Here is a 144,179-nt window from a genome sequence, read left to right on the forward strand (position 1 = left end):
AGGAGATATGATAGGGCATGTGAAAGTAATACGAAAATTCATAGGAGCTCCCTCATTACGACTGCGTGACGTAATGTCCCCTAAGCTCAGAATCTCACGGAACTTTGAAGTGTCCATTGTGGACAGGACCCACCGGGAAATAGGGAATCCTTATAACGAGTCTGACTCAGAGGTCTGGTTCACGAATGGATCGAAATTCGATGACGGAAGAACGGGAGCTGGAATATATGGGCTGAACTTCAAGAAATCGATACCAATGGGATGCTACCCCACCATATTTCAGGCAAAAATTCATGCAATAGACGTCTGTGGAAGAGAATATCTGCGGAGAGGCTCAACATCGATGAGCATCTACATTATGTCGGACAGCCAGGCAGCCCTACGTGCCTTGCAATCCTACACAGTTACATCTAAGCAAGTGAATGAATGCACTGAAATTCTTAATGCCCTGCGAGCCAAAAACAAGGTTTTGTTCGGATGGGCTCCCTGACATCAGGGACATGATGGTAATGCACAGCAAAGCAGGATGCTACAGCAGCATTCTATGGTCCAGAGCCCTTTTGTGGACTTACAAAAGCACACACCAGGGAAACTATAAGTAACTGGGAATCTAAACAATTCAGACGTCACTGGATTGACTGCCCACGGCAAAGGCTGGCCAAACTGTTTATACTTCCGGCAATGAAATTATCAACCAAGCAGGGAGGACCTAAGAACTCTCACTAGGTACTATACGGGACACTGCGGTCTACGATATCACCTAAGTAGGGATTCAAGGGGTTGTGTAGCGCAATATATAGCTTCTCCAACCCAATTGTCAACCTCACCTTCGAGCGGCGAATCCCGTTTCACTAACAGACGAGGCTCTGGCGACCCCAAGCTCCTCATGGAACTTGGGGGTGGGGAGGGAGGGATGGCCTGAAGGTTTAATGTGGCCATATAAATCGTTCCCGAGATGGTCGGGCCAGAACCTTAATGGTGCTGTGTTACCGGAGCGTATCGGATCTGTATCCGACAAAGGACCATCACATCGATAACACTCCCCACAGCCTTCGGGGAGTAACTAATCGCTACAACAACAACAACAACATATCACCTAAGTAAATTAAATCAATTCGATACCCAAATTTGTCGTTTCTGTGAGCTGGATGATGAAACGCCGGTTCACATTCTCTGCGAATGTGTCGCTCTAACTTGGCAGAGACTATCCCATCTAGGTGGTGGGACTCTTAATCCCTATTGATATGGAGTAAAAAGCCTGATGAGGTACTTAAATACATCAAAAGCCCCCAGATACAAAATTAGGCTGAAATGTCTTGCACAATATATCTGCACAAAGGTCGCAGTGCTTCTAGACCTATTAATAGTAATAATAATAATAATACTAGAGACGTAAATCGGTTATCTAGACTGTCTGGAGATTGAATATGCGTTTTGGTTTAACGTAGCCTAACACTCCCTATCCTGTGTCTTTAAAAATAATTCTGTTATGCAATACAATTGTTATGAAAAAGTTTTAATTTTATTAGAGAAATGGCATTGACCAATATTTAAAAATTTGATATTTCAGTTAAGATATCAATTTATTTATATGTAATGCCTCCATCGGCGAAGCATTTTATTAGCGAATGCTGTGCAATGATTGTATCCTTATGGGGCAAAACAGCTATTTCGAAAAACATTTCAATGCCTTCCTTGAATTGTTCAATGGCTTGCTGTACTTTTTGCTGATGCATATCCTCAGCAGCTTTACGGTATAACTCCTCTATTTGAATAATTTTTGCCACACTCGTTTTCAGTGATACATTCTTCCGGCAGCGCGGACAACGTACGTCTTTGGCTATGTCTTTTGGGAACTTCAAAAGATTAGGACAATTCGCTGTTGTACAACGAAATCTGACTTGTTTATCGATTTTTTGTATTGTATGCCAATTTTCTTGACAGCCCATACATTTGCAATCAAACAAATAACGGGCACGTAATGATCGTTGGCGTTCTTTCAAATTGTTTTTGGTAAAAATTGGGCCATAGTTCTCAGCTACCACTTCGTTAGGTTGATGTGGTTTTATTGCTGTCAACACCAATTTCTTGCCAACAAAATACCTTGCTACGGTTGGCCAACATTCGTGATTGAAGTAAGCACCGGTTCCGTACAATGCCGCACCCACATACACAACTTTAGAACCCTCGAATCGATGTTGATCAGTAACTTTTGTCTCGAATATTTCATGAGCATTATACTGTAGAACTTGTAATAGGCCAAGTAGTGCTGTACCCACTTTTAATTCCATAGCAGTCGGATTCACACCTTCACTTTTACGACGACCGAAATATTGCGCCTTTTGCAAGCAACGCAACAAAAACCCGGCCATGAGAGAACGTTGCAAATAATCATCAGCTTGGCGACTTTCAACATGGGAACACAGATTTTCGTACACAGAATTGGCGTCATGCAGAGCGCTCTCAACGCTGGATGCTTGCGTGAAGATACGTAAAGCCAGGTAACACAATATCGACATGCCAGAACCTTAAAATGAAAATAAAAAAATGTTTAAAAAGAAGGCTGCGAATTCGGAATTTTTTATACTAAAATTTCAGGATTTCTGTATTTCGGTTAAGCTGAACTAAGAGATTTTATCGATGGCCTTGGCGGAATATCACCTTACCTCGGCTGCTAGTTAGAAAATCCCTTATCTTAGAATTTGCTTGAAGATAAAAGGTCCCTCTCTCAGAATTCAGTTGAACATCGTCCTACTGCCCTACTTAAGAATCTTATTCAAAACGGTCAGTTTTAGAGAGAGTTGAAGTGCGCCTTATCTCTGATTATGAAAAAAGTCTCAGAGAGGACATTCTTGAGCAACAAATTCTCAGATATGGTGTTTTGGAAAAAGATTCTGAAGCAAAGCATTCGTCAAAAGATTTTTATTACACAGGGCGCTATACAAAAGTTTTACATAAGGCGTTTTCTAAAGCCGATATGATAAATTTGAAGCTTTACGGCTTTACACCAAAATTTTTGACATTCCAAACTTTAATTGGAACTCCATACCAGACTCTATAAGTATTTCAACTTAAATTTAATTATAAAGTTTGTGTTGAAATTAAAAATAAATGGGGTTACACTGAAATGACAGTCCTTGGTCGGGAAAAATCCCGAGTCGCACCGGTACATAGAACCGACTGCCGTATTGCTACAACAACAACATAGTCATAAAATAGGTGCCAAAGTTGCAGGTTCCTTGATAACGATTAATAAACCGAAGAAATTTATGGGCATATTCATAGTCAAATTAAAATAAAAGTTATTTACTGCTTCAAAGCTGCTGCTAACTTTAATAACCAACTTATTTGACATTTTATTTTGCATCGCAGGTAACGCCCCAGTGAATATTGAAAAAAAAAAAATAATTGCAGATACCCTGAAATACCTATTTTGAAACTGTGGCTTTAGGCCATTAAAAATGATCAGCTATCAACTAATGGAAAAATATTGTTAAAGAAATGTGTAATACCTATAAAGAGATCCATAAAATGGCATTCAAAACGATGGTAACTGTTGCAGGCCTCACCCATACACTCAGGTGAGCAAAACGCGATTCCCGAACAGTTGGTGCATGGAACTGGCGTAACTAACCTGTAAAAGAAATCATAAAAATATCATATTTGATCAATAAATTTCGCACTAAGTAAATTTGTGTAACTGTTTGTGAATACCTCTTAAGACAATGATGACAATGACTACCGTAAAACGAAGGCGATAAACAAGCGACTATTGGATCTTCACATAAAACAACATCACCGGTCTTTAAATTTTCTCCAGCGACAATAAACCGTCCTTTGTCTTTGGTTTCTACCAACTTAACTAGACTGGAGGCGCCATGCAAAGTCGAATGCTCTCCATTAACGAGTTTAGGTGCAATTTCAATTTTTTTATTTTCGTATCGCTTAATAGTGGACAGTTCCTTGCCGTATGAGTCTCTTAAGGCAATATTATTACATGAAAGCTTTTCAGCAATTTTCAAAGAGATCTCAGATCGCGCAGGTTCGTCCATTACTGAAAGGTAATACTTTAATTACTGTCTTAATCCATATGTGGGCCTAAAATCTTTCAAAAATCGACTACTACGACCATAAACAATTTGGGAAATTGCCGAGGGGGCCAAGTCTTGGCTTATGTAAATTTTAATACCATGGGTCGGTTTTGACATTTGTGAAGTAAACAACACTGAATCCAAATCGACCAACCATGAATCGATGTACTACTTTGAACTTGAATTGTAATTTTCTGAATATGAATTGCTACTTTCTGAATTTAAAAGAGTTCGACTTTGTCCATATCCAAAGGAAAAAATACAAAGTTCGCTTCTTAATTTAAAGCTCATAATCAGAAAATTACGGTACAATATTTTTGATTAATCGTGCAGATTTTTGAGCCCAGAAGTTTTTTCCAATACGAATTACGGGCTTTCGGATTCTCTGCCATAACAATTTTTAAGTACGATTTTTTAAATAGCAATATTTAAAAACTGTAGAGCTTTCACAGTCGCTGGCATACCTAGTTAATACTTACAAGCATAAGCTTTCGCCAGTTTGATGTAATAATCTACATTATCTTTAATCACTAAACCATAATTAGCAGCTAACTTAAGATCCCTTACTGCACCTTGACCATCGCCTATATTTATTAGGATTGCAGCTCGAGAGCGGTAAGCCATAGCTAAACTCAATCCATCGTCTAGGTCCTTATCAACATCTGCAAATGAAGAAAAACAATTAATATAAGATTATGTATTGTATAACTCTTTTGCCAAGTGGACCTTTAAAAAGTACGTCAAAAAGGCACAACTTAATTTAAGTATCTATTTTATTTCGACTGTTACGACAGAGTATCAATGGTGAGTATAACTGAACACATGTATAGTATATGTGTATACGAATGATTCCAAATTAATGGAAGGGGTAAGGTCTGCTGTTCCCGGCGCCGATTAAGGCAACAATCTCACACAGTACTTCATCAAGAAGTATTCTATAATGCAAAGAAGGATTGGAAAAACTTTGCCCAGGCCGGAACATACATCTATACTGGGTTCTCGGTCATTAAGGGATAGCCCATATGAGGTCTTTATTGACCGGCCAGTTCAACCTAGCCTTACCTCAACTGTAACGATATGCATTCCAACAGAATCATTGGAATTGCAATAGACTGTAAAAGCGGAGTCATTGGTGCCGTTTGTCGTATCGCTGTAGTCGTATCCCTAAGTAAATATGTGAAATGGTGGCTACCAGAACTCATTAGATTTATACCTTATTATAATTTTTACGAATCTTTTGGCAGTTTCTTATTAATAGTTTGAGTAAAATTGCTTTTCGACACATAATCGTATACAGCGGCGGATTTCCATATAGGCAACATAGGCTAGAGCCTAGGGCGGTAAAATTGAGGAGCGGCAAAATTCGAGTCGATTAATTTTTGAAAAAAAAAATTGCATTCGGATTTTCTGCACTTAAAGTAGTATTTTTGTCTGTATATTATAATAAATAATTAATTATTTTTTATGCATTTCGAAATTAGGACGAAGCTTTAAATAATTTTCCCGCATAGCAGTCGTAAAAATTTGCATACAACTTTTAATCACGCGCTTTAGAAACTTAACAGCGCGCCTGTACATGGCGTAAGAAACAGCCGACCCGCAACCCTGAGAATCAGAATCATCTAAGAGGTTACCACACTTGACATCACTGCCAAAAAACGAGCGTGCATTCGATGCAAATCTTGAGCTCAAGCCCTTCAGAATTGTTTTTATCTATCGATTGTGATGATGTCATTTGCGAATTCGCAGCTGAAAAATCTAGACGCAAAGAAATATAAATGAGAAATGTTTGGAAAAAAGTTAAGGTTAAATTAATAACAAACTACACTGTAATAAAGTACTGAAAATCACAATCTTTGTGTTAAATATTGTTATTATACTCAGCTGAGCAGAGTTCACAGAGTATATTAATTTTGTTCGCATAACGGTACCCCGTAGCGGAATAAACTAATCGAGATAGATATACACTTATCTAATTCAAAATGATCTGGGCGAAAAAAAAAATTCATTTAGCCATGTCCGTCCGTCCGTCCTAAACACGATAACTTGAGTAAATTTTGAGGTATATTAATGAAATTTCGTATGTAAGTTCCTGGGCACACATCTATTTAAAATGAACGAAATCGGACTATAACCACGCCCACTTTTTCGATTTCGAAAATTTCGAAAAACCGAAAAAGTGCGATAATTCATTACCAAAGACGGATATAGCGATGAAACTCGGTAGTTGGGTTGATCTTATCACACAGAATATAAAATTAGAAAAATTTAGGACAATGGGCGTGGCACCGCCCACTTTTAAAAGAAGGTAATTCAAAAGTTTTGCAGTCTGTAATTTGGCAGTTGTTGAAGATATCATGATGAAATTTGGCAGGAACGTTACTCCTATTACTATATGTGTTCTAAATAAGAATTAGCAAAATAGGATGACGGACACGCCCACTCTTTAAAAATAAATTTTTTTAAAGTAAAATTTTATCAAAAAATTTAATATCTTTACAGTATATAAGTAAACTATGTCAAAATTCAACTCCAGTAATGATATGGTGCAACAAAATACAAAAATAAAAGAAAATTTCAAAATAGGCATGGCTCCGCTTTTTTTCATTTAATTTGTCTAGAATGCTTTTAATGCCATAAGTCGAACAAAAATATACCAATCCTTGTGAAATTTGTTAAGGGTATCGCTGCTATGACGATAACTGTTTCTGTGAAAATGGGCGAAATAGGTTGAAGCCACGCCCAGATTTTATACACAGTCGACCGTCTGTACTTCCGCTCGGCCGTTAACACGATAACTTGAGCAAAAATCGATATGTCTTTACTAAACTTAGTTCACGTACTTACCTAAACTCACTTTATCTTGGTATTAAAAATGGGGGAATCCGAATATGACCACGCCCACTTTTTCGATATCGAAAATTTCGAAAAAAGAAAAAAATTCCATAATTTTATACCAAATACGAAAAAAATTACTTAAAAAAACTTTGTAAAATGGGTGTGGCACCTACCATATTAAGTAGAAGAAAATGAAAAGTTCTGCAGGGCGCAATCAACAGCCTTGGAATCAAGGCAGGAATACTGTTCGTGGTATTACATATATGAACAATTGCTTTTGTTTTATCGGCCTATTGATAAAGGATTCAAGGTTCGAAATGAGCTCAAGACCAGAACAATAATTTTTTGTAATGATTATTGTTTTTCTTTATTTTTTCTATAATTGAAAAATTGTACTTTGTTTTTGGAATAGTAAGTAGAAATTTTTTCAGACAACCTGCCATAGCTGCTCATATAGATCCATTTCGAAGGGTGCTAAGCCCTCATCATCAGTACGCTTTAGGCACGCTGCGCTGACCATTTAGCTATACAGCGGTGTTTGGTTTGACTGATAATTTCGTACCTTGAAGGTATTACATATATGTATAAATAAATTAGCGGTACTCGACAAATGATGTTTTGCGTCATACTGGTCCCCATTTGTGCCGATATCTCGAAAACGCCTTCACATATACACCTAAGGGCCACTCCCTTTTAGAACCATCATTAATACCTTTAATTTGATACCCATAGGGTTACCCTAGATTCATTTTCCTACATGGTGATTTTCCCTTATTTGACAAAGAATGAAGGAATATCTTTCCAAAAACGTCACTCTTGGTCTACAATTTGGTAGATATTTCCCAAACGTATGTGATATGAAATTTAAAACCACTTATAAACCATCTACGAAACCCTACAAAACCAACGCAGCTAAGCTCTCAGCTGAGTATGTAATGTTCGTTTACACCCGAACTTAGCCTTTCTTATTTGTTGTGAAAATAAGGGCGGCAAGTTATGTATTGCCTAGGGGCGGCGAATATTCAAATCCGCCACTGATCGTATAACACGAAACTGGCCCGGTTTTGTGCTTTGTTCTTAAAAAAAATTTAAGGTACACTCCCATACAGTGTGCCTCCTGAAATAAGCTTTGTATGTTAACGTCTCCCGATTTCGGTGTTATATGCAAAAAGGTAACATCTATCCCCAATTTATTTCGCAATTTTTGGCGAAAATGTTTCAAATACTACAACAACAAAAATGCCTTAACATCCCAACTGTTTAAAACACGAAAATATCTAAACATAATTTTCAAATAAGATCCCGTTTTGCATGCAACTCCTCAATTATTGTTTCCATTCGGTTGTTCCACCAGAAAATTTTGGCTTTCCATCATAGATATAAAATGTTGAAGGTTCTTGAACCATGGCACCAAAGCTCTAAAAAAACTAGCACAGTCCATTGAAGAATGGCAATACAGGGTAGATAGACAAAATCACCGTTATTCGAAATTGTTGATAGAACTCACCTTTGGCCGGTGCGCGCATAACAGCCAAATTAGCATGTGCCAGAGCTTGTTTGAAATCTCCCAACAAATTAAACTTATCCGCTTGAGCACGTCGTTGTACCGAGAAGATGCCATCTTTAAGTTTATAGACAGGTGTGACATTTTCCAGCACTCCAAGCACTGTATTGCAAATTTCTTCATCGCTAAAGATCGACAAAATACGCGCTTCGTTCGATTTCAATTGACCAAAATAGTGTTTTAGCCACTTTTCACTGCAACCTTCCTTCACCTCCAAATAGAAGTCATTGAAAAATCCTTTCTGATCTGACTGAACAGTGCGTGCACTACAAATCTGTTGATAAGACATATCCGCCATATCCATACTTTCAATTAATTTCTGTTTTATTTGCTTTTCGATAATTAAGTTTGAGTGGAAATGATAATTTTAATTAAATATTTATTGAGAATGCATTCTATTTTGCACAGCTGCGTCTTGATTCTAATTTTCTTACTCAACTTTTAACATCGCAAGATTTTTTATGTACAACACTTGCCTAAATGTCTAAAAATAAATATCGTGTTTCTCGTTAGAAAATGTATTTATTGTGAATGGAGATACATTTTGATTTGGACCCCGAATAGACTCGAAGAAATATTTACAAAACAGCGTTATGATATTTAGTACAAATTTCATTTTGAGTTTTTATTTTACAACAAAAAATAAGTTATAAAATATCAAATCTTCAGCGGATTGCTGATCATAACTGTGGTGGGTAATTGAAAAATTCGGCGAATCGAATTAATTTATAAAAACAAATCATGTGTAAAAAAAAACGACCGCCTCCCGACTAACGATTTAACAAGGTGTGAATCATGCTAACCAAGGCGAATCCATACCAAGTGGTGGCAAAGCGAATTCAACCAATTCGCCATGCTGAAGAATGTCAAGTCAAAAGAAAATTTTCTTTGATTTCGATTAACTGATATATTAAAGTACAAGACGCTATCAAGGCGAATTCAGTACCAGGTGTTGTTATCCCAACAGCTGATTGTTTCTTTTTGATTATTTTCCATACAACGCCTTGTACTACAACCAAGGCGAATTCAGTAGAGGTGGTGTTATCCCAACAGCTGATTGCTTCTTCTTGATAATTTTCCATACATAGCCTTGTACAACCATATGCCAGTTAATCGAAATCAATGAAAAATTTATTTTGATTTGACATTCTTCTGCACGGCGAATTGGTTGAATTCGCTTTGCCACCACCTGGTATGGATTCGGCTTGTACTACAACATGTCAGTTAATCGGAATCAATGGAAATTTTCTTTTGACTTGACATTCTTCAGAACGGCGAATTGGTCGAATTCGCTTTGCCACTACCTGGTATGAATTCGCCTTGGGCGCTGTATGGAAAATAATCAAGAAGAAGCGATCATGGGATAACAACAACTGGTACTGAATTCGCCTTGATGCTAACATAACAAACTCGTAAAATATCAATTTTACAAAAATAACAATTTCTCTCTTGAAGACGAAACATTTATTTTGTGTTATTGAAAAGAGAAAGCTTTTCCTGTCGAAAAAAAAAATTAGAAAATTGTTCGCAGTTCATCTGCAAACCGTTTGAATTATTCTAAACTATAAATAGCATTTCCTGATAAGCTTTTTCACTCCTCCTGAGATCTATTGGTAGCTTTTTGGTACACATTTGCAAAGTCTAAAAGAGTTTTCACTTTTCCAAAAAACCTCAGAACTTATCATTAAAGAATAAATTTTGAATTCAAATTTTTTTCAGTGCTACAATATTTTTGAAAGATTTGTTGGTGTAAATTTGAATTTATACATATGTGAAGTAGGGCTGTGAGCTGCATCAGGATTTTCAACTATCCGGATAAACCCGATATTCGAATAACCGGATATCAAAGCAAAAAATCCGGCTATCCGGATATCCGGATTCGTAAATGGAAAATCCGGATATCCGTATGTCCGGATACTGGAATATAAAAGTTGAATATCTGCATATCAGAATTGAACGAAGCAAACATCGACAAATTATTCGCAAAATATATTTGTAGATTATTAAATTATTATTAAGAAAATATATCAACATCATATTACATATTTCTCAATACGAGCCTTTTTTGTATACACTGTTAATTGATTTAAATGCCCCACGAATTTATTCAGGGCTGTCATGGAATCCAATTGTTATCGGAATCGGATTTAAAAACGACAAAATAATTACTTTTGTGTCATGAAATCCAATGTTATCGGTTTAATGTTCGAATTGGAATTAGTGTCGGTTATAGGTGTCACAGAATCCGATAATATCGGTTTTGCTATCGGAAACAATCCAATCAGTTAAATGCTGTTGGATTTAATTTTTTCATAGTTGTATTTCTGTTGTCGTTGTTGTAGCGATAAGGTTGCTCCCCGAAGGCTTTGGGGAGTGTTATCGATGTAATGGTCCTTTGCCGGATACAGATCCGGTACGCTCCGGTACCATAGCACCATTAAGGTGCTAGCCCGACCATCTCGGGAACGATTTATGTGGCCACATTAAACCTTCAGGACATCCCCTCCCCCCCCCCCCCCCAAGTTCCATGAGTCGCTTGGGGTCGCCAGAGCCTCGTCTGTTAGTGAAACAGGACTCGTCGCGGATAGGTGAGGTTGACAATTGGGTTTGGAGAAGCTATATATTGCGCTGGCAACCTGAAAGGTTGCGCTACACAGCCCCTTGAATCTGGTATTTTAGTCGCCTCTTACGACAGGCATACCTACCGCGGGAATATTCTGACCCACTAACCCGCTGGGGTATAGTTGTATTTCTCTTGCACTTGAGTATTTTCTAAAAATGTAAGTAAATAAAAGTTTATTTTATAAAAATAAATATAAATTTACATATATTTTCATTCTTAATAGGGGAAAACAAAAAAATTCAATGCAAAACAGTATTTTAACTGAATTTATGCAGAAACATTCAGATATTGCGAAGGGCTTCTACCCACACTCATGCTAGAATCCTTGCTAACTAATCTTTGATAGGGTCCTTCAGCTAAAAATCGTAACGTAGCTGCTAGTTGCAGCACTGGCAGAACTTTCGAGCGCGTTAAGCATCCTTCAATATTGTCCAATACTATTCGGAAAGCTTCTTTGCTTATGTGATAGTATGCAATGTAACTGCAAATATACTATACATATCTAGAAGCCCACATTAAGAAACAGTTTTAATTACGCTGTCTCTGAAAACTCAAATGGATTGCTGCGATCTCTCCAAAATTTTCCTTTTGACCTTCTAGCAATTTTCTTCTTCCAATAATATAAATGCTACAACTGCTGATGCCATTTTGATGTCAATAAATTTATTTATTTCTGTTTAAATGCACAAAACAACTATTTTATAAAGTTTGCCAAAAAATTAACATCAAAATTGCCGGTGCACCGCAAAACAGCTGATTCGAACATCGGTTTTATTTACATTCGAAAAGAGCAAAACCAATACGGTTTTATGACACCAATTTAAATCAATATTGGTATGTAATTCCGACAAACCGCAAAACCGACTTAGATTCCATGGCAGCCCTGATTGTTATTAGTGTTAAATAAACATTTATGGTACATAAATATGTTGCTTTCACTGGATATCCAGAAGTACGGTTATGAACCGGATCTTCATAAATCCGGATATCCGGATAGTTTACCAAACGAATATTAACCGGATATCCATGCCGTCCGGAGTTTATCCGTGTCAACGGATATCCGTATGGATATCCAGATAGTCCCAGCCCTAATTTGTATCTGTGCCTATTTTTAAGGACAAAACAAAAAGAAAAGTGCCACAAGTGTATAGCGAATGAGCAGCTCTGCTCATAATCATTTGAGCTAATTTAAGTTAATTTAGATAGGGACGCATTATTTTGCGAATAACTTCAACTACGAAACTTCACGGGAATAAAATGTTTATCCGAAGTTATCGGAACTCGTTAAAAAATATTTAAAAGGTAATTTGTCATAGATAGTGCCAACTTTACATTGAATTATCTATTGTAATCATTCCTGTAAAACGACAAAAATATTGTTACGGGAAAAGTTATCGATATTCAGTAACTTCCGGTACCAGTCGAAACTTTTGGGTTGCCTCACTTTGCCTTTCTGTACTCCTAAATATGAAGGTCGGAAGTTTTCTTATTTAAACGAAAATAAACTTCAAACATCACATTTTACAGAAATAATTTGTGTGTACAGAGCGTAAGAAAAAAATGCGCCTAAAACCAGGCAATACTATATCTGTAGCATTTTATTTAAGTATCCTACCTTGGTCTCAAACAAAATACCAAAATTTATTACGTCGAGTACGAAAGAGCGAATTCTCTTTATTAACCCTAGAACGCATAACCGGGTACCCGTGTGTCCAGTTGCGACTTTAAACTACTTTAGTGAGAGAACCACTGTCACTAGAGTGCTGAACCCATGGCCGTAGGGAGAAAATCCGGGCCCGGGACTAAACAATTTACGGGCCCCTATAAAAAATTCACTAATACATTTGATTTGATTTTGATAATTTGACGTCTCATTCATGAATCATTATTGATGGATTACATCAAAAGAAATTTTTGCCACATCAACTAAATGATTTTTGGACTAAGAGCTGAAAATAAAATTAACACAGGATATTTACTATTTATACTATTTTATTGTAACATAGAAATAAAATTCAGTTTCAACAGCCGCATATTACTTCAAATAATCTTTTCTAGTTATTTGGTAAAATTTTAATACATTTCTGATAAGTTTAATGATGATTATAAGTTTTAGTTATTCAATATAGAAGGTTCGGATATCAAAAAGTGTATTGTAACGAATTTTCTGCAAATCCTCTTATTTGCCCTTTTGCTAGGTTCGTATCGCTAAACTGTTGAATAAATAATTCCAATATTGAATAATGGAAAAATGGCCTTTATTAAAATAATTCACAATAACACTCAAACTGTGCAACGAATAGCTTACTAACCAAACTGATAGCTTAAAGGAAACTGACTTTCAAAATAATACTGCTATTGCTCTCTAGATATCGTCTTAGTCGTAACTGCTTGACAACTCAAATCAAACTGAATTACAGCGCCTCTACATCTGCGGCCTTTTATTCTCTCTGGTTTCCTCTTTCGCATCTTCTAGAATTTACTAGCATTGTCCATGAGCTCTCAAACTTCTCAGCTGTAACTACAATTGCACAATTTTATAGTTTTTCTCATTGCATATTTATAGGAGTATCTCAGATATATGCATGTGTTAGTGCATTGACTCTCCGCTGCTCGTATACGTACATGGTACATATATGTAGACGCAGTTGTTGTTTCGTTTATGTAGATACATAATGATTGAATTATTGATGTGCATTCACGTCACTGCTTAGCATCGGCTTAGAGACGGCAGCACTCCTTAGTTTTGCTAATATTCGTAACACTGCCCTCCACCTAAGTCTGATCGTCCCGATTAGACAAATCTCTCGATTTAACCGCTGCTAGCCTCTCCAAATGAACCACTTTTATTTTGGTTCGTTGGATTGCCAATGGTTTGTATGCGGCACACTACATCGTTGATCCGTTTTACAACTTTGTATGCGCCTTCCCAGTTACACTGCAATTTTGGGGACAAACCTTTTTTTCGTTGTGGGTTGTATAGCAGCACCAAATCTCCTTCCTGAAACCCTTCCAAATTAATTGCTTTATCGTACCTCGCTTTCATCTTGTCACTCATAAACTTTGCTCGTTGCCTTACCAGATCGTGTATCTCTCTCAGCTCTTCTTCCAAGACACCAGTGGATTTCTTGACATTCCTCTCCGCATCGGCATCTATCCCATACTTCAAATCAGCTGGCAGTCGAAGGTCATTGCCAAAAATTACCTTTGCGGGAGTTTGGCCCGTTGTGTCATGTACTGCCGATCGGTAGACCATCAAGAATAACGATATGTGTGTATCCCAGTCGTTATGGTACTTGTCTACTACTTTCCTTAAATGCTCCTCCAATGTTCTATTGAAGCGTTCCACCATACCATAGGACTGAGGATGCAATGCAGTTGTCCGTGTTTTTCGAATGCCCAGCTTCTTGCACATTTCTTGGAACACAGCTGATTCAAAATTCCTGCCTTGGTCAGAATGTAACTCCATTGGTACACCATACCTTGCAACCCATTCGTTTTTAACCACTTCTGCCACTGTTTCTGCTTCTTGGTTTGGGATTGGGTATACCTCTGGCCATTTACTGAAATAATACATAACTACCAGTACGTATTTGTTTCCGCGGTTGCTAGTAGGAAATGGACCTGCGACATCCATGGCGATCCTATCAAATGGTGCACCTGAAATATACTGCTTCATCTGGCCATGACTTCGGGTTTTGGGCCCTTTCGCTCTGTTGCCTACCTCGCAGTTGGCAATCCACTCGGTGACCGACTGACGGCAACCAACCCAATACAATCTTTGCTTAATTTTCTCGAGTGTCTTCGTGATTCCAAGATGACCTCCACTTGGACCATTGTGCAGCTCGCTGAGCACGTCAGAAATCCTCTTCCTGGGAACAACTATCAGTTTCTTCTTACATTGACCATCCTCACTCTCCCATACTCGATGCAAGCAACCGGATATCAATTCTAAACTGTTCCACTGTGCCCAATATGACTTCGCAATGGGACTCTCTGCTGACATCTCTTCTCTGCTTGGTTTTTCGTTTCGTTCGAGCCCTTGCATAACATGTGACAGATCTGTATCCTCTAGCTGACACTTTCTTAGTTGTTCCTTGTCCCATTCATCCGTACACGTTATAGTCATTAGCCGGACATCTATAATGTCTTCTTTAGCCTCGGCCTTTGAGCAGTGCTTGCATTCCAGACTACATGGTCTTCGTGACATTGCATCAGCATTTCCATGGGTACTACCTTTTCGATGCTCAATGGAAAAGTCGTAGCTTTGTAGTCGCTCGATCCACCGTGCCAATTGTCCTTCCGGATTACGGAACTGCAGAAGCCATTTCAACGCTGCGTGATCTGTCCTGACACGGAATCGCTGGCCGTAGAGGTATTTGTGAAAATGTTGAATGCACTCTACCAATGCCAACAGCTCTCTCCGCGTAACACAGTAGTTCCTCTCTGGTTTTCCAATCGAACGGCTGTAATATGCAACTACCTTCTCCTGTCCATCGACCAGTTGTGAAAAAACGCCTCCTATAGCATATACACTCGCATCTGTATCTAGAATAAATGTTGCTCCTGGAATCGGATATGCTAACATTGGGGCAGTGCACAAACGCTCCTTCAATGTTTGGAAAGCCACTTCTTGCTCCTTCTTCCATTCAAAAGCTTTGTTTTTTCTTGTAAGCTCATGGAGGCTATGGGCTACGCTGCAAAAACTTGGTACAAATCGGCGGTAATATGTGCACAGCCCAAGGAAACTTCTCAATTCATGTAGGCTCTGTGGTCTTGGCCAATCCTTTACAGCCTCTATTTTTTCGTTCGTAGTGCAGATGCCCTCTGTCGTTACCTTGTGACCCAAATAATTGACTTCCTTTTTAAACAGCGCACACTTTTTGGGACTTAACTTCAGACCAGCGCCAGCTATTCTCTGGAAAACTTCCTCCAAGTTCCTAAGATGTTCATCAAAATTCTTGCCCAATACGATGATGTCGTCCAGGTACACCAAGCATGTTTTCCAATGTAGTCCTTTCAGTACCTGGTCCATGAGTCTCTCAAAAGTAGCTGGTGCATTACAAAGTCCAAAGGGCATTACTGTAAATTGCCAAAGACCATCTCCGACGCTGAAGGCTGTTTTCTCAGTGGAACACTACGTGGAGCTTGATGTATTGGCCTCGCGTCTCCAGTGTCAATTTGATGTTTCACAACATTGGTGCGGCCTGGTTTGGAACCATCCTGGTCAAATATGTTTGCGTACTTTAGGAGCAGTTGCTTTGCCTTACTCTGATCATCTTCCTCTAGCCCCTTCGTCCATTCCGTGATGTCATTTGAAAGATCAGTGTTACTAGATGAAACGTGTTCCTGGAGCTGTTCACAGCTAATAATTACTTCAGCCTCTTGGTATCTTCCCAAAATAGCTCCTTTGGTCAGTTTGAGTGGTGACTTGAACTCAATGAGTACTCTTACCGGAATACGTCCATCTTGTTTTGTCATAGCCAGGGTTTTAACTACAAGTATGTTCAGTGCTGATTTATTTGCTGCTTCGACAACCCACAATTTGTTTGTCCCACAATCTCCATCAACCTTTGCCCAGATGACTGCTTCTGATTTTGGTGGTATTTGCTGACTCTCTTCCACCAGTACTCGTTTACTGCTGTAGCCTCTCTCGTAGCCGAAATTAAGTGGTACATCCATTTTCTTATATCGCATCGTCTTGCTTTGCATGTCGATCTTGATGCCTTGGTTGATTAAGAAGTCCACTCCAATTATGATTTCATCAACAATATCTGCCACTATAAAATTGTGTAGTACCGTGACGTTCCCAATTGCTACTATACATCTACTTCTCCAATTACCTGGGTGTCCTCTCCCGTGGCTGTACGTAATCTTGCTCCAAGCAATGGTCTTATCCTTTTGTTGACTAAATCTGATCGAATGATGGAATGGGATGCACCCGTATCTACAGTCAGTAACCGTTCCTTTCCATCCACATGTACTCCGATAGTAAGATTGCTTGACCTTCTTCCAATTTGCGAGATAGAGATTATGGGGCATTCAATTGAGGGAGCCAGCTGTCGCCCCTTGCGGCTGACTCTCTTTAGTTTAACGATTGAGTGGACTTGGAGATTTGCTCATCTCCTTCAGCTCTGCGTTTACGACCACCCACATTGTTGGAACTCTTAGGGTTGGTGTTGCAATGTCGTGCAATAAGACCTGGGTTGCCACACTTGAAACATTTAATAACTCCGGCATTTTTCTGTTGTGATCCCTTCAGTGCTTCCAAATTGTGTCTACCCAATCTGGTCTTTCCACTTCCACACGATGAGCTTTGTATGCTGGTTTACTCAATAGTGAGGCGGTTTCCTGAGTCAATGCATGTGATACCGTCTCTGCAAATGTTGGCTTTGGGTTTGGGTATGTGGCTCGCTTCGTTTCGACGTCCCGTATGCCATTTATAAAGCTCTGAATTTTTACTCTTTCGGTGTATTCCACGGGTGCGTCGGCATTCGCCAAATGTGCAAGCCTTTCGACATCTGACGCAAACTCCTGCAAAGTCTCATTAACTTTTTGGTGGCGGTTTTGCAACTCTATTTGGTGTATCTGCTTCCTGTGTTCGTTTCCGTTTCGCCTCTCTAGAGCGCTCATCAATGTTTCGTAGTTGTTCCGCTCCCCTCGGGAATAGTCTGTAGGATTTCAGCAGCAGATCTTTTCAATGCCACGAATAGTGCAGCAACTTTATCTTCCGCACTCCAGTTGTTCACTGCTACGGTCTTCTCAAACTGAATCTTAAACACTTGGAAAAGAACAGAGCCGTCAAAAGTTGGAGTTTTTACCTTCTATTGCTTGCTGAAACAACTGGGCGAATTAGTTGCAATTCCTGTATACGACCTCTCAAAGCATCCACCTCTGCCTCGAATTTTTCTTCAAACTGCGTTATTTTCTCGTCCATACGCGCTTCGAGTTTTGATGATATGCGTGCCTCTTGCTCTTTCAGTTGTGTTTCCATCTTTGATGTAATCTGTGTCGACATTTCTGAAATACGTGTCTCATGTGATTCCAGCTGGGATGCCATATATGTCTTCTGCTCTTCCAGTTGAGATGACATTTGCGACGACATTTCGGATATACGTGTCTCCTGTGCTTCCATCTTGGATGTTATACGTGTCTCCTGCGATTCCAATTGAGATGACATGTTGGTGGATATTTGTGATGACATTTCGGACATTTGTGCCGATATTGCAGCCAATATCATGTTCAAGCCTGTGTTCGCCATTGTCTGCGGTATTTCATTTTTCTCCTCCAATTTTGTTGTCTCATCGCCATCAAGATGAAAGACATACTCTTCCACGTCAATTCCTTCTAATTCCATTGCCTCTCGTAGTCGTGCCTGAAGTTCGAGTTTAATGCCGGTTGTATTCAATCCACGGTTCTCCAACTCCTTCTTCAGTTGCGGGATCTTCAATTCACTTAACTTTGCCATTTCCTTGTTGTCCTCTAGAATTTATTCAATAATTCCTCTTCTGACACCAATTGTAACGAATTTTCTGCAAATCCTCTTATTTGCCCTTTTGCTAGGTTCGTATCGCTAAACTGTTGAATAAATAACTCCAATATTGAATAATGGAAAAATGGCCTTTATTAAAATACTTCACAATAACACTCAAACTGTGCAACGAATAGCTTAATAACCAAACTGATAGCTTAAAGGAAACTGACTTTCAAAATAATACTGCTATTGCTCGCTAGATATCGTCTTAGTCGTAACTGCTTGACAAGTCAAATCAAACTGAATTACAGCGCCTCTACATCTGCGGCCTTTTATACTCTCTGGTTTCCTCGTTCGCATCTTCTAGAATTTACTAGCATTGTCCATGAGCTCTCAAACTTCTCAGCTGTAACTACAATTGCACAATTTTATACATCTTCTAGGCGCTTCCAGAATCTACTAGTCCAGTAGCTCTCAAACTTCTCAGCTGTAACTACAATTGCACAATTTTATATTTTTTCTCATTGCATACTTATAGGAGTATCTCAGATATATGCATGTGATAGTGCAGTGACTCTCCGCTGCTCGTATACGTACATGGTACATATATGTAGACGCAGTTATTGTTTCGTTTATGTAGATATATAATGATTGAATTATTGATGTGCATTCACGTCACTGCTTAGCATCGGCTTAGAGATGGCAGCACTCCTTAGTTTTGCTAATCTTCGTAACAGTATTTTCTTGCTTTTTTCGCTGCAAAATTTTTTATAATATCAAAATTTAACTGTCTTGCCAAAACGGATTCAACACAAAGCGTGGCAAGTCCTGAAACTCGCTCTTGAGATGAACACGATCTATGAAAGTTTTTGGTTCTTGAAAGGACGCTGAAGGAACGTTCTGCACTAGCTACAGTGACAGGTATAGTACAAAAGATAAGTAAAGCAACACAAATGTTGGGGAAAATTGTATACAGATTTTGAACATAGATGGCATTTAGCAATTCCAATGGTGACAGACCTTTATCAAAATTTGCTTCGTAAATGTGTTTTAAGTGAATTATTTCACATTCTAAGCTTTGAGAAATGTCCGACTTGTATTTTTCGACAAATTTTGCTGCGCTCGCCCGAACCGTAGTTTCATCCATGTCTTCAAATTGCCACAAAAAGGAAAACGTCTCCCTCAAATTTCTCATAGCTGCAAATCGTTCAGTAATGCCAGTGATTGAATCAACGATCACCAGGAATGTATTGTTTTTAAATTCAGACTCTGAATCATCCGTAATCATCTCATTTAAATTATTCCTGATCAACTTCAAACAAGGTAATAAGGCATCTAGATGTCGGACCTCATCATTCTTTCATTAATGGTAGTCAGTATTTTGAACCAAATTGAGGACAGCAAGATACATTCGAACTTGTTGATGTACTTGAGAATGCCGGTAACATCGCCGTATGCTTGCGCAGTGAAATTTGGCTTTTGGCTGAAAGACTACGAAGAGAGCTCGGTACATTTTTTTTGAGGATGTCCCATCGTTGTGGAGTGCTGCTGAAAATAGTAAAACCTTTTTGTACAACTCCGAAGAAAGTAGATGCAGCTGTACAACATTCTGCAGCATCAACACCATATAAATTGAGACTGTGGGTTGCACAAGTATCAGCATTCGAGTTTTTGTCGAGAATGTGACGTAGTGCTCCGTTGTAAGCTCCTTTCATATTGGCGCTGTTATCGTACCTTTGTGCACGACAATCTTTTAATGGAATTTCATGTTTACCTAGAGTATGGCTTATTAAATAAATAAATTTAAGGCGCGTCGTGCTCCTTTTAATTTTTCCTACAAATTGGCGGGACGGGACCTACTTGTTTTATGCCGACTCCGAACGGCATCTGCAAGGCAGATGAGTTTTCACCGAGAGCTTTTCATGGCAGAAATACACTCGGAATGCTTGCCAAACACTGCCGAGGGGCGACCCCGCTTAGACAAATTTTCTTCTAATTGAAAAACTTTGTTTCTAAAATTTTGATGTTGCTTTGCCCGGGGCGTGAACCCGGGATCTTCGGTGTGATAGGCGGAGCACGCTACCATCACACCACGGCGGCCGGTATGGCATATTAGATCAGCGATTTTCTGACCAGTTTTTGGTTCCAATTCAGGAAAGCCAAAAACCGTTCCTGAATAGAAAAATTTGTTGCTTTCGAATTGAAATGGAGTTAGCGCAAAATGAACGTAGTCAACGTGACTAGCATCAGGCATAGCATCAACGATAATAGCAAAATACTTGGCCTTCTTGCCTTGATCTAATATAGTTTCCCTTACGTGCTTTGCACATATTTCTATAAACTCGTTCTGAAAATCTGGGGGAGGATAGTGAACTTGTAAATGTTTGTGGTGCTGTAGTGATATTTTAAGTTTCTCCAAATGATCTCTAAGTATTGGATCATAATGGCTTATGAGATCTTAGATGCCCAAAAAATGTACATCGTTTCGTTCACCAAGCTATATACTTTCGCCTTTGAAGGCTAGGCCTCTCTCACCCAAAAATAAAATAGTGTCCAAAATTCTATATAAAATTTCTTTCCACTTTTGAGTTTCAGTGATTAGCTGTTCATTGATAAGTGTATCAATTGTAGCCTCCTTTTGAATTGATTTTGTAAAGATCGCCATTGAATACAACATTTAATGTGATCTTAAGTATTTTCGTGAGATGGCAGTTTATCGTATAGCTTCTTCCATACCTGGAATTTCGAATATCCGCCAGGAAAAACAAATTTTAGGTCGATTTAAAGCATTGATGCTTAACAGACGACATGGTAGGCAAAAAAAAGCATTGCTACTGGCACTCCACACTAACCAGTCACGCTCCACTTTTTCTCGATTTGGCAAGATTCTGTTTAACAACGAGGTAGGAAATGCCTCGTCATGACAATCACGTGGAAAAATAACAAGACACTTTTGATGACCTCGACGAATTATTTCGTCGACTTCTTCAGATCGCAAAAACTCATTATTCACGGCACCGATATCGAAGTCGTTTAAATAATCTGGACTTTCAGTGTCACCACGAAAACTTTACGATTTCGGATTCATGTAAACATACATTTTTGTTTGATGTTTTTATTATCTCCTCACTATTCGAAGGCCCAGACAAAAAATCATTATCAATATTCCTTGCTTTTGAAATTCGGCTTAAAATTTGCACATGGAACAACTAAAGACTCCCCTGAATTAAAAAAAAATGTCTTAGTACCTCTAAATCGCAGGCCCCCCTGAGTAACCCCGGACCCGGGGGGGAATCCTCCCATTCCCCTCCCCTCTCGTCGGGCCTATCTCAACCTTCTAACCTAGGAAACTACAGTATTTCTGTATCGTTTAAGTCAATGCTTGTAGGTTTCAGTTGAGTGATTCCCCAGATATAAGTTCCCAAAGTCGACATCTACGCTAGCGCATAACCGGGTACTCGGGTACCCATCAAATATCAAAAAAATTAATTTGTTTTAATATGAAATTTTTTTGTAAAAATATATTAGAAAACATGAATCTTAAAACAAACAAGTAAGGAAAGTTAAGCTCGGGTGTAACCGAACATTACATACTCAGTTGAGAGATATGGTGACAACATAAGGGAAAATAACCATTAAGGAAAATGAACCGAGGGAAACCCTGGAATGTGTTTGTATGACATGTGTATGAAATGAAAGGCATTAAAGAGTATTTTATGAGGGAGTGGGCCATAGTTCTATAGGTGGACGCCATTTAGGGATATAGCCATAAAGGTGGATCAGGGTTGACTCTAGAATGCGTTTGTACGATATGGGTATCAAACAGGCATGCTTAACCAACGAAACGATATCATTTCGTTACGATAATCAACGTTAATAAACGAAACGAAGTCATTTCGTTTCGTTTATTAACGTTGAGATCGTCAAATTCATTGTACAGGTCTACAAGTAGGATATGTAGCAGCACGCACATACACAGCCACGCTCACCTGATAAAATGCTTGTTCTTGTTCGTTTTTTTTGTGGATGCTATTTGGCACTGTTGTACTTCTTAGGACCAAAAAAAGTTTAGTAGCTGCTATCGAAAACTGCTTAAAATTTTTTTTTCTTATATTACAAAGAAATATACTTATTTACTTTCAAACGAGCTCTTAATTACATCTCTCTTTAATAACCATATATTTTGGACAATTTTAATTAACAAATTGTGATACTTTATTACCGGGGACGATTGCTAAAACACGACCAAAACCGTCGGGGGAGGTATTAATAGACGCGTTTTGGCCTCGCTTCCAATAATTCGAATACTTTTCTCTTCGGACTATTTACAACAGGACAAAATGCGTCTATTCATTTTTCTTTCCGCCTTTTTTGACGGGTTATTGCAGTCGACCTCGGTTTCAAACTGTTTTTCGCGAGAACTTTTGAACGGGTAGAAAAACTTAACTTACGTGTTTGTATTCTTAATACTGAAATAACTACGCGTCCTCAGATACCCCAATTGAAGACATTTTTATAATTTTCTGAAGGACCCATATGGGTGCACTTAAAATTTCCTACTAAATTCGTTCAAAAAAATTTACCATCACAGCAACCCATATCTGATATTCCGATCCCTTTTTTGCTTCCCTGTGTCGCTTTCGACGAAGCAACCCCGGTAATTTTGACACTTCGTTCAGTGTCAAAACTCATGTTCCACGCAGGTTCCACTGGGTTCCACGCTAGTTTGACACTGACCGAAGTGTCAAACTGCCGTGTGTTAGAAAGGGAAAGAAATTGTTTCCCTCTCATACATATCATACTTGTAAACCTGTACAATGGTCAAATTAACGAAATGATTTCGTTTCGTTTTCTGCCATATCAAAACGAAATCAAATCGTTTATATTGATTATTAATTTCAAACTATGCTGGCAAAGCTGATTGATGGCGGAGTCATTAAAGGTGAAAGCATTATCCAAGCTGATTGCAACTTTTCTCATGAATTTTGACAGTACGAACATTTCTCAGAGTATTTTTGACATTACCACCAACGAATTACACAAACAAATTACATAGAGTTTGTGTGTGTATGTGCGCTCGTTGTTGCCACCTTACGGCTTCACCATCGCTATAGCATTGCCAGCACAATTCAAACATAAAGTATCACGTTTTCGTTAACGTTTTTAACGTTAACGAAAGCTTTTCGTTTCGGTTAAAAACGAGATACAATTTATCTTGATAATTTCTTTATCGATAATATTTCGAAGTGTTTCAACGGAAACGGTGGAAATTTTTTGATAAACGATTAGCTTAACGTTAAGGTGCATCCCTGGTATCAAATGAAAGGTGTTAATGAGTATTTTAAAAGGGAGTAATCCTTAGTTCCATAGGTGGACGCCGTTTCGAGATATCGCCATAAAGGTGGACCAGGGGTGACCCTAGAATTTGTTTGTACAATATGGGTATCAAAAGAAAGATGTTAATGAGTATTTTAAAAGGGAGTGATGCTTAGTTCCACAGGTTGACCCCCGTTTCGAGATATCGCCATAAAGGTGGACCAGGTGTGACCCTAGAATTTGTTTGTACGATATGGGTATCAAATTAAAGGTATTAATGAGGGTTTTAAAAGGGAGTGGTGGTTGTTGTATAGGTGGTCGCATTTACGAGATATCGCCATAAAGGTGGATCAGGGGTGACCCTAGAATATGTTTGTACAATATGGGCATCAAACGAAAGGTGTTAATGAGTATTTTAAAAGGGAGTGGGCCTTAGTTCTATAGGTGGACGCCGTTCCGAAATATCGCCATAAAGGTGGACCAGGGGTGACTCTAGAATGTGTTTGTATGATATGGGTATCAAATTAAAGGTTTTAATTAGGGTTTTAAAAGGGAGTGGTGGTTGTTGTATAGGTGGTCGCATTTTCGAGATAACGCCATAAAGGTGGATCAGGGGTGACCCTGGAATTTGTTTGTACAATATGGGTATCAAAAGAAAGGTGTTAATGAGTATTTTAAAAGGGAGTAATCCTTAGTTCCATAGGTGGACGCCGATTCGAGATATCGCCATAAAGGTGGAGCAGGGGTGACCCTAGAATTTGTTTGTACAATATGGGTATCAAAAGAAAGGTGTTAATGAGTCTTTTAAAAGGGAGTAATCCTTAGTTCCATAGGTGGACGCCGTTTCGAGATATCGCCATAAAGGTGGATCAGGGGTGACCCTAGAATATGTTTGTACAATATGGGCATCAAACGAAAGGTGTTAATGAGTATTTTAAAAGGGAGTGGGCCTTAGTTCTATAGGTGGACGCCGTTCCGAAATATCGCCATAAAGGTGGACCAGGGGTGACTCTATAATGTGTTTGTATGATATGGGTATCAAATTAAAGGTATTAATTAGGGTTTTAAAAGGGGGTGGTGGTTGTTGTATAGGTGGTCGCATTTTCGAGATAACGCCATAAAGGTGGATCAGGGGTGACCCTGGAATTTGTTTGTACAATATGGGTATCAAAAGAAAGGTGTTAATGAGTATTTTAAAAGGGAGTAATCCTTAGTTCCATAGGTGGACGCCGATTCGAGATATCGCCATAAAGGTGGAGCAGGGGTGACCCTAGAATTTGTTTGTACAATATGGGTATCAAAAGAAAGGTGTTAATGAGTATTTTAAAAGGGAGTAATCCTTAGTTCCATAGGTGGACGCCGTTTCGAGATATCGCCATAAAGGTGGATCAGGGGTGACCCTAGAATATGTTTGTACAATATGGGCATCAAACGAAAGGTGTTAATGAGTATTTTAAAAGGGAGTGGGCCTTAGTTCTATAGGTGGACGCCGTTCCGAAATATCGCCATAAAGGTGGACCAGGGGTGACTCTAGAATGTGTTTGTATGATATGGGTATCAAATTAAAGGTTTTAATTAGGGTTTTAAAAGGGAGTGGTGGTTGTTGTATAGGTGGTCGCATTTTCGAGATAACGCCATAAAGGTGGATCAGGGGTGACCCTGGAATTTGTTTGTACAATATGGGTATCAAAAGAAAGGTGTTAATGAGTATTTTAAAAGGGAGTAATCCTTAGTTCCATAGGTGGACGCCGATTCGAGATATCGCCATAAAGGTGGAGCAGGGGTGACCCTAGAATTTGTTTGTACAATATGGGTATCAAAAGAAAGGTGTTAATGAGTATTTTAAAAGGGAGTAATCCTTAGTTCCATAGGTGGACGCCGTTTCGAGATATCGCCATAAAGGTGGATCAGGGGTGACCCTAGAATATGTTTGTACAATATGGGCATCAAACGAAAGGTGTTAATGAGTTTTTTAAAAGGGAGTGGGCCTTAGTTCTATAGGTGGACGCCGTTCTGAAATATCGCCATAAAGGTGGACCAGGGGTGACTCTATAATGTGTTTGTATGATATGGGTATCAAATTAAAGGTATTAATTAGGGTTTTAAAAGGGGGTGGTGGTTGTTGTATAGGTGGTCGCATTTTCGAGATATCGCCATAAAGGTGGATCAGGGGTGACGCTAGAATTTGTTTGTACAATATGGGTATCAAAAGAAAGGTGTTAATGAGTGTTTTAAAAGGGAGTAATCCTTAGTTCCATAGGTGGACGCCGTTTCGAGATATCGCCATAAAGGTGGAGCGGGGGTGACCCTAGAATTTGTTTGTATAATATGGGTATCAAAAGAAAAGTGTTAATGAGTATTTTAAAAGGGAGTAATCCTTAGTTCCATAGGTGGACGCCGTTTCGCCGTTCAGGGCTGACCCTAGAATTTGTTTGTACAATATGGGTATCAAAAGAAAGGTGTTAATCAGTATTTTAAAAGGGAGTAATCCTTAGTTCCATAGGGGGACGCCGTTTCGAGATATCGCCATAAAGGTGGATCAGGGGTGACCCTAGAATATGTTTGTACAATATGGGCATCAAACGAAAGGTGTTAATGAGTATTTTAAAAGGGAGTGGGCCTTAGTTCTATAGGTGGACGCCGTTCCGAAATATCGCCATAAAGGTGGACCAGGGGTGACTCTAGAATGTGTTCGTATGATATGGGTATCAAATTAAAGGTATTAATTAGGGTTTTAAAAGGGAGTGGTGGTTGTTGTATAGGTGGTCGCATTTTCGAGATATCGCCATAAAGGTGGATCAGGGGTGACCCTAGAATTTGCTTGTACAATATGGGTATCAAAAGAAAGGTGTTAATGAGTATTTTAAAAGGGAGTAATCCTTAGTACCATAGGTGGACGCCGTTTCGAGATATCGCCATAAAGGTGGAGCAGGGGTGACCCTAGAATTTGTTTGTACAATATGGGTATCAAAAGAAAGGTGTTAATGAGTATTTTAAAAGGGAGTAATCCTTAGTTCCATAGGTGGACGCCGTTTCGCCGTTCAGGTGTGACCCTAGAATTTGTTTGTACAATATGGGTATCAAAGAAAGGTGTTAATGAGTATTTTAAAAGGGAGTAATCCTTAGTTCCATAGGTGGACGCCGTTTCGAGATATCGCCATAAAGGTGGATCAGGGGTGACCCTATAATATGTTTGTACAATATGGGCATCAAACGAAAGGTGTTAATGAGTATTTTAAAAGGGAGTGGGCGTTAGTTCTATAGGTGGGCGCCGTTCCGAAATATCGCCATAAAGGTGGAGCAGGGGTGACCCTAGAATTTGTTTGTACAATATGGGTATCAAAAGAAAGGTGTTAATGAGTATTTTAAAAGGGAGTAATCCTTAGTTCCATAGGTGGACGCCGTTTCGAGATACCGCCATAAAGGTGGACCAGGGGTGACTCTAGAATTCGTTTTTGCAATATGGGTATCAAACGAAAGGTGTTAATGAGTATTTTAAAAGGGAGGGGGCCTTAGTTCTATAGGTGGACGCCTTTTCGAGGTATCGCAATAAAGGTGGACCAGGGGTGACTCTAGACTTTGTTTGTACGATATGGGTATCAAATGAAAGGTGTTAATGAGTATTTTTAAAAGGGAGTGGGCCTTCGTTCTATAGGTGAGCGCCTTTTCGAGATATCGCCATAAAGGTGGACCAGGGGTGACTTTAGAATGTGTTTGTACGATATGGGTATCAAATTAAAGGTATTAATGAGAGTTTTAAAAGGGAGTGGTGGTAGTTGTATATGTGAAGGCGTTTTCCAGATATCGATCAAAATGTGGACCAGGGTGACCCAGAACATCATCTGTTGGATACCGCTAATTTATTTATATATGTAATACCTGCCAAGATTTTAGGGGTTTTTATTTCGCCCTGCAGAACTTTTTCATTTTCTTCTACTTAATATGGTAGGTGTCACAACCATTTTATAAAGTTTTTTCTAAAGTTATATTTCGTGTCAATAAACCAATCCAATTACCTAACCATGTTTCATCCCTTTTTTCGTATTTGGTTTAGAATTATGGCATTTTTTCATTTTTCGTAATTTTCGATATCGAAAAAGTGGGCGCGGTCATAGTCGGATTTCGTCCATTTTTTACACCAATATAAAGTGAGTTCAGATAAATACGTGAACTGAGTTTAGTAAAGATATATCGATTTTTGCTCAAGTTATCGTGTTAACGGCCGAGCGGAAGGACAGACGGTCGACTGTGTATAAAAACTGGGCGTGGCATCAACCGATTTCGCCCGTTTTCACAGAAAACAGTTAACATCACAAAATCTATGCTCCTACCAAATTTCAAAAGGATTGGTTAATTTTTGTTCGACTTATGGCGTTAAAAGTATCCTAGACAAATTAAATGAAAAAGGGCGGAGCCACGCCCATTTTGAAATTTTCTTTTATTTTTGTATTTTGTTGCACCATATCATTACTGGAGTTGAATGTTGACATAATTTACTATTATTTTTTAAAAGTGGGCGTGGTCCTTCCCCGATTTTGCTAATTTTTATTAGGCGTACATATAGTAATAGGAGTAACGTCCCTGCCAAATTTCATCATGATATCTTCAACGACTGACAAATTACAGCTTGCAAAAGTTTTAAATTACCTTCTTTTAAAAGTGGGCGGTGCCACGCCCATTGTACAAAATTTTACTAATTGTCTATTCTGCGTCACAAATTCAACTCATCTACCAAGTTTCGTCGCTTTATCTGTCTTTGGTAATGAATTATCGCACTTTTTCGGTTTTTCGAAATTTTCGATATCGAAAAAGTGGGCGTGGTCATAGTCCGATATTGTTCATTTTAAATAGCGATCTGAGATGAGTGCTCAGGACCTACATACCAAATTTCATCAAGATATCTCAAAATTTACTCAAGTTATCGTGTTAACGGACGGACGGACATGGCTGGATCAAATTTTTTTCGATCCTGATTATTTTGATATATGGAAGTCTATATCTATCTCGATTCCTTTATATATGTACAACCAACCGTTATCCAATCAAACTTAATATACTCTGTGAGCTCTGCTCAACTGAGTATAAAAATATTGTATTTTGTAGATATATACTAATTTTTCTGCTCGCATACGGTGCAGATAAAATTTGTCACCGAATGTACAAGGCACATTGGTTTTTTGCAGATGCTGCATGCTTTTCGCGTTTTTTTTCTTCATTTGGGGGTTTTAGTATAACATAGGTAGCAGGATCCAGTTATTGGTTTTCTCGAGCTTGTCACAGTAAGTAACTCACTGCTCAGCACACAATCTGTAATAATTTTTACTTATGAATATTGTTACTGTGCCTTTGAAACGGTAAAAACTTGTTAGTGGACACACGGGTACCCCGTTATGCATTTGCGTGCTATTTTTTCGTTATGCGTTCTACGGTTAAATAAGATCTATTACAAACTAAACGAAATAGTTCGGAATCGGCGAATTGAATTAAAAGACACATACGTACGTGAACTGGTGAGCTCGTATACTCATAACACCTATAATGTATTATAATTTTTTTAAATACTTTGACAAATTTATATTTTTCATTTGAGGGAAATTGGTTTTTGATCCGTGAAAAAATAGCACAATACGGGCCCAGATTTTTCGTAACTCGACATAATCAACTTTGATATCGAGTTAGGTTACTTTAATAAATTAGTCATCCGATCCGAAGATTTAATCATCTCAACTTCGGATCTAAATACTTTTTTGGAAACAAAATGTAGAGCTTAATTAAAATCGGGCCAGTACCTAAAAGTATTAGTACTTTATATATATTCACTCCACAACTTACGGCGATTGTTCTGGCTGCTATAATAATAGTAGCATCGCTGCAAGACTGAAGCCCTTTTTGTAAGGTTTTATTTACTTTCACGGCGGCCACCGTGGTGTGATGGTAGCGTGCTCCGCCTACCACACCGTATGCCCTGGGTTCGCACCCCGGGCAAAGCAACATCAAAATTTTAGAAATAAGGTTTTTAAATTAGAAGAAAATCTTTCTAAGCGGGGTCGCCCCTCGGCAGTGTTTGGCAAGCGCTCCGGGTGTATTTCTGCCATGAAAAGCTCTCAGTGAAAACTCATCTGCCTTGCAGATGCCGTTCGGAGTCGGCATAAAACATCTACATAGGTCCCGTCCGGCCAATTTGTAGAGAAAATCAAGAGGAGCACGATGCAAATTGGAAGAGAAGCTCGGCCTTAGATCTCTTCGGAGGTTATCGCGCCTTACATTTTATTTATTTATTTACTTTCACTTGGCTGTTGTCTGTAATCAAATGTTGCAAGTTAAAGTTGATACACTTCCCGGTGTCCGATTGAGCTGAAATTCTGCACACATGTATAACTCCTATCACAATGCTGTATTACTTTGCCAAAATACGATAAATTAATCGATAACAGAGGTATCGGTAAAGATTTGTATTCACAAGGGAATAAAAGCTTAAAGCGGGGTCATTGGTGCCGTATGTCGTATCTCTGTATCCGTATCCCTAACGTAATCAGCTGATTATCGTTACGACGGTAAACCAAAACCCAATTGGTTGGCTACGATACAGTTACGACCTTAGCGGCACCAATAATCGATTGCATTGATTCTCATAAGATTGGTCGAATCAGCTGTTATAAGGTTACCGATACGGTTACCGATAAAGCACCAATGTCTCCAGCTTAAGTCCTCAAGAACGCAGGTAACTTCGCTTTGTTTGTGTATGCAACAAACGTAGAAGTTAGGCTGTTATCGCTAAATGTTGCATACTTTTCCGCGCACTTGATTTTGTTTTACAGATTTTTGGTGATGGAACAGAGCAGAGATCTGCAATCAGTAGTCGTTAACTGGCAAAGCTGCGACATAGGCAAAGTCACAATAAAATATGATTTTAGGTTAGTTAACACTCGAATAGAAGAACTTGACCAAAGTTGACTTCGAAGAAACCTTGTACTGTTGATGCATTAAAAGAACTGGATAGGATGAGAAACGTTACAAATAAATAAGTAAAGATTACATAACTAATTTAAACAATATTTTACCCTACTAAAAATTAAAAAACATTGATATTTAAATTAAATTTAAGAAAATGCTTTTCTAAGAACAAGCTTTTATTACTTGTTAATAAAACGAACTAAAAAGTAAAAAATAAAATTAAAGAAAAAAAACTTTTTTAAAAATAAGCTTTTATTATTACTTACTTACTTAATTGGCGCTTAACCGTCTAAACGGTTATGGCCGTCCAACAAGACGCGCCAGTCGCTCCGCCAACCGGCGCCAATTGGTCACACCAAGGGAGTTTAAATCGTTTTCCACCTGGTCCTTCCAACGGAGTGGGGCCGCCCTTTACCTCTGCTTCCATATGTTCCGATAGAAACACTTTCTTGGCGGGGGCATCATCTTTCATTCGCATAACATGGCCTAGCCAGCGCAGCCGCTGCGTTTTAATTCGCTGGACTATGTTGATGTCTGCGTATAGCTCGTACAGCTCATCATTAAATCTTCTTCGGTACTCGCCATCGCCAACGCGTAGAGGTCCGTAAATCTTTCGAAGAATTTTTCTCTCGAACACTCCCAAAGCCGCTTCATCTGCTGCTGTCATGGTCCATGCTTATGCCCCATATAGCAGGACGGGTACGATAAGTGACTTGTAGAGTATGATTTTCGTTCGCCGAGAGAGGACTTTACTTTTCAATTGCCTACCTAGTCCAAAGTAGCATTTATTGGCAAGATTGATTCTTCGCTGGATTTCAGTGCTGATGTTGTTGCTAGTGTTGATGCTGGTTCCCAAATAAACGAAGTCTTTTACTATTTCGAAATTATGGCTGCCAACAGTAGCGTGGTTGCCAAGGCGCATATGCGCTGACTCTTTGCTCGATGACAGCAGGTACTTCGTTTTGTCCTCATTCACCATCAAACCCATCTTTACCGCTTCTTTTTCCAGTTTGAAGTAAGCATAACTAACAGCGCGGGTGTTTAGGCCGATGATATCAATGTCATCAGCATATGCCAGTAATTGCACGCTTTTATTATAGTATATTTTTCCATTGCGGTTAAGTTCTGCAGCTAGTATAATTTTCTCCAGCATCAAATGAAAGAAATCGCACGATAGAGGGTCACCCTGTCGGAAACCTCGTTTAGTTTCGAACGGCGCGGAGAGGTCCTTCCCAATTCTGACTGAGCTGATGGTGTTGCCCAACGTCATTTTGCACAGACGTATAAAATTTGCGGGGAAACCAAATTCAGACATAGCGGCATATAGGCAGCTCCTTTTCGTGCTGTCGAAGGCGGCTTTAAGGTCGACGAAGAGGTGATGTGTGTCGATTCTCTTTTCACGGGTTTTTTCCAAGATTTGGCGCATTGTGAAAATCTGGTAGATGGTAGATTTACCAGGTCTGAAGCCGCACTGATAAGGTCCAATCAGCCGGTTCACGATGGGCTTCAATCTTTCGCACAATACACTTGAAAGGACCTTATATGCGATATTAAGAAGGCTGATTCCACGATAGTTGGCGCATTTTGCAGTATCCCCCTTCTTGTGGACTGGGCAAAGAACACTTAGACAACCATCGGGCATGCTTTCGTCCGCCCATATTTTGCTAAGCTGCTGCATGCGCCTTACCAACTCCTCGCCGCCGAACTTGAATAGCTCCGCAGGCAATCCATCAGCGCCCACGGCCTTGTTGTTTTTCAATCTGGTTATTGCTATTCTAACTTCGTCATAATCGGGCGGGGGGACATATATTCCATCATCATCGATTGTGGGATCGGGTTCTTCATCTCTGCGCGGTGAATTGCTACCTCCATTTAGGAGAGCAGAGAAGTATTCCCTCCATAATCTAAGCACTCTCTGGACATCAGTTACAAGGTCGCCGTTTTCATTCCCGGTCTTAAAACTTCCGTCTGTCGCCGTATTTTTTGGTAGAATTTTCGGGCGTTATTCCTGGTGGCTAGCAGTCAAGCTCCTCGCACTCACGCCTTTCTGCTTCTGCTTTTTTCTTCCTGAAAAGGCGTCTCGCTTCTCTTTTCAACTCACGATAGCGTTCACACACTCCTCTTGTCGCGCTCGCTTTTAACGTAGCCCTGTAGGCAGCGTCTTTTCTTTCGGTTGCAACGCGGCATTCTTCATCATACCAGTTGTTTTTTCGTGGCCGCCGGTAACCAATTTTTTCCTCGGCGGCAGTACGAAGTGCTTTGGAGATATGCTCCCACTGCTCCTGTATTCCTTCAGGATGAGTTGTGCTCTCAGAGAGCAGGTGTGAGAGTCGAGTTGCGAAATCATTGGCAGTCTGTTGTGATTGAAGCTTTTCGACGTCTAGCTTTCCTTGTGTTTTTTGTACCTTGGTTTTAGCCGCGTTGAGGCGGGTGCGTATTTTGGCTGCAACGAGATAATGGTCCGAGCCGATGTTAGGTCCTCGGATCGTGCGCACATCTAAAACACTGGAGGCATGCCGTCCGTCTATCACAACGTGATCGATCTGATTGCGAGTATTTCGATCAGGGGACAGCCATGTAGCTTGATTTATCTTTTTATGCATGAACCTCGTGCTGGATATGACCATGTTTCGAGCACCGGCAAAGTCAATCAGCCTCAGTCCGTTAGGAGAAGTTTCACTGTGTAGGCTGAACTTTCCGACTGTAGGGCCAAAAACACCTTCTTTGCCCACCCTGGCGTTAAAGTCGCCAAGCACGACTTTTATATCATGACGGGGGCAGCGCTCGTATGTGCGTTCTAATTGTTCATAAAAAGTGTCTTTCACCTCATCGTCTTTCTCCTCTGTCGGCGCATGGGCGCAGATGAATGATATATTAAAAAATTTTGCTTTTATTCGGATAGCGGCGAGACGCTCATCCACAGGCGTGAACGCCAGCACTTGGCGACAAAGTCTCTCTCCCACCACGAATCCGACGCCGAAACTGTGCTTATTCGCATGCCCACTCCAATATATGTCACAATTTTTAATCTTCTTTCTTCCTTGCTTCGTCCAACGCATTTCTTGGATGGCGGTGATGTCAGATTTTGCTTTGACGAGGACATCAACCAGCCGGGCATCTGCACCAATCCCATTCAGGGAGCGGACGTTCCAGGTGCATGCCCTCAATTCATTGTCCTTCAAACGTTTGCCATGGTCGTCATCAATAGAGAGTGTATTTATCCGAGGCTTGTTGTTATATTTCATTGGAGTATGGTTTTACGTGGCGGGTCCCAAGCCCAGCGCACAACCCGCTCAGCGGGGGTGAAAATATTACTTGGCACGTTTATATAGCGGGCCGCTTGCTCCAAGACAGACGCCCGCTTGCAGCCGCACCTAGAGGTGTACAGACGCTGTCGATGAGATCTCCCCCGGCTAGCCCTTAAACCGATTATGTCAGAGTGGCCTAGCCAGGTTGTCGCCTTCTCACATTAGCTCACCGCTAAACGGGTGTTTAGCGGCTACCCAGAGGATACTTGGCCGCAAGCGACCGGCAGTAGTGAGCTGCTTGAACCGCATGCAAAAGAATCGCTCTGGCCATTCCCAGGTGAATGGCGGTCAGAAGCTTTCCCCACTTTCGTGGACTTCTACACACGGCCCCACCCTCCCTCTTCTAAAAGCGTGTTAAATTTTGATGGTATAATTAAGAACATTTAGGACCGCCTTTTCTTGCTATCACAATGTAACACGCTTTTATTAGATCAATTAGGGCTGTGATATAAACTGTAAGATTTAATAATTTAGGTGTAAAGTTTTAATGTTAAAAATATATAATCATGTACAATATGGAATTTTTTTGTCGCAGACGAAGAAGCCTAATTAAAGGTTACAATGAACATATAAAGTGTTATATTTCTTTACAGTCAATTTATTTTTTACTTTTTAGTTAATTTTATTAACCAATAATAAAAGCTTATTTTTAAAAAAGTTTTTTTTTTTCTTTAATTTTATTTTGCATGGTCAATCGTAATTTTGTGGGGCGTTGACGTCAGCCTTCGCATTAAAGAATTGAGACGGCAGCACTATCATGCCCTTTCGGAGCGACTTTACCAAGCACCTATTTGAAACCCTCAATAGTTTTCCAGGTAATAAAACGCATGTAAATATTTTTATTTATTTAAAACAATTAAACTTGTATTTTTATTTTATTTGAAAGTTGAGACCTGCATAAATCACAAACAAATAAGTCAACCAGAGAGAAATGCTCAAAATTACGCTATTGGACTCTTTTTTTGTAAAGGATTAGCTTCGTATTTAGAAATCGTACATGTTTGCATAGGAGTATTAAGATATGATGTATGTGTGTATGAAGTTGATAAATACAAATGCAGTTTGGCATAATCAAAAGGCTAGCATATAAAAATATGTTTAGACACATTTAAATGGTAATTAGTTAAATTTTTTACTTTTTAACTATATTTCACATATTTAACTTTATCGATTTGTGAAATTAATTTAGGTTCTGCATAAAAAATAATCTACTATAATCTCGTCATTTGTTTGCTATTATAACTATGTATGTATGTATGTATGTTTGTTTATAGTTAGTTTTGATTGAAGTAATTTTCTAAAATTAGACATTTTTTTCATTTCAGTTCTTTGTGTTAAGAAGTTATACTTATTGCGACGTTATATAATTGCAGCCTCAAAAGTATGCATAAATATGTATTTATAATTTTATATTTTATGTCATTTAATTGTTATGCTAAATAATTTTTTTTAACTGCCGTAGAGACACAATATATTAAACATGTCTCAACATGAATTGTAACTGCTATTACATTACAGCCGTTCATTTCACTTATTTTCAGGGATGTTGTGGAGGCATTTGCAGAAACAGCATTTAAACAATACAATTTTTTGTCTAAAAATTTTCAAATAGTTACCACCATATTCTTTAAAAATGAAATAAGGTCATAAAGCTCATATAATCAAAAATTTATATGTCATATGTCATTTTAAAAAGCTTTATAAACCTTGTGCACTTTAATGAATAAGCATTCTACTTTAATAATCAAATTAGTAGCCGAATCGTCAGATACGTTCATTAGTATTGAAAATACACGCGTTAAATCCGTCCCCCCCCCTTCATGATCATTTATGCAACGAATCTGACATTTTAAAATTTATTGTGACTCAAAAGATGGTTGAAAGATTTCTAATTGTCTTCAAAATCTAATTTTAATAATAAACCAAGATCTCCACATGCTATTGACCGAAATTTTAATTAGTTTCCACGCTGATTCTGAAATAAATTAGGAGCCATATTCTGCAACTGCATTCCAAAAATTCAATTACACGAATTCGAGTTTTTAGTATTTCGTCATTTAGTTTTTGTTTTAAAAATGTGTGTTCCTATAGTAAAAATATTTAAATCCTTAGCTCAATCCGGAAGGAAATTAAACTCTATTAAATAAAAAATTCGAAGCTAATTACAGAATAAGGCGTGCCAGCTTCGCCACAACCCCGATTGCCTAAAATGTATTTAATTAGTTAGTTGCATACATTATATATATTCATACAGAAGTTAAAAATTAAGCGATCCACAAAAATGCTCGCTGCATTATTTGCCATTTCTTTGTCAATAATACCAACAAAGTTATGTGAAAGGACTGCATTCTCATATCTCCGATAAATATGAACTACCTAAATAATTAATTTTTTTTTATTAAAAAATGATTTTACAACAACATACATACTGCATATAACTCCTAAATATTTTTACTTATATGCGCATATTTTAACTAAATAAATAAATTAAAAACTATGATAAACATACGTTCATTGGTTTTTCTTTTTGTTTCTTTTTGCATGTGTTCGTTTGCGTAAAAAATAGCATAGAAATAAATATATTTAGTATTACATATATGTTCTTATATATATGTAATCTATAATATATGTATGTTAAACTAGAATATGCTTCATATAAACTAAATTATATATTAAGTCAACGACTCTCATTCTTTTCTCAAAATCCTCTCATTTTTCTCCTTTTTGCAATTTGTTTATTAATTAGCATTTAGTATCACGCTGAGCATCTTTGCTAAACTATCACTACAATATTACTATCAGAGAAAAAAGAAATACATATACATATTTAATTTTATAGGCAGAGACTGGGATTACAAGTACAAAAGTACCATAAAGTGCTAGACCAACATTTTAAAATACAAATGTATATACATCTGAGCCGATATTATGTAATAAGACCATTAATATAATAACATTAATCTTAATGCAGAAGGATCACGTCATATTTACACCCAGAGCACGGCTCGAATACTCGTAAACTACATAACTTATAGAAACAGCAGGAAGTACTTTTATAAAGTTTGGCGTAATGCCCCGATATAATCCCAATATGCCCTCATTATGTATTATCTTGCGAAATACGCCAAACATATTATCATCATTGATTGCACCCGCTTGTTTTAATGGAATTCCCACACTTGGTTGATTATTTTTGGTAACAACTAGACAAAAAACAAAAGAAAATAGGTTGTCATCATTCATATATTAACATAATCAGAACTCTGCAAAATCATCACACCTTGTGCTTGTAGCCGTGTTCGCACCAACGCTAATGGATAGGAGCACACTTGACCCAATGTGCTAGATGCACTACCACAAGCCAGCAATACTAAAAAGCTCGGTTGTTCTGTATTATGACTACTCAAATAGTTTTTCTTTAAGGTCTCATAAACAGCCAAATCAATACCGGCATACGGAATAATGCCCAACATATTCGGAATGTAGCCACGATAAAAACTTCGCAAACCTTCCACTAAATATATTTTTTTCGCCGCGTCCAAAATACCCTTATATTGACCGGTCTTACGCAATGCCAAACGAGTTTTTAATACTTCCATTGGATAAATGGCAGTTTGTGAGATGCCACCCGCCGCCGCCCCAGCCATAAAACGTTCACCAATTGTCATTTGTCGTTTTTCATCGCCACGTATTAAACGTTTGATTTTCTCATAGGCTGCAAATTTGATTGCGGATTCAGGAGCAATTTTTAAAACATTAATACCATTGCCACGCCACATACTACGAATGCCACCTTCCTTTAGCATGTATCTTAAACTAGCAGAGATTCGGGTTTTATGAGTTTGAACCTATAATTAGATACAATTAATTTTTGGATGCGTTTATGTTTGTAAGTAATTTTACTATCTTACCTGCAAAAACACTTTCATCCTATCTAATGGAGCTGTGCATGTACGCGATACTGCACCCGCAATACCCCCAGCCGCTAGGTGGCGCCACCACATGCCGGTCTGCATTTCACTTTGCGTAAAATCATCAGGTACATTTAAATCTTCACCAATGTCAAGGTACTACGAAATAAAATTGAAAAGGAAAAAGGTAAACAATTTAATTATAATTTTATACAAACAGTTGAACAAGAAAGAAAACATGAGAATGAAAAGTTCTGATAACATTTACGACGGTTACTTTGAAAAGTGCCGAAAAGGTTAATACTGTAGAGCTACCAAAATCGGACTAGTGCATGTTGCAATAAAACGTCAGGTGAAGTCATTAGTACAAAAACACAGATTTGACGGAATTCATAATCCGGTCACGAACTTTAAAATTGTAGGAAGAGACATTTTTTTTTTCACTATTTTGCTACTTTTTTACTACTTTAGTAATGCAATGCCGGAAAAAAGCCAGGGTTGACATACATATTTGCACATTGGAGAAGGGCAATAGAAAGAAAAGAAAAAGATGAAACGGAGAAAGGAAACAGCAGAACTGTTTAAAATAAAGTTCTTATAAGCCACAGACTTTCTCTTATTTTTAGAGTCTACCTCCAAACGCTTGGTTGACATAAACAAATTATGGGTCTTGGCACCGTATATCTTCAATATCGAGTTTTGTATTACAAGCCTGACATATACTCATCCCCAACTTCATGGTATTGTTCCAGATCGTCAGTCATCGCATTGACGCCAACGCCTTGATTCAATGTGATACCCTGAAGATCCAACCATTCAGGTCCTTTGACTAAAATTTTTTCTTTTCCTATCAGGAGCTCCGTGATTCTGGTACAATAAAATAATGCCGTGGAGTTAACGTCTGGGCGAATATTGTCAAATGCGACTCCATTTTGTAATATTGCCTTCACCTCTCTGGTTTTATTGCAACATTGACTAATGTCATTTCGGCCTCATTTGTAAATTCACTTGTGAATTCTCTATTACTGCATTTGATAGCCTCGACCCTATTATTCAAATACTAATTTTTCGCCAATGTGCTGAAAATTTTGGTGGAAGACTCAAAGCAGCGGCAGCGAATAAAAACAAAACAAGTAAATAACTAATAAAATTTGCTAATAATTTGTGCTGTTTTTTTTTGTTCGTGCACCACGAAAAATAATAACATATTTTAAATACTTTTAGACCGACCCCTGCACGCGAAAGCTCCCAACGGTCACGAGGCCTTCATTGATAAATAAATTATAGTAATAAGAAGAAATCTAGCCAAATAAAAATATAAGAATGTGTGACTATGCCAGTTTTTCCATGTACTCTATGCTTGTATATTAGGGTGGAGTGATACCCTATGGATTTTTAATTTTTTTTTTTTTTCGTAATGGTTAACCAAAACCACCAAATATTATGTTCGTATTATGGTGTTGTGAGGTGCCCCCAGCCTCGATTTTACAAAGCTCATTATTTACATATCGTAAGCTTAATGTGAAAATGTGATAAGTCAACTTTTACGAATTTTACAGGAGACGAAAAAAACTGAATAATTTTTGAAATACGCTTCTTTTTTCAAAATTGTGAATCAGGATACCTTAATTGCAATGCTTTTGAGTGTAGGAGCTTTGAAATAGATAAATAAAAGTCATGCACGCCAACCCAGCAGCTATTTTATGACTTAGCACAATTTCCGCACTCAAAACAAATTTTTACTCCGGACTTAGCACTTTTTACTCAATATGTTTTCCCATTAGTTCCAAAGTAATTCTGTATAACGATCTTATAGTTACCTCGATTTATGATTGCCTTAATAGATTCAGGAATGGAGTTCCATAGTCTCACAGCATGAACAAAGAACAACCGCGAAGAAGATAAGTAGGAGTACTTAGGGAGAATTAAATTATGATGCCTATTAGATCTTGTGAATTTTAGCTTCTTGTAAAGATAGCTAGGAGTTTTGAATTCAATAAGCTTATACAGGAATATACAGTTCCTAGCTGCAAGATAATCTAAGATACTGCATCCCAGAAGTTTATTCTTCCACAAGGAGATGTGGTCATATCGCTTTAAGCCGTAGACGTAGCGGGTAACATTATTGAACAGCACTAGAATTTTATGAGAAGAGACAGAGTCCAGCTTACTATATACAAGATCGGAATATGTAATATGAGGTAGAATTAATTGCACAGCTAATTTTTTTCTTATGTCTACCGGTGTAAACGAGGCTGACATACTTAGCCTGCGCAAAACAGTGTACACGTTGCTTACAACTTTGTTTATATGGTTCGAACAGCTCAGCGAAGAATTCATAATAAAACCCAAATTTTTTATCTTGTCAGTAAACATGAGACAGTTATTACCAACAAAAAGCTTGGGAATATCTTCAACATGTACAGTACTATTACTGATGGGTAACACATACGACTTGGACGCGTTTAGACGGAGACAATTTTTCCGGGCCCATTCGGAAATGGCTAGCAGATCACAGTTTATTTTAAAGCACAAATCCTCGACAAGACCAATTCGACTGGACAAATACAACTGAATGTCATCAGCATAGGCATGCACACTGACATACTGGCACACAGAGAACACATCATTAACAAAAAGACTAAACAAGAGCGGACCAAGTATAGACCCCTGTGGAACTCCGGATCCAACACCACTTGACAACGAAGACCCAGCTCTACCCTTTACCCTTTGAGACCTTCCTGTAAGATAGCTGGCCATAAGTTTAACGGCACTATTTGAAAATGCAAAGTAGTATTTTAGCTTTTTACAAAGTAGATCATGGCTTACCAAGTCAAATGCCTTAGAAAAATCCAAAAGGCAAAGAAGAGTCAGATCTCCATCATCAAATTTTATACGAATGTCGTCCATTATTTTCATCATAGCTGTAGCACAGCTATGCTTAGGTCTAAACCCTGACTGTAAAGGAGACAAAAGATTATGTCTTTGTATGAACGACAATATTTGAGAGGCCATTAAAGACTCACACACTTTAGAAAAGGTCGGCAAAATACTTATCGGCCTGTAATCAGAAGGGTTAGTGGGAGTATTCTTCTTCGCAACAGGGATTATGATAATCATTTTCCATGCAGAAGGAAAAGATGAGACAGTGAAAATATGATTAATTACATGTGTTAGCGTTCCCAGGATGAAAGGCAATACCAGCTTGACGAATTTTAAGAAAATTCCGTCCTCTCCTACTGCATTGGACTTAATGGCCATGACTGAAGTAACAACTTCTGTCTCAGTGACACCAACGAAATTGAACTCCTCACTCAGCTCATGTTGCACTGTGAAGTCTTGCGCCGGAGGACTTTCACTGTTTTTACTTGCGCTATTAAAATATTCATTTAGTACATTGGGATCAATACTACATTCTGACTTCAGTCTTCCATGTACATTCAAGTTTCTAAGATTGCGCCATAAATCTTTAGATGAAAGCGAAGGGTTCAACTTAAAATTACAGAATTTACGCTTGGCCTCTCTGGTTATGGCAGTAGCTCTGTTTCGGGCGGCCTTGTAGTGTGCCCAAGCAACATCAGTTTTGATTCTCCTCCACTTTGAGTGAAGCCTATTACGCACTTTAATAGCTAATTTAACACTATGATTGTACCAGGGACAAGACATATTCTTAACATGAGCACTACGAAGAGGAACATGACTACAAAAAACATTGTTTAAAGTCTTATTTAAAAAATCAAGTTTTTCATCTAGTGACGGTAGAAACCAGCAATCACCCCAGTTAATATTAGACAGGTCATTGAAAAGTACACCAACGTTAACATTTTTCAAATCACGATACAAAAAGTTAACATTTTCAGGAGAATAGTTAAACGCAACATCAAATTCACAAAAAAGAAGATCATGGTCAGAGACAAAACACATTTGGTCAAATTTAAGGACATGGTCAAGATTAGAGGTGATTACAAGGTCCAACAGCGAGGAATTACAATTATTGATTACAAGGTCCAACAGCGAGGAATTACAATTATTGGAGTACCTTGTTGGTATAGTCATGTTAACTACTTCAAGGCCTGCAGTAGAGACATGGTCCAATAGCTTCGTGGAATACGGGTCTTTCACAAGAAGATTTACGTTAAAGTCTCCACATATAACATATCGTTCATATTCAAGTAAAAACGCAGACAGCTCAGTAGGCACTTTATATATCCTTGGTCAGAAGTGGTCTTGAATGTTGCTCAATAATATGGAATCTTTTCTATGAATCTAACTCCTATAAAATTGAGAAAGTTCAAAGATTTTTTATAAAAATTGCTTTACGTATGCTTCACTGGCCAGACGGCCTCCCATCACATACCAGCAGGCGCAAATTGCTTGGACTTCAAGCTTTGCATGACAGAAGAACTTTTATCTCACGCATGCTTGCCTATAATATAATAAACTTTACGAAACACGAATTGCTCTGATTTATCTAATTTGTTCATTCTATATATTCCACTGCGTGATCTTCGGCATAATAGATTACACAGGCCGACAGCATCTCAGACCCAGGAAACGGACTATAAATTTTCGAAGGATTTTGATGCGATGAATCGAAATCTGGCCTCAAAATTGCTCTATCAGCTCTGGTTTTCGAGATATCCTAACCTAAAAGTGCAAGAAAAACACCGTTTTTGCCCATATTTGAGGCTATGTAGCCTTGCAGATGTTTTCTTTCACCAAAATTAAAGGATGGAATCTTTGAATGCAAGTCTTATTCTTTCAAATGACATTGAGTTTGCTCAAGTATCATATTTTTTTGAGCTGAGATATCGTATTTTGAAATTTGGTGGTGTGGTAGGAGTGGCTTCTAGGGGTTAGGGGATACGGAAGTTGATGGGTTAACAGTTAAGTTGGTTAGCCCACTTGTGGTGTGAGGTATCTAGATAAATAAAACTTATTTTAGGAAAAATATGCGAGTAATCGCTGTCCCCACGGTTAAGTGGGTTAGCCTGCTTGCGGTATGATAGGGGTGGTTTCTAGGGGTTAGGGCTGTGTGTGACTTGGTACCCGAGGGTTAGATAGTGTAGTGGTATGGTAAGTTAGCAAAATTATGGTGTGAGACAAAATTTTAAGAAAAATAAGACTCAATTCAAGAAAATTAGTAATCGACTATATCATGTCTATGTTATCTCAATCGATTTTCAGGTGTAGGGAAATTTAAAAACATGAAAATTTCAAAATGCGATATCTCAGCGAAAGAAAATGATATTTGAGCAAATTCAACGCCATTTGAAAGAAGAAGACTTGTACTTAAAGAGGCCGTCCTTTAATTTTGGTGAAAGAAAACATCTGCATGGCTACATAACCTCAAATATGCGCAAAAACGGTGTTTTTTGCACTTTTAGGTTAGGATGTCTCAAAAACCAGAGCTGATAGAGCAAGGCCAGATTTGGATTCAGCGCATCATAAAGTTCGGTGTCTGGGTCTGAATAATGATTGAATTTTGTCCGCCTGTGTTATTTATCGAAATAACTCACAAAACGAATTCTGCTATGAATGAACCTATAACTAGACTATACATCTAAATAGCAAATAGATTCAGTAGTGTTGTTAATTTTTATAACAGCTTATATAAGTTTAAGCTTGAATTGTTTTCTATTTTTAACTATTCTGTAAGAAAGCATGTAGTTATCGACCTGTAAAAATTGAAGTAGATAAAAGTCAGCGCAAAGCATTAATCAAACACCAAAGGCATGTCTCAATTGGGTAAATCTAATTTCAAGGGATTGTGTTCGCAACCCTCTCAAGGGGTTGCCAGCGCAATATATAGCTTCTCCAACCCAATTGTCAACCTAACCTACCCGTGGCGAACCATGTTTCATTGACAGCCGAGGCTCTGGCTACCCCAAGATCCTCATGGAGCTAGGGGGTGGGGAGGGCGGGATGGCCTGGAAGGTTTAATGTGGTCATATAAATCGTTCCCGAGATGGTCGGGCTAGTACCTTAATTGTGCTTTAAACAGCTGGCTACTTAGCACATTTACCATCATTGCCCACAGCACGTAAAAATTAAAATATTTTTTTTTTTGTGATCGTTGTATTTTGAATTCAGTTTTAAAACTGCATTAAAATACAATTTTTCAAAAAAGTTACTTAGCACATTTTCACATTAAGCTAACGATATTTATTTTATTTCTTTTTTAATATACATAACTTCAGTAAAATTACACAATAACAAAAAGCGAAAGAAATACAAATGACAAAAAAAATTTGTACCTACCGTCCGTTTCAAAGTTTAGTTGCGTTGGGGCACCTCTAAATATGCGATGAGTGAAATAAAAATTTTCAACCTTATTTCTGGTCTAGAAAGGCAACTTTCTGGAGATCAGCCAAAAGCGATTTCGAAAAAAAATAAATTCACTCCACCCTATTGTATATACATATGTACATACATATATGTGTGCGAATTATTTTTATCGGATTTTATACTGGGCAGAGAAAGATTTGACGCTTCATTAAATTGCATGAACATACCGACATACATATCTACGGTGCAGAAAAAAGTTTAAAGAACGAAATAGAAAATTCTAGAACGACATAAACAAATGAATAAACCATACATTTTGTTAATTATAAGACTTTATAAATATACGAATTTATTAGGATACATATTTCAACATAAATTTTGTTAAACGATTTTATTTAGCTTGATTCTGTGTAACAGCCGGTGGTGAACGAATTTTGTAATTAAAATTAAGGTAACTACCCGATAAGCTACAAGTTTGAAACTTGAAACATAGTTCAGAGCCTGATGACAATGCAATAATAAGAAGAGAAACGCCGATAGGTGGCGCATGGATCGAAATATTTCAAATTATCGTATTTGTGGTTCGATTAGGCTCATACGAGTATTTGGAACACACATTACATACATGAATAGAAAGCGACCTATAAAAAAAAATGCAGCTAGGTGGTGCAAGGATCGAGATATAACCCTCAGCGGGTTAGGTGGTTAGAATATAACCGCGGTAGGTATGCCTGTCGTAAGAGGCGACTGAAATACCAAATACATTCAAGGGGTTGTGTAGCGCAATACATAGCTTCTCCAAACCCAACCCTCACCTATCCGTGGCGAATCCTGTTTCATTAACAGCCGAGGCCCTTGCGACCCCGAACTCCTCATTAATCTAGGGGGTGGGAGGGTGGTATAACCTAGAAGTTCGCATGTGGTCATAACAAATCGTCGCCGAGATGGTCGGGCTTGGTACCGGAACGTACCGGATCTGCATCCGGCAAAGGACCATCAACATCGATAACACAGCCCAAGGCCTTCGGGGAGTGTCCTTATCGCTACAACAATGACAACAACAGGAACGAGATAATCAAAATCGTATTTGTGGTCTGATTAGGCTCATATTTCGAACACATATTACATATGTACATACATGAATAGAAAGCGACATATGAATCCCGGTAGGCGCGGCAAGGATCGAGAAATTAAAAATACTCGTATTTGTGGTCCGATTTGGCTCATATTTGGAACAAATATTCCATACAGTTCGGTAGAAGTGACATCAAAATATTTTGGAGTTCGAGGAGGGACAAGCATACGTGGCGCTAAGTCGAGTAAAGTCTTTGGAATGATTTTGTATTGAGGACTTAGATTGTAAAAAATTGTCAAAAAAGAGTCCTTGTAATAATGAGTCACTAAATGAACTAAATAGAATGAGAAATAATAGGCAATTAAATAAAGACTAAAAACTCAAAAAAAAAATAAATAAAAAATTGTATTTGATTGAAATGAAGACATACACTAATAAATAATAATACTAAAAGCTAAAAAATGATTAGGTAGGTCCTAGGTACTAGTCATCACACTCCTCATCAATCTAGGGCGTTGATCAAAGAATTCATAAAAGCGTTGAGCGCGTGTAATTTCTAAAAATGTGAAGCGTAGCATAACCTGATTAAGGTTCAGTTGGTATTACTTGTGACTATCAATAGAAATTTGACGCATCCAACACCTTCATTAAATTGTCTAATCAACGCCCTAGATTGATGAGGAGTGTGATGACTAGTACCTAGGACCTACCTAATTATTTTCTAGCTTTTAGTATTATTATTACTTCATGTAAGTATTATTTTCAATAAAACCATTTACCTTAAAATTTTTTTTGGACATCTTAATTTATGGGGTGAAGAAATGTATATGTATATATATATGTATGTTTGTTTGTAGTCTTTGGATAAGTTTTTAATATTTCAAGATTCCAAGTCTCGTACGAAATCTCTTATTTTGACCCAAACGCCAACTAGCGGACCTTTTTTTCCTTTTTTGTATTATCTCGTTTGTAGTTAAGAGTACTATGTGTGAAGTCTGTAGCTCGGTGGCAAGTCTCTTAAAAAGTGATCGCAGGCTTGCCCTTCCACTGTGCGCCTCCCAACGAAAATTGTTTCCCTTTGATACGTTCTCTTGGTCCTCATAACTATGTGTGAGATTGCAATTTTGTAGCCCCACCGGAGAATCTCTTAAAACTTGATCGAAAATCTCCTCCGTGCGGTACAAAATTTCTGTATATATCTCGCCTAGAGCGCCACCTATCCGATCAACTACCTATCGCGTATAAAGTTTGTAGCTCTGAGCTGGAACGTCTTCCAAAAATTAAGCGCAAGTTCCAATAAAATTTTCCTAAATATCTAGATCCATGCGACATCTAGCGCTACTTTTTGTCACATGTGTTGAACTGTCATTGAATTCTGACCCACATTTTTAAGTTCAGGTCTCTGGCACACCGGAAAGCTGTACCCCTTTTGTTGCATTGTTACGATGATGTTTCAAGTTACTGTGGATTTTCTAAATGCCTCGATCTCAGCCCTAAGCAAGAATTTTGTATCATAAGTAATATATTTAATTTAACAGGGCCCTAGGCTACATATTTTCAAAGTTTCAGCAGGAAGGTCAAGATCGGTAACAAATTAAATGGGGTTACACTGAAATTACAGCCTTTGGTCGCGAGGCGACCCGCTGCATAGAACCGTCTGCTACAACAACAAGAACAACCTTACCTAAAAGTTTTGATAACAAGGACGTATCTCAGACATTCTTTTAATAAGTTCATATTTTAGGAGGCCGGTTAAAAAGGGATTTCGATGAGACACGACCTTATTGACAGAATGTTTGAGATATGTCGGTACTTGTTTACAAATCCTTTTTTTCTTTTAGGCACGTAAATAGGCAATCATGTGTTCTCCATGCTGGAGCCAGCCGAATCGCTAGGCAGTTTTCTATTCTATGGCATATCTAGATAGGGCTTAAGTTGTGCGTATATTTTCTTAGATTATTTTCTAGCCGGGTAAGTTAATTTACAACTCTAAACACATTTGTGAAATATGTACATTAATCGACACATATCTGTCATACCATCTATTTAATGGCCCAAGATTGTTGTTTTAAGTGGTTAAAAAATTCAAACTCGGCTTTCAACATTTGTAAACAGAACCCCTACAATTTATTCATAAATTAAAAGGGACTTGTACTAGATAATTTTAAAAAATCCGGACCATACAAACAAAGAGAATTTTAGTTATCTAAATTAATTGACTGTTTGGGTAAACAACTTTTATTAGTTGGGCAATTCACAAGAGTGTCGCATTCATTTAAAATTTTAATATTTGTGTTGTTTCCATGGTTTCCAATATAAAATTTGATTAAAGCATATCACATACGGCGATTAGGAGACCTTGTGAACTGTCTAAGTAAACAAATTGGCACAGGCTTATTATTCCAATTCATTGAAAAACAAATTCGCTGCATACGTATCGGTTTATTTTCCTAAGTATCCGGTATGTGATAGCAATTTCAACACCAGAACGAAAAAATATTTTGTTTTGCCATTCCGTTGCCATCATATCTTAGAGCTGGATTCGATTCGATTTTGTTAAGAATCGATTTTTTCGATTCGATTCTAGGAAAAGATCGATTTAATCGAACCAAACAAAGTTTATTTAAATTTTGCTTATTCTTTGTAACAGTGTACTTGCTTACGTACTTAACCATTTACACTAATTTTCCCGACAAATAATGCTGGACAGTGTCTCTCTCGTGTCGTTGCCTGCCGACAAAAATTGGAAGCATCAAGGAATGTCACATGGGTCTTCACATGATCCTTTCATCGGAGTGAGATAATTAGTATAGTCTTTACCGAAATGTCATACTTTTTTCGCTTTTTTAAACGGTTTTATTTATTGAATCTTTTATTTCAAAATGTAGGGAAACCAACCTTGGAAACATTAACCAATACACTTTCTTCTTTAATACTTTTTATTACAATATGTATAATGTTCTCGCTTCGTTTACGGCATTGGAGAATCGATCTATGTTCAGCGTCATATAAAAAGGAAGTATTTATTACATACGTAAGGTAACATGTTCTCAGTATACGTTTTGCAGCTTTTTAATCAATGAGGTATACGGAACTTTCAATTGACAACATACTGCAATTTGTGTCATGGTTTTCGTAGCTTCAGTTAAAAACTTTATGGAATTATTTTCTTAGCTTATTGAGAATAAAAAGGAATAAGGAATTTAATTGAAGAAACTTGATAAAATTGCCACTTCTGTTTTCGTGTTTGCTGCTGTCTATGTCATAAAAGGTATTGATTTTATATATTTGTTAAAAGTGTGTTTCTTAATGTTACTCGTTGAGGCAAAATGTACCGAGGATCCAAGCATTGTGTAAAATATCTGAATCCGTTATCTTCGACAATCTTAAAGGGTTGCATATCTGTGGCAATCGTTCTAATTAAAGCACAATCCAGTTGTTTTTTTCGCTCATCTACAGACTGAGACTTCCTCATGTTGTCGTTATTAGGTTCAAAAAAGGATTCTATAAGAGCTGTTGATGAAGACAATTCCATCAACGTTGGATGTGACCGCTTCAAGTGATTTAACAAATTGGTTGTATTTCCACCTGTTTTGCATTTTTTTCATACGATTTCGCCCTGCACTTGACTAAAATAATTCCAGACAACAGATCTGCTAATATTTGGATTACTTATAAGATTGAATTCCCCTTCAGTCACTTTCAATTGTTTACTAGAATCTAAAACTGTGGTATTAATTTCGTACTGAACCCAATATCATACCACAAAATAGATAAACACATGTTCAATATATCGCTTACTAGAAGTGCGAAGAAATTTCTTCATCTTTCTCCTTTCTCTCGAAGCCACCAACAAAATAAAGCTAAATTTATAAAAACAAAAATTACAGAATATGAATTTCCTCAAGCGATTTAAAAAAAAAAATCAATTCTACATTTCTAAAAAAAAAGATCGATTAAATCGATTGAGAATCGAATCGAAATCCAGCTCTATCATATCTTATCTAATCGAAAAACCAAAGACACGTACTGTCGGGTTCGCGAGTGTCACTAACATTGAGCAGAGCTTGTAATAAATGCAAGTTATTTTATTTATTAATTTTATTACAACAATTCCGTAAAGGGAAAATTACTATTTAACATTTAAAACAAATGAGGGATTCTAAGTGCGGGTGTATCAGTACATTATGTCGTTAGTCCCATGGAAGACTTATCCGTGTTGTTAATTAACAATGTTTTATAAAATTGATTGCGATAAGTTCCATCTTATTCGATATGGCTCCCATTTGGTTAATACTTTAACTTTGGAAGCAAAATAGCATTGATATAAAGTTATTAGTCGTCAAATATATTTAAAACTGTTTCTATAAAAGTGGTATTATTTTAAATCGATTTCGTATATTATGTGCATCGTATTTCGTTGACATTTTAAATAGTATAAAAAGTGGGCGTAGTTATCACCAGATTTCGATAATTTTAAATATCGATGGAATATATGTTTCAAGAAAACCACATACCACATTTTATTAATATATTTCGAAATTTACTGAAGTCAAAGGACATTGTTTAATCAATTCTTTTTTTCAACCTGAACATTTTCAAATATGTACATAGGAAATCGATATTTATCTTGCTTCAATTATGAAAATTGAAGCGGATAAGAATTTAGCTTAATAACAGATTCTGACTTTTGTCTTACACAACATACTACGTACATATTGTAACGAATTTAGGGAAACTCCGCTTATTTTATCGCTAGATTGTTGAATAAATAACTCCAATATTCAATAATGTAAAATGATCTTTATTAGACTACTTTGAAAGTACTTCACAATAACACTTATACTTCGCAACCAATAGCGTGCTTAAATCAAACCGATTACTGACTACTCAGTTTTCTCTGCTTTTATACTCTCTGTTGCTTTGTCCGCATATTACTCCAAATTTCTAGACGTTTATCCTTCTAGAACCTTCTACTTGGTTACCAGCTATAGGCGTGTGTGCCTCTCGCATAGGCATATGCGTGTGTATATGTGAGTACTACTTCGGCTGATGATTACATGTGTTTATGAGTATCTCTCCGTTGCCTTGTATGTATTTGTGTAGATGATGATTGATTTGTTTACGTACATACTGCTTAGTATCGGCTTAGCGATGGTAGTATCGCTTAGTGATACTAATATTCGTCACAAGATCATACTTTTGTAAAACTAGTGTATATTCTCATTTTAATCTTGAAATAATAAAGCTTGACCTTGATAATATAAACAGGCGCGTGCATTTCGTCAGCGTCAAACGAAATCAAATAAAAAATCTTAAACGGGATAAATCGCTTTTCTTTTCATGCGCTCACAAACAATCTGAACTATTGCCAATAAACGAATAATCGGCGACAAAATACAGGGCTATTGGTAAAAAGTTTGATAAAATGTCCACTAATTAAAGGATCGCCCTATCTCGGGTGGCGAATATGAAAATTTGTGTCCTACCTCGAAATTTGTTTAAAAAATAACCTAACTAAATGTACATACATATTGTCACGGATATTAGCATCACTAAGCTATACCATCACTAAGGCGATGCTAAAGCCATGCTAAGCGGTGTTTACGTCAATAATCAAATCATGTATACACATATATAAGGCAGCCGAGAGATGTCACACACAGATGCATTTACTTATACGCCTATGTGTGTGCGAGAGACTGTAAACTACAAACTCACATACATCTGAGAGACGCTGAAAAGTAGAAAATTGTAAACAAGTAGAAACTATATGAGAACTATAAACACTCGAAATAGTTGGTAAGTTCTGGAAATAGAAGAGCCTAGATGTATGCAGCGTAAACTATAAAAGCGGCGCAAGCGAGTAAAAAGTAATTCAGTTTGAGTTGAGCTATCAATCAGTTTGATTAAGCACGCGATCTGGCGGCCAATAGTAGAGTTTCATTTGAGTTATTAAGCCAGCGAGTAGCAAAGTATAAGTGTTATTGTGAAGTACTTTAATAAAGGCCATTTTTCCATTGTTCAATATTGGAGTTATTTATTCAACAGTTTAGCGATACGAACCTAGAAAAAGGGCAAATAAGAGGATTTGCAGAGAAATTCGTTACAATTGGTGTCAGAAGAGGAATTGTTGAATAAATTCCAGAGGACAACAAGGACAATGCAAAGTTCAGTGAATTGAAGATCCAGCAACTAAAGAAGGAGTTGAAGAGCCGTGGATTGAATACAAGCGGCGTTAAACTTGAACTTCAGGCACGGCTACGAGAGGCAAGGGAAGCAGAAGGAATTGATGGGGAAGAGTATGACTTTCATCTTGATGGCGAGGAAATAACAAAAATGGAAGAAACACCGCAGACAATGGCGAACACAGACTTGAACATGATTTTGGCTGCAATATCTGCTCAAACATCGACAGTGGCTTCTCAACTGGAATCGCAAAAGACAGATATAACATCTCAACTGGCATCTCAACTAGAAGAACAGAAAACGTATATGTCATCTCAACTAGAAGAACAGAAGACGTATATGGTATCCCAACTGGAATCGCAGGAAACCCGTATAACATCACAATTGGAAGAAAAGAAGACATATTTGGCATCTCAACTGGAAGCGCAAGAGGCACGTATATCTGAAATGTCGGCACAAATTTCGGAACAGGTATCATCACAGCTCTTTGTGAAACTGGAAGAGCAGGATGCAACCATTTTACAACTCGAGGATAAAATTGATGCCGAAATAGAAGCGTTAAAAGGTCGTATGGAGCAGTTACAACTAAACCGCCCAGCTGTTTCAGCAAGCAATCCAAAGGTAAAAACACCATCATTTGACGGTTCTGTTCCTTTACAGGTCTTTAAGCTACAGTTTGAGGAGACCGCAGCAGTGAACAACTGGAATGCGGAAGATAAAGTTGCTGCACTGTTCGTGGCATTGAAGGGGCCAGCAGCGGAAATCCTACAGACGATTCCCGAAGGAGAGCGGAACAATTATGAAGCATTGATGGCTGCTGTAGAGAGACGATACGGAACTGAGCATAGGAGACAGATATACCAAATGGAGTTGCTGAACCGCTTCCAGAGGCCTGGTGAAACATTGCAAGAGTTTGCGTCGGATATTGAAAGGCTAGCACATTTAGCGAATGCGGACGCACCCGTGGAATACACTGAAAGGGTAAAGATTCAGAGCTTTATAAATGGCATACGGGACGTCGAAACAAAGCGATCTACATACGCAAACCCAAAGCCAACATTCGCAGAAACGGTGTCGCAAGCTCTGATTCAGGAAACAGCGTCGCTTCTGTTAAGCCAGTTTTCAAAGCACGCCGTGTGGAAGTAGAAAGGCCAGAGTGGGTAGACACAATTTTGGAAGCACTGAAGGGATCACAACAGAAGAATGCCGGAGTTATTAAATGTTTCATGTGCGGCAACCCACGTCACATTGCACGTCATTGCGATCTTGGTCCTAATAGTTCCAACAATGTGGGTGGCCGTAAACGCAAAGCTGGCGGAAATGAGCAAGAGCGTGTCGGAAGTAAAGAACGAAAACTTGCCCCTGCTATTGAATGTCCTGTGATATCTGTGTCGCAAATTGGAAGGAAATCAAGCAGTCTTATCATCAGAGGGAATGTGGATGGTAAAGAGCGTGTACTGACTGTAGATACGGGGGCATCTCATTCCTTGATTCGATCTGATTTCGTCTACAGGAGAGTAAAGTCATTACCTGGAGCAAGGTTGCGTACGGCCACAGGCGAGTATAATCAAGTCCAAGGCGAAGTGGTATGTGAGGTATTAATTGGAAGTCATGGTTCTACACAAATTCGTTGTGGCGGAGATCGTTGATGAAGTCATATTGGGAGTGGACTTCTTGGTTGACCATGACGTCAGGATCGATATGCGGAGAAAAATTGTGCGCTATAAGAACCAGGACATACCACTTAACTTTAGTTTGGAAAAAGGGTTCAGCAGTAATCGGGTACTGGTGGAAAAGACTCGACAAAGACCAAGAAAGTCAAAGGCAAAGGTTGATAGATCGAATGGGCCAAATAAATCAAAATCAAAAGTACCTGCGAGAGAAACACTGGCATTGACAAAACGTAAAAGACGCAGGAAAATGAAGCAACGAATTTCCGAGAAAGAATGCGAGGGTAGTTTCAAGCCAGAGCGCACTACTGTGGGGAAACGTGGGAACGATACTGATTATGCGAAGCTAATCCGTCAAGCGCAAGCTCTACGAAGTAGTTCATTGGCCAAACAACAGAGTGTGAAGGAACGAACCAGGGTATTGAGTACTACGATGAAACACAGGTACCATGAGAACAATAATTCGAAAGGTTTCTTGGCGGGAGATTTGGTACTGTTATACAACCCTCACCGGCGGAAAGGTGTTCCATCCAAATTTCGGTGCAGTTGGGAAGGCCCGTACAAGGTTGTGAAGAAGATCAGTGATACCATCTACCGCATACAAACAATTGGGAAACCACGAAATAGAAGGGTGGTTCATTTGGAGAGATTAGCAGCGTTTAGATCGAGAGATTTGTCTGATCGGGACGATCAGACTTAGGTGGAGGGCAGTGTCACGGATATTAGCATCACTAAGCTATACCATCACTAAGGCGATGCTAAAGCCATGCTAAGCGGTGTTTACGTCAATAATAAAATCATGTAGACACATATATAAGACAGCCGAGAGATGTCACACACAGATGCATTTACTTATACGCCTATGTGTGTGCGAGAGACTGTAAACTACAAACTCACATACATCTGAGAGACGCTGAAAAACACTCGAAATAGTTGGTAAGTTCTGGAAATAGAAGAGCCTAGATGTATGCAGCGTAAACTATAAAAGCTGCGCAAGCGAGTAAAAAGTAATTCAGTTTGAGTTGAGCTATCAATCAGTTTGATTAAGCACGCGATCTGGCGGCCAATAGTAGAGTTTCATTTGAGTTATCAATCAGTTTGGTTTTAAGCCAGCGAGTAGCAAAGTATAAGTGTTATTGTGAAGTACTTTAATAAAGGCCATTTTTCCATTGTTCAATATTGGAGTTATTTATTCAACAGTTTAGCGATACGAACCTAGAAAAAAGGCAAATAAGAGGATTTGCAGAGAAATTCGTTACAATATGTACTAGATGCTTATGGAGAATTAGAGAATAAACCATTTTGGCTTTGCGTGGATTCGTTACTTTTGGTTTGGAGGTATTGATATAGAGATTAAAGCGATTGTGACGTAGTTTATATCATGCGGTGTTTTATAAAGTTATTTTTTTTTTGGAGAAGCGTAATAAGTTTTTGCTGTGTAATAATTTTGCTCACGGTATGGGGGAATGAATGTAAGCGTAAGATGGGAGATACATGTAGAATGTGAATGCAGGCGTAATGTGTAATATTGGTATTGGTATGCTGTAGGAAGTAATAAAGAATGAGAGCGTAAGTATAGTCACTACACTGTAGCGTAATGTTATGGGAGTAATGTACGTGGTAGAGTTGATATGAACGAACTCACACAGAAACTTAAGGGACACGTCACCACATATGTACATATTGTAACGAATTTTACTTGCAAATCCTCTTATTTGCAATCCTCTGCTAAGTTCGAATCACTAAACTGTTGAATAAATAACTTCAATATTGAATAATGGAAAAATGGCCTTTATTAAAGTACTTCACAATAACACTTATACTTTGCTAGTCGCTGGCTTAATAACCAAACTGATTGATAACTCAAATTAAACTCTACTATTGGCCGCCAGATCGCGTGCTTAATCAATAACTCATTGATTGCTCAACTCAAACTGAATTACAGCGCCTCTACATCTGTTGCCTTTTATACCCTTTGGTTTCCTCGTTCGCATTTTTCCAGAATGTACTAGCATAGTCCAGTAGCTCTCAAACTTCTCAGATATATGCATGTGTTTGCGCATTGACTCTCCGCTGCTCGTATTCGTACATGGTACATATGTGTAGACGCAATTATTTATTCGTTTATTTAGATACATAAAGATTGAATTATTGATGTGAATGTTTGTAGTTTACAGTCTCCCGCGCGCACATAGGCGTATAAGTAAATGCATCTGTGTGTGACATCTCTCTGGGCTGCCTTATATAGGTGTATACTTGATTTGATTATTAACGTAAATACTGCTTGGCATGGCCTTAGCATCGCCTTAGTGATGGTATAGCTTAGTGATGCTAATATCCGTGCCAATATGTATATATTGTGGCAAATATTAAATAAATGCACAAAAATAGTAAAGCAAGCAGCCGCACACATATACATTTGCTAACTAAATAAGTAGCTGTTCGAGAAGGCTGTTCGTGAAAAGTCTAGACCTTGGGAGAAATGGGCGAACGAAGCAACCGAGAGTATAATAGCAGCGCAAGCTGAGGAATCAGTTTGATTTTAACACGCTATAAGTGAATACGCGGGTATTGTTGTTGTGAAATACTACTACAACAGAAGAGTTGTAAATAAAGAACATTTTGCGATACTGAATATTTGAATTATTTATTCGACATTTCAAGAGTGTTACCGCCGTTCCTAGTGGGTACCTTGTATTTATCGTTACCACCGTTCCTACTGGGTGCTTGCATATATTCTGTACGGTATAATTCAATGTATACCTATTTATTTATGTACTCATCCTTCTCTAAACATATTTGAGAGATTTGCGGTAAATTAGGTGGCGTGATGATAAAAAATAACATAAATGCAAAGCTATGAAGCGGTTAGGTCGTCAACGCAAAGTCAGTAGCAAACAGACGTTTTTAAAGTTGTGTATAACATCATTTTTGTGCATAAGTTGTACGGAATAGTCACTACTAAGAAAGTTGTTTTTTACTCATAACGGAAAATTCGTAATTTAACAAAGTCTTTAAAAACATTTTCTACCGCGGTTCGCGATAAAATCTAAATGTTAAAACCATTCAAAATGATAAATAACGGTGAATCAAGTGAGGAATTTAATTGCTCCGCATGCAACGGAAAAGATTGTAGCCGCATGGTACAATGTGACCAATGCGACAGGTGGTACCACTTCGCTTGTGTCGGGGTCAACAGCGGAATAGAAGGCGTAAACTGGAACTGCAATAAATGCAACCCTTTAGCTTCTACCGCAAAAACGAGTGCTGCAGCTCCCCCGAACAACCAGCAATCCGTGATGGTATCAGCCCCTCATCCAAGTTGCCCACGAAAAGTGTTACAGCTACGCCTAGCTATGCTTGAGGAAGAAAGGCTTATTAATCAAAGCTATCTTGAAAAGAAATATGACTTACTATCACATTCGCATGGTGTCCCAACGAAGAATACTTATGCTCACAACCTAAAGACTTCACCTACACCTCCTCAGATAGCAGCACGACAAGCCATTCCAAAGGAGCTCCCTCATTTTCATGGTAGCCCGGAGGAATGGCCTTTGTTCATTAGTAGCCTTGAAACCAGTACGGAAGTCGCAGGCTATTCCAACGCTGAGAACTTAATACGTTTGCAGGCCTGTTTAAAAGGTAAGGCACGATAAATGGTCCGGTGCAAACTACTATTGCCAACAATGGTTCCGGAAATTATCGCCACTCTGCGCATGTGCAGGCCAGAGCTAATTATCGAAAATTTGATCGAAAAGGTACAAAAGGTTCCACCTGTAAAAGATAGACTAGATGCCCTCATAGATTTTGCACTCTGTGTACGGAATGTATATTCCACTGTGGAATCCTGCCGAGCAATCATAAACTTTCCTGGGCCATGCATCCATTCGCATCTTACCGGTTCGTATATATGGTAACAATAGTTGTATTGATACGTTTGCCTTTTTAGATGAAGGTTCATCGGTGACCCTAATCGAGGAAGAAGTGTTCAAACAGCTTAACTTGAAAGGTGTCCCTGACCCGTTATGTCTTCGCTGGACAGATCACAGAACTCGAAATGAAAACTCATCCGTAAGGTCTTCTATCAAGATAAGTGGCACACAGCATGAGAAAGCGTTCACTATTACCGGGGTCCACACAATGAACCATCTTGGACTGCCCATGCAATCCATTGATATGGCAAAAATAAGCAAGGACTACCCATACTTGGCTCCCTATACAATCCTACATTAATGCAAAGCCAACAATACTCATAGGCTCCGATAATTGGCAAGTAGCCGTACCACTAAAAATTCGAGAAGGTAGGTCAAGCCAGCCAATAGCAACGAAAACAAGATTGGGATGGGCTTTACAAGGGCAGTGTGGCGGCTCTACGTTGGACACATGCTTAAATATACATACATGTGCATGCGAAAGCGAATATGAACAGCTGCATGTCCTAGTTAAAGATCCCTTTAAATTAGATGACGTCAAACCAACGACGCTGCTGTCACATGATGACCAAAAGGCACTAGATATTCTCGAATCTACGTGTAAAAAAGTTGACGACAGATATGAAGTTGGATTACTATGGCGGCACAAAGAAGTCAGTCTGCCTGATAGCTACAAAATGGCTCACAAGCGTCTTATATGCCACAATAAAAAGTTCCAAAAGGATTCATCACTTAAGCTAGCTATGCAGATGCAGGTCGACAATCTCCTAGCTAAGGGTTACGCGAAAAAGTTGAGCACAACAGAAATTGAAAATCACAAGGGACGTGTCTGGTATCTGCCCATATTCGTAACGCACAATCCGAATAAGCCACATAAAGTACGTTTAGTTTGGGACGCCGCAGCTAGGAGCAAAGGGGTGGCGCTTACCGATTTTATATTAGCCGGACCCGACCTCTTAACTCCTTTAGTGGACATCTTATTGGAATTTCGTGTGGGGAAGGTTGCCATCTGCGGTGATATTGTCATAGAAATAGCATCAACAGTCAAGAATGTACATGCTTCCGCTGGGTTCCATATGCGCAATTGGGCATCCAACTCTGCAAATGTCTTAATATCCGTAGAGGGTAACACCGTAAAAACCCAAGTGCCATTAGAGTTGAGCTCCGACGAAAAGATTCTTGGAATATTCTGGGATCCCAATAAGGATGTGTTCAAATACACATTCAGGTTCACGAGACTAAAGCGAAACGTTGTAGTTGGTGATACCACACCGACGAAGCGCGAAATCCTCCAAGTCTTAATGTCGATATTCGACCCACTTGGTTTTTTATCTCAATACACAATGACGTTGAAGATTTTACTCCAAGAGATATGGCGATCAGGTATAGGCTGGGATGATGAGATCGACGCCGCAATGAAGTCAAAATGGTGCAATTGGAAGACCGCCCTAGTAGCCATGGCCGCAATAGAAATACCCAGGTGCTACTTCCTTTATCTTTACATTGCTGAAGATGTTCAACTGCATACCTTTGTGGATGCTGGCGAGTTAGGATACGCAGCAGTATGTTATTTACGCGTCAAAAGCGGAGCCCATATAAGCATCTCTGTCGTAGCTGCGAAATCGAAAGTAGCACCTCTGAACCCAGTTTCGATTCCTCGGCTAGAGCTTCAAGCTGCAGTACTGGGCGCAAGGCTGGCATCAAAGATATGCGCCGTACCACGACTACAAATAAAAAGGAAATTATTCTGGACCGACTCTACCACCGTTCTGAAATGGCTTTGTATGGACCCTCGACAATTTCGCCAATTTGTAATGTTCAGAGTTGCTGATATCTTAGATCGGACGAGTCTAAACCAGTGGAAATGGGTACCTTCACTATCAAATCCTCCTGACCTTGCAACTAAGGTTGACTCCAAAGCTGAGGCTGACCTCTGGTTTAAGGGGCCTCCCTTCTTGTACGACGACGAGAACGAATGGCCATACCGCCGCGACTTGGGACTATTAGATAACAGTGAATTAAAAAATCATCTGCTACATATCCGGAAATCAGACGAGAGAAAACTTTCTATGAACGTCGAATATTTTTCAAGCTGGAGAAGGTTATATCGTGCGTTAGCTACATTTATTCTTTACGTAGAAAAGGTCAAAGCAAAGGCTCATTCGCAAAAACCACCGGATAAGGTTACCTTCGAGATGCTTGAAGTTGCAAAAAGGACATTGATAACTCAAGCGCAACTCAACGAGTTTGGAAACGATATACTTAGCCTAAATAGCGGTAAGAGTATCGAAGGACACAGTAAATTAAAAGGTCTAAATGTATTCACAGACGAACACGGAGTTATACGCGTCAGAGGCAGGACTGAATTCTTAACAGCTCGTAATGCTGTTGTTTTGCCTGGTAAGCACCATATCGCCTACTTGATAGTTAAAGACATCCATGAAAGGTATCACCACCTATCGCACGAAACTGCAATAAACGAAGTACGAGAAAGATACCATATACCACGACTACGGGTTTTGTACCGAACGGTGCGTCGAAACTGCCAAGTTTGCAAGAACGTACTCGCCAAACCTCGGCCTCCACAGATGGCTCCCTTGCCGTCGCGCGACTCGCCAGTTTTGAACGACCATTTAGTTACGTTGGTATCGACTACTTCGGTCCTATCCACGTTACGGTAGGCCGACACCGAGAGAAGCGTTGGGGAGTGATCTTTACATGCCTCACTGTTCGTGCTATTCACATGGAGATAGCTTACAGCCTCGATACCAGTTCTTGCACGGCGCGGAATACCAATAGAAATCTACACCGACAACGGCACAAATTTCAAAGCAACTGAAAAAATTCTACGCAACGAAAGGAGCAACATAGATTACACAGCTATGCAAACTAAGTTCGACGATATTAAATGGAGGTTCAACCCACGGGCAGCTCCTCATATGGGCGGAGCGTGGGAACGCCTGATAAGATCAATTAAAACCGTATTGAATGTAATAAATCCCAACCACAAATTTAACGACGAAACTCTTCACAGCACTCTCCTTGAGGTCGAATTTATAATCAACTCTAGGCCACTTACATTTGTATCCATAGAGGCAAACGACGACACATCTATCACGCCGAACCACATATTAATCGGATCATCTTCAGGTTACAAGCCGATCGGCAACAGTGGGGACTTACGTCAGCGCTATCGTCAAACGCAACTGTATGCTCATAGGTTTTGGCAGAGAGGGGGGGGGGGGGGGGGGGGGGGGGGGGGGGAATGTTACCGCCATTCCTAGTGGGTACTTTGTATTTATCGTTACCACCGTTCCTATTGGGTGCTTGCATATATTCTGTACGGTATAATTCAATGTATACCTATTTTTTTATGTACTCATCCTTCTCTAAACATATTTGAGAGACTTGCGGTAAATTAGGTGGCGTGATGATAAAAAATAACATAAATGCAAAGCTATGAAGCGGTTGGGTCGACAACGCAAAGTCAGTAGCAAACAAATGTTTTTAAAGTTGTGTATAACATCATCTTTGTGCATAAGTTGTACGGAATAAAGTCACTACTAAGAAAAAGTTGTTTTTTACTCATAACGGAAAATTCGTAATTTAACAAAGAGATTCGAATAACAAAAGTACAGATTAATCAAAATTTTCCAAAATTCGTTACAATTGGTGTCACTAGAGGAATTGTTTATTAAATTCCGCAGTATATAAAGAAGGAAACCACTCTGCTTATAGTATTCGAATCCGCAGGATAGCTTCACAGCAACCCGGAGGGTTTCTGTAAAGTTGAAGTTGATCAGGGACCGATATGTCCTAACATTCTTTTCACGGTTCGAGTTGCCTGAAATTCGGTATATAAGTAGCCTATTGCCTAAATTGTATTTACTACACTTTTTTCGGGAAACGAACCAGGGACCGACTGGGACTGAGGCATGGGCTAGTACTGTAACTAGGAATAAAGGATGGAGAAGAATTAGAAGAACTAGAGAGAAGAGAAAAGAGGGAAGGAGGACGAGATTGAAAAGAGATAGAGTTAGACGAAGATAGAGAAATAGGGATGGATGAAGCGGAAAGGAAGTGAGTGAAAAGATGGAGAGGGAGCAAGAGAAAGGCAGAGGGAGGAGTGAATAAAAGGTTAGTATAAAATAAAGTAATAAATTACAAAAAATAAAAAAAAATAAATAACATGAAATAGAATAAAATGAAATGAATTAAAATAAAACAATATGAAATAAAAAGAACTGATGCAAATGAATAACGAAATGAAGCTAAATTAAATAAAATAAAGTTAAATTAATTTAAATCGATTTTTAATCCGTTTTTATGTAAATTTTTTGGATACTATCAATATGTTATCAATTTTGTTACCAATTTTTTACCGGAGTTTTGTCGAAAAGTTATCGATTCAAAAGTTATCGATATATCATAAAAGGGATATCGACTTGTTTTAAGCAACTTAGAGATTTGTTATCGAAGTGTTACCAGTTTGTTATCGCCATTTTACCGATTTGTTAACGACGAGTCATTAATTTGTTAAGGTACAGATACGTATAATTAATATAAAATCGATGACAAAAGTGTAACCCTTCTATGACAAGCCCATAAGAAGCCACGAAGAGGCCGATGACTCGGCAATAACGGGAATCAAGGAGTTGTGTAGTGCAACCCTCTCAATGCCACAGCCCAATTCTAAACGAAAATTTCGTGCGAGTTTTTTCCCTTCTCCCATTCCTCGTATTCTATATACTATTTTAAGTGGAAAAGTATATCTATAAGCAACGGAAAAGCTCTTCGCATATTTGATGCAGCCATCCAGAAATTGCGCAAGGATTTTTTAAGAAGGCCTAAATAGATTTTGACATATGGCGAAGGGCGAACTTAACTCGACTTGGCCGCCACAAAATTGCTTTGCAGAATGAATGCAGGCAACTCCGGCGGATTTGTATTATCCCGCCGGTCTTCTTCTTATGCTCCTCTGTTCAGTGAATACCACATGAAATGCAATAATGTACATTGTTTATACCTTATTTCTTAATTTCAAACAAATTGGCAACAATAATTAAACTTTACAACTTTTTAAACAAAATAAGAAATGCGCAACGAAATTTCAATTGACAAAACAGCTGAGTTAGTTCGAAAATTCGAAATTCCTATTCCCCAATTATTGTTCTCCCTAGGAGAACAGAATTGGAGGAATTTTTCCGCGGGAATAAAAAAATCCGCGAGAACAAAATTCCGCGAGAATATTTAGAATTGGTCTGATAGCTTCTCCAACCCAATAGTAAACCTCACCTACCCGCGGCGAATCCTGTTTCATTAACAGAAGAGGCTCTGGCGACCCCAAGCTCCTCATGGAACTAGGTGGTGGGAAGGGCGGGATGGCCTTGTAGGTTTAATGTGGCGATATAAATCGTTCCCGAGATGGACGGGCTAGTCCCTTAATGGTGCTTTGTTACCGGAACGTACCAGATCTATATCCGGCAAAGGACCATCAACATCGATAACATTCCCCAATAACAATTCGATTACAAAACGATAAGTCAACGATAATGATTCGCTATCGATAATAAGCGGATTATAAAACTATATAGGTTGTTACCAATACAAAGCTGACGAACCTCTTCTCAAAACCCGTACCTATTTGTTTCTGGTAAGGTTTACGAGTACATGGCGGCCGCGTGGTGTGATGGCAGCGTGCTCCGCCTACTACAGCGAAGATCCTGGGTTCACGCCCCTGGCAAAGCAACATCAAAATTTTAGAAACAAGTTTTTTCAATTACAAGAAAATTTTTCTAAGCGGGGTTGCAATGTTTGGCAATTACTCCGAGTGTATTTCTGCCATGAAAAGCTCTCAGTGAAAACTCATCTGCCTTGCAGATGCCGTTCGGAGTCGGCATAAAACGTTCCGTCCCGCCAATATGTATGAAAAATTTAAAAGGAGCACGCTGCAAATTGGAAGAGAAGCTCGGCCTAAAATCTCTTCGGAGGATATCGCACCTTACATTTATTTATTTTATTCGATTTTTAATCCCGAATATGTCCATTTCATATAATTTTCCTACGTTTCAAGCACAATCGGTAATACTATGTTCAAACAGAAAAATAAATTGAGGAAATTTCGACTTGAATTGAGTGCTGTTCATACAACTCGATTTAGCTTACACAATAGTAATTTGATAGATGGTTGGCTCATCTCTACAGCAAGAACATACCTTTGTTCAGACTGTCAAAATGAACACGCACATTATTAGGCGAATGAAATGGAATGAAAACATAAAACTTTGAAATTTTTGTGTGTTGTAAGAAAATGTGTTCAATGTTTTGGTTTCATTTTGAGTTTGCCATCTTCTTTTGACAATTCCTACTCCAGTGAAATGAAAGACATAAAATCAGCTGATGAGATGCGCCAACCATATAGTTCAGCCATGCGTAACTGACGTTTAAATATACTCAATAAACATACTTTACAATGTTGCATTTGCAGTTTGAAACAATTTATTACGCAATTTTTTTTAAATTGGCAATTTATTATTACAATTTATTATATGACAAATTGCGTAATAAATTGCCCAAATAGTATAAATTGCCAATTTGGTGTGTGTTTGAACCTAGTATAATAAGTATGAGCTAAATCAGGGTGAGACGTAGAGCCTAGTACTTCAATTACTCCTCAGTAGTACTAGAGCAGTTGGATGTAGGAGGCCTTCTGGCATAAATATGTACCTGCGACACCCTGTCGGATGCTTTGAAATTAGCTCTTTACGAACTGATTTATACAAACTGTAAACATACATATGTACATATGTATGCTTGATTATGAATAAGTGGACACGAGGCCTTAAGTTGTTGTATAAAAAAATAAAAATTCAATAGTTCGAACCACACAAAAAAAATTAATTGATTACACATAAGCTTATCAGTGGTATATGCATATGTACTTGTGTATAAAAAATCCGGTTACAGAAAGATCGTGCAATACGCCGTCATTAAATGTACATACATACATAGGTAAATTATCGTTGTTTTTTCAAACATATATACATACGTCTAAATATAAGCATGACTTTCTGTAGGTTAATATGAAATTTAATTTACATTTAAATTTGTTGAAAGATTTTCCGAAATAAACTGACTCATTGCCGGATAAAACCAGTAATATTCAAACTAACTACACAAACGTACATACATGCAGTGCGTTTCAGAATTATGTTTCACTAATAAAAGAGGTTATATTAACCCTTATTATGAGCAACTTTCGATTTTCATTGGGTATCGAACATCGAATTTCAAATTCGTATAATGACAGCTATCGCTGTCCAAATTTTCATTGTGCTTCTAATATTGAATCGAATAGAAGTTTCGAATTTAAAAAAAATTGTTTAAAATGTAGTTTTTTGTTATTTATCTTCTACTATTTTGCTACCTAAAAGTAGTTTTAAACTATTTCTATTAATTTTATATAGGTCCAAGGTCACGAATACAAAGCAACAACTTGAAAGACTGGTTTCAATAATGGAACAAATTCCCCTATTCACAAAGGTTCAGGCGGCAAAAAGTGGGAAATATAACACATTTTACAAGTTGTTTAAAAATAATTCATTTCTAAAGAATTGGAAGCAACGGATCGCTAAACCGTTTTCTATTTATGGCTAGTTGCAGTAAGCTTTCCTCTTCATCCAAGGAATCGTCAAACCACAATTCCATCGTGGTCACACGTTTACTTTCTTTTTTGCACACAATAACTAATTTTGCTTTTGTTTATTTACTTTTTTTTAAGTTGACAGCTGATGGAAATATGCAACTGTGAACGGTTTAATTTATCCAGATTCACCATGAAGATAGTCTTCATCTTATGATTGTCATAATACCGAATGAAAGTTCGTTTGATCAGCTCTTTCAACCACAGTCGAAGATCCCATAACAGGGGTCATTATATCTAAAGCTGTTTAACATTTGCAATATACAAAGTTTGGTGGCAAAGAAACCATCTGGGGCCGCATCGTGTTATACAATCCGTGAACGGAAGCCGTTTTTTAATTCACATAATGCGTACTCAGTAGATCTAAAATTTGTTATATAGTAAATAGTTGGAAAACCTTTTATATTATATTACGTTTCTGGTATCTTCACCCAGGAATTGCACTGAATTTGTAAGCACTCTTTAATTATTCAATATTTTATTAACATAAATTAAAATATTGACATTTTCCTAATTTATACGAATTTACTCGCATAGTTGGGGGTAATGCACTAAACTTCGATTGCATTACACTTTCCTTAGAATTTCACCATGAATTGCAAAAATTTGGGTGCGCACAATTTTTTTCCAGGTTTCCACTACGATTGAAAAATATATGGGGTATTCCATCCCATTTCGACCAATTTTGAACCCGACCCCTTTAGAATTGGCTGAAAGTTTTTCTTCTTTTTCTAGCTTACGAAAGACGTTTTTCAGAATTTTTTCAAATTTTTTCATCCAACTCAAAAAAAGTTACGAATTTAAAACAAAAAATCGTTTTTGTTTTCAAAATGCTATAAGTTTTTCAAAAATTGACCGTTTGGGATCTTTTTTTTTTTTAATTTGTTTTTAAATGTACTTTTCGGAAAAAATACAAAAAAATTTTAAAGTTTTTTTTTTGTAATTTTTCAGTTTTTCGAGATTTTTCGAATTTCGCCATTATTTTTTTTTTTTTCTCATAAAAAACTTCAATCAATTCTGCAATCATCCCCACTAATCCCGGAGTGGGCCGATAATTTTTTTTTTTTTGATTTAATTGAAAAAAAAAAACAAGTAAGAACGGGACTGTCTTCGGCTGTGCCGAAGACTTCATACCTTTCATGAATGGGGCTAAACAATAATCTTATCCCGTTCGTAATCTCCGAATAATCGGATGTATAAGATAAGAAATATATAGTGAACAGATCTACATACCTTAAAGATTTTTAAGATAAATATAAAATAAAAAATATAAAATAAAAAACAGGTAGGTACTTTGTGTGAGGATGCAAAGCTTCACGTTTTTTGTGGTCTGCATGTAAAAACTATGACTACGAATCACGTATTTCAAAAATATATGACGTAAACGTAACTATTTGATGAAATTTGATGAATTTTGAATCTTCTAGCCGTAAAAAGGGGGCAAAAATTAGAGTTTATATGGGGTATATAATATATATACCACCTATCTCTGATTTTTTCAGACAACAATATATGCTATATACGTAAGCATATGGTGAAATTTGAAGCGTCTAACTGTTAAAAAGGGGCATAAATTGCGCAAAGTTTCTTAACTGAACAATCGGTTGTATGAGATATATACTATATATACCACCGATCTCAATGATTTTTTCAGACAACAATATATGCTATACACGTAAGCATTTGGTGAAATTTGAACATATCTAAACGATTTTTAAGATAAATATAAAATAAAAAATAGGTAGGTAATCTGTGTGAGGATGCAAAGCTTCACGTTTTTTGTGGTCTGCATGTAAAAACTATGACTACGAATCACGTATTTCAAAAATATATGACGTAAACGTAACTATTTGATGAAATTTGATGAATTTTGAAGCTTCTAGCCGTAAAAAAGGGGTCAAAATGACAGTTTATATAAAGTATATAATATATATACCACCGATCTCTATGATTTTTTCAGACAACAATATATGCTATATACGTAAGCATTTTGTGAAATTTGAAGCTTCTAGCTGTTAAAATGGGGCCGAACTCGTAAAAAAAAATATATATATACTATATATATATACTATATATACCATCATATATATATTATATATATCACCGCTCTCTATGATTTTTTGACACAACAATACATACTATATACGTAATCAATCGGTGAAATTTGAAGCTTATAACTGTTAAAATGGGGTAGAAATTGCGAAAAGTTTCTTATCTGAACAATCGGTTGTATGAGATATATACTATATATACAACCGATCTCTATGATTTTTTCAGACAACAATATATGCTATATACGTAAGCAATCAGTGAAATTTGAAGCTTATAGCTGTTAAAATGGGGTAGAAATTGCGAAAAGTTTCTTATCTGAACAATCGGTTGTATGAGATATATACTATATATACAACCGATCTCTATGATTTTTTCAGACAACAATATATGCCATATACGTAAGCAATCGGTGAAATTTGAAGCTTATAGCTGTTAAAATGGGGTAGAAATTGCGAAAAGTTTCTTATCTGAACAATCGGTTGTATGAGATATATACTATATATACAACCGATCTCTATGATTTTTTCAGACAACAATATATGCTATATACGTAAATATTCGGTGAAATTTGAAGCTTCTAGCTGTTAAAATGGGGCTAAAATTTGCGAAAATATATATATATATACTATATATATATACTATATATATATACTATATATATATACTATATATACCACCATATATATACTATATATACCACCGATCTTTATGATTTTTTCAGACAACAATATATGCTATATACGTAAGCATTCGTTGAAATTTGAGGCCTCTACTCTTAAAATAGGGCAGTAATTACGAAAAGTTCCTTATCTGAACAATCGGTTGTGGGGGATATATACTATATATACGACCGATCTCATAAATTTTTTCAGGCAACAATATGCGCAATATACGAAAGTATATGGTCAAGTTTGAAGCTTCAATCTGTTAAATTGGGTAAGATATTACAAAAATCCTCTTTTTCTGAAAAATCGGTTGTATGGAGGATATATGCTATAGTGGTCCGATCCGGTCGGTTCCGACAAATGTCTAATCGGACACCCAAATACACCCGCTCACCAAATTTTATCACGATATCTCAAAAATTGAGGGACTAGTTTGCATACAAACAGACAGACGGACAGACGGACATGGCTAAATCAACTCAGCTCTTCAACCTGATTATTTCGGTATACTTAATGGTGGGTCTATCTATTTTCCTTTAAGGACTTACAATTTTCGGTTTCGTGACGAAATTAATATACCATTTCATTTTCATGAAAGGTATAAAAAACTTTTTCTGAAAAGTACATTTAAAAACAAATTTAAACAAGTAAGGAAGGCTAAGTTCGGGTGTAACCGAACATTACATACTCAGTTGAGAGCTATGGAGACAAAATAAGGAAAATCACCATGTAGGAAAATGAACCTAGGGTAACCCTGGAATGTGGTTGTATGACATGTGTATCAAATGGAAGGTATTAAAGAGTATTTTAAGAGAGAGTAGGCCATAGTTCTATGGATGGACGCCATTTAGGGATATCGCCATAAAGGTGGACCAGGGCTGACTCTAGAATTTGTTTGTTCGATATGGGTATCAAATGAAAGGGGTTACTGAGCATTTTAAGAGGGAGTGGGCCTTAGGTCTATCGGTGGACGCCTTTTCGAGATATCGCCATTAAGGTGGACCAGGGGTGACTCTAGAATGTGTTTGTATTTTAAAAGGGAATGGGCTTTAGTTCTATAGGTGAACGCCTTTTCAAGAAATCGCCATAAAGGTGGACCAGGGGTGACTCTAGAATATGTTTGTACGATATGGGTATCAAATGAAAGCTGTTAATGAGTATTTTGAAAAGGAGTGATCCTTAGTTCCATAGGTGGACGCCGTTTCGAGATATCGCCATAAAGGTGGACCAGGGGTGTCTCTAGAATGTGTTTGTACGATATGGGAATCAAATGAAAGGTGTTACTGAGCATTTTAAGAGGGAGTGGGCATTAGGTCTATAGGTGGACGCCTTTTCGAGATATCGCCATTAGGGTGGGCCAGGGGTGACTCTAAAATGTGTTTGTACGATATGGATATCAAATTAAAGGTATTAATGAGGGTTTTAAAAGCGAGTGGCCCTTAGATGTATATGTGAAGGCGTTCTAGCGATATCGACCAAAATGTGGACCAGGTGATCCAGAAAATCATCTGTCGGGTACTGCTAATTTATTTATATATGCAATACCACTAACAGTATTCCTGCCAAGATTCCAAGGGCTGTTGATTTCGCCTTGTAGAACTTTTTCATTTTCTTCTACTTAATATGGTAGGTGTCACACCCATTTTACAAAGTTTTTTCCAAAGTTATATTTTGCATCAATAAACCAATCCAGTTACCATGTTTCATCCCTTTTTTCGTATTTGGTATAGAATTATGGCATTTTTTTCATTTTTCGTAATTTTCGATATCGATAAAGTGGGCGTGGTTATGGTCGGATTTCGGCCATTTTTTATACCAAGATAAAGTTAGTTCAGATAAGTACGTGGGCTAAGTTTAGTAAAGATATATCGGTTTTTGCTCAAGTTATTGTGTTAACGGCCGAGCGGAAGGACAGACGGTGGACTGTGTATAAAAACTGGGCGTGGCTTCCACCGATTTTGCCCATTTTCACAGAGAACAGTTACCGTCATAGAATCTATGCCTCTACCAAATTTGAGGATTGGTAAATTTTTGTTCGACTTATGGCATTAAAAGTGTTCTAGACAAACTAAATGAAAATGGGCGGAGCCACGCCCATTTTGAAATTTTCTTTTATTTTTGTATTTTGTTGCATCATATCATTACTGGAGTTGAATTTTGACTTAATTTACTTATATACAGTAAAGATATTAAATTTTTTGTTAAAATTTGAATTAAAAAAAATTTTTTTTTAAAAAGTGGGCGTGTTCTTCATCCAATTTTGCTAATTTTTATTTAGCACATACATATATAGTAATAGTAGTAACGTTCCTGCCAAATTTCATCATGATATCTTCAACGACTCCCAAATTACAGCTTGCAAAACTTTTAAATTACCTTCTTGTAAAAGTGGGCGGTGCCACGCCCATTGTCCAAAATCTTACTAATTTTCTATTCTGCGTCATAACGTCAACCCATCTACCAAGTTTCATCGCTTTAACCGCCTTTGGCAATGAATTATCGCATTTTTTTGGGTTTTTCGAAATTTTCGATATCGAAAAAGTGGGCGTGGTTATAGTCCGATATCGTTCATTTTAAATAGCGATCTGAGATGAGTGCCCAGGAATCTACATACCAAATTTCATCAAGATACCTCAAAATTTACTCAAGTTATCGTGTTAACGGACAGACGGACGGACGGACGGACATGGCTCAATCAAATTTTTTTTCGATACTGATGATTTTGATATATGGAAGTCTATATTTATCTCGATTCCTTTATACCTGTACAGCCAACCGTTATCCAATCAAAGTTAATATACTCTGAGAGCTCTGCTCAACTGAGTATAATAAAAAAGATCCCAAACGATCAATTTTTGAAAAAGTTATAGCATTTTGAAAAAAACACCTTTTTTTTAATTCATAACTTATTTTGAGTTGGACACCGTTTTTGTTTTCAAAATGCTATAACTTTTTCAAAAATTGACCGTTTGGGATCTTTTTTTTTAAATTTGTTTTTAAATGTACTTTTCGGAAAAAATACAAAAAAATTTTTTAAGTTTTTTTTTTCCATTAAATAAAAAAAAAATAATCGGCCCACTCCGGGATTAGTGGGGATAATTGCAGAATTGATTAAAGTTTTTTATGAGAAAAAAAAACAAAATGGCGAAATTCGAACTCTCGAAAAACTGAAAAATTACAAAAAAAAACTTTAAAATTTATTTGTATTTTTTCCGAAAAGTACATTTAAAAACAAATTTAAAAAAATCCCAAACGGTCAATTTTTGAAAAAGTTATAGCATTTTGAAAACAAAAACGGTGTTTTTTTTAAATTCATAACTTTTTTTGAGTTGGATGAAAAAATTTGAAAAAATTCTGAAAAACGTCTTTCGTAAGCTAGAAAAAGAAGAAAAACTTTCAGCCAATTCTAAAGGGGTCGGGTTCAAAATTGGTCGAAATGGGATGGAATACCCCATATGAAGTCATTTTATTTTTTCAGTCCCACTCAAGCTGAGAAAAAAATGTTTATTTTGATAGTTTTCTATGCTGCGCTCAAATGAAGCTGAAAATATTTTCACTGCCAGAGTCCTTATCGGGTTATACGATCACGTATGTATGTATAAAACCCATTTTCACTCAAACGACAAATACGAAACGACAAAAATTTAACAGTTTGTTAAATTGATTATAAATTGTGGATGTAATGTGTGAGTATTATCCCTAGTTCAGCATGTCACTAAACCGATTCACCATTTTAGAGCTATTTGGATCTAAAAAAATTGATTTCGATCACTAATCGTAAAACACAATACCCAGCTTTTAAATTTTAGTGAACATTTTTCAACTTCACTACGACTATAGCCGAGTAAGGCTGATATTTTTTGCATTACCCCACCTCGAATCTGTCGTTTCTTCGCGAAGTGTGTGAAACGACAGCAAGTTCAAGGATGCTTGATAACCGAAAACTCTGATTATCCCAAATAAATCAAAATTGTGTCCGCTTCCCTATGTTGACAATAATAGCTTGGCATGTACTGTTACAATTTACATCAACTATTCAGCATATTTCAGAGAATATTAACTGCTTTCCCTAAGCTTAAGATCTAAGTATTAGTCACCAAACATTTTCTATTGGAATTGCATTTGGACTTTAATCAAGCTTTTCTACTAAGACGATTTCGGTGTTTTGGGTCGCCTTTTTTCTTGTAGAATTAAGTTTGAACATACTTCAGGATTTTAAATTCCCGAATTCTTTTGATGAAAAGCATCAGTTTTGCCACGGGGTTGACCGTTCGTTACGGCCACTTCCCCCTTTTAGTTTGGCCAAGCTCTATTGAGAAAGCTAAAAACAAGATGATTCATTTATAAAGACGACGTTGGTACACCCTCTATTAAAATTTTAGAGGTACGATTTTCGTTCAAACGCGGTTTCAAGTATAATGACATTTTTCATTTAGTCGTTTTATACCGTTTTAACACAGAAACTTAATTGAATCACAATTCTATTTAATGAAAGAATTAAGTTTCCCTTTTCATACAGGGCCTTTTGCTTCATTTAGCGAACATCTGTTAGCAGCCCCAAAAAATATTTCATTTTTACAAAAAATAGTTAAAATGGAAAGCAGCCGTTTCCTTCTTAACTATAAATTCAATCAAAATAAAATGCATGCGCAACTACCCACAGATGTTGCATCTAACCAAATATGTGACCATTTTCGAAAAATCCATATTATTTTTTGAAGCAAATGCAGCGAAAATTAAATTTTGAAATTTATTTGTGGTTTTCTATTTTTCGTAAATTATTGAAAATAAAAAAGCTATTATTTATTACAGTTTCTTGCGCATTTGTACATACCCTTGACATTACGTCACGAAAAATTACTACAAAATCTTCCAGCACATCACCTTGAATGGCCATTTGCTGAAGATTTCGATAATCAGTAGGCCAGTTGTTATGGCTGCGCAACATTTTTTTGTTTTGATTGGTATTTTTTTTATTTTTATTTTTGAACAGGTCAATGTTTTGCCAAGGTAATCGAATGTCTGCAATGCAATGCAGCTATCAACTTTGCCTGGCCTTCGTAAGTTGTTGAAGTCAAGGTTTTTTGGTTTTGAGAATTTTCGAATGAAATTTTGTTTGTTTAATTTTGCAATTTTTCACGTAAAATTTCGATCACTTTATTCGGTATTGAAAAAATTTTATATTTTGCGATTTTTTCTCTTCCAATGAGCTCGCGTCCTATCAGCAATTTTACGATACAGTAAATTATAGAAGATTTTGCTCACGTATTAAATTTTTTGCGTTCTTTGTTTTAATTCATTTTCGAAAAAGCAAAAAAAACTTTCGAATAATAAATAAAACGTTTAGAGCTCGACGTAATTCCAGAAAGTGCAAATTTTATTACTCTGTTGTTGTTTTGTTACGTAATCACCGCAATTCGCAAGCGAGAGCCTGAACGCGTCTTCTATTAAAGCATGATGAACTGAGACTGAACTTGCTGCCCTAAAGATATGCCAATCAAATGTAAAATATATAGTATTCCGTTTATCGCGCTCACTAATACACAGACCACCACCGATTCGGTGCAAAGTACATTGAATTTTGTTGTTTTTACCATTGGTATTTGACGATCACAAGCTTTCAAATCAACAATAAGAGCACTCGCCTCTATACCGACTGCATATTAAAGTAATTAGTGACTATGTAGACCGCTTTCCAAAATAACAAGTACACTAAACAATTGGAGACTCGAAAGGGTTACCAATGCTTCAAAATCGCATATTCGTAAAGTTCGATTTCAAAATACTTTAAATAGAGAGCTGAAAAAATCGGTTAGACTACAGTCTTCTCTCACAGCACCACATCCAAGCTGAACATTCTCCGGAAATCCAAAATGGTACTCACCTTTAAGAAGTCTATTTTATTAATTTAGCCATCCGAGGATCTTGAGTCGTATTCGCAAAACCTGAGAGTATGTCTATTAAAACTGTTTTTGGTAGGTTAATCATGGAGCCCGACTACCATGATGATTTGTGGCTGTATTAGTCTTTCGGCGGCTACCTTGCTGGTCACGGTGGTCACTTGGCCGTTACAATCCACTCCTCCAAACGGACTTTAGAACTATTGACATTTTAATATCCAATGAAGATTTTGCTGGAGCGGAGCTTCGCCGTCACTAAGTATAATGAATATCTCATTGAGTAGCCTCTTTGAAGGTGGTATCTGTACACACGCTTATGGCAAAAACTTTAGCCTGAAAAATGGTTGGGAATTGTTCAAGTGATATCGACATGTGGGTTCTGGGGCTTAAAATCCGCTTTAATGCCCTTATGACACTAAAGGGTCGCCTGTTTAATACATGTTTATTTGGATTTTTGTTCATTTCTCGAACATTCCAAGGACTATCCCATCTTCCCACGAGACCATACACCAAAACAGGTATGATGAGGTATGACATTGAACTTACAAAAAAAAAATCCAAAGCGTTTCCTATACTTTGAAAGCGGTTCTGGATGTATTTTCATACCCTGCAACAAATTGTGTAGGCGATTATAAGTAACAGCCGAGGGGAAATGAAGTATCCGATAGTCGTATACAAATTTATAATCTTGGCAGAGCACTTAAATGATGATGTGTCCTCACCAGGCTCGGGAAATTATATTACTTAAATGCAGCCTATTCTGAAAATAACAGTCTTTAACGAGCAGTGCTGCCTGATCCGATAACCGAAAGGACCATTTTACACATGCCTTAATCTACAATAAATCGTCAATAGATAATCTTCGCCATTATTTCCTGTTAAATTTTCACGTTTCTCTTTCATTTTGTGCTTCCATTTAGAGAGTAAACTCTAGAGGTGGACCTTTTTCTATGAAAAAAAAAATCCGCATCTCTAAAATTTGTTCATAATTACCTATTATAGAGGGGGTAAATTTATTGGAAATCTGTTATATAATTAAATATTGAGAAAATTGTGTGTGATTTGACAGCTTCCGGATTGCATTTAAAGGACGATCATGAATTTGTAGCTTAAGGTAGGACAGACATATCAGTACAGGAAATTATTATGATTTACCTGTGCTGAATATCACTGACACTCCTTACAAATTTCAGGCCTTATGTGTAAACTTTTTTAATAACAATAATAAGCCGTATTTAAGGTGCACATTTTTTCTTTACAAAATCACAAACATATCCATTCAATGTATGAGTAACGCAAAACAACAAAATATAATTTGGCAACGTTTTTTTAGTAAATCAGACAGGCCCTTTAAATGTTAAAACAATGCAAATCACCGTTAACGGGCCCTACGTTAAACCTTAAGATTAAGTTAAAAATGGTGCAACTAAATTGAAGTAAATTTCCGCTAAGCAACGCTTTATTTAATACAAGCATTGTTTGCTGATCAGCTTTTAACACCCTTCCAGCAAGTCTAAATAAATAGAATTCGTCAAAAGTGTTTACCATTAAAATTGAAACTGTGATATTAAGTATTTAGATACTTTATAGAATACAATCGATAGAACGGTTTGCACTTAACATCATGTGGCTTAGAAAACTAAAGGAACGACGTACTCTTAGGAGTCACAATCTTCAGACACAGCTTAAATGCTATTATTTATTTATATTTATATATATATTATTTATATTTTTATTTATTTATTTTTTGATAACATATAGACATCCATTAGTGAGATGACAATTAAACTTTGTTTTGTATCCATGAAAATATGACAATGTATAAATGAGCTTTATTAAAGTGGTTCCATACATTTAAATTGTATTGCAATGTGCTGGCCTTCCATACTGAGGGTTACAGGTGCAAGCCCCGGGACAGTAACTTTATTATTATATTTCGGAGCGTATTTGGCCCGCCAGTAATAATTTCTTTAAAAAACGCTCTTTTTCAGTTCAATACTGCACAAAGACTTTAGTGGCATACAATAAGTACCCTGCAGCGAAAATGGGAAATACTCACGCAAAGCACCAGTTTGGCACTACAGGTACAATGACTATATCCAAACTGGTGCTAATCGGACGTTGAGCGGGACAGTTGATAGCCACACCTGTACCAACATCGCTTGGGTCTAAGCTACATACATATATGTATACGAATTTAAATGAGTTACTCAAAGGCAGTGACTATTTCGACAGAACCAGTTAAGAACGCGTTCAAAAGGCCTGCAAAGTTCGGGGCTAGTGCGATTCGCTGCAGGGTACTTTCAGCTGCTTGTTGTGTATAAAACTGTTAGTTTTTTGTAAAACTTTAAATTCGCGGGGTGAGGGAACAGTAGCTTCCTGTTGTTGTTGTAGCACACAAATTGTCATCAATATCCTCTAACGGTAACCCAAGGAAACTTGCTGTTTCAACAGGTGTGGACCATAATAAGAGGGGTGTTAGAGGCGTTGGTTTCACATTACAATTAAAGAGATGGTTGGTGTCATGTGGGGACACATTGCAAGCAGTGCGTACATTTTTTATGTCGGGTTTGATTCTGGATAGCAAGAATTTAACCTGTTACAGTATCCAGATCGAAGTTGAGCTAGAGTGACTCGCGTTTCCGTGGGGAGTGTGCGTTCCTCTTCCGCAAGTTTTGGGTACTGTTCTTTGAGTACTGGATTCACCGAGCAGTTCCCGGCATAAAGGTCCGACGCCTGTTTGTGGAGTTCTTTCTATTTACAAGTAGCTTCCTATTTATAAACACTGGAACAAACATTTCGCGAACCCGATGTAATATTCCGATTCCGCCTTTGGTGGTAAGTATATACCGTCGGCTTGTATTCAGCACCATCCATCAGCGGAAAATTAGTTTTACATGGTAAAATGATCTCTAATTCACCTTGCAAATATGACATTAATGCCAGCCTTAAAACTTAGCTCAAATGCTATGAATTCAAATTCAATTTCTCTATCAGCAAACCAAATTGAAACTTTTTTGCAAATTACAACCTTAATCGCCATCGAGTGAAACACGACTAGGATTAGTAATCGTAATTTTAAAATAGGTGATCGATAGGGGTACTTTATATTATGAGCAATTTTAAAACGGGTTTTTTGCTGTCCTGAAAACTGGATTTTTTGCTAATAGAAGGTATTGAATATAAGCTGAGGATATAATATATTCAAATGCATTAAACCCATTATTATCGGTTTAAACTCGATTTTTTTTTTTTATAAAACCCTAATTGTATGTACTGTACTTATAATTTATATTAAACCGCATACTTAAAATTAAAAAGTAAGAGCAAACATTTTTTTTAATTAATTGCCTTTTACTTTTCACATATTAACAAATTGTGAGATATATAGGTAATTCTCAAGGTCTCTTATGCGCCGTATGTGCTATGCTTCAGTAAAATTTGATATTGGAAACGACGGAAACAACTCAAACCTTACAATTTTACATGAATACGACAATATCGTGAATTGCACAATAGATGGTTTATACCAACCCAGATCTGCGAGCTCAAAATTGTCCCATTACGTCAGAGTTAAGGTTATGAAACCGAAAGTGGTTATTTTGGGGATGTTTGAGGTTAGAAAAATTGTGTAAGTTTTTTTTAAACAGTTTAGTCTCCTTGTACTAGTATTTATCTAGGAATATAGGTTATGATCGCTTATTTTAGGTTACGCCTACGCCACCAAAGCGTGAAATTCAATTTTGAAAGAAACAGGCTTGGGCATAACTTTTAAAATAAACGTAACACTTGAAAGAACCCACTTTATGCAAAAATCATTAGCTGTATTCGTACAGAAATACTAGTACTAGAACACTAAATAGTTATGAAAATTACAGCCATTTTTATCCACCATTTCTCTTACCTCAAAATCCCCAAAATAGCAGTTTTTCAGGAACCCTGGCCACGACGTGATATGACAATTCTGAGGACGGAGTGGAACATAATAAACACGATTTTCTGCAGATTTGTGCATTTTTTCTTCAATTATTATATATGTATGTATATACTAGAAGACCCGGCAGACGTTGTCCTGGCCTAAATTTGGCCTATCTGCATACATTTTAATAAGCTTTTTCCGTCTGACTCTGCCCTCCCCCCCTCTTCACTTTTTCCTAATCCTTTTATTCACTCCTCCCTCCGTCTTTTTTGCTTCATCTATCTCCATCTTCGTCTCATTCTATTTCTTTCTCAATCTCCTTCTCTCTTTTCTCTTCTCTCAATTTCTTCTCATTCTTCTGCATCCCTTATTGCCTGTCCCAGAGGATGGTATGTATTTTATTCCAGTCCCAGTCCCACTCCGAGTCTCAGTCCCAGTCCTAGTCCTAATCCCAGTCCGTCTCTAGATAATATATTACTCTGTACTAAAGCACTCATCAACAGCTTTCATTTGATAGCTATATTGTATAAACACTGGCTAGGCATTCACTGGCCCACGTTTTGGCCTATATCTCGAGATCCTAGTCACCAGGGGTATGAAAATTACCCTCTACACAACTAAAAACTCTCCTGAATTAAGAAAAATGTCATAGTACCTCTAAATAGCGGGCCCCCTCAGAAACGCCCCTCTCGGCGGGCCTGGTGATGTGCTATACTTGATATCATTCGCTATAATATTTTTTATTGATAAGCAGGTTGTTTAATTAAACACCAAGCAATTACACGGAAGTATATCCGCACCACCTGAAAATATGAGTGCCACTTCGTATACGTAACATTTTATTATTACGTATAAACAAATAAAAAAATGTTCAATAACATAATATTGCGACTATAAACTGAGATATAACCTATACTATGTCTCAAGTTAGATCAAACTACACACGGGGTGCAAAACAAATTCAAAATCGGTTCAGTAGTTTAGGAGTACAACGCGGCCGAAAATGTTGTGACACGTGTTTTTTATATATTAAGATTTATAAAGTGAAGAGCAACAAGGCCAGTAAGGAGCACAAACTTCCACTGTAGCGGAAATACAACGATGTGTGACGAGTTCCTTTAGCAGGACCGAAATAGCTATAAAATCAGATGCTGTGCGCCGTGGTGTGGGGCTCCCGCTTCAACACCGAAGATCGTGGGTTCAAATCCTGGACAAAGAAACATCAAAAAATTGGAAAAAAGTTTTTCTAATTGGGGTCGCCGTTCAGCAGTGATTTGGCAAACACTCCGAGCGCATTTCTGCCATGAAAAGCTTCTCAGTGAAAACTCATCATCTTTGCAGATGCCGTTCGGAGTCGGCGTAAAACATGTAGGTCCCATCCCGCTAATTTGTAGAAAAAATTAAAAAAGGAGCACCATGCAAATTGGGAGGAAAGCCCGGCCTAAATTCTTTTCGGAGGTATGTCGCGTATTACACTTTTTTTATGTGCTTAATGCCTCACAGATTTTTAGTAATAACAAATATAATTATTGTAACCCGTCAATAAATTTTTAAAAATTTGGCTGTGAAAAAATTACAAAACCCGCCAAATAAATTTTCCCCTAAATATATCTGAGTTAAACAAAGTTGTTCAGAATGGTCTGTATCGATGCTCTGAGAATCGACCCACTAATAGTAAGAGAGCTGGTAAGCATTTTTGAGCAGGTATTTGAGGCACAATGAAAATTATGTACAATGCTTTTTTAATGGTATTTAAATATAGAAACGCAGAACTGGCTAAGGGGTTGAAACAAACCTTGAATTTAACAAAAAAAAATATTTTTTGTATGCTAAGAATGTTTTTGACGCACTTTGAAAATTAAATATGTTAAAATGTAATATTTGAAAAATATAAATAGAAATAAGTCAGATTATTTGGTTGGGTCTAAAACTTTGCCAGGTGATTGCAAAATAATTTTTTTAATTGGAAAAATGTTTTCGAGGCACGTTGCAATTTTAACCACATATTATTTATAATTTGCAAAAAAATGTTGTCAGAAAGACAGTTTGTTTAGATGGGACTTTCTGCCTGTCAGGTGTTCGACAATATTTTCATGAGGTCGAGTGAACAGCGTTATGCCTGCATGTAAGTGTGAGTCAGATCGTATATCGGCAGCTCTCGAATAATAGTGCAATGTGATTGGCTCTGGCGAGAGCACGTGATTTAATAATTAATATTTTTTTATTGTCGTAATCCTTGATTTGTGAACCATCCACTACGTTTCGTATATACTAAAAATAATTATAAAAAAAATTAATTTTACTTAGTTCATTCACTCTTGTAATCAGATACGGTGTGTGAAAATTAAAAAAATTTTATTTAAGTATATTGTGTGAAAATTAATAAAAATTAAATTTTATTTAAGTGATCAGAGGGACAATAGTAAAATAATTTATCAAATTAATATTCAGGATTAATTACAAATGTATGCATACTAATTTTTTGTCTATAATTAATAAAGAAAAAAATTCGAAGCAGAGAGCTGCCGATATACGATCTCACTCACACTGTGAGGACCCCAAAACCGAGGGTTTTGTACCCTCACAACATATACAGACATATACATTTTTTAACATACATACATTTTGTAATACAATATTTGAATTTATTATTTATACATTTCTATGAAGTACCCGAAATGTATATATCTTTATGAATTACTAGCAGACCAGGCAGACGTTGTTCTGCCCTAAATTTGGTCTATCTGCATACATCTTAATAAGCTCTTTCCGTCTAACTCTGCCTCCCCCCTCTTATATTTTTCTTAATCTTTTATTCACTCCTCCCTCCGTCTTTTTCGATTCATCTATCTCTATTTCGTCTATCTCTCTCTCAGTCTCCTTCTCCTACCCTCTTTTCTCCTCTCTCAAGTTCTTCTCATTCTCCTTCATCTCTTATTGCCAGTCCCAGAGGGTGGTCCTAATCCCAGTCCCAGTCCGTCTCTGGTCTAGTTCCCGGAAAAAAGGATCGTAAATACTAATACAGGCAAATTAATACACCAAATTTCAGGCAAATCGAATAGGACGTACATAGGTACATATATAGGTATGTGGGTATTATTAATTCATGTCTTTATTTCGGCTTCGCATGCTTATTTATCAGTTTTGCTAGGTTGATGCTACTAAATCGAATATTACAATTGAAATTACTTTAAAGCTCTCAGAAATAGCTTTCATTTGATATCCATAATACACACACATTGTACAGGTATCCGGGTCGACGTTTTAGCCTATATCTCAAGACCCTTGTCACTCAGCGATATAAAAATTACTCTGTACTAAAGCACACATCAACAGCTTTCATTTGATATCCATATTACACACACCTTCTAGGAGTATCCGGGTCCACGTTTTAGCCTATATCTTGAGACCCTAGTCACACAGCGATATAAAAATTACTCTGCACTAAAGCACACATCAACAGCTTCAATTTGATACCCATAATGTAAAAACACATCCTAGTATTACCCTGATCCACATTTGGCCTTTATTTCGAGACCCTAATCACCCAGGGATATGAAAATTACCCTGTACTAAAGCATCATCAACAGCTTTCATTTGATATCCATTTTGTATAAACACATTTTAGGGGTGCCCGGTTCCACGTTTTGGCCTATATCTCGAGACCCTAGTCACCAATGGGTATGAAAACTACACTGTACTAAAGCACTCATTAACAGCTTTCATTTGATATCCATATTATATAAACACATTCTAGAGGTGCCCGGGTCCACGTTTGGGCCTATATCTCGCGACCCGAGTCACCCAGGAGGTGTACTCAGTATCAAAGTACTCATAAACAGATTGCATTTGATACCCATATTGTACACACACATCCCAGGACTACCCAGGTCCACGTTTTGATCTCAAGACCCTAGCCAGAACGGGATAAAAAGTATCGTATGTCCGTTCCCTGGTTATAAGCTACCTCTCCACCAATTTTCAACCAAATTGGTTTATCCCTTCTTGAGTTATGCGTAGTGTAACTAACACGACTTTCTTTTATATAATATTTTTCTAAAAAAAAATCATAACTCAAGAATGGCTAAACCGATTTGGGATTTCAAAATCAACTAACCATCATCTCTCCTTCCTATATCTTTCCTAAAAAGTTCATGGCAATCTTTCTATCCGTTCTCGAGTTATGGAGTGACAATCAAAATGTACACTTCTTTTTATATATATAGATACGCTAAAATATTGTAACGAATTTAGTGCAATTCCGCTTATTTGCAACCTTCTGCTAACGTTCGAATCACTAAACTGTTGAATAAATAACTCCAATATTCGATAATGCAAAATGGTCTTTATTAGACTACTTTCAAAATAACACTTCTATTGCTCGACAGATAGCGTGCTTAAATCAAACTGATTGGTCGTGCCTCAGCTTGCGCTCTTTTAAACTCCTGCTGCTTCATTCGCATATTTCTACTACAGTCTAGACCATAGCCGGCCAAAAGTTGCACATTGTGCAATTTGAGTTCGTATTTTCACACAGGCACTAACGATGTGCGATCACGATCGTTTGCTTTCGCTTGTCACTCACTAAAATCAACAGTGAATGCAAAAGGAAAAGTCCATGGTACTTTTTGGGCACATAATAAAAACAATATGCTGCAAAGTTAAAGTGACTTTTAATACGTTTTGGTTAGTAATATTAAGTTCCTTTGAACATACATATTAATATTGACAATTTAAATATTAATAATTAATTAATTATTAATAAATATTGACAATTTAATATAAGTAACTTTTTATACGTTCTACTTAGTTTTATTAATTTTTATACATATTTTTTTATTGAATAACTTTATGTTTTGAAAATATATATTTCTATCTTTACATTTACTTTGTTTTGTAGTTCTTTCTTAATGAAAAAGTGATTTTTTTAAGTAAATTTTGCATTGAAGAAACACCATACCTTCTTTTATAAAAATTTTTATCTGGCTAGCTCGACCTCCACGTTCTTAGTTATATGAATATAAGTAAATATTGTTAGGATTAGCTTGAAATCAAATAATCAGAGTCGTTTTTAATTTCGAACTTCACAGTCCACATTTTCTTTTGGCACACTGTAGGGGAGTTGTCACTCAATTTTTACACACCCTTATGCAATTGTTTTAGCATTTGTGTGGCCGGCTCTGGTCTAGACATTTCGCCTGCTAGAACTGCTGTACATATCTCGTACTTAGTTATATACATGTATATTTGTAGTTTATGCGTTTAGCTCCCATTACTGATACTTAGCATAGACTTGACTTGACTTGGCGTAAACTTGGCAACTTAGCCACGATTATACTCCACTTTGTGCATACAACCTGGCATCATAATCATAATTTTTAAATAAATGTCAATTTGTATGACAAAATGTCAACATGAAATGGAAACAAACAAATGGCATCTCAAAATGTAAACGTCACTTAGAACTTACGTAGAAAATCAAAAATTTTACCCCAGCGGGTTAGGGGATCAGAATATACCCGCGGTAGGTATGCCTGTCGTAAGAGGCGACTAAAATACCAGATTCAAGGGGCTGTGTAGCGCAACCTTTCAGGTTGCCAGCGCAATATATAGCTTCTCCAAACCCAATTGTCAACCTCACCTATCCGCGGCGAATCCTGTTTCACTAACAGACGAGGCTCTGGCGACCCCAAGCTCCTCATGGAACTTGGAGGTAGGGAGGGAGGGAATGGCCTGAAGGTTTAATGTGGCCACATAAATCGTTCCCGAGATGGTCGGGCTAGCACCTTAATGGTGCTATGGTACCGGAGCGTACCGGATTTGTATCCGGCAAAGGACCATCACATCGATAACACTCCCCAAAGCCTTCGGGGAGCAACCTTATCGCTACAACAACAACAACAACAAAATCAAAATTCAACAGTCAAGTTAAGTGTTGCTAAGTTTTGAGTAATCAGTAACATGGAATGTTCATTTAACAGAACTGTAAGTGACAGTTCTCAAGCCAAGTCAAGTCTATGCTAAGTATCAGTAATGGGCCCTTTTCTCTTAATCATATGCGTGTGTATGTGCAGCAACTCTTCAGCCGATGACTACAAGTATGTGCGCGTAAAACTACCACTGTCTGTATTTGTTATTTAATAATTATTTGTACACTTTTTATTCAGCTAATGTGTTCAGAATTTTAACTTTTACTCACTAAAATTCCAATCAGTGTATTTCTGTGCTTAAATTATGTTAAAAATTGTGTTAAAGTTTTTGGTGTGGTGAAAGTGACCTACTAGAATTTTGTTACGCTCCACTGCTTTCCACCGAAGTTCGCGCATGCAATATCTTTATATTCAAAAATTTTGGCTAAAATATACCGCCGCTACTGATTGGAAACTTGGCATACATATTTACGCACTAGCATCAGAGACAATTTTAAGATAGAGATGTTGCAGGGACGAAAAATAGTGTCAAACAAGCTTCACAAAATTCTAGTAGGTCACATTTACGACTTACCACAGCAAAATTTTTTAAACTACCTTTGTCTGTAATTATTATTTAACAATAATCTGTTCAGAATTTTAATTTTTACTCTCTAAAACTCCAATAAGTTTATTTTGTGTGCTTAAATTATGTTAAAAATTGTGTTGAAGTTTTTGGTGTGGTGGAAGTGACCTACTAGAATTTTGTGAAGCTCCGCTGCTTTACACTGAAGTTCGCGCATGCAACATCTTTATTCTTCAATCAATTTTTGGCAGAAGTCGAAAGCATCGAGCAAGGCCAACGCAGCACTAGAATCAAGTGACAGCGAACATACGTACAAACACACAATAGTCAAATGCAATAGGTAAAGCGATGGCTGGAAAACACGGCATGCGGGCAAATGCAAATACATTGTATTCAACGAGGAGTATTATGGTGCATGGAAATTTATGGAATAAAAATATTCACTGGAAAAACGGTCGCAATATATTGCAATATTATTAAATGGAAATTGTTATTATAAAATAACCGTTTGCCTGCGTGCAAAATTAGTATACAAGGGCGACGAATTTGCATTGAAATTGAGAGATTTGGAGACAGGCATACGAGTCGGTAGATTTTGTGACTACGGACCAAGAGCACACCTGAAGGTTTTGACTTCATGTGTGCTTAGAGTATATTCGTCTGGAGGATTTTTACTCCATTCGGCTGCAGAGGTTGCTCGAGGGTTTTATTAACTCAGTCACCTCTTACAAAGCAAGGGATAAGCTAGGAGTAGAAGTAGAATTTGATCTAATAAACATTTATAACGTTTTTATTTACGAAATTAACAGCGTTGCTCATTTTGAACAACCGATAGGAATTTTATATATATTTTCAGGAACCCTAGACGGACTGAGGCCTAACCCCGGGAAACAAAAGGAAAAATCCGTCACAATACTTACATGCAGGCATAACGCTGTTGTTGTTGTTGTTGTTGTAGGGATAAGGTTGCTCCCCGAAGGTTTTGGGGAGTGTCATCGATGTGATGGTCCTTTGCCGGATACAAATCCGGTACGCTCCGGTACCATAGCACCATTAAAGTGCTAGCCCGACCATCTCGGGAACGATTTATGTGGCCACATTAAACCTTCAGGCCATTCCCTCCCTCCCTACCCCCAAATTCCATGAGGAGCTTGGGGTCGCCAGAGCCTCGTCTGTTAGTGAAACAGGATTCGCCGCGGATAGGTGAGGTTGACAATTGGGTTTGGAGAAGCTATATATTGCGCTGGCAACCTGAAGGGTTGCGCTACACAGCCCCTTAAATCTGGTATTTTAGTCGCCTCTTACGACAGGCATACCTACCGCGGGTATATTCTGATCCTCTAACCCGCTGGGGGCTGCATAACGCTGTTCACTTGCACTCATGAAAATATTGTCGAACACCTGACAGGTAGAAAGTCCCATCTAAACACTCTATCTTTCCGACAATATTTTTTGAAAATTATAAATAATATGTATGTGGTTAAAATATCAACGTGCCTCAAAAACATTTTTTCAATTAAAAAAAATTTGTTTTGCAATCACCTGGCAAAGTTTTAAACCCAACCAAATAATCTGGCCTATTTCTTTTTATATTTTTCAAATATTAAATTTTAACACATTTAATATTCAAAGTGCCTCAAAGACATTTTTAGCATACAAAAATTTATTTTTTTTTGTTAAATTCAAGGGTTGTTTCAGCGCCGCCATCCCTTAGCCAGGATTGTACATAATTTTCATTGTGCCTCAAATACCTGCTCAAAAATGCTTACCAGCTCTTAGACTATAATATGCATACCCTTAAACATATATGATCAGGATAAACATATTAACTCAACAACGTCCCATAACTGTATAAACATCGTTAGCACTTTGTCTAACAATTTGATTAGCCTTATAATGTGTATAAGCTTTACTATACTTGTTTTGCCTTTATAAATTGCCCTACAATAAATTTAAAACAAATTAGATCTTAATACATTTATACAAGATATGAACATAAGGAAAAATGAATCAAAGTATATGTTCAGGTAAACTTACAGTTGAATGCCGCCAAAATTTTATCAAATCGTGAATATCAGTGGATGGTGCCAGCAAAAGGAAATCGCGCCATTCATTAAAGCTAATATTTAAACTGCCATCTTGATCCATACTGTATGAGCGTTAGCAAAACAACAAAAAAATAGTATTAATAGATTTTGAACATACGTCAATGACGCCATTAAAAAAAATAAATCAGTTAAGAGCATGCAACAAATTCTTTACCATTACACATATTAACATTCAGACAATAACAAAGGCACGTCACACACATTGCACTAAATCTATACACGATCTCACCTTAAAACTGAGTTATTGTCATATTTTATCCTAATAGAAAACAAAAAAATGCAAACATCAAATGTAGCCAAACTTAGGAATATGTATTAGAATTATAACATATTTGTATGCATCTAATTAAATACATACAAAAAAGTTCTGGTAATAATTTCTTGCCATATTAAGTACCATAAAAGCATGAGCATATGTACAAGATGTCTGAAACTAGCTAACGAAAGCTAATTATTTTGAAAAGTGAAAAATATAATATTTTAAAAACTTCATAAGTGTTTGGACTTACCCTAAGTTTTTGGGGTCAACTAAAAATTGCTAGTAAGTATTATGTATTGCTAATATTATACTTCGGTAATATTTGTCAAATGTTAGTGCTTAAATTACATATGTATTTCTAATCACAAAACATGTATGGAAAAAATTAGATAGTATAACAATCAAACAAGTTTTATACTTTGTAAAACGTTTACTGTTACATTGAACTAAACTGTAGTAGTAGCATAGCTACAATAAATTAAAAATTGTTTTAAGGAATTGGTTTTTACATGCCAATTATATCAGAATGTCCTAAATAATATTATAAAAAGTGAATCTACAGTTATAAAATTGCTACAAAAAATTAAAAATAAATGAGTTCGTCTAAAAAAATATAAGTAAAACTTACCGCGACAGTAAATTTGTAGCCTCCTCCGGATCAACTTCTATACCCAAATCTTTGAAGGCGTCTATTAGTTCTTCCAAATCCACTTTACCTAAGAAGATAATTTCATTAAAACAGTTAAAAAATTCTTTCAAGTTTTAGCAATTTTAAATCATTACCATCTTTATTTTTATCCAAATGTGAAAATTGCAGTCGCAAATTTTTTTCATGTTCGCGTACGTAAAACACAAATTCGGCAAGTCCAACATCTCCCGTTTGATTTATATCCGATTGTTCGAGAAATTTCTTAAAATAACCAAAGGGTTTAATAAACAAAACGCGTGTAGGCATATATAAACAAATATAGCAGGGATGGACTAGATGTAGGCCGTTAAATGCTATAAGAAGAGTCACACAAAGGAAGATAATGAATGAACATTAAAAAAATTAAAAATAAATAATTTCATGAACCAACATCACTCATTGGTAAACGTGCAAAACCGTATATCAAACTTTTGCAATAACAGAAATTGACGTCAAAGGTTTGAAGAGTTTGCTGCTTTCATATCTTTTTATTTATTTTTTTTTTTTTTCAAAAATATCACATGTTATTGCAATTGATTGATAGGGGGCTTAACACGTTCAAGGACGATTTTCTTTTCAGCCAGCTTTTCAGAGGCATGTTGAATCGTAATTCATATGCAAAAAATCCATAAAGCTTAAACATGTGATTGAAAGAATGGCTGACAAAGCAATGTTTAAAAAATTTAGAAATGTAAATCAATTTTGCAAGGCAAGAAAGCAGTATAAAATAAGAATTACATAAAGCCATTTAATACGCCATATTTATAAATTTTTGATTTGTACCAAATAAAGTAATAAACGTAAAACTCGCACTTCATATTTCTCTGATTTCACTTTCTACACTTTACTGCATTTTTGTTATGAACGGCATTAGAGCACTTGTTATATTTCATCTGACAATATCAAGTCGTTGGATGCCAACATAAACCAATTGAATTCAGAACCAAAAACGGTTTTGAATATGAATATGCCGAGTTCTTAAAGTGATATGCTTTACACTTCAGTAATTGATTTCAACATGATTTCCTAAATCCAACGAATTCCGTAACAATGCCGAATATCTTAGTACGTTTTTTATTATCTATACATAACAAAGAAATTACCAACAGGATTACCAAAATGTGTTTGCTCTTTTTTGTACGACTTTTGGAAAGCGGTGGTGGTAATAACTTGTTTGTTTAACATTATTTTGAATGCATGCGACTTGGGCAGACAAATCATACCAAATTTTGAAACGTACCTCGGCATATACACTTGATAAACCAAACTCCCGTAATGCTTCAGAGAGATCATGAATATCTATACGCCCGTTTCCATCGCGATCAAGACGTTTAAATAATTTTTCCAACCTCTCCTCATCCTCTTGTGGCAGTTCAGTGGCTACCTGGGCATTGGAAATACCGCTACTGGCAATAAATTGGGGAAATGATGCAGCTGCTGTCGTATTTTCATGGCCTTTGGTTTGATGAGTTGATGCAGTAAGATTCTGATGGTGTGAGTCGGTGGTGTTTAATACACTCTGTATGGGTATCAATTTTGGATGGTTATGACTGCCTACCAGATGTGATGTGTTAGCTGCATATTGATTGCCGCTTGTTCCAGTATTTGTTGTCGCATTGGTCGCAGGTTGGTATGAAGTTGGTGAAGTATGCGATTGTTGAAATATCTTATTCTGTTGTTCTGCTGGGTTGTTTTTCACAATACTCGTGCCTTCGTCTTTATCCACCATTATAGTTACAGGTCTGTTAATGATAATGCTATGTTTCGATGTGTATATTACAATGGTTTTGGTCTCCGATAGTATTCTGAAAGTGAACGTATAGTTAAATTTATTTTAAACAACTCACAAAAAGGCTAACCATTAAATTTTTTTTAGAACACGATTCCAATGATAGTACAAACCTTCTTTGGCAGTTTCCTTTATACCCACGGCTCCAGACGGTCGGCTCTAAATATACAACAAATGATTATATCAATCTATAATGTTATACGCACATTTTGTATATGTTCGAGCTCGCGGGGGTAAAACTTCAAAATTCACAAACACGTGTTAGGATTCTACTTAAAAAAATTATAAACACACAATTGAATTGAATAATAGGTACTTTTTGCATACTCTTGCATTAACATTCCATCTGCCCAAAGAACTTTCAAGGCGATCGGATTTCTTTCTTTTATTTTTTTTCCAATGCTGCCCTCCCCCCTAATTAACGACGATGCGTGAACATTTGCATTTGCTGTAATCGTTTTGCAGTGACACCTCAAAAAATCAATTCATTTGCACGACTGAGCGTGGTAAATGATAAGCAGACGACACAAGAAATTATGTTTTCATTCTCAAACCCTATTTCTTGGTAATTTGTCTCAATTTTATTTAATTAAAATTTTTTTGCACGTATTGAAAATGAGCTCAAGAGAAAATTATTATTAAAGCTGTAGCAATGCCGGATAATTGGATAATTTTGCATGCGTGTATGTGAAAGTGCCACAAACGAAGCGTTTATATATCTTTAGAATGCATATTTTCTTCTATTAGCTGAATTTGCAATTTATCCCTTATCATAATGTTTCACTCAACAAAATAAAATTGATTATATTCAGACTTTCTATAAAGTCATGAATATCAAACCCACCCAACCACAATTTTACACACGATAAATTTGCACAGAAAATGACAGCGAACATATGTATCCACATACATTTGAAAGGGAGAGACGCGAACAGCTGTTTATACGTTCTTCGAAATTGTTGTTGTAGAAATACGCGTTGCATTTTAACGGCCTTGCCAAACGAAAATTAAATTGAGTTTTATTATACATGTATATAGATCTAAATTTGCAGCTAAAAAATGGCTCAATCAGAATTCCATATCGTCGCCCGCCTGCCAGAAGCATGAATATGCCAAAATGAAAATGTTGGGAAATCGAGTTTCAAAGTTATTGCTCTCTAAATATTAGAGGAATTAGTTTCTAGGGTAAAAATGTCCTTATATATTATACTCACACTATGCTCTTTTAACTGAGATAATTGTTCTACTCGCATCCCTTCTATTCTCCGAGATTTAGCATATTCATTTTTCTGGCACAACAAACATTTAAAATGCTGATATATTTTTTGTTAACACACCTATACAAAAAATTAAAAGTAGTCGGATCAGGTTAATCTGCTCATTCTTTCTATGTATTTTGATGCGCTGAAACCGAAAAGCTATAAGAATTGGCCCAATGGTACGGCCTTAACCTCAAAATATGTAAAAAATCACTGTAGATTGATTTTTAAATACCGTTAGGGCCAAGCCAAGACCTGCTAGCCCAAATCCGTTGGCGGATTGGGATTCGGAGCATCACAGTAGGTACTTGGGACAACATCCGCGTCTTTGACTTATCGAAAGTATGTATGTAAATAAAAAAGTTACACATTCAATTCAATTTCATATACACTAATGTGTTTTTATATAAGATATTATTGCAAACATAGTACTAGTTCTTATTCTCGTTAGAATCAGAATCTTCTGAAATGTTGGGTTCGGGAAAAGCGTTGCCCTTAAGATTTTTATAAAAAATGATATTATTTTAGTATAACCAGTTTTTCACACAATTTTTCCAAGTATTCTAGTTTTGATTCGGGAAGAGGCAACGGCTTCGAATAAACCGTTTTGCCTTCATTTAAACAAGTATTGTTTTTAGGATATTAAGCTATTAAAAATTCTTCATCGGTGTAATTTTTTTTGAAGAATACCAGGCACGTATACCCAAACGAAGGAACATACGAATATGTGCTGTTATTATTTTTTTTTCAAAAACTGTAAAAATTGTTTAGCCATATCAACGAGTGTGTCATACAATATGCCACATTCATTTTTCTGGCACAACTTTGTGTGATTGAATTGTACATTCGTGAAAATGGCATTGCAAATTATTGGGGTTTCCATGTACGTAGGAAGCTCTATATTTAAGTAGAACCTAGAGAATCTAATGGGTAATCCAAAGAGGCCTCTAACAAAAAATCGGAAAAATTGCACATTCATGCTTCTAGCTAGCGGGCGACGATATAGTCGAATGGTATGGAGAGATAGTGGAGACACAATCCTTTTAGGTCATAGTGTATAACACATACCAAAATTGAAAGTGGAAAATAGTAGACAACCATTTTTTAGTACTAATTTTTTGCGCAACAATTTCATAAGTGTAGATAAAGTTATGCACTAAGCAGTCCATACAAAGTTTAAGTGCATATGTATATATATATAAAAAACACAGCTAATAGCTGGAATAAAGAAGTACTTTGAATTGTCTGAACTTTCATATGTAACACATGTGATAAAGTGTAAAGCCGGAGTCATTGGTGCCGTATGTCGTATCGCTGTATCCGTATCCCTAACGTGATCAGCTGTTTATCGTTACGACGGTAAACCAAAACCCAATTGGTTGGCTACGATACGGTTACGACCTTAGCGGCACCAATAATCGATTGCATTGATTCTCATAAAGTTGATCGAATCAGCTGTTATAAGGTTACCGATACGGTTACCGATAAAGCACCAATGTCTCCAGCTTAAGACACAAATTTTTTAGATGAATAGGAGCAACAACAACTAACTACGATAGTTGGTTGTTATTGCAAAGTGCACTTGCTTTTAAATGCATTCACGCATTTTTTGCAAGCAGTTTCTTGAATTTTACCATATTAAATGTTTGGGAAACAAATTGCAACTCGACTTCAGGACGGACAATGCCACATTTTACTTGTACATAAATCTCCTCAAAGCGTTTTCTCCAGGGGGTGGTATTTGAACCCGTACTCCTGCGATGATCGGACTCTTAACAAACGCATTCGCCTATCACCACGTCTTTCGTTATACAAGCTTTTCCAAACTGTCTTCTGCTTTATATATCTAGACCATTTTTCTAGGTTTGCTGATATGAAAACATAAATAGCGGCGGTGTGTTTGAAACAGGTTTTTTGTTTATTACGTTGACTAGGAGCAACAACTAACTTGTGCGTCCGGATGTCGAGGTGTGCAAATCTTTTCCCAAATATTTAATATAAACAATTTATTTATTTGTTTAAAACGAAAAAAAAAAATTTAATTCAGACATAAGTCTCTGGATATTCCCGAAAAATCCCGGTACCTCGGAATCGCCATTTTAAAATCACGGATTCCGGGAATTACAAAAGTTGCATGATGCATTTACATTTATCGATTTTTTTGTAAATTATTTGTAGCTAGAAAGGAAATAAAAAAATTTGTTTTCAAAAAGGAAAAATCGTACAAAGCACAGACGAAGGCCGCCTATGCCGAAAGGTATTCTGTACGAAAATACTATGGATCCCACCACCGGCTTCGAAAGGGTCAGATATCGTCATACCGTTTTGCCGCCAATATCCTGTAACGGGAGTCCCAGGAAACGTGCAAATTCAACAGTGGTCGACCAGAGAGAGGGGTTTTAGATGCTTTAGTTCCACATTGAAATTGAAAAGATGGTTGGTGTCATGTGGGGACACGTTGCAAGCAGGACATACATATGTCGGGGTTGATTCTGAATAGGTAAGAGTTTCAGTATCCAGACCGAAGTGGAGATTGATTTCCTCTTCTGTGAGTTTATGGTATTTAACTTTAAGAACGGGGTTCGCCGAGAGATTCCTGGCCAGATGTCCGACACCTTTTTAGGGATGTCACTGAGAAACCTTTTGTGTTTTTTACATATGGCTGAGTTCTCAGGTCCAACATTTCAGTGTAACCATATTCAGTTGCTGCGTCCCTCCCACAAGTTGTCATAGTCCCAGCAGATCCTTGCAGCGGAATTGCTCAATAGTCTTCTGCTCCGGGAAGGTATTGAACCCAATCCGGGTTCAGAGAAACGAATCTTTTAGGACCATCACACTCTTGCCAGTGGATTAGCAGTCGACCCCTGTTGTAAATTGTTACTGAAAATACGCGTTTCGATCTCCGTTTTTAGAATCCGAAATCGAAAATTAAAATTTTTTTGGTGAAAAGATATAAGCAAAAATCGGTTCAAATTTTCGTGTGGTTGTTGTCCCAGGGTTATTATTTTAAATCGAGGGTTATTATTTTAATCCAAATTTTCGCCTGCGGTGCTTTTTATTTTTTAAATTTTTTTTACGTATAGTTTATAAAAAAAATTCAAAATTTGGAATAAAAAATCGCAACATTTTTATTCCAAATTTTGGCCAGCGGCGCTATTTATTTTTTTTTTTAATAAATTATATTTATTTCATAAAAAAATATAAAATTTTTAATTAAAAAATGCGATTTTTTAAAATAAACTACGTTTACTTCATAAAAAAAAAAATAATAGAAAATCTGGAATAAAAAAAGGCGCGATTAAAATAGATTGAGTAGTTTTTTATTTATACATATTTTGAAGTCTGGTAGCACCATTTTTGCTCAATTCACTGCCTTTTCTTGCATTTTTTTGGTAACTTTTATATTAAATTGTGATCAAACTATAAGCCTCCGGCGGCTGGGGTGGTGTTTTTAGAAAGGGGAGTCGCCCCAGCCCCTCCCACCACCCCAACCCCCTCCCCCTGGTCTCATAATGTATAGTCTACCCGATAATTTAAAAATTAGATGATGCACCGCCTTGTAAAACGTTACTAAAGTTTCTTGTTTTCAAAAACTCCTTAATATCAACCTTTTTTATGCAAGTTCTACCAAAATAAATTGTTTGAAGTTCGAACACTGTTCCAAATACGTTCCACTAGACCTACTTTCCCGGTTATATTGTGGAACGCAAATTTCAGCCACGCTTTAATTAAAATTTTCAACTTTCACTATTTAACTCAATGCCAGACAATTTTAATTAAAATTGTCTCAGTCAATGCTGTAAGATATTTAACGTTGCACCAATTATTTCGAAACTAGGTAAATTAATTTATTACGTATGCTAGCTGAAAATAGGACAGTAAAATCGATTATCGCGAATCCAGGGCACGTTGATGCAAACATGTGAACTTTTTCATATAGAAAAATGCAATTGACACGATCCCAACTAGTTTTAATTCATTACTGCATTAAATGTACGTAATGACAAAGAGATAGAGAAACTTTCATTAGTTGATCATCATACGCATAAAACTTAAATATACAAATTCTCTCTTCACCAGCCAGATTTCGTCAATTGTATTTCTGGTAGTTCTATTTTCACTCTTTTATGAAGTTCCCATTGCACTTGAGCCTCCTTTGGAACTTTTGTGCTAAATTTTGTTTTAACTATTCGTATTAAACTTCATGTGAATTAATTTTTACATTTTTATTGTTCTTAATTCATTCACAAATCTTCTCTGGCGTTTCGCTATTTTTTCCTCCGTCACAACCATGGCGGAACGATGCAAGGTGGCAGCATGGTGACATACCTACAAACATAAATAAAAATTCCATGTACTTTGTTTTTGTAAATTTGATGGACAAATGTCAAAATCGTCTTGCGCCGGAAGTTGATGTATTAAATGAAATAAAAAAATTTCATAATCAGCTGTCCCATACTGCCACCTTGTATCGTTCCGCCATGGCCACAAATTAAAATCACTACGAGGGCTGCCATACTTCTCGAACATAATTGAGGTGAGATGGATGTCGTAAAAGCACGGTAGCCAAAATGGTCTTTTCTAACCACGTTTTGTCAGCTGGTCCATTATTGACAATAGCTGCGTTTTTTTACACCTATAGATCACCTATAGACGTTTACACTTAAACTTTATATGGACTGCTAAACGTCAAACTTTATCTACTCTTCTGAAATTGCTGCGCATAAAATTAGAACCTCTAAATTTCAAGACGCATTATATTCAGATGTAACTGAAATATGTGTCTATGTTTCACCTCTACACTAAAGCCCCCATTACTGATACTTAGCATAGACTTGACTTGACTTGGCGTAAACTTGGCAACTTAGCCACGATTATACTCCACTTGGCGCATAAAATCTGGCATCATAATCAGCGTTGAAATTTATTTTTAAATAAATGTCAATTTGTATGAAAAAATGTCAAAATGAAATGGAAACAAACAAATGGCATCTCAAAATGTAAACGTCACTTAGAACTTACATAGAAAATCAAAATTCACAGACTTCTAAGTCAAGTTAAGTTTTGAGTAATCAGTAACATGCAATGTTCATTTAACAGAACTGTAAGTGACAGTTCGCAAGCCAAGTCAAGTCTATGATAAGTATCAGTAATGGAGCCTTAATTCTTGTTACGTTCCATTGAGACTTGAGCGAGATACGGATAGAAATTTAACATGCAAATGCAACAACAACGTTGTGATCCTGATATTTATCTGGTTCAATTTCTAATCCGTATAGCAGTTCTGTTCGTTTCGTTTTCTGTAGTAGATTTTTTGACAGCTAACCACTTTTGAGTTGGTAGCACTCATGGCTCAACTATATGGTTGGCTCATCTCTACAGCAATAACATACCTTTGTTCACATTGCCAAAATTAGCGTGATGGTGTTAGACGAATGGAATGGAATGAAAACATAAAACTTAGCAGCATTTGTAAGTAGTAAGAAAATGTTGTAAATTCGTTGGTTTCTTTTTAAGTTTGCCATCTCCTTCTGACAATCCCTACTCCAGTGAAATGAAAAAAATAAAATCAGCTGGTGAGATGAGCCAACCATATAGTTGAGCCATTGTAGCACTGAACTAAATACGTGTACATTTGTGTATACATAAAAGATCTCGCCATATTTAAAAGCAAGAACACTGAAAGAGTAAACAACTTGAAGATGATGTAAGGAAAATAAACAGTTTGCTTACATGCGAAACTATTTAAATGGTAATAATTCTATCAGTATCTTAAAATTTTGTGTACGTTTCTTCTTATTTTTTACAAAACAGATGTTTTATATGAGTGCTGCCAGCTCTCATAAAGTTGATCTAGATCGTTCCAATGAGATTTGAGTCAGAGCCAGAGCTCGATAAACCAATGGAACGGCCCTTAAGTGTGATATCTTACCTGTCAACTGCCTGACAGGATGTTCAATATGGCTACTTTTTAGCGTTTTAACAGGGTGTTCAATATGGCGGCGCCTATCTTTAGCGGGTGATAGAAAGAGATACAGAATGAGACAGCGATAGTCAATTACAAATAAGGTGATCCAATCACTTTGGAATTTTGAGGTCTATGCAGAAGATATCACACTTAGTTATCATTCACAATGATTCTCATTGTTTCTAAATTCGTAAACAAGGACTGTAGTTATTCGGTGTGATTGTTCAAAAAAATCTATTATTTTTGTGAAATTTTACACTTAATCTGTGGTATTGTGGTGGTCAAAAAGGTTTTATGCAAAAATACTTTGGCTTACAACGCGACAATGTATTTCGTAATGTCGAAGTACTTATATGTGTTTGTATTTGATATGGATGCTTACATTTGAGAACACGGTTGCTACCTCATTCCATTTGGACAAAAAATGGCCCTTTTCAACCCCATATGGTCCGCTGCCCTGTAAAAATTGTTGGATTACGTGTTCCATTTTTTTCATGTTGGAGTACTCTAACAATACTCCTTTGCAATGTGTTTGCGGACCACCATCAGCCGATCATTGCTCGTTTTTTAACGACCGTGATCACGACACGATGACGATCGAACAGAGTTGCCAAAAGTAAAATATTGCATACAAATAACTGATAATAAAATTTTACTATGGAAACTCTGATAAAATGCAACAGCGCACTGGTTTTATGTATACATACTATAGTATGTATAGAGAAATATTAGTTTCCTTATTCACGAAAATGCTAAATAACATAAGAATATTCGTAGTATAAAATATAAAAGCTGTATTGTCCCTCTTCATTTACTTTCATTTTAAATTAAATTCACTTTGATAATTCTTTCCGACATAATTCCTCTTTAGTACTTTGGCATATGATCCTCTGTGGGTGCTCCATGGAGTACTACAGTGAAAGTACTTTGGAAAGTAGTCTCACGTATGTACTCAATGGAATACTCACAAACAAAGCGAGAGTGGGATCACCTACTCCTCTTCTAGGACATCGCAATGTTAATTGGAGCACATTTTTTGTATGAATACAGATTACATTTGGAGCAGTCCTATACTCTAAAAGGAGTATTCCTTACATTATTTATAGAGTACTCGCGTTTTTTGAAGGGTGGTCCCTTTTTCTCAATTTTGGTTCTTGTTCGGCACGGATTTGGTACTTTTATTTCTTCTTCACTGAAACAAAAATTCAAAATACTGCTAATAAAATTTTCGGCAAATCTATTACCCACACATAATTTTCAATTTACTTCTGTAAACCCATTATGTACATGTAGCTTAAGTTATTAGAAGTAAAGCAACCCTATTGTAAATATTGTAAAACTATCGATATGAAAATAGAGGGCAACCTTGAAAATAAATACGGTGGACGGTGCTTCCGGCAAATCTAAAGACTGGAAAGGTCGTGTTTCAACTTAATCATTAAACATCGTATACAATAATTGAAATACCTAACCAATTTACACTTCAATGGAATTCTTACCACGAAAATTGCTCTATCTATAAAATGTAGCAGAACAATGACATTTCACCCGGTAGATAATTTAGGCAAGGTATTAAAAACGGAAGTGTTGAATGTTGTCATTAATTTTTGATGAAACAGCGGACTTATCAGAAAAAAAGACTTGTTTTAGTGGTTAGATATTTCGATCGGCATTCAGTTATTACACAGTTGAAACTTTTAAGACGCTTGATTTTTAGTCTGTTAGAACTCACACTTACTGAATCTATGCTCTGGTATGAAGTTTAAACTGTTAGCGAAAAAGTAAACATCTATAAAAATAGCATTAACACCACTGCTTAGTTTTATTTACGATTTACTGAGTTTGCCACAATGCAAATTTTTTAACCGTTCTTTAATAAAACCTAACTGCGCTATGCACTTTATTCCATTGCAATCAAGCAAAACTAGGTTCACAACGTTTGGTTGGTGAAAGACATAGACACATCCTAGAAATGTGAACATATAATACCTAAAGGTGCAATTTATTTTTGTTTGTGCAGTTTGAATTAAAACCAAGTTTCTACTTTATTAAAATTTTATATATTAAAAAAAGCTAAAATTTGGTTCTTTTTTTGAGATCTGGTCTTTTTTCGATGCATTTTGTCCTAAATGAAAACATGGTGTGGCAACCGTGTTTGAGAACGCATGTGACAAGGTTGCATTTGTCAGAATAATTTTTTTTTTTTTAATAATGAAATAGTAGTATGGAAGCGACAGCCATAGTAGTAGACATGTATGTGAATATTAGCAAAGTTTAAAAAACAAAGCATTTTTTCTTTGAAAATAATCTAAGGGAAGATGCACACGAGGCGTATCTTCATAGACGCGTATTAGGTACAGCATAAGAAATCTGGAGGCTTAGAAAATCGTAGCCGCATTCCATATTTTGTACGCGTCTACGAAGCTATGTCTCGTGTGTATCTTGCCTAAGTTTAGCTTCTTACGAGATCCAAGCACCACCTACAAATGAAAAATAATGTATTATATGTCTACATTTCAACTATATGTTCATAAACACATACCAAGAAGCCATGTATTACGAAGACCTTCTTGATGTAGCTGTTCCAAATGTGATTTCAAGGCCGACATATTGAACACTAAAGAATCATGTGTTGCTCCCAGATATTTTGCATTTATGTATCGTATAGTCATAGAATGGTCACAAAGCTAAAAAATAATTTTAAAAGGATGTATACTTATGTATTTTCAACCTGAAACTAATATCAAAATGGTATACTTACAATCATAGCATTAATGCTGTAGAATCCTTTTCTGTTGTAATATAAATGCTGTAATTCTTTTTATGAGCAAAACTTTGAATGTGTTTGCCATCAACACAGCCAATAATCCCTGGAATTCTGCTAAAATTATAGAAATGTAAATTTGCTCTTGTGCATCGCTGAGGCAGTTCATCTGTACTGGACAACAAGTCCATGAGCGCTTCTTTGGACAGTCTGAAGTTTTGAATAAATCTATAAACAAAACTTATAATTTCAACAATTTAACGACTTATTTAGAAAGCTACCCTTACGTGGTGGAATTCGTTTCCAAAGGATTTGAAGCATCCCTCACCCGTCTTCTAGTTCTGGCTAGCTCCAGTAAGCTTTCCTTTTCATATGACGGGTCATCAAACCACAATTCCGTCCTATTCATACTTTTATTTATAAAATTTGCATTTTAAAGCTAGTTTTGCTTTTGTTTGTTTATTTTATTTTATTCGACAGCTGATGGAAATGTGCTATTGTGAACTTTTGAATTTACCGAAGTTCACAATAATGCTGGCCTTCATCGAACGCGCGTCATAATACCGAATGAAAATTCGTTCGATCAGCTCTTTCGACCACAGTCGAAGATCGAATTTGTCTCATAATAGGGGCCTATGTTTAAGCTATACGTACAAGCATGCCGACGACATTGAGAGTTTGCTTAGGATTATATCGATGTACCATAGGAAAACAAACACTTTAAAAATTTCTTGCATAGGATCTCTTTGTGGAAAATGCTGTAAGTCTTCCATATCGTGCTACACGTAGATATACAATCTTTTCTCACAAAACCCAAAGCAAATCAATGAGTTCAAAGGATTTCCCCAATATTGTGGTGTATTCCGATGTTACAAGGTGGACAATTTTAAGACCCCTGAAATTTAATCTTCGACATGATAAGAAGCATCTACTGACTTTAAAAAAAAGTAAGCTCATAGAAAAGAAAAGAGAATAAATAAAGATGGGATTGTACTTTACCATTTTTATGGGTAAATACCAGGAAAATACCCGGAATATTCCTTTTTTATGTCTTTTTCTTTCTTCTATTCTAATTTAATAATTTTTTAATTAAGAAAAAATTTATCATAACAATAATAATTATAAAATAATTATTGTTAGGCATTGAGCACGATTCAAACCCGCAAGCTCTTTTTTGGATATTTAAAAAACATTTGAGTCGAGGCTGCTTGGAATTACAATTCAGCAATTAAATTTATACGTCATTTGAAGTCAAAAAACTTCGTTTTGATTTTAAACAAACAATCCAGCAAACACTCGGAGTGAGCAATTAGTCTGAAAGGAGTCCAAAGTTTGGATCGCTTGCACTCGTTATGAACTCATTTAGGAGCCTGAAGTGAATGCTATATGAATTCTAGCACGGTCATATTTTATAATATATGGGCCTTATTGGCTTGATATACTGCTAATATTTTGTTCTCTAATGACACTACTTCAGGGCTTTTAGGTAGGTGTTTTGACACATATCCGAACCGGCATAGAAATGAAATTAGTATCAGTTTAATTAAATATTTACTTAGAATAAATTGTCGCAGTAAAATTTCTCAGTTCTTATCATAGTACAGGTTTACAAGTATGATATGTATGAGAAGAAAACAATTCCTTTCTCTTTCTAACACACTGCCGTTTGACACGTCGGTCAGTGCATGACGGAACTATACAAGGTGGCAGCATGGTGACATACCTACAAACATAAATAAAAATTCCATGTATTCTGTTTTTATAAATTCGATGGACAAATGTCAAAATCGTACTGCGCCGGAAGTTGATGTAAATAAAAAAAGATTATAATCAGCTGTCCCATGCTGCCACCTTGTATCGTTGCGCCATGGGTCAGTGTCAAACTATTGTGGAACTCAGTGGAACCTGCGTGGAACATGCATTTGACACTGAACTAAGTGTCAAAATTACCGGGGTTGCTGTCGTACAAAGCGACGCAGGGAAACAAAAAAAGGAGCGGAATATCAGATATGGGTTGCTGTGATGGTAAATTTTTTTGAACGAATTTAGTATGAAAATGTAATGCACCTATATGGTCCTACAGAAAATTATACAAAAGTCTTGAATTGGGGTATCTGAGGACGCGTAGTTATTCCAGTATTAAGAATATAAACTTGGGTGCTAACTTTTTCTACCCGTTCGAAAGTTCACCGCGAAAACCTGTTTGAAACCGACGTCGCAATAATCCGTCCATGTGGGAAGAGAAATGAAAAGGCGCGTTTTGTCCTGCTAGCAATAGTTCAAAGGCGAAAAAGTATTCGAATTATTGGAAGCGAGGCAAAAACACGTCTATTAAAACTTCTCCCAACGGTTTTGGTCATGTTTTGGCAATCGTCCCCGGTAATAAAGTATCACAATTTATTAATTAAAATTGTCCAAAACCTATGGATTTTAAGGAGAGATGTAATTAAGTGCTCGTTTGTTAGTAAATAAGGATATTTCTTTGTAATTTTACAATAAAAATTTTACGCAGTTTTCGTTAGCAGCTAGTACACTTTTCTTGGACCTAAGAAGTACAACAGTGCCATATAGCATCCACAAAAAAAAACGAACAGGAACAAGCATTTTATCAGGTGAGGGTGGCTGTGTATGTGCGTACTGCTTGCTACACATCCTACTTGTGGACCTGTACTATGGTTTTTATTCCGGAGCTGCCAAGTTTTTTAACTTTAATATTTTTCGTTTTTTCATAATTTCATCAAATTGGAGTCATAAATGACTCTTAGGTGATAATATTTTTGAGGCTGATATTTATGTTTGTTTGTTTAATGGTGGGTTCAATTTATACTTATTATTTAAGAATTCATGAGCTTAACAAGTTTAAGCTCATGAATTCTTAAATAATAGGCTGTTATTTTTAACATATTTCGGACCCAGAACTGAACTCGAGAACTTAAGCGCTTCGAGAATATTTATAGGGTACATTTATTTACGCAAACAAAGCTACCCTCAAACACGCTCACGACGCTCATAATTTAAGAATCAGAACCGAGTCCAAAACAAGTGGGCAATGTAGGAATCAGAAAAACGTCGAAACGCATAGGAGGGTAAAAGAAAATTTAATTTTTGGCTTTTATTTATCGGCCTAAAAGTTCCTAACCTAACATGCAAAAATTATCGATTTTCAAATATTTATGTTCGTGAAAGCGAGTTTGGAACAAATATTGATACTTTGTTGCAATTTTTCATTTTAATAAAATATAAATTACATTTGTACGTTATTGTTACCCTTGCTATTCTTTGTTTGTATAAGCATCGACGTTTTTCCACTCATTGACGCTTCTCGACATTTTTAATGTGACCACAAACCTGCCACGCTCTGTTCTGGTGTGTCGAACTATATATGTATGCCCCATAAGTTGACGATGCCTAATAAATAGGCGAAATAGATGTCATATAATCAGAGTTTATAGTGACGCCAGAAAGAGTTCCAATAGAGTATAGTATGAGCTGTTTAAAAGCCTCTTAAGACTAATGTCTGACTCTTATTTAGGCTTAAATGATATACGTTAAAGGTTCATGCACATTATACGACGCGACATGTAGCGACAAAATATTCTTTGCATGTATTCTTATGGAGCCATGCACACCTAGCGACAGTCGTACAACATGACACGACCAAGTACACCAACTAGGCAAAAAAGCCGCGAATATTTTGTCGGAACGTGTCGCTACATGTCGCGTCGTATAATGTGCATGTACCTTAATAGGCTCATATAGGATGACCATTGCAAGAAGGGAAATACATTGGTTTCGGCCTCCAAAATGAGCTCACAGCGACTTTAAACGCTCTAATTTAGATATTTTTTCTGACTCTTTTTTGACTTAAGATTTTTGCAGCGATAACTAAAATTTGAGCAACGGTATGCACAATCGGGTAAAGATTTAGCAAAAACTCTGCATTACAGATTAAGACTAATTCAGCCGATAGCGCAATGGATAACTACCCACCAATACATTACGAATCGGGTACATTTTGGATTGAATTTGTGTGTGTTTCCCATATCTTCCAAAAGATTATTTTTACCCTTCTTTTGGGTAAATATTTGGGTATTTACCCATTTTTACCAAATATAACCAATTTACAGGGTATTTACCCTTTTTCCATCTCTAAGAATAAATAATTCCGTTATGCAGCCTAGCCATATTTGTTTCAACTGAGTCTTGTCAAAACCAAACTGCAACACAAGTTGGATGTTATTTCCATCAGCAAAGCAAAAAAGGGTCCTAAACATTTGTACGAAACTTGCAACGCTAGCAGAGCCATTTAAAAATACACACAGTCAGTCGCAAACGAAAGTGCTGTCTTCCGGGTGACACAATGGAACGCAGTGTTACGAAAAAATTCTTTGAAAAGTGCTGTAAGATTATTTAGAAACATCAGGTGTGGTAAGGGCCAGGAAATTCGTCTACGAATGGTCTACATGAGCAAGTTCCACTGAAACAAATTCTTATATCCAAACCCACCCAACCAAATAAAACTCTTCAACTTAAAAAAAAAAAATAACAGTATGACTTAATTCGGTAATACATAATTTACAACAGTTTTCGACTGCTAATACGCGTCCACAAATATCGGGGGAGGTGTCAAAGACGCGTCTTGACCACGAAAGTTTTGCGTCTATCAAAATATATTCCCGAGAAATGACCCCGGACCTATCCGAGGTAATTCTATATGACAGAATGACTTTTAATACACATCAAAAAATATTGAGATGGGTGTTAAAAACTTTGCGTCTGTTAAGAGATATTTGCAAAACAAAATGAAAATTATCATGTATTTGTTGTAATTTGGCGTACCCAACAAAAAAAAAATCTGAACAAAAGTAGTATTCTGAGCATTCATATTTCTACAGACGGTCGATTTTTCATTTCCGTTCTCGGATTTGAGATGACTAGTTTGCATGTATTTGCGCATCACCAACGCCATCTGACATGCAAAAGTATCCACTTGCAACTTTTGTTGCAAGCAAAGCACAAGAAGAAGAATTTGATATTTGTTTTTGCTATTAGTGCTTTCAGACTTTGCAAGTGTAATTTTTTTCCACCGGTTGGTACTTTTCTAACAATTTTCACAATTTAAAACTGCATTTCAACAAATGAATGGGAAACAAAGTATGTTAGAAAATACTTTTCTTGTATAACGCGAATGTTTATAATAACTGCTAAGTCTAATAATGTTTTCACACAGACGGCTTATTGAATAATAAAGGCAGTTTTCTACATTAAGACGCTTATTGAGCTCAATCTTCCCTACAAAAACCGAACCTATAATTATTTCATTAGAGACTAATCGAATGCCTAATGAAGTCAAAAACACAATACAACTCTGTTGGGAGCGTTCAGTTTCTTAGTTTTTGGTGTATTCAGTGCTTAAAAATGTCATTTGTCAAAGTAAATGTCATTGTCTGTCATATAGCATTGTCATTTTATTCGCTTGACATTTCATCCTTCATACTAATCGAGCAGTTACTTATGTGTGAAAGCAAAAAATTTACGATGAGATCAGTAAGTTTCTGTGTGAAAACACTATAAAGTTCCGCTTTTATTTACAAACGCAATATCTTGCGCGACTGTGACGATGTCCGCTCATGAGCGTGAGAAAATTCATTGTGACGCGACCATTACGATCCGTGATCGGGTTAATGACAAATGCGAACTACAGTTCGATTTTGGAGTTCAACTGGACTAAAGTGACAGCTATCCACAATTCAACCAAAAAAATGTTTAGGCTTGGTTTGTTGATTTGCGTTAAGCTGGAAACAAAAAAACAGGCTTGAGGGAACATCCTTGGGCCTGTCGTAAGGATAGCTTTTGTCCTCCCAAAATGAAGTGAGAAATATGTTTGAAATACATAATACTGATTTATGGCGTTATTATGTATAACGCAAAGCGACGCGAAGAGTCACTTTCACCAAAGTGAAACCAAATTCGTATCATATAAGAGCATTCATTCACTTCGGTGACTCTCAGTGACTATCGGTGACTGTAGGTGATTGTCTTACGTTTTTTCGTATTATATAGCGACGCTAAGTGTCACGAACACTCATTTTTACTGTCAAAATATTCACTTGCTTCTGAGTCGCGTTTGCTTCATTCACTTGGTTTTTTCATTGTCGCTTTTTTTATAATTTTTGAGTAAAAATCTTAGCATTTCGGGAAAAAAAGATAGAAATTTTCCATAGACATAAAGGTTATATTTAGAGCTTCGTTCAATGTACATTTCATCAAAAAATTTTACAGGAATAAAAAAAATATAAGCGAAGCCTATACAAATTATAGCCAGGGACCAGAACAGTTATTCCTTTTGTAATAAAAGTCCCTCAGAAAAAATGTTGGTATGGCCTAGAAGGTTCAATGTGGTCATATTAAATCGTTCCCGACATGGTCGAGCTTGTACCTTAATGGTGCTTGTTACCGGAACATACCGGATATTTATCCATCAATAACACTCCCTGAAACCTTCGGGGAGTTTCTTTATCGCTACAAGAACAACAACAGTTGGTTATAATTTTTCGATAACAAGTTTCTAGTGCTAGAAGCAAAAATTTTAAAGTGTCCCTACAGGTTTCAAATCTAGATATTTACGAGAATGGATTGGTGAAAAATTCGTTTCATTTGGATCAACCGTATCTTAGTTATAGGGTCGTACTTTTATTCTGTTAATAAAAAATATAGGTTAGGTTAGGTTGGGGTGGCTGCCCGAGGGCACACTTAGGCCAGTAGTACTAGGCCCGTTGTGATACCACGAAAAACACCGTTACCTCTCCTCTTCGAACCATTTTGAGGACCTGATGAAATCTACCAGGTCCTTGACGTCATGCTCCACAACCTGACTCATAGTATCAAGAAATGGAGCTCCCAGAAAGCGCTGCCGTGCTCCGCTTAGCGCTGGGCAGTTGCAAATGAGGTGAACCACCGTTTCCTCCTCCTCATCTTCTTTACAACTCCTACAGCAACGACGATAAGGCACTCCTAGCCTTTCTGCATGCCTACCTATGAGGCAATGACCCGTTAGTACCCCTACAAGTGTGGAAATTGTATCCCTTCTTAGGTTGTAAACGTGACGGGACCTTTTAGGATCCCATTTAGGCCAGGTTTCTTTCGACGTTCGACATCCCGGTGTTTGTAGCCATCTTTCGTCGGCTTGACGGTAGATGTGCTCTTTTAGCATTAGCTTGCATGTGGACAGGGGCATACCTAAGCGTTCTTGTTCAGGAAGAACCTGCTTGGTTGTACCCTGCCTAGCGAGTTCATCTGCAATACAGTTTCCATCGATATCCCTATGTCCAGGGACCCATGTGAGGTGTACACGGTTCTGTTGAGCCATCTCTTGAAGAGATCGGCGACAGTTTAGTGCTAGTTCAGAATTGAACGAGTGGGAGCCCAGAGATTTTATGGCAGCTTGGCTGTCGCTGAAGATAAAAATTTCTTTGCCAAAAATGTATGTCCCTATCCTAGCTGCGGCTTCCATTATGGCTGCAACTTCTGCCTGGAATACACTGCAGTGGTCGGGTAGTCTGAATGAGAGCTGGAGGTCAAGGTCCCTTGAGTATACTCCACCCCCAACTCTCCCGTTTAGCTTGGAGCCGTCCGTGTATATGGAAATGCTGTTGCCCATAGCAAGGCACTTGTCCGACTCCGTCCAGTTATCCCTGCTGGGTATGTTTATCTTAAAGTTGGTTTCCGCAACTGTTGTGGTGACACAGCGATCCGTGCTATGAGGGAGAAAACTCTATTTGTTTAGTATACTTGAGTGTCCTGTGGTCCTGTTGTTCCAGCACGACAACTCCCTTAGACGCAGGGCTGACGTTGCCGCTGCTCGATGACCAGCCAGATCCAGTGGAAAGATGTCAAGAATGACCTAAAGAGCTTCGCTAGGCGTTGTTCTTAGAGCCCCGCTTATCTGTGGACTTTATCCAACAAGTTTAGGTTTGACGCCTTGCTCAAGGCTGGCCACCATACGGCTACCCCATACAGCAGTATGGGTCTGATAATCGCGGTATAAATCCATCTGCATATGTTGGGGGTGAGTCCCCATTTTTTGCCAATGGCTCTTTTACACGTATATAATGCAATGTACGCTTTCTTTTGTCGCTGGATAACGTTGTTCTTCCAGTTCAGCTTTTTGTCTAAAACTACGCCTAAAAATTTGGCTTTATCTGCCAGGCTTAGGCGCACCCCATTTAGTTCAGGTAGGTTCAACGATGGTATTTTGTATCGTTTGGTATATAAGACAAGCTCTACTTTATCGGAGTTGACGCTGAGTCCACATCGGGAAGCCCACAAGGAAACCTCTCGCAATGCTACCTGCATCAAGTCGCACAAAGTTTGAGGAAACTTGCCTCTGTAGATAATCGCTAGGTCATCAGCATATGCCACGACCTTCCCGCTCCCCCAACTTGTATCTCTTAATAGCGAGTTTACCGTTAGGTTCCATAGTAAGGGGGAAAGGACACCACCCTGGGGCGTGCCCCTTGCGACAAATCGTATTACCTCAACCTTCCCCAGTGAGGAGAGCAATTTCCTTCCCCTGAGCAGTTGATCAATTAGTCCCACTAGGGGTCTATTTACGTCCAGATCAGTTAAAGCAATGTTAACGGCGTCTGGACTTATGTTGTTGAATGCTCCTTCAATGTCTAGGAAGGCCACAAGACAATAATCCTTTTCGAACAAGGATGTTTCTATAGTAGAGACTAGGCTGTGTAGCGCAGTCTCCGTAGATTTACCTTTGGTGTACGCGTGTTGATAGTCCGAAATGAGATTCCTATCAATGCTTGTAGTGAGAAAATCGCTAACTATTCTCTCTAGGGTCTTGAGTACGAAGGATGAAAGACTGATAGGTCTATAGTCCTTCGGCTCGTAATGAGAGGCTTTGCCTGCCTTAGGAATGAATATGACCGTGGCGCTCCTCCATGCACACGGAATATAGTTCATAGCCAAACAAGCGGTATATATGTGCCGCAGCCAGTTGGCTGATACCTCCAAAGAGTAGATAAGTTGAGCGGGTACAATCCCGTCTAGTCCAGCAGCCTTAAAAGGTTTAAAACTTTTGACTGCCCACCTCACTCTCTCCTCAGTGATGGGTATATTCACAGCTTGGTTTGCTGCAGTTACTTCCGGTGCGTTTGTCATATTTCCCGGGAAATGTGTGTCCAGGAGCAGCTCTAGAGTTTCCCCTTCTGTGCTGGTCCAGGTACCATTCGGTCTCCGCAGAAAGCTAATAGCTGTTTGCGTCTTAGAAAGCACGCACCGTAGCCTGGATGTGTCCACGACACTTTCGACTCCAGTGCAGAAGTTTCTCCATGAAGTTCTCTTCGCTTGTCTCAGGACTTTTTTGTAGGTTCTTAGTTTGTCCTTGTATTCTAGCCATTGTGACCCGTTATCAAAGAATTTGGCTTTGTTAAACTGTTCTCTACAGGATTTACGAAGTAGGTCCAGATCATGGGACCACCAGTGAGGTTTACGCTTACCGCGCGGTTTTGGCAATGGACAGGCCTGTTCTAAGGCTTTTGAGAAAGCCGATGTGAAGGTTTCTACCAGACCCTCTAGCTCCATCGTTGATGAGAGGCTTTGTGGGGGCAGTTCTGGTAGTTCTCTTGCTAACAGCTCATTATGTAGTTCCCAGTTTTTATTACGTGGGTTACGTCTCGCAATGGGCTGATCGACGAAGAACTCTAACATTACTTCAATATAGCGGTGGTCTGAAAAAGAATGTTCCTCAAGAACACGCCATTTTTTAACCCACCCATAAACGCTTTCGCTACAAATAGTGAGGTCAATAACCTCTCTACGGTTTTTAGTAATAAAAGTTGGTTCATTACCTACATTGCAAACTACAAGGTTAGTTGTTAAAAGGTACTCAAAAAGTGACTCACCCCGAGTGTTTATGTCGGAACTACCCCACTGCACGTGGTGGGCGTTTGCGTCTGTCCCAATTAACAGATGGCCTTTGCTTGAGTCGGCCACCAGATCCTTTACCGTCTTTTGCGGAGGAGGTTCCTCTGCGTCGTACGGCATATAAACGGAGGCTAGCGTTAATTGGGTGCCTCCGCTTGCCAAACTGGCCGCTGTGACGTCACCATTGCTATAATTAGGCAAGAGAAAGATATTTAGCTCAGATTTTACTAAAATGCATGTTCTCACTTTACCTTCATCTGCAGCTCGGATGAGCTTAAACCCAGTGGCCCCCAATCCGCAAATCCTTGAGTTGTTCACCCAGGGTTCTGGATAAGGACCACTTCGACGTCGCCTTTAGAAAGGCGACTGATGAGAGCAGCCGAGGCTGCCTTACTTTTGTGCAGGTTTATCTGGAGCAACCTCAGCATGAGCTTGCTCAGACTCCCCTGCCTCTATCACCGTGATGTTGGGATCCTCTCCGTCGCTATCCAGCAGAGCATCCTCCATCGACAAATTGCCCAGAGCCCCTGCGCAATTTGACGTGGCGGAAACCAGGCTTTCGGCGTCGGAGATTTCCGCTTCCACTTCGGGTGCTTCAATGTCCGTGTCCAAAGAGGCACTCGAAAGGGATGCGCGCTGTGCGTCCCCACGGTATACGTGAATTACCACCTCCCCGAGGCCGTAAAACACTCTTCCTTTGCTCCGTCTAAGGGGCTCGAGAGCTTCCTTATTCAGGGCTAACACGATCTGTCTCCTAGGTCCTACAGCGTCCTCGACTTGGATGACACTCCAGTCCTGCGTTGAGCCGGGTTCATCAGTTGCAGCATCCTGAGAATTCTCTCAGGTTCTGCTGGAACCGCTGGAACCCATGCCCTGGCCCTTGGCCGAGCCGGAATGTCCTTCCAGTCAACGACCTCGATAATCGTACCGGGATAGACTTGTCCCAGCTTTGCGGCTGCTGCCTTGTACAGCGCAACAGACCTTGCGTCCTCGCAAGCGAGTACCTTGATTTGGCCCTGGTACCATCCTGCATCAGAACCTCGCGGCGGACTACCCGGAGACTCCATCAGCACGTCGAGAACGGCGTTGCCGATTTCATTCCGGACGTACGGCCACTGGTCTTTAGGGATTGCACCACGGTCATTCCCTCGGTCCAGGATTCCTATAAGGATCCGGCCCTTGGCTACCTCGGCAAAGCTGGGTTTGGCTACCGCGGGGTGATTCTGGTGCATTTTCGGCGGTGGTTTGATATCCTCATCGGACCTTTGACGTTTATATGGGGTTGTGCTTGTTGGCAGAGAACCCCGAAAATTCGGCAGTAGAGCTCGCGCCCTTTCCACCGAATTCCTGGCGTTCTCTGACAGCGTTTCCAGCGGAACACCCTCATACCTTGACAGGACTTTTGCAGCCCTTCTTTTGTTCCTGTGGAACGATCCCTTGTGGGACTCTTCTTGAGAAGGGGTCCGACCCGTAGTTGCCCTCGCGGTCGTACCCCCGGATGATGTCTTCATTATGGCTCCTTTCTCCTTTGGCTCAGTGTGACCAGATCGTGGGACCCCTGTCACAGCCGTGGGGAGAACAGTCGCCATACCGGCGTCAGACGGGCGCCCAGCATCAGCAGGCGCGTCAGTGTTCGCCGTTGCCAGCGCAACTACCTTCGCCGCCATACTGGTGCTTGCCCCCGTCCGATCACCTAAGACTGTGTTGACTGAGGTTGCCCTCTTGTCGTCCATGGGGAGCCGACCCGTCGTTTCCAACGCAGTCGCTCCCCCGGTTAAAGTAGCTGTTGCGGCCCCGTTTTCCCTTGGCTCGGAGTGGCCAGGTTCAGAGACCCCTGCCACAGCCGTGGGAAAAAAGGTTGCCGTTCCGGCGCTTGGTCGGTGTCCGACAACAGCAGGCGCGTCAGGGTTCGCCGTTACCAGCGCAACTCCCTTCGCCGCTATACTATTGCCGCCCCCCACCAAGTCGCTCTTCACTTTAGCGTTGGTAGCATTGGTAGCCCTCCCTCGTTCACTAGGGCGTATGGATGCCAATGCTGTTGTCCTTCTCCCTGTGGAGGAGAACGGATTATCATTTGCTTTGTTTTTTTATTTTTGTTGTTCATCTTGTTCGTACGACCCCTTGCTAGACGAGGCCAGCTTAGGGTCACCTTATTGAAAGGGGGAAAAGTGTCGTCCGCCGCGGCAGAGCCCCTTACCGCGGTAAGACCATTTTTACTCTCTGAGGCGGCCCGGTGTCAGAGAGGCTACGTACAAATACAGCCAGATTAACCTCCCGGCTGCAAACCATCCAATGGGCACGGTGCCGCATAACACCCTGGATTGGGAGGGGACAGATCTTGGTCATCGCTCACCCCAGGACTAGGCCACTGCAGCCATGGAGATCCATGTGAACCTGCATCCTACTGGGTAGCATAGCCCCGTGGTCAGCGACTAAGCCCTCGCATCGCGGCAAGATGTCTGCCCTTCGCGAGGGATAAAAAAATATAAGTTTGGACTTAACTTTTATTGGTAATTCTTTATTTTAGCTCACAACTGCTAAAGAGGTGTCAAAATACGGGCTTTGGACCCAGGATCACGAACCCGAAAGCGGAAATAAAATAGACAACTATCTCCTGATCTCTCCAGATAAAGATAAAGAAACGCTCATTACCACTTACAAAGCAATTGGCTAGCCGTGACTACGTAAGAGAACGAACGCGAATACGTAAGAAGTTACAAAATACGAATTCTGGGTGAATGTGAATGTGAGTGAATGCGACGCAAACATTCACGGTGACATACATAATAAGGGCCTTAGAGTCGGGCGTAATGCCATTAAAAAACCAAATTTTACAACAAATATATACACATAAAAAGAAAAAAAATTCTTATGAATTTGTGCCTGGCATACTGGCATTAAAATTCTGAATGGCCAAGACGCAATGAAGATTTTCATATATTTGGGTTCAACGCAATCTTATGCATGCCAGCCACAATCACGCACCTGCGGGTTAGAGGGCTTAGAATATATCCGCGGGAGGTATGTCTGTCGTAAGAGACGACTAAAATACCAAATTTATTCAAGGGTTGTGTAGCCCAACCCTCTCAAGAGGTTGCCAGCGCAATATATAGCTTCTCCAACCCAATTGTCAACCTCACCTACCCGTGGCGAATCCTGTTTCATTAATAGCCGAGGCCCTGGCGATTCCAAGTTCCTCATGAAACTAGGGGGTGGGGCTGTTGCGTTTGTAAATATGAAGGAACTTCAGACTTGGCAATTGAAGTTTATATAGCCTTTCCCATTCTTTGTTAAATTGCAGTTTTTAACTGTCAAAAATGTTAGAAAAGTTACCACCGAGTGGGGAAAAATAATTTCACTTGTATAGTGTGAAAGCACCCTTAGCCAAAATGTCAAATTACTCTTCTTAGGCTTTGCTTGTAACAAAAGTTGGAAGCTGACTACTTGTTCATGTCAGATGGCGCCAGTGTCGCTCAATCTGCCGTTCTCCATAAAAAAACGTGCAATCTACTCAACTCATCTATATGAAAAACTGCTTATGTGACGAGGATTTGATTATAATTTTTAAAAATAGTTTGACTGTTGCATAGTTGTTAGGTTAGGTTGAACTGGCCGGTCCATGAGGACCTCACATAGACTGAATAAGTCCGTAGTGTTACCAGAAGTTTGTTTTAACGACCAAACTGAAAAACCCTATCAAAAACCAGGACCTATGTTATAAAATAACTCCGTCCTCTTGGCAAATACTAGAAGCTTCCTAGGATTTAAGCCACTTGCTGCTTCTAAATCTGACAGCTGTATCACTCCTAATAGCTGGAGTCTTAGCCTGGCAAGCGCAGGGCAAGAGCACAGAACATGCTCGATCGTTTCCTCCTCCAGCCCGCACTTCCTACATCTGCTATCACTGACCAAGCATAATTTAAAGGCATTTGACGCCAGAAGGCAGTGTCCAGTCAGAATACCCGTCATGTCAGTCCTCTCTTTTTAATGATAGAAGCATAGTTGTAGTTTTAGTGAAAATAGTTTTCAGTCACTCATCGTATAACATCATATAGGCCCTGATGTCAACAATTGCGGTTGAAAGTTTCAGCCTAAATCTGGAACTTTTTTAGATTATACCGGTCATTTTGAAACTGAGGGCACAGAACTGGGTTTCAATTTGAAAATAGAGAGGCCTACACTTGCAGTTATAAAATAAATGAAAAATCTAGTGGGCGGTGATCTGGTTTTGGACTGATGTGCCAGGGATTCTAGCCGCTTGATTTACCTAAATACTGTGCTATGAAAGAAAACATATAACACCTCATATCAGAATCAATGACTTGCAGCACTTTTCGCCAACGATAGCTTAGACGAACGATTCGCCTCCAAATGACTTCGCCTAGCAATGGTATTCTCTATCTTTTTCGTTCGGCCTTAAGGTTTCTTACTTTATGTCAAACAGGAAGGCGAAATCAATTGTCAAATGATAAGTTACCATCGTTTAACACAGTGCAAATACACTATCGATTCGTCTATGAGACGAAACGAACGTTCGTTTCGTAATAGAGAATGAGGCCCTTAAATTTTCAGCATAAGTTTAAACTCTTGGGGTATATTTTAAAACCAGACGTGTATACAAGTTTTTATTTTTAGACGCTAGTTAATCGGGAACTTGAAAAGATGGATGGGCCGAAAACAAATCAGAAGCACAGATATTTGCTAGGAAGCATAGAGCATAAGGTCCGAAGTTTTCATACTATCCTACACTGATTTAAAATTAGAAATATTTAAATAAAGTATGTGAACGTTCTCCATGATCGAAAGCATCATAAACCAAGAGCTAAAAATATTTTGGATATAACATAAGCCTTACAGTGGAGGCTAGATGATAAATACTACCTACTGATATTTTAAAATGTTACTCATACCCCCTGTCAAACAGATAAATATAAAAGCTTATGCGAGGGAGGTGCCATGGACCAGGGGCTATTAAGCGATGATGGAAAGAAATCAACAACTACACAAGGTTACTAATGGTAAGAACAAATCCTAAAAGTAATACAGATAAGCAACGCAAAAGTCTTCCGATTTTTCCGATATCTGTGCTATCATCCTTTTAAGAAAAAAAAAATGAAATGAATCTGGCCGCCAATTGTACATCCATATGTATGTAGGTGTGTGATAATATAATTTACCTGACAACAAACGTCGGCATTGCCAATTTATGTGATATATGACCTCACTTATGAGTTGAGCAGGTCAGAAACTCTCAATAAAGTGTATAAACGTACAGACATCCAAATAGATGAATGTGTAGTCATGTATGTCTGGATTTATGTATGTACATCTTTACTTATGTATGCATATAAATAAGAACACATTTATGTTTATAGATATTTACTTACGGAATGCTCAGTTTACCGTCACGGGGTTTATATTTAGTGTAAAAAAATTTAATTAAATTTTTGGAGAAATATTACTGTCATTTGATAAAGCAATTAGGCGACGATGTCAAAATCTATTTTTTAAATTAAGTTTGATGGTTTATATATGTATTTTGGTTGTTTCAATAAAATTTTATTTATCAAAAAAACAAAACAGCGAAGGAATAGCAGCCATCCTCAATTCTCAGTTGATGAAACTTGAAAGTTTTCTGTTTGTTTTACGTAATAAATTAATATCTACCTATTGCAAGAAACGCATACAATGTCAGAAGGAATATATTATATTTTGCTTAGCTCATAAGATTTATCACATCCTCATAATGGGAGTATTTGGAGGCATGTAAGCTCTCCACCAGGCATTTTTAAATTAATACGTATTTTTGTATACATATTTACATATATAGTTGCAAACCCTACAACGCTTTGCTGTGGATTTTCTAATAAAAAAATAATACTAAAGTAATCAAAGTCAGTGCATAATATTTTTCTCTGAAGCCTTATTTCCATCCAATGGACGTTCCTCTCTTGCCGGAGCATCTTCTTCCTTCTAGTCAGCGACGCTTTCGGTCTTTTCTTCCTAGAAAAACATTAATGTCTGCGGAAAGCTAAATTACCTTATCTTCTTCTTATATCGAAAAAGATACTATCCGCAGGTTTTGTGGAGTGTTATCGGCGTAGTTTTAGTGGAGTCCTTTCGGAAATTACTTAGCACCGCCATCCCGCTAAACGCCACAAATAAATTGTGGACTGAACCATGAGCCCCACCATAGAATAGTACTAGCGCTAGACTTATGAAAGCCTTTGACAAAGTCAATCACAGCATGCTACTGTCCGACTTCGAAGGGTCTACCTTTCCTGCTAGTCTCAAAAAGTGGTGCACAAATTATTTATGTCACCACACAGGTCCAGTTCAACGCCCAAACCATTGTGCCCTACCGGTACTGCTGCAAGGCGACGTTGTTGATTGCCCCTGGTGATGGATTTACTATGTTTAGCCATTGTGAGTTTAGTGACGATACTGATAATTACGTTACGAAATTATCTTAGCCACGAGCCGTTCACCATTTGCGACAATTGTTTACTAAGACGTGAGTTGTTAGGATTACTTACCAGATAAATTTTGTACAAACAGATCTAAATTATATTGCATTAGATTTGCACGCATAATGTTTAGATAAACAAAGATCTAACTTGAGTGAGCTTTGTGAAGGGGTGGGGGAATTCAAAACAATGGAGCCACCAATTAAGTAAGTACTACATCATGCAATTTACACGAGAATGCGGCTGTGTCTACGCAAGATAGCTTAACCTTATGTCTTATGACATCTGATGTACTGGCACTGCATACAACTGAAATAATTTACAAAAGCTCTGTCGTTTTTAAACCAACAATCATAGATCTGTACACATATTAGCTGAATTCTTACCAAATTGATTCGGATTCATGTAAGAAATATTTAAGTGGATTTATTTCATGTTCTCATAGCTTCCAGTTCAGGTTCCCACAGTGAAGTTTAGTTCACTTAATTGTATGTACTAGCGAGCTGTCCAATTGAATGAGTTAGTTCCATCATGGTATAGTGTGAAAGCTCCCCAAGTTTAGTTTTCGTACATGTGTCGAGCCATCAGCCCTGCTTATGCTCCTTCAACTTCTAAAAATTTTCATAAGAAATAACGGTCACAGTTTCCATCATCACATTTTGCCTCCTGTGATCCTCGTCTCTCAGTTTGTCAGTGTCCTATCATTTGTCCTTTATTTTGGCATAGCTTCCAGCAGGCACTGTGCCAACATTCAATATCTGGATTATATTCTGAATAAAAACAATTATAGCTTTTATAGTGTTAACTACTTTGTACTCTTTACTTTAATTTTTAAAATAATTTTTATTTAGTTTTCGTGTTAACTTAAAATTTTTGAATAACTTCAAAAAAAGAAAATTCTAATTAGTTATTAAATTAATATTTAAACTCAAAAATAAATAACATAATATTTTTAAAAAATAAATATTTAAATATTTGGTTAACTACCAAATATATTGGCGATTCTACCAACGGACCTAAATTTTTATATAAGTCTATACGTGATACAATTACTGAGTGTGACGCTTTACGTATCGCAAAACTAACCAATAAAATACCGCAAATAAAAGTGCAACTAAGTGACGTGCTATCAAAGAAAATTTGTTTTAGTTACCTGAAACAACTTCAGAAGATATAATTTAATTGGATGTACATATATATTACGTCTGATGAGTCAAGTAAAAACACCATCATCACAATGCTATGACAAAAACCCTCACCACTAACAAAGCTCTAACAAACAAATATGTGATTTGTAAATTAATATACTAAAAAATAAAATAAAGCAGATTTAATATCTATAAGAATTATTCAATGCAAAACTCAATGAATTTAAATTGAACTGCCGCTTAATTTTAATAAAAGAGACCAAGAAATTGTGAACCTAAACGATAATCTTGTTTATTAATAACAAAACTAAGAAACTTAAAATAATTTTAAAGAACCACTGAACCATTGACATTATATTTTCACGTCCTATCTGATATTTAAATCAACATTGGCATTGAAGAACTGAAAGAATATGCGAAAATGTTTGAATTAGACTAACGCACATCATTTGCTGTCGTATATATTAAACTCAAAATTCATTAAGATAATACCGCTAATTCCTCCCTACAATTAATTCATATATCGAAGAATTTTAATACTCAACGAAACATCGTCATTTTGTATACCATTTGTTGGAATCACTCGTAACCTTTAACGTCCTCTTCACTAATTACAAAGCCATTGCATAACAAAGCCATTGCATAGACAGCAACAACGATGTATTTAATTGTCATCACGTCAAAAAAACGCAATTGATTCGCTTAAAATCTTTACAAGCATCAATCAACTACTCATTAATTTTAATATTTTTTTTATTAAATTTAATTTTATGTAAGTATAATTTTTCTTTTAATATTAAATTTAAAATTTTCAATTATAATTCAAATTAAAATTTTAAACCCTTTAAATTTTCAAATTTATTTTAAGATTATTTTTATATTTTAACAATTTTATATAAATTATTTAAATTGACTTTTTTTTTATATAAAAATAAATATTTTATTTAAATTGTTAACTCCCTTTCCAAAAAAAATCTTAAATATTTTCTAATTTTCAAATTTTTCATAAAATTTTATTTTTTTTTTATATGGTTCTACGTTCACCAATACGAACCCGTAAGTTTACAAATTCGGAAAATCAAAACAGCAACTATACAAATAACACAATGACTCACAATACAACTCAAAATTCTAACATTAATACAACACAAAACAAAATCTCTAATATAACACAAGATACTTCAACACAAGATAACTTTACAAATATTTCTTCTACTAAATCTATTAAATTACCACAATTTTGGCACGAATCCCCCGATGCCTGGTTTTTACTTGTTGAAGGACAATTTGAAATTAACAATATCAATGATGATAATTTAAAATTTCAAAATGTTCTAATTACTCTTCAACGAGATACTATATCTAAAATCTTAGATGTTATTAACCCTCCTCCTCTTTTTAATAAATATGATACAATCAAAAAAATTCTATGTGAAAGATTTTCTCTTAGCGAAGAAAAACGATCAGAACAATTATTTTCAAAAACTGAACTTGGTGATCGTTCACCATCTGAATTATTCAGATTTATGAAATCACTTATAGGTTCTGACTCCATAGTTAGCCAATAATTACTCTTTAAATTGTGGATTTGTAAATTACTACAAGAAATACAAATTCATTTGACTTCCAATAATAATCAAAACAGAGATGAAATTATTATTTTAGTTGACAAACTTTTTGATTTAATCAATAAACCTCATTCTTCCAAATCACCTGTAGTCTCAAGTATAAATAAAAATATTTTAGAACAATGCGTTAAAAATTTAACTGAATTAACTACGGCTATTTATCAAAATTTAAATAAAATTTCTAATGATATTAATCAATTACAAATCCGTTCAAGATCTAAAGATAGAAATAGATCTAAATCTCGAAATTTTTTAAGATCAAGAAATTTTTCAAACAATCGCAATTTTAATTCACAAACAACTATTTGTTGGTATCACAAAAAATTTAAGAATAACGCTCTTAAATGTATACCCCCATGCAATTTTAATCAAAATCATAATTCAAATTACGAACAAAATTTAAACTGAAACGATCCATTATGACGGTGACGGATAATGGAACTATTATTAAACCTAATCGTCGCCTATTCATATTTGATAAATTCAATAAACTTAATTTTCTTATAGATACCGGCGCAGTTGTATCAGTTATTCCTTTTTCTAAATTTAAAATTTATAAAAGAAATTCGAATCTTACTTTGACTGCAGCAAACGGTTCTTCAATTGAAAATTTCGGTACAAAACTTCTTAAAATTGATTTAGGTTTAAGAAGAGAGTTTGAATTTCCATTCATTATTATGAACATTAATACACCAATTTTAGGAGCAAACTTTTTAGAAAAATTCGGAATTATTGTCAATATTAAAAATAAAGAAATAATGGATTCTACTACAAAAATTAAAGTTGCTGGATCTTCTGGATTTTCTGATATTTTCTCACTCAAAATTCCTATTGTCGAAAATAAGTTTTCAAAATTACTTAATGAATTTCCATCTATTACCTGTGAACCAGATTATACTAAAAAAGTTAAACACCATACGGTTCACAGGATAGAAACAAAAGGTATTTTACCATTTTCGCAACCCAGACGTCTTGATCCAATCAAACTTAAAATTGCTAAAGCTGAATTTGAATTTTTAGTTAAAATGGGTATATGCAGACCCTCAAATTCTCATATTGCATCTCCACTTCGTCTCATTCCTAAAAAAGCACCAAATGATTGGAGACCTTGCGGAGAATATCGAAGACTTAATTTTATTACTACACCAGATCGGTTTCCTTTACCACATATTCACGATTTAACAATTGATTTAAAAAACAAACAATTTTTTTCCAAAATTGATCTTGTGCGTGCTTACCACCAAATTCCAATGGCAGAAGAAGACATTCATAAAACTGCAATAACTACCCCTTTTGGAATGTTTGAATTCGTAAGAATGCCTTTCGGTTTACGAAACCGTGCTCAAACTTTCCAACGCTTTTTTAATGAAGTATTTTCTGATTTCGATTTTGTATTTACATACATTGATGACATTCTTATTGCCAGTGATAATGAGGATCAACATATAAATCATTTAAAATCAGTTTTCAAAAGACTTGGCGAATATAATTTAAATATCAAACCTTCAAAATGTACTCTCGGTGTAAATAAATCAAATTTTTTTAAGTTACGAAATTTCAGGCGAAGGTATTAAACCATCTTTAGATAGAATTGAAATCATAACAAATTTTGAAAAAGCAATTTCTATAAATAAATTACAAAAATTTTTAGGTATGATAAATTACTATCACAGATATATTAAAATGTTAGCAACAGAACTTAGTCCTCTGCATGAAATGTTAACACATGCAATTAAAAACAAACTCAAACAATTAAATTGGACAAATGAAACCACAACAGCTTTCGAAAATGTTAAAAAACTTTTTGCTAAAAATACTTTACTTACACATTTCGAGAAAAATGGTACTTTATCATTAGCAGTAGATGCATCAAATGTTGCTATTGGAGCAGTTCTTCAATAAACTAGCAATAATATACTAGAACCCTTAGCTTATTTTTCAAGAAAATTAACTACAACAGAAACTAAATAATCAACATTTGATCGTGAACTTTTGGCAATTTATAATTCAATTAAACATTTTAAACATTTTCTTGAAGGTAGAACTTTTACAATTTCAAAATTCACTCATTATCTCATCCAAGTATAAGAACAACTAGAAAATTGATTCAAAATAAATATTATTGGCCTAACATGCGTAAAGAAATTAACGATTGGACTTCATCTTGTATTAATTGTCAAAAATCCAAAACTTCAAGACATACTAAATCTCCTATCCAAAAAATTCAAATACCATCAGGCCGTTTTGAACATATTCATATGGATATTGTTCAACCTCTTCCGGTTTCAAATGAAAATTGTTATATTTTAACAATTATTGACAGATTTTCACGTTGGCCTGAAGCTTATCCGCTTAAAGATATTTCAACAAATACTATATTAAAAACTTTTATTCAAAATTATATACCACGATTTGGTATACCATTAAATATTACAGTAGATCAAGGTTCACAATTCACTTCAAAATTTTTTACGGAATTAACTAAACTTTTAAGTTCTCATAAAATTCATACATCTCATTACCATCCCCAAGCAAATGGCATGATAGAGGGATTTCATCGAACTTTAAAAGCAGCAATTATAGCATCAAACGACTCGGTTCATTGGTCTGATATTTTACCATTCATTCTACTTGGTTTACGAACTACTATTAAAGAAGATTTAAAATGTTCATCTGCTGAACTTGTTTATGGCCAAACACTTAGAATACCTGGTGAATTAACTATTTCAAATAGTAATAAAGAACATGATTTTTCTAATGACGCTCTTCATAAAATAAGAGAATATTTTTCCCTTGTTTGTTCTAAAGTTTTTCATCATAACAAAGAAAATTTTTTCGTTCCTAAACAATTAGAAAATTGTGAGTATGTTTTTGTTAAAGTTCTTCGTAAATCTAATTTAGAATCACCTTATGAAGGACCTTTTAAAGTTATCTCTAAGAAACATAAAACATTTACAATTCAATACAAAAATACTATTAAAAATATTTCAATTGATTTACTTAAACCAGCAAACATACTTTTTAACACTAATTTAAATACAAATACATTAAACAACAAAAAACAAAAAAAGGTTACATTTAGTATTAATTAATAATTTGCTTGTTTCAAATTTTCTTGGAGGGGGAGTATATATAGTGTTAACTACTTTGTACTCTTTACTTTAATTTTTAAAATAATTTTTATTGAGTTTTCGTGTTAACTTAAAATTTTTGAATAACTTCAAAAAAAGAAAATTATAATTAGTTGGAAAATATTTAAATTCAAAAATAAATAACATAATATTTTTAAAAAATAAATATTTAAAAATTTGGTTAACTACCAAAGCTTTCAATTTTAAAAACTGAATGAAATTAATATCTGAATAAATGAATGAAAAAGGAAATGATTAACTAAATGATAAGGGTAAGATTTTGTGTTAATTAAAATGAAAAAGTTAGGTATTATGTTTAAGTTTAAAGTTGACATTGGCCTCAAAAATATGAATCTGGCTCTGTAATCTATGCATACACAGCATTTATGTCAGAAAATAAAATGAATCCTCTCCTAAGTGAACACTCATCTTCAGTGAAAGTTGATCCTCTCAAAATGTTTTGACGTATTTTGGGATTTTTGAAGCTTCATAAAGTTTGTTGTTTTGCCAGAAGCGTTGCCATGCCGTTACTGTTTAAGGCGAAATTGTGGTTTTTCGAGATGGAAATTTCCTTTAGGATGAAAACGTAATGGTCATCTGAGACAATAATAATATGCTTTAGCACGATTTATGTGCATATATATCGATTGCGAATACAGTAAAACATGCAATTTTATTGAAAAATAGTGGTTAATGACTCATATCTTTATGGCGGCTTGACCCCTAGACAGAAAAAAAAAATACACGAAAAATCCTGTTGTTCTAGCATGACCCTATTATCATGCAGCTACAGTGGATATTTCTCAAAGCATGTCGAGAAAAAGTGTACCTCCAAAGTTTGCACATCTATGTCAATGCTAAAAGGGCACAGAATGTGTGTAGGCGGAACTGCCCCAAGGTGACCCCTGGTACATCGGGCAAAAACACACTCATAACTAGTGGCTAACATGCAGAGCTACAGGGTAATGTTCTCCCTGAAAAATGGTTTGACAATTCCCTCCTAAAGCGCAACGCTTGAATTATACAATAAATAAAAAAATAAAAAAGGTGGACTTGTAGCCAATTTACCAAGAAATTGCGGTGTCGGTATATAAGGACCTCCTTTGGGCAAGCAATGGACAAACGTGTATGTTTTGTCAAAACTTTCTGACCAAACGTACGGACACTTAAGGGGGCTATATTCCCTTGCTTTGCATACTTCGATCCATGTTTTTTCCACCAAAACAATTTTCGCGAGGTCGAAAAACTTATTTTCTAGGCTGATATTTCGTATTAAAATATTTCCAAGACATGCGGCTAATTGTTTTTTCTTTTTTATTTAAAATAACTATGAAAGTAATTTAAAAAAATTCGTAACATTTTTCAATCTTGCAGCTTTTTTTTGGTGAGCCTGTCATTGTCCCCGCAAAAGTCAAGTGGCTAACGTCACACTAAATGGAACTACCTCCATTTTTTGTATCATGTTAAAAACTTACGTTCTCCTGGCGTTGTCAAATCGTTCTTGAAATTTATTTCCTGAAAAATTTTCTTACTACTAAAAAAATTGATGTTTTTAATTGTTCATCATGTCAAAAACTCAAAATTTGACTTTTCTTTTTTGTTCATTGTGGCAGGGAAGCTTTTAACGTGCGCTCTTTCAAAGTGACGCCAGCGCCAAATCGACGCAAAAGTCGAATGCGTTTGGACCTAAAAGGTATTGCAGTTGTGAACAAAACCACCTTTAAGAGATTAGAGAGGAAGTATCAGTGACTCTTTTATGATTGGAGCAGAGAGTAATTGGAACGCGTTTGCTATTTAAGAAGGAGTTACTCCCCCGATACCGTCTTCGCGTCATCTAAAATATTTTTCTCTTTTGATACATCGTTCAGTGGGTTGTCTAGTCTTTCGTTAAAAAACCGTTATGACTCTCTCTTTGTTTTCAGAATGACTTCCTTAGACTCAACTAAAGAGTTAAAGCCCCGAAACATAAGCATATTTTCATATAGATGAGTTTAACACATGCTTATGCATTATGAGTAGATTGCATGTATTTTTATGGAGAATGGTAGAATGAGCGACACTAGCGCCATCTGATATTGAAAAGTAGCCAACTCCCCAATTTTGTTCCAAGCAAATCATAAGAAGAAGAATTTGACATTTGCTTTGGCTAAGGGTGTTGGCACACTTTGCAAGTGAAATTCTTTTTCCCACTGGTTGGTAAATTTTCTAACATTTTTCAGAATTAAAAGCTGCAATATAACAATCGAATACGACACAAAATATGTTAGCAAGTATTTTTGTTGTATAGGCAGAATGTTTACAACAGTGCTTCGCGAAATTTTGTATGTGAATGGGCAAGGCGTAATAAACTTCAATTGCCAAGTCTGAAGTTCCTTCATATTTACAAACGCAACATCTTGGATGATTGTGGCGGTGTTATTGGAATTCATAGGCTTAACACAAGCACACGCATCTATATGAAAAATGTCATTGTACCGCGGCCTTTACATTTTTAGTTGTCTCCAAGTGTTTGAACAAATTGGTTCGTTAGTGTATCACATAAAGTGTAACATTTTTAATTGTGCCTATTTACAACATATAACGGTTTGTTTAAGTTACGTGGTATTTCGGTTTATCACTCTTTAGTTTCATAATATTTATTAATTCCAGTGAGAATTTTCAGTTAAACAGGGACTATTCAAAATAATACCACTATGTATATAAAAAAGTTTCAGGAAAAGAGTAATAACTCAAAAATTTGTTATTTTCGTGCAACTACGAAACAAATAAAAATGAAACAACGGTTATATTATTTTTAATGATATTTTCGTGCAATAACATTTTTTTTCCTTGTAATATATAATTAATATTTAGGGAAATAGTTTTTCGTCTCTACTGAAAATGTTCAAATTTTGAGTTGTTACACTTTAACGTAACAAGTGCGATATATATATTATATTGTTACGAATATTAGCAAACACTAAGGGGTACTGCCATCTCTAAGCCGATGCTAAGCAGTGACTGTATGCACATCAATAATTCAATCATTATGTCTACCAATATGTACGTACACGCAGCGGAGAAGCAACGCACAAATACATGCAGATATCTTATCTGAGATATAATTGTGAAAGTGTCGCTCACAAATACACGCGCATATGAGAGCTATACACGTACATCTGTAGTTATAATTATAGCAGATAACCAACTAGTAGATTCTAGAACAGAACCGCCTAGAAATGTCAACGAGGAAACGAAACACTATAAAAGGCAGCAACAGTAGAGGCGCGAGAATCAGTTGGATTTAAGCTATCTAGCGAGCAATAGCAGTAGAATCAGTTTGAGTTAAGCAAGATATCAGTAAGCGAAGTATAAGTGTTATTGTGAAGTACTTTAATAAAGGCCATTTTGCATTATTGAAGAGTGGAGATATTTATTCAACAGTTTAGTGATTCGAACTTAGCAGAAGGTTGCAAATAAGAGGAATTGCAAGTAAATTCGTTACATCATATAGATGAATTTTCAATGAGAGAGGCGGAGCACGATACCACACTACGGCGGCCGCGAATGATTATTCAATATTATCCGTTTTTAACATTTGTTAGAAAATAATGGGTCTTATGCGTAAAAAGTGAGGCTCAATGACTCTTCATGTACAGCCAATAGATGGTCATTTATTCCTTAAAGGAGATAATACTTCTTCTAAATCCTAAACTTATACTTGAAACAAGGTGTCTGCCAGGTGAAGGTGTCCATCTAATACAGCAGTCCCTGTAGATGGTTATTTAATCATAATTGTGTGCATATCCATGAATTTATAACTACGGTTACATATACATACAAATTGGGATTTCTTTGGATTATCTTTGATTTGAAATGAAACAAAGCGGATTAATCTATTTTTAAGTTAAACATTTTGCGGTTGGCATTTCCTTTCGCTAGAGCAGTCTGCACTTTGTGGTCCTTTAACATGTTGGCTCATTTATTTAGTTGGCAGATAAACGCTAAAGAAATACTTTGAATTTATTTATTTTAATTAATTTTAATGAATTTTTAACGTTGTTTATGTGTTTGCCGTGCAAAATGTGACTTTTTTTTTAAAGAAACAATGCACAATGAATTATTTCTTCGCAAAGCCATAGCTGCCGTGTGAACTTGTTTCAAAAAATCTTTAAAATTCAGTAGGAGATATTCCCAGAGAGCTACATAAGAAATTTTGACAGACGAAATTTTTCTCAAGCATTTCTTGAGTGCCATTTTGTATGTTTTTTAGTTTTCCTTTCAAAATTACAAGAACAGTATTAAAATAAATGTTTGCTCACCTTCGCCCAGATCTGATTTCATGCATATCGATTAATACAAGGGGCTGAAACTGTTATTCCTTTTATAATATAATTCCTTGCAAAACTATTAATTTTGGACTTTAAATTTATTTGGATCAAGATAAAAATTATTTTCGGATTTTTATTTTTTGAGGCCGATAGAACTAGTTAAACTCGGACTTTTAAAAATAAAAGTCCGTAAATAAAAGTTAAAATTTTTTTTATTTCGGTTAAGCCGTTTCTTTGTTATCAAGCGGGACTTTTATTTTGGCCTTAAAAAATAAAAGTCCGGATTTAACTTTTATCTTGATCCAAATAAATTTAAAGTCCAAAATTAATAGTTTTATTTTTAAAAGTCCGAGTTTAACTAGTTCTATGGGACTCAAAAAATAAAAATACAGATTTTATTTTTATATGTGGACTTTTATGGAAAAAGTTCGAAAAATAAAAAGCATGCATGATTCGACATGATATTGCTATAGGGATACCTGGGAACTCAAACATTTTCACCTAGGACAATTTTTGACCAGGACTTTTTCGACTACGAAAAAAAAAAAATATATTATTTTCCGTCCCTGATTAAAACCCCTCTGTTGTTGGCTTTCCGAAGCAAAGTAAAAAATAGATATAAGTGCAGGTTTGTTTATTGGTTAGTTAGCTTTCTTTTGTGGCTGGGAAGAATAACAGCAAAAGTTAATGAAAACATAATAAAACAAGTAAGAACGGGACTGTCTTCGGCGCAGCCGTACCTTTACCTTCTATGAATAAAGCTAAACAATAATCTAATGAAATATGAGAAATTGAAGGATCGGGTTTTTTTTACTATCCCAATAATTGAGGGGCTAGTTTGTGTTTAAATAAACAGACAGACAGACGGACATGATCTAGGTCCTCACATTTATAGTATTTGTGCCACCTAACTGGAAAGAAAAGCAGGGCATTGTCTATCTCATATTTGCGGATCGGCCATTGAACCGAGTATTACTATACTTTACGGCACCCCTCCTTTCGTCTGTTAAAAATCACTTGCACTAGATGTGTAGGCTTTGTATTGCGTTCCAAAAAATCATGACTACTGATACTTGTATAAAATGTTGGGCAAACAGATGAATATTTAGTTAAGAAAAACGTATACAATATCGAAATTAACCAAATCTGCTACATAATCAATATTCACTTAATTAAAGCGGGCCCGTACCACGTTTTACGACCACTGACCGAAAACCATTTTCACTTATAACTTTCTATGAGCTATCTGTCAAAAAAGCTGAAACTAAATTTAAAACCTATTTTATTTTGACTATGATTATGCGCCAATGTATTTAATTGTATAAACCTTTTGCTTCCCATTGTGCGCTATAAAAATATAACAACAAACGACCTTGCCTTGTTGCTTGCTAATAAGCATTGTAAACCATTGTTTACTATATAGTTTGGCAGCTTAGTTCGAGGTTATGTTGCGAATAGAGTGGAAGTCACTCGCAGGCCGTGAAAATATGCACTCGAATGGAGTGGAATGAAGAATAGTACGAAGACCAGAGTTGCATTGGATCAATCATTGGATCAATATTAAAGATAAATTTAGAAAAAATAATTAAATACTTGAGTATAAGCAAACATTTTCTTTCAAGTACTGCAATTAAGGTGTCCTTGATTATAACATTTTATGTCTGTTTAAAAATTTAACTTCAATTTCGCAAAGATTTCCGTAATATGGCCATTAGTGATATTTGTGTGTGTGTGCAAATTTTGAGCGATCAGCTGTTAGTTGTGCTACTTGGTAAAGTTTACAATGCTCAAGAGCTTCCCAAAACAAGGAGCTAAACCTAAAATTTCTTCGGAGGTTATTGCGCCTTACATTTATTTATTTATATACACATGTGTGCGTGTGTAAAGATTGCATTTAACGGTTAAGCAGAGCATAATAAGCACCCCGTTTATCACGCATACCAACCGATATTAAGAACAAAATACAATTAAAGAAAAACAAGTAAGGACGGGACTGTCTTCGGCTGTGGCGAAGTCTTCATACCTTTCATGAATGGGACTGAACAATAACCTTTTTCCCGTTCGTAATCTCCAAATAATAGGATGTATAAGATAAGAAATATATAGATGTACATACCTAAACGATTTTTAGGATAAATATAAAATAAAAAATGGCAAAAACCTCCCTTATCTGAGCGATCGGTTGTATGGGATATATATTATATATAGCTCCGATCGAAATGATTTTTACAGGAAGTCTTCTATGATATATTAGAACAGATCAAAGTGATTTTTTCAGGATTTCTTCTATGATATATTAGAATATATATCACCGGGTTTCACGTTTATACTTTTCAAATTGCGGCAGGAATGACCAAAATCGTCTTATCTGAACGATCGGTTATATTGGAGATATACATATGTTATAGTGGTCCGATCTTATCGGATCCGACAAATTTCTAATATACCGTATGCCCAGGGTTCGCACCCCGGGCAAAGCAACATCAAAATTTTAGAAATAAGGTTTTTAAATTAGAAGACAAATTTTTCTAAGCGGGGTCGCCCCTCGGCAGTGTTTGGCAAGCGCTTCGGGTGTATTTCTGCCATGAAAAGCTCTCAGTGAAAACTCATCTGCCTTGCAGATGCCGTTCGGAGTCGGCATAAAGCATGTAGGTCCCGTCCGGCCAATTTGTAGGGAAAATCAAGAGGAGCACGACGCAAATTGGAAGAGAAGCTCGGCCTTAGATCTCTTCGGGGGTTATCGCGCCCTACATTTTTTTTTTTTGTAAAGTTTTAATGTTAAAAATATATAATTATGTACAATATGGATTTTTTTTCCTTAAATATTGGTCGCCTTGTCGTGGAGAAGGGGCTTAAGTATCATGTTGGAATCTCCTCTGTGGAGGGGTCCCAACACGAGACGAACTAAGAGGAAAGCCCCATATGTCCTACAGCGTCGATGGCATGTTCAGAAGAACGGATCACTTGTCGCTGCAGGAGATGTGAGGATTGCCGCACCAACAACACCCAAGCCAAGGTGTTGAGGTACCCGTGCCGATGGCTGTGTGGTCAGCGGGTGTATATTGAAAGGCTGATCGCGAACGTTCCCCTCCGATGCCCGGGCAAGGTCGGTTGCATAAGTGCCTTACCCCCGGTATGCTGACTTAGCCGGGGGCTGACTAACCATTCCATGCAATCTCGTGGGAACTGTATGCCCAAAGTAAATAAAAATAATAAAAAGGAGGGGGAGAAAGGGAGCGTTCTGGGAACGCTCTCTGAAGACGATCTTCTGGCGACGCCAACAAACTTCTGGGGGAGCTTAACCTGGCGGAGCTGGGTGAGGATGGGTCGTCAATCCTCCGAAGGCGAACAGGCGAGTCTCAACCCAATGATTAGGATGGCTCAAATTAACCTGCATCACTTAAAAGTCGCCTCGGATAACTTGCTGGTCCTCCTCAGGGAGGAGGACATTGATGTCTGCCTAGTGCAGAACCATGGGTCTTGCGGTCACAGGTGATGGGCCTAAAGACCCGAAACTATAACTTTTTTTACACACATGGAGAAGGTAAACCGAGGGCTTGTATCCTCGTTAGGAATACTATTAATGCTTTTTTTTACCTAATTTCAGTAGTTACGACGTTGCTGTGGTCAAGATCGAGTCAAGAAGCGGCCGAAGCATGACGGTCGCCTCGGCTTATATGGCCCACGATCGGCCCGCTCCTCCAGAGGAGGTAGCGCAAATGGTAGCACAAACAGCAAGAAGGAGACGGTCGTGATGGGTTGCGACGCCAACGCAAGGCACGCGGTTTGGGGGAGTAGGGAGATAAACGAACGGGGTGAGTCTCTGTTTGAATTTATACTAGCTAACAACCTTTACTTATGTAACAAGGGCAGCTCTCCAACCTTTAGTTTTCCGAATACGGCAAACTACCCGGGGTGGGAGGAAGTCCTTGATATAACACTAACATCTGACTCCCGGGAGCTTACGGTTAGAAACAGGGAGGTGTCGAAAAAACTTTCCCTGTCGGATCACCGGTTGATCCTTTTCAACATAGACTGGGAAAAAGAAATAAGTCAGCCGCACAGAAACCCTAAACGGACGTCCTGGAGTCTATTTGGCAAGATAGTCAGTGATAGGTTCCATAGAAGTAGGACGCCTATTCAATATACAGGCAGTCTTGACAACCGAGTCCGGTCTCTGGAGAAAAGTTTTCAGGTGGCCTTTAAAGTCGCCTGTCCAATTTCGAGGAGCAAAAAGACCTTCACACCGTGGTGGGACAAAAATCTCAGCGATTGGAGGTCAAAGCTGAGGAGGGTCTTCAACGACTGTCACTTCAGGAACGATTTCCAGGAGTACAGGACGGCTCTGAGGGAGTATAAGAAGGGTACACGGACAGTAAAATCAAGCGCCTGGCGAGAATACTGCGAGTCGATTGAGTCCACGAAGGACTCACGCTTTTTACTGTGAATTAAATTATTCTGTTAATAACTTAAATTTTATTATAATTTTATTTTGAGGTGATTAACTATAAATGATTGTTTGACCTTCTACTACTGTTATATAAACTCTTTTTAACTGAAAATTATTTTCTACTTTTTAGTTCGGTTAGCTATAAAAGCGTGTTTTTTAGTTTTTTTAAACTATTATTTATTTTTAATTTTTTAGTTCAAGTAATTTTAAAAGTTTTTGTCGAGAGTGATGAAACCTCGAAACGCTAGCGGTCCATCGATGAATCCAACCCCACGGAAACCGAAAAGGGCCAAGACGCAGGAAGGCTGGACGCGGTCTTTCGTCGAAATTGCCAAGGGTCGCCAGATCATTGGCATCATAGACGAGAGCAGCAAGAAGATGGCAAGATCCCGAAACAACAGTGGAAGTGGATCGAGGCCGCGCTCGCTACGGTGGCCGTTAAGGTTAAGAAAGACAACCCTGGTCCACCGCCATCTTACACCGATGCAGGGGGCTCCAGGGCAATGCCAAGCTAATTGGCTGTGACGACGCCAGGTCGGTAAACCTCAATAGGGCCGCCGTCACGCTGATAGGGTTGGTATATCCGGGCGCGCGCCTCAAGGTAGTGGAGGCGCGTGATATCTCCTCATGACCAAGGGCTAGAGCCTGGGTTCCAGTGATGCCATCGGACCCAGCTGACATCCTCGAGCTGCTCCAGGAGTACAACCCGGCACAGTTTTGGAAGTCAACCCGGATAAAACGAGCTAGTCCTCTTCACGAGGAGGTACAAAGTACCAAATCTTACACCGCCAAGAATTGGGGGTACGTTCTTAGCGTTTAAGTCAAGTATTTGGGAGTCATTCTGGATAGGAAGCTATTATGGAGTGACCATATAGTGGAGCGATCTAAGAAGGCAGCAGCAGAGCTGTTTACCTGCAAGAGGGCAATTGGCACCTCCTGGAAATTCTCCCCTAAGGTGACCTACTGGATTTACACAGCCAATGTGCGCCCAATTCTTCTTTATGGTGCCTTGGTCTGGTGGCCTCACTAGCTAAAAGTACGTATCTTAAAATGCTTCAAAAGGTGCAACGGAGTTCGGAACTCTGCATTACCGGGGCTCTCGGCTCCACTCCAGATTCCGTTACATACATACATGGATACATAAATACATAGATAGATACAGGCCAAGCTAATAAAAGCGTGTTAAAAAGGGCTCCAGTATGCTCTTTCGTAGATGTGCCATGCATCCACTTCTATCATTAATAGAGGAATGCGTTTTTCGCATTATGTGCAAGGTTTCAAATCTATGGCCATTTGGGGTGGTCATAAGTTCAATTGACCTTATGTCCGTTAACCTTATGTCACCCCACCATCACATTATTGCATTGTCATCGAGTCTTGAAACGTGTGCAAAGTTTCAATCAAACTTATGGCCATTCAAAGTGGTAATAAGGCCAATTGACCTTATGGCCGTTGACCTTATGTCACCACACCATCATATTAATGCATTGTCATCGATCCTTGATAGGTGTGCGAGGTTTCAATCAAACTTATGGCCATTAAAAGTGGTAATAAGGCCAATTGACCTTATGGCCGTTGACCTTATGTCATCACACCATCACATTAATGCATTGTCATCGGCCCTTGATACGTATGCAAAGTTTCAAATTAATCAGACTTCTAGAAACCGGTGAAAATTAAGCTCAAAAATTCCGTTACATACAGGCCAAGCTAATAAAAGCGTGTTAAAAATCAAGTGCGCAGAAAAGTGTGCAACAAAAAGTATGCAACATTTAGCGATAACAGGCTAACTTCTACGTTTGTTGCATACACAAACAAAGTGAAGTTACCTGCGTTCTTGAGGACTTGGGCTTTTATTCCCTTGTGAACACAAATCTTTACCGATAACTCTGTTATCGATTAATTTATCGAATTCTCGTAAAGTAATATTGCATTGTCATCGGAGTTATACATGTGTGCAAAATTTCAGCTCAATCGGACACCGGGAAGTGTATCAAATTTAACTTGCAAGATTTGATTATAGACAACAGCCAAGTGAAAGTAAATAAAAGCTTATAAACAAAAGGACTTCCTCAGTGGGATATGTTAATTTTTGAATTATTTTGGCCTTCCAGTCACTCATTTTTATTTTCGAATGGGGTTTCACACTGTCACTTGGATCGTTTAGTGTGACGTATTACCCAAGTTCTTTTTAAACTGTTGTTTTGCGACCGAAGTATGTTTTGGGAATAGTAAAACTTTCTTCCTCAAAATTTAAACCAGATAAATCACGTTTCGATAATATATATTTTTTGGAGTCATGCAGAGAATATTTCCAGGACCATTTCGAGTTTTTTTTAGTTGGAATAATTCCGGAATTATTTTCGAAACTATTTTGGATCTTTTCTGGATTGTGCTAGATACTAATTAGAAATCATTTTGCAAAGGTGTTGGAGAACATTTAGAATTTATTTGCACACCTATTTCGGGATTATGTTGGGACTATTTTGAAATCGTTTTGGGATCTGGAGTCAATTCGAGATAATTTCGAAACTTTGTTAGCGACTATTTCGGGATCATATTTTAAAATCATTTAGCATAGAAAAACTTATTTATGAACACGAAAAGTATCCCGGCTGTTATTATTATCGAATTTTTATTGGCATGTATATTGGTTTGTTATCGCCGTGTTATCGACTTGTAATCGATAACAACTGTAATCGTGGAGTTATCGGTATATTATTAGTGAATTATTGACATGTTAGCGGTTTATTATCGAAAAGTTATGGACAAAATATCTATTCGCCATCGAAAAAAATTGATTTGATATCAAAAAAATATCGATTACCTATCGAAACGTTATAGATTTGCTGTAGATAGAAATATTTTCTTGTCCGGAGCGTCAGCGTCCATTCGCATAAGATGATGTACTCAGGGAAGCCTTTTGGCCTTTTTTCGTTGCACTATGCTCACAAATCGATAACACTCCGAAAAACAATCCATAGCAAATTGATATTTTTTCGATAACGATTTCGACAAATCGATAGTCCCCCTAGTGGGTTAGGAGGCTTAGAATATACCCGCGGTAGGTATGCCTGTCGTAAGAGGCGACTAAAATACCAAATTGATTCAAAGGGTTGCCAGCGCAATATACAGCTTCTCCAACCCAATTGTCAACCTCACCTACCCGTGGCGAATCCTGTTTCATTAACATTCGAGGCTCTGCCGACCCCAAACTCCTGATGGATTTAGGGGGTGGGAGGGCGGTTTGGCCTAGAAGGTTTCATATACCGATAACACTCCCCAAGGCCTTCCGGGAGTGTCCTTATCGCTACAACAACAACAACAACAGATCGATAGATTTTTTTGATAACGAATGTACAACTTTCCTTTAAAAAATTGATAACGAATGGAAATTTTTGTGTAAAAGATCGATCTTTTTTCGAAAATAAAGGAATAAGTCTTAGATAACAGCTACAATCTTTAAATTTATAGCTCGTAAACAAATCGGTAACACGTCTAATAAATATATAATACGCACATACATATACACCACCGATAACAGTGCGATAACTCGTCCATAATGGTTGTCTCCTTACCTCTCCCTTTATTTCCTTTCCTTTTTTCCTCTCTTTTCTTTTATTCCCTTTTTTCTTTCCTTTCCTTTCCTTTCCTTTTCTTCTCTTCTCTTCTCTTTTCTTTTCTTTTCTTTTCTTTTCTTTTCTTTTCTTTTCTTTTCTTTTCTTTTCTTTTCTTTTCTTTTCTTTTCTTTTCTTTTCTCCGCGGTAAGGTGCCTAGTTTTACTTCTATATTTTTTGAGATAGATCCCTAAGTCCCTATGTGAATACCGTTAATCCATAAAAAATGTAAGTTAGTGCAGGAGCCAGCTGCTTGTTTTGCCGACCAATAGTATTAAGTTGAAACTTGTATAACGTAGTTAAAGATAACCCTAAAATAAAGCCGCAACCTCAATCCTCACAGTTATGCAACACAGAAATAATCAAAGAAATAAACCATGAAACAACCTTTCAGCTTATTAGGATTTCAAAGTGGTATACGTCCCGGATCTTTTATTAATGTATAATGGAAAAATAATAAATGTTTTATATTTTTTCCTTAGCTAATTTGATGAAAGAAAAGTGATTTGGAAAAATTTATAAAATATTTGCTTAGTAAGTCTGCTTTGAAGGCAGTGAGTGAGAAAACTGCTATTGCATAGGTTGAGAATAAGTTGTGAAGCTGCTGTCGAAAAAAATCCGTTTCGTTTTAGTTCATCCAATGAGCTCAGTTTAAAAGAATTGCATAGTTGGTTTTTTCCAACTGTAGAAAGTAAATCAATTACAAATGTTTGCTTAGATCATGGATAGCATATCCTTTGCGGTGTATATATGTATATGTGCATGTGGTATGACGGCTGTCAAATATCGCAAATCCTTATGCTCAGTAATCATTCATTATCCAGAATTATAATTACTTGGTTTACAAAGAGCAAAGAGACATAAATTAAGTGAAAAAAAATGAATAAGGAAGTCTAAGTTTGAGTGCAATCGCACTTTATATACTCAGCTGTGAGCTTTAGCGGTAGAGTTGGAGTCGAAGTCTAGGCTCTAACATAGGCGGCAAAATGCCTACGTAAAATATGCTGTCACATCGTATACACATTTCATTTCTGTTGAGATAAGTTGCTTCTCTGATTTTACTGAGGTCGTTTCTTTTACTATTATAAGATGTGGGCGTGGTTATTATACGGTTTTTCTCATTTACGCCAGAAGTATTTTTTTTTGTTACGATACGACCTTTTTTGAAAGAATTATGGCGGCCAAAACATGAACACATATTTAAAAACGATTTAATGTTTTCGTCATACAGTGAAACTTTCCAAGCAGCATAGCACTGAAGGGATTTTATTATAAAATTTTTAACTTAGAGCCGTAGTTCCAAGTCATACATGAAATTTTATTATTATTTGCTAAATTATCATGTTAACTGTTTTTGTTTTTTTTTTTGTTTTAATAAATAAGTATTCGTTTTAATAAGAACCTACATAACAAATTTCAATACGATATCTCAAAATTTATTCAAATTATCATGCTTAGGGCCATTATCACCAGCTCTAGTTAAGTCAAAGATGGTTTAAAATAAAGATATTGTATTAGCGAAGATACGTGTAAAGCAGCGCATTGTACTGTAACGAATTTAGTGATATCCCGCTTATTTGCAACCTTTTACTAACGTTCGTATCGCTAAACTGTTGAATAAATAACTCCAATATTCAATAATGTAAAATGGTCTTTATTAGAGTACTTCACAATAACACTTATACTTCGCAACCAATAGCGTGCTTAAATCAAACTGATTTTCTCAAGCGTCAGCTTGTGCTACTTTTATACTCTTCAGTTTCCTCGTTCGCATACTTCTAGGCGTTTCTTCTTCTAGAATTTACTACTTAGTTACCAGCTATAAATTACAAGCTATAAACTACATATGCACGTGTATATGTGAATAATACTTCTACCGATGATTGCATACTTTTGTGAGTATCTCAGATATATGCATGTGTATATGTGAGAACTACTTTGCTGATGATTGCATACTTTTGTGAGTATATCTCCGCTGCGTGCATGTACATATGTGTATACGTAATGATTGATTTGTTTATGTAAATACAAGTGACTGCTTAGTATCAGCTTAGAGATGATAGTATCCTTTAGTGTTGCTAATATTCGTCACAGTACGAAATATCGGATAGGACCATTTAATGACACCACAGATTTTGATAAAATTTTTACCATAATTTAAGCAATGAAAATTGACTGATTGGATTTTTGAGAACCAAATTGATAATTTTGAACATATTAACTGCATAAAAAAATTTATAAATATTTGTTAATTAATAAATAAAGACTACTAGAGTTTTGTGCTGCTTTGCCTCCAATACTTTTCGCGAATGCAAAATCATAAGTTTGAACCGTCTTTGGTTAAGTTAAAACTTAACTTTAGGGTAGCAGTACTTCAGATAGCTTTATTTGAAATTTTGGTTTTCATCACCAGAGGGTCACCCACTCTCAGTTAAATCGATATTTGTGAGCATATTGTAGCACAAATCACGAAAACTCGCTATGACTACACAAAAATCAACAAAACAGATGACGTATGTTTACACTTTGCTTGGCACTTAACTGACAGTAGATACCTCAGTTAGCATAGCATAGAAATAAAATTAAAGAAAAAAACTTTTTTAAAAATAAGCATTTATTATATATATATATATGATAGCAAGAAAAGGAGGTCCGAATTGTTCTTAATTTTACCATCAAAATTTAACACGCCTTTATTAGAACAATTAGGACTGTGATCTAAACTGTAAGTTTTAATAATTTAGGTGTAAAGTTTTAATGTTAAAAATATATAATTATGTACAATATGGAATATTTTTGTATCAGACGAAGAAGCCTAATTATCGTTAAAAGTTACAATGAACTTATAAAGTGTTATATTTCTTTACAGTCAATTTATTTTTTACTTTTTAGTTAATTTTATTAACCAATAATAAAAGCTTGTTTTTAAAAAAGTTTTTTTTTCTTTAATTTTATTTATATCATGACCCGAATATATTGGGGCATATTCATAATCGAAATAAAATGTGACTAATTTAGTTGAAGCATTTTTGACAGAGAGCACATATAAAATTGTGCCAAACAGTGTTAACTAACTTAAAATCATATATTATTGTGACTTTACCTATTGCAGATCTCTGTTCTGTTTTAAAATAAAATTCCAACTTTCGCTTAGCTAAAATTCCATCGCCAAAATCTTGTAAAACAAAATCAAGTGCGCGGAAAAGTATGCAATATTTAGCGATGACAGCCTAACTTCTACGTTTGTTGTATACACAAAAAAAGCGAAGTTACTTGCATTCTTGAGGACTTAGGCTTTTATGCCAAGGTGAGCTCAAATCTTTACCGATAACTCTGTTCTACTACGATCAATTTATCGAATTCTCGCAGAGTACTATTGCATTGTCATCGGAGTTATACATGTGTGCAAAATTTCAGGTCAATCGGACACCGGGAAGTGTATCAAATTTAACTTGCAAGATTTGATTACAGACAACAGCCAAGTGAAACTAAATAAAAGCTTATAAAAATGAGAATTTTGATAACTTATATGTATGTAACTAATTTAAGATGGTGAAAACGGCTCCTAATTAATTTCTTATTCCATTCTTATTATCGATTTGTTAATGCCATGTACAGTTGGGTATTTCAAATATCATTAGCAGACAGAGAAAAAAACTTACATAATGACATATATGCATATGTACATACATATGAATGATTAAATAAAACCAAATAATCCACATAAAGTGATACTCAATCAATATTTAAGAAAATTTGGTCTGTTAAATTCCTTTTGCAGTACGCAGCTATCAAGAAGTTTCTTCTACTGGATTCTGAAGATTTTTAGCCACAAGTTCACATAGCAAATTTTTTTGCTAAGAAAAAATTAATTATGCAGTGTTTCTTTAAGAAAAAATGACATTTCGGAATGCAAACAAACAAACAAAGCTAAACATACATTAAAATCAATTGAAATTCAATGTTCTATGTGTATTGTGCATCAATCATCATGCGTCGCTAAACGTTAAAAATATTTGGCTACTCCTGCTTCTATGCAAAATAAATACTTCAAAGTATTTCTTTAAAATAAAAAAATAAATTTAAAGCGCGATAACCTCCGAAGAGATTTTAGGCCGAGCTTCTATTCCAATTTGCGTCTTGCTCCTTTTTAAGTTTTCCTACAAATTGGCGGGACGGGACCAACTGGTTTTATGCCGACTCCGAACGGCATCTGCAAGGCAGATGAGTTTTCACTGAGAGCTTTTCATGGCAGAAATACACTCGGAGTGCTTGCCAAATACTGCCGAGGGACGACCCCGCTTAGAAAAATTGTATTCTAATTGAAAAATCTTGTTTCTAAAATTTTGATGTTGCTTTGCCCGGGGTGTGGTAGGCGGAGCACGCTACCATCACATCACGGCGGCCGTATTTCTTTAGAACTGCAAATATCATTTCTACTAACAAACAAACTTCTCAGCAAAGCATTACAATAAATCGTCTTGCTAATTTGTGTTTAGCTGTCTAATAAGTGACAGGAAGTTAATTTGCAATGAAGGTGTTGGTATATCGAAGACCATTCCATATATAGTCCTTAACTTGTTATCAAACATTATTCTCTAATCATTATACAACCTTAATGAAATTTCTGGTTCTCAAATCTATATCTAGCACATTTCTCCGGTTGATATCAAACTTTGGATATCGAGTTGAGGTTAACTTGAAAATAAAAATGTTCCCCAAGGCGGCACCGCCAAACCCAGCAGCTCTTTATATTGCAGAAATAAACAAATGAAGCGTTATAAACTAAAATATTTTACGCATGTTTTTTTTTTTTATTTCCACACTTCAGATTTGGAATGTTACATTTGAGTACAATTCAAGAATAACACTTGAGTGCAAGTTGAGAACTATTTTTTGCCACATAAAAAATGCTTTTTCGTTGTTTGATTGATCCTCAAGTTCAGCCACTGTTGAGAAAAATGCTTGAGATTTGAGAACTAGGCTAGTCACAAGTCATCAACTTAAGCTCTAATGTGACCCAAGCTGAAATGTTAATTGGGTATGTAAGAAAATGTTTCACGAGATAAATAAGGGTTCTAGAAAAGTATCTTTACTTCGAAATCATCGCTATTTTACATCTATACGCTATAGCACCTATGATTTTCGAAAACTGACATATTCAATACATTAACTATTTAGTTTTAGTTTAGAAATGAACTAAAGAATTAAAAATTGCAAACTCAGACGCACCCTAATGTAGCTACGTAAACTTTAAAATATGAGCACATTTACTTCATAGCAAATAAAAAAACAATGTAATGTATTAGCCGTCAAAAATAAAGTTATCAACCATAAAGTTATATGAAAATCCGAACTCTTTTAATTAGTTTGCTCATAAAATTTATGCTGCCAGAAATTTCCTTAATTAATCACACACACAATTGCTACACATATATATGTACATATATCTATTTTTTGCCTGTTGGGTCTTACCTCAAAATACATACACAAATGCAACTTGGTTGGACCTCTCAGGTGTAACACTACTGGAAATAATATAGGCATAAAAAAGGTCCTAAATTTTGGACAATTTTGAACAAAAAAGGAAATTTAAGCTCCATGTGTCTACATAGTTTTAGCATTATGACCACACAATTTTTTAGTCTGCGGTTTTTGAGTAATTTTAGAAAAACTAGCTATAAAAAAATGTAAAATTTGTTTAGTTTTTGTTTTGGTCTACTGGCGTGAAGAAAATCGTGTTTGTTTAACCACTATAGGCATCGGATATTTAGTTAGGTTAGGTTGAACTGGCCCGTCAATAAAGACCTCACATAGACTCAATGTGTCCATAGTGTTGCCAGAATTTGTTTGACGACCAAACGGAAGAACCCCAATCAGATCAGGTGCCAGAACATACGTTATAGAATAACTCCGTCCTCTTGGCAAATACTAGCAGTTTTCTAGGCCCCAGCTTAATACTTAGTTTATTAAGCTTTAATATATTCCTATATAAGTACGCCTTGAAACGTTCACTTCTTGCATTGGAATCGGGTTTCAAATATAAAAGAATTCTTTTGTCGTTGATTATCGATATCTCAGCAACCAATGATCGCCCATAAGGTTAAAGTTGGATTTCGAATACTTGAATAAATTATCTTCAACAGATCTTTTATGAAAATAGTAAGCACAATTTTTTTTTCCATGAATTTGAAAATGCAACAAAACATGTTTATTGGTGTTTTTTTTTTGAAAATCATGAACACTAATGTTAAGTATACCGTTTACAGTTCAATATATCCACAAAAACCCCACAAAGAGTAAAACTAATACAGTCAACCATTTGTTGTTTCACTCGATCAAATTGACGGATTCCATCTCCGATAAATGACCTATAATCACGATTAAAAATCAAAAAAGTTAAAATTTTTTTGGATTATTTTCTGAATTTTTTTTTGGATTTCTTGTGCGATGATTTTTCTCGATGCTAAAGTATTTGAATTTGAATTTATTTCTTGTCGCGTTTGCTACCAACGATCGTAAACAAAAGATGTTGCAAGAGAGCAAATGACGATTTACAGTCGACATTTGAACAAACAAAAACTTTAAATAAAATTCTCTGATTGATGTTATTGACTGCTCATCTGTCGAAGTGGCATAGTTAAACAAACTTCAAATTCTGCTGAGCCTTAAGGAAAGCATTACCTGTAACAGCGCGAATGCCATGCAGCAGGCAAACTTCTATATGTTGTCTGTATGTTATGCCCACGCTTAGGCGAATTGACTTCTTCGTTGTAAAGACATTTCTCCTTCGCGTCATGCTAATGTTTTAAAATATTCGTACCTTAAAGAGGAAAAAATATGGCAGCTGGTAGTTTTTTAGTTGTATTTAGTTTTTATAAATTCAAATTCGATAATTTTATAAAAACGGAGAACAAAAAAAATACAAAAACAAAAAAATGCCAATCACTTACAAACAAACTAACGAGCCAGTTGTGAATTACGCCGATGTACATATATTTTTTGAAAGGATAACTATTTTCCTTAAGACTGCTTTTCGGCAGGCCTTTTTTGAGGCCTTGCAATATCTTCTTTCAAATTACGTAGGTTTTGGGCGATTTTCTTCTTGATAAATTTGGGGCAAAAAATTAACAGGATTAGCTTGGTTTCATTGGGTCACTTTTTGGGCATTTTTTTTACATTTCTGTGGATAGTTTCAGAGAGTTTGGCTGGCAACACTAGTTGGTTATTAAATAAATTATATTAATAACACGCCATTTAACTCGGAAGTGAGTTTTTTTTTTGATTTTTTAGTTAACATAAATCATGTCAGCCAAATTTCCAACTAAAATACTGCAAACCTAATTCAAGAAAGCCTGAATAAAAATACGCGCTGTTAGTTCTGCTTACTCCAAACTGGAAAAAGAAGCGGTAATGATGGGTTTGATGGTGAATGAGGACAAAACGAAGTAACTGCTGTCATCGAGCAAAGAGTCAGCGCATATGCGCCTAGGCAACCACGCTACTGTTGGTAGCCATAATTTCGAAATAGTAAAATACTTCGTTTATTTGGGAACCATCATCAACACTAGCAACAACATCAGCACTGAAATCCAGCGAAGAATCAATCTTGCCAAAAATGCTACTTTGGCCTAGGTAGGCAATTGAAAAGTAAAGTCCTCTCTCGGCGAACGAAGTCACTTATCGTACCCGTCCTGCTATATGGGGCAGAAGCATGGACCATGACAACAGCAGATGAAGCGGCTTTGGGAGTGTTCGAGAGAAAGTTCTTGGAAAGATTTATGGACCTCTACGCGTTGGCGATGGCGAGTACTGAAGAAGATTTAATGATGAGCTGTACGAGCTATACGCAGACATCAACATAGTCCAGCGAATTAAAACGCAGCGGCTGCGCTGGCTACGCCATGTTATGCGAATGAAAGATGATGCCCCCGCCAAGAAAGTGTTTCTATCGGAACCCGCCTATGGAAGCAGAGGTAGAGGGAGGCCCCCACTCCGTTGGAAGGACCAGGTGGAAAACGATTTAAACTTCCTTGGTGTGACCAATTGGCGCCGGTTGGCGGAGCGAAGGAGCGACTGGCGCGGCTTGTTGGACGGCCATAACCGTTTAGACGGTTAAGCGCCAATTAAGTAAGTAAGTAAGCAAAGACATAGATGAAGAATATGGTGTATATTGAATAATCTAGCAAAGATTTCCAGAGAAGTTGGACGGCGTTTTTGTGCGCAACAATAATGTTTGCAAATGGTGATTATACATTAGATCGGCCCTTATTTAAATTTTTCCTCCGACTTTAAACCGCCGGGCAGAAAAAGTTTCCTTTGGGTTTCCAATGCAAATCGTATTGGAAATTTGGAAAGAATATTTAATTTTTGTCATTTTGAACTGATTTGGGACTTTAAATAGCTTTTTAGGTATATAAAACTAAACTTGTCAATATTAAAAACTTGACTAATATGCAAAGAGTTTTCCAAATATAAGGTAATTTGGATGGATCTGAACTTTTTCCAGCTTTGTCATCCGGTGCTATTTATTTTGTTGTCATATTCTGCAAAAGAACTGCTTAAGTCTTATAGAAAAACTATAACAACTGTTCCTCCCTGCACAACATTTAAGAAAAACTAAACCAAACAATCTTTTGTTAAGAAATCTCGGCAGTTCTGAGCTCTCAAAAGATTTCATATATTCTCTACTACTTTTTTGTAAGGAAATTTATGGTTGTCTGAATATCATACGGGGAAACAGAAATCGTCACAAATTTATAGAATTTCTTCAGGCTTGGTCTGTTAGTTTTACGGCCTTTTTTTTTGACGGTCAACCATCAATTTTATTCTAATTTTAGTTCAACCTCAAAAAATTGGCCAAAAAATCGATTGATTTAATGCAAAAGGGCCCTTGTGATTTGCATTTAAAATTTAATGTTTTTCACACATTTTTAATTTAAGAAATCTCCTATGGATTTCTGCTATTTACTAAGATTTTCCGCTTGGGTAGTTCTAGCCCTGCTACCATGCCCGATATGTATCAAGATTATTAAACGGAATTGGTGTAGTTCATTTCCGGCTGGGAGCATATTATTAACTACTATAACTGTAACTACTATTTTCAGAAGACTAATGTGTCCCCAAGGAATATATCCATGCAAATGTGTTTATTACCTATAATACATATACATGTCTCGAGAAACTTACTCACATTATCTCACCTACAAATCTGTAAGGAATTCTCCTGGGTAAATGTTCAGATTGCAGCGCTAGAATTTGGCCAAAAAAAAGTTAACTATCTATCTAAATGTATCCATTCATTATGTTACGAATGTAGCACGCACTTATATACTCCTTCAGGTATCGAGGTATCTGTATAGTATATTAATACGTAGCCTTATTCTTCAGCAAACCAGTGGCAGCTCAAGCCACATTAATCTATTGGATAACAAAACCTTTCCCATCTTCAGCAGCAAGTTCAGGCACTTTCAATTATTTACAACAAATTGCGCCTTAATGCACTCTTCGTATGCCCTTCATATTGTTTTGCTGTTTGCACAATATGAATGCTAGAAACAGAAGAGACGTGGCTCATCTTACCAGACCAGAGTTTGTCCCTGTTGTTGAACGGTTTTTGCCAACTTATCAAGACGGATTTGCTGTTGGGATTGCTCAGTTTTGTTATTTCGTTTGCACAGCGGGGAAACAGCTGAATATTTATATTTATTTAGCACACCTTTGGGATTCCCAATTTAACACAAGGCTGCAGCCGTGGTGGGGTGTGAGGTTGATATCTACACAGCATGTAAATTTTCATTTAACCTGACCCGATTTTTGTTTTTAAAATTAGCAATGGGTGTATTGTATGTATGTATACACCGTCCGTACTTATATAACAATTTTCTGTGTTTCTAAAGGGAAACAAAACAAGTAAGAACGGGACTGTCTTCGGCTGTGCCGAAGACTTCATACCTTTCATGAATGGGGCTGAACAATAATCTTATCCCGTTCGTAATCTCCGAATAATCGGATGTATAAGATAAGAAATATATAGTGAACAGATCTACATACCTTAACGATTTTTAAGATAAATATAAAATAAAAAACGGGTAGGTACTTTGTGTGAGGATGCAAAGTTTCAGGTTTTTTGTGGCCTGCGTGTAAAAACTATGACTACGAATCACGTATTTCAAAAATATATGACGAATACGTAACTATTTGATGAAATTTGATGAATTTTGAAGATTCTAGCCGTAAAAAAGGGGTCAAAATGACAGTTTATATGAAGTATATAATATATATACGACCGATCTCTATGATTTTTTCAGACAACAATATATGCTATATACGTAAGCATTTTGTGAAATTTGAAGCTTCTAACTGTTAAAACGGGGCAGAAATTGCGCAAAGTTTCTTATCTGAACAATCGGTTGTATGAGATATATACTATGTGTCCCACCGATCTCAATGATTTTTTCAGACATCAATATATGCTATATACGTAAGCAGTTGGTGAAATTTGAAGCTTCTAGCTGTTAAAATGGGGCCGAAATCGTAAAAAAAATATATATATACTATATATATATACTATATATACTATATATATATACTATATATACCATCATATATATATTATATATATCACCGATCTCTATGATTTTTTGACACAACAATACATACTATATACGTAAGCAATCGGTGAAATT

The 144,179-nt window shown here is 36.9% G+C and overlaps 2 protein-coding genes across 13 annotated transcripts; both read right to left on the reverse strand.

Moving 5' to 3' along the window:
• Positions 1 to 1,500: 1,500 nt before the first annotated feature.
• Smyd4-2 (SET and MYND domain containing, class 4, member 2) lies at positions 1,501 to 9,256 on the reverse strand. The gene is made up of 5 exons (XM_067786754.1): positions 8,437 to 9,256; positions 4,571 to 4,753; positions 3,715 to 4,054; positions 3,513 to 3,634; positions 1,501 to 2,527 (listed from the first exon to the last, which is right to left on the reverse strand). Exons 1-5 carry the CDS (start codon positions 8,795 to 8,797, stop codon positions 1,584 to 1,586), a joined length of 1,950 nt encoding a protein of 649 aa, XP_067642855.1. The 5' UTR covers positions 8,798 to 9,256; the 3' UTR covers positions 1,501 to 1,583.
• Positions 9,257 to 35,002: 25,746 nt separating this feature from the next.
• Positions 35,003 to 94,351, reverse strand: SCaMC (Short Calcium-binding Mitochondrial Carrier). 12 transcript variants are annotated; one of them, XM_067790670.1, is made up of 11 exons: positions 89,655 to 89,721; positions 88,924 to 88,969; positions 88,580 to 88,826; positions 88,262 to 88,507; positions 87,117 to 87,243; positions 86,962 to 87,049; positions 86,304 to 86,333; positions 86,004 to 86,115; positions 38,080 to 38,238; positions 37,449 to 38,016; positions 35,003 to 37,371 (listed from the first exon to the last, which is right to left on the reverse strand). In XM_067790670.1, exons 1-11 carry the CDS (start codon positions 89,716 to 89,718, stop codon positions 37,145 to 37,147), a joined length of 1,914 nt encoding a protein of 637 aa, XP_067646771.1. In that variant the 5' UTR covers positions 89,719 to 89,721; the 3' UTR covers positions 35,003 to 37,144. The 12 variants fall into 12 exon arrangements, with proteins under 12 accessions (XP_067646771.1, XP_067646774.1, XP_067646775.1 ...); XM_067790673.1 differs by lacking the exon at positions 89,655 to 89,721 and adding an exon at positions 94,147 to 94,351 and having other exon boundaries at positions 88,262 to 88,826; XM_067790674.1 differs by lacking the exon at positions 89,655 to 89,721 and adding an exon at positions 94,147 to 94,351 and having other exon boundaries at positions 88,262 to 88,826; positions 88,881 to 88,969.
• Positions 94,352 to 144,179: the final 49,828 nt, after the last annotated feature.

Source organism: Eurosta solidaginis, chromosome 5, assembly GCF_040869045.1.
Source record: "Eurosta solidaginis isolate ZX-2024a chromosome 5, ASM4086904v1, whole genome shotgun sequence".
In the NCBI taxonomy this organism is placed as follows: Eukaryota; Metazoa; Arthropoda; class Insecta; order Diptera; family Tephritidae; genus Eurosta; species Eurosta solidaginis.

Coding starts and splice junctions, on each gene's coding strand:
- Smyd4-2 (XM_067786754.1), bottom strand. CDS start 8,797: ATGGATATGGCGGATATGTCTTATCAACAGATTTGTAGTGCACGCACT. Junction 3,635..3,714: donor TGTCATCATTGTCTTAAGAG/GTATTCACAAAC, acceptor TTTCTTTTACAG/GTTAGTTACGCCAGTTCCAT. Junction 2,528..3,512: donor TTTTATGGATCTCTTTATAG/GTATTACACATT, acceptor TTTCATTTTAAG/GTTCTGGCATGTCGATATTG.
- SCaMC (XM_067790668.1), bottom strand. CDS start 93,991: ATGTTTGCATCAACGTGCCCTGGATTCGCGATAATCGATTTTACTGTC. Junction 88,970..93,924: donor CCTATTTTCAGCTAGCATAC/GTAATAAATTAA, acceptor TTGTATATTTAG/AGCCGACCGTCTGGAGCCGT. Junction 37,372..37,448: donor AACACGGCTACAAGCACAAG/GTGTGATGATTT, acceptor TTTTTTGTCTAG/TTGTTACCAAAAATAATCAA.